Raw genomic sequence first — 116,195 nt, 5'->3', positions numbered from 1 at the left:
AGGTTAGATTGAAGGAATACATCTAAGCAATTCAGAGGTGGGCTGCTATATTAGTTACCGGTAGGTTCAGACAACACATGAGTGTTAACAAAAATTCTTCGGGAACTCAAATGAGAATCCCTTGAAGGAGGGTGAGGTTATTTCGAGAAAATTTAGAGAACCGGCATTTGAAGCTGAAGGGCAAACAATTCTACTGCCATCAACATACAGTGTGCGTAAGGACAAAGAAGATAAGATATGAGAAATAGGGCTCATCCGGAGGCAATTTTTTTTCCCCACGTTCTGTTTGCGAGTTGGTACAGAGTACCTATGCCACACACCTGTACGGTGGATCGTAGAGTATTTTTGTAGATGTAGATCACGTTAACTTGGAGTTTCTGGTTAGTGCACTCTCTTCTGTTATCTATCTTGTACTACCACAGAAGGCAACATGCAAGTAGGGGCCAGTTGACATGGAGTTACAGATTCGGACACTCCAAATAAGTGTTTACAGTACTGTCGCAGAAGGCTATGAAAAACCTCAGGTGCTGCTCATTTGACAAAAAAGAACACTTGTGGTACATACAAAAGCATTTTGTGTAAGAATACTATTGAGTTTGTAATCAGTAAAAAAAATTATGCTTAGTTATGTCTGAATAATGTCGGTTGGCGACACGGTGGTGATGTACCAGACTGCAAATCCAGTCCCAGGATTTTGAAATTTATTTTTTTTATATCACTGCCAGAGTTGAAAGACATGACAGCAATCATTTGTTAATGTGGAGAAAGCCTGAGCCCACATTAAACCCTTGTTTTTTCTTATAACTGGCTGGATAAGGCAGTTCATTAGCCCGAAGAAAAGAGCATGCCAAGTCCTGTTAGACATTGCTTGATGAAACACTTACGTTCACAGCAACCTTCAAGATGAGGACAGCTTCACTTTCTTATGTCAAAAGGATTATCTTTTTTATTTAAAAAAAAGCTATTTTCTGTATGAAAATGATTATTATTATGAATTACGACAAGGTTAATGTCGATAAAATGTTTCTTTTAATATCTCTGGTTAGTCAATTTTTTTTTTGTGTTCCATCTAAAAAATATGTATTGTATTTTTCCTGCTCTCTCTTTTAAAACTAACAATATTTGTGGTACTTTAAATTCAACTGCTCTTCAAACCTTTCTAATAGTTTAATACTGTTAAAAAACAAAAAATTCTTATAGCCTACTGAACACAAATCCAATTTTACACACAATTTATCATAAAGAATGTGATATTTTATTCTCATGCATTGTAAAGACAACAGTATATATGATTATTCTCTTCTTTGCATATCTAATCCATCTGACAAAGGTAATTTCTGAAAAATTTTGTATCTAAAATTTTTGTAGGAAATGGGAAGCAGTCAGCTTGATCCACCCATCTGAACTTCCCAAGTTTCCTGGCCAACTGCAGGTAGCCAGATTGTCTGAAAGGGTAAAAAACCTTTTCTTACAGAAAATTCACTCCTTGTCCAGCAACATTTATAGTATCTGAACTATTGGAACATCTATGTCCTCCTTTTCAAGTAGATTTAAAATGAAAATAAAACCAGTCAAAATTGCAAAAATATTTTTTAATTTATGTAGTTCCACCTGCCTACATGCAAGTTTTGATTTTTTTCCTTCTTCAAATTGACCAAAAGAAGGGATCAGTTGATAGAATACATTCCGAGCCATCAAGGAACTACCAATTTGACATGGAAGGATGTGTGTGGGGTAAAAACACTAGAGACACACCAAGGTTCTTCTAGAATAGGCAGGTGCAAATGGGTGTAGGTTGTAGTAGCTATGCAGGGATGGGGAGCTGCATCAAACCAGTCTTGCATGTAGGTCACTCTGTAGAAAGGCCTCTTCGAAACCATGTGGAGGGACCATGTCCAGATGGCTGTAGTTAAGGCAACCACTCTTTCCATGCACAAGGCCCCTTTCTGTTAGGTACAGAGTGCAATTAAAGTTCAGCTATTCATAGAGGTCCAGTGTGGGCTGTAATTATTGTATTGCAGTGAAACTTGATAGGTGTGCTAATGCGTTAAAGCAAAACTGATTTAAGCTGAAAAAAAAAAAAATTCATTAATTCTAATTATGGCCACCATGTGAAATCTGGTGCTGTGCACTGTTTGCATGACACCCACATTGTCATTTGACAAGTCATAACATGAGTAAACAGTGTGGCTATTGAGAAGAGATGGTGCCATGTTAGTGAAACAGTTTTATGTGAATGGCACCAATTGAGAGCATCACTGACCGAAAGATCTGAGGAGAGATTGGTTGTCATTAAATGGTTTAAAAATGACGATTATGAAATTTGAAAATAAGGGTGAGCTTGGTGTGGCACCTGGGACAGGAAAGCGTCCCATCCTGGTGGAAATCGTACATGAGGTTGCCGCCGCTGTAACTGACCACTTGGGAAGTGTCCTGGGTAGTGCTAGTGCTTGTGCAATATCATAGAATTGTCCATCCCATGGTTGACAGTATAGAAATTTTTGCAGTCTACTTTACACTGCTACCCACACAAGATTCAGATGGTGAACCTGAAACCTCATAATCCACAGCAACATTCTGAATTTGCTCTTTGCTTTCTAGCACAGGTCAAAGTTGATGACGTGTGACTGGGCAATATTCTGTGGAGTGATGAGGCACATTTTACACTGAAGGGAGCAGTGAATATGTAGACTTGCTGAATTTGGGATACAGTTCAGTCACATATTGTGCTTGAAGAGCCACAGCGCTCACTGTGTGTGACTATATGGTGTGGAGTCACAAGCACCTTTATTCTCGGCTCACTCTTCTTTGAAGAGAATACACCCAGAAGGGCTTTACAGTGCACGGTGATGTCTGCACGTTATCGAGATCTTCTTGTACAGTATGTGATTTATGCTTTGGAAGAATGCAGATGTGTGGAAACCACTGCTTTCATGCAAAATGTGGTAACACCTCATGTTGCATGCTCAGTCAAAGATATGCTTAACCCTTTTGCGGGTGCATTTTTTGTAGCAACTCTGCGAAGATCATTTTTTTGCTATCAAGTTAGAAGTGTGATCAACTACTGTATTTTTTGATAATTTAATTTTTGTGATTTAGGACCAAAAACTGTTGTGGTATGTATATCACCATGGCACTGTGTGTGGTATTAAAACTGGTGGTAAACGCATTTCCCACTTCCCTTTTATGTGTTGTCGTGTGTTGCCATTACACATAAAAAAATAAACAACATTGTTTTATGTTTTGTTTTCTTTTACATTATTTAAAAAATACTTGTTACCAATATTAAAGTTTACTTACCACAATGTGAAAACAATCCTTGAAACTTTATCACGCAATAAAGATATGAGTTGATAACAGGTCACAATAATGTATATTGCAGAAGCGAAGCAATGTGTTACAACAACAAACAGAAATTGATTGTTGTAGCAGTTTCATACACTTGGTGTATTGTACTATCACAAGATGTCAGGTGTAGACAGAGGTGGTAAAACTTTATTCCCAAAAGCTTTGGGATTGTAGTAAGTATGCTTCCCAAGGACCGCAAATTACATTAATTTTGTGGTAAGTATACTTGCCAAGCCCCTTCCATGAACTACATTGGTGAACCCTTCCCAATAACCATTGAAACACTGTTTGGTGGGGTATATACTTCCCACAGTCCTGAAGGCTTATTTCACAACAACAGAAACTACAGCTGGTGCAGCAAACAACCACTAGATGCCAGAAGCACACAGAAGTGGTAACACACATTCCCATGAACGCTATAAAGAAATATGTTTAGTGGGAAGAATATCCCCCAAGGGCTACGAAAGGGTTAATGCAACCTTATACAAACATGTTATCTCCATAGATATTCCAGATGCGTGGCCTGCAAATTATATGATCTGAACCCATGTGATTTGGCTCTAGTGATAACTAAAAGAATGTATTTAGCAGGGACTCGTTTGGTCTCTACCTGATCTGAAGGCCAGTATACAGGAACACGTTGCTCAGATTCCTCTGGAACTGTTGCAAGCAACTGTTGATCACATTGTTTTAAGAATGTGGCATCTGATCGGTGTCTCCGGTGCTCAAATTGTGTAAGCAGCGGTTAATAGTAAAATCAACATTTTGGCTTTCTTTCTTTTTTGACCTTTTCTGCTTGTGCCCCATTCCCAATTCATTATAAATCTAAACATTTTTATATTTCTTTCTTGCATATAGAGTGCCAGATTTGTACATGATGGTCAAAATGAGAACTAACAACACATTAGAATAGCTACCAAGTTTTGGATGGATACGACAATTGCAGCACACGCTGGACCTCTGTGAGCAGCTGCACTTTAATTATAACCAGTCAGTACAACTGTCCTGTGTCTCTCTCTCTTTTATTGCAAGCTGAGTCAATATGTGCCCGTATTTCTTCATTGGCATAGACTTAGTTAACCTTGAAAAGTGAGGGATTATTTTTTGGCATTAGTACACGATATTCAGGTGACAGAACATTTTAACCCACATCTGCTGGGACTAATGTAATGTCTCATTCATTCGTTGAAGCTTCTAGTGTAGTTGTATTCTTGAAGGTTAGTGCCCCACTTAAGCAGAGAGTGATAAGTCTACTAGGAAAATATTCAGATCATTATCTTAAAGAACAAAGCACCAACCCACTCTTATCAGTAATTAACATTATTTGTGATTGTAAATTTGCACAACAAAATGACAAGCATTAGGAAACAATTCACTGTGAAAGTGTAGATCCTCACAGACCTCCAACAGTCGACAGCAAAGTTGCTGAAGGTTTCTCTAATAGTGTTGTTGTGGTCTTCAGCCCAAAGACTTGTTTGATGCAGCTCTCCGTGGTACTCTATCCTGTGCAAGCTTCTTTATCTCCTCATCTACTGCAACCTACATCCATTTGAATTTGCTTACTGCATTCATATCTTGATCTCTCTCAATGACTCCCCCGCCCCCAATACTAAATTCATGATCCGTTGATGTCTCAGAATGTCTCCTATCAATCGATCCCTTCTCTTAGTCAAGTTATGCCACAAATTTGTAGTCTCCCCAATTCTATTCAGTACCCCTTCATTAGTTACATGCTACCCATCTAACCTTCAGCATTCTTCTGTAACACCACAATTTAAAAGCTTCTATTCTCTTTTTGTCTAAACTGTTTCACCTCCATACATTGCTACACTCCATAGAAATATTTCAGAAATGTCATCCTGATACTTAAATTTATATTCATTGTAAACGAATTTCTCTTTTTCAGAAACACTTTTTTTGCCATTGCCAGTGTACATTTTATATCCTCTTTACTTCGAGCATTATCAGTTATTTTACTGCCCAAATAGCAAAACTCGTCTACTACATTAAGTGTCTTTTTTCCTAATCCAATTCCCTCAGCATCTTCTGATTTAATTCAACTACATTCCATTATCCTTATTTTTGTTTTGATTACGTTCATCTTATATCCTCATTTCAAGAAGCTGTCCATTCCAAACAACTGTTCTTTCAAGTCCTTTGCTATATCTGATGGAATTAAATTGATGTTGGTAAACCTGAAAGTTTTTAGTTATTCTTCCTGAACTTTAATTCCCTTTCCAAATTTGTCGGTTTCCTTTACTGCTTGCTGTATGTCCAAATTGAAGAACATCGGGGATATGCTACAACCCTCCCTCACTCTCTTCTTCGCTGCCACCATATCCCTTTCATGCCCCCTCAACTCATAACTGCTGTCTGGTTTCTGTACAAGTTGTAGATAGCCTTTCACTCCCTGTATTTTACCCCTGCTAGCTTCAGAATTTCAAAAAGTGTGTTCCAGTCAATATTGTCAAAAACTTTCTCTAAGTCTAGAAATGATATAAGTTTAGGTTTGCCTTTCCTCAACCTATATACTAAAAGAAGTCTTAGTGTCGGTATTGCCTAGTGTTCCTAAATTTCTCTGGAAGCCAAACTCGTCTTCCCCAAGATCAACTTACAACCGTTTTCCATTCTTATGTAAAGAATTCAAGTTAATATTTTGCAACCACAACTTATTAAACTGATAGTTTGGTAATAATTACACCCGACAGCACCTGCTTTCTGTGGACATAGAATTATTACATTCTTTTTGAAGTGCAAGGATATTTCGCCTCTGTCACACATCTTGCACATTAAATGGAATTTTTTTTGTCTTGGCTCACTCTCCCAAGGCTATCAGTAGTTGACGGAATGTTGTCTGCTTGTGAGGCCTTGTTTTAACTTAGGTCTTTCAGTCTCTGTCAAGTTATTCTCGTAATATCGTGTCTCCCATCTGCTCTTCATCTACATCCTCTTTCATTTCTGTGACACTGCCTGCAAGTTCATCTCCCTTGTACAGACCCTCTATATACTACCACAGCTTCCCACTTTCCCTTCTCTACTTAGAACTGGTTATCCATTTGAGCTCTTGATGTTCACACAGGTGCTTTTCTCTTCTCCAATGGCTTCTCTAATTTTCCTGTAGGCAGTATGTATCTTTCCCCTCATGATATATGCTTGTATATTCTTACATTTGTCTTCTAGCCATACTTGCTCAGCCATTTTGCATGTCATGTCAGTCTCATTTTTTAGATGTCTTTATTCCCTTTCACCAGCTTCGTTTTTACATTTTCTCCTTTCATGAATTACAGTAAATTTCTCTGTTCATCAGTTCAAGTCATTATTTTGTATGTTACCCAAGGATTTCTACTACACTCCTGGAAATTGAAATAAGAACACCGTGAATTCATTGTCCCAGGAAGGGGAAACTTTATTGACACATTCCTGGGGTCAGATACATCACATGATCACACTGACAGAACCGCATGCACAATGTCGGCACTAGTACAGTGTATATCCACCTTTCGCAGCAATGCAGGCTGCTATTCTCCCATGGAGACGATCGTAGAGATGCTGGATGTAGTCCTGTGGAACGGCTTGCCATGCCATTTCCACCTGACGCCTCAGTTGGACCAGCGTTCGTGCTGGACGTGCAGACCGCGTGAGACGACGCTTCATCCAGTCCCAAACATGCTCAATGGGGGACAGATCCGGAGATCTTGCTGGCCAGGGTAGTCGACTTACACCTTCTAGAGGACGTTGGGTGGCACGGGATACATGCGGACGTGCATTGTCCTGTTGGAACAGCAAGTTCCCTTGCCGGTCTAGGAATGGTAGAACGATGGGTTCGATGACGGTTTGGATGTACCGTGCACTATTCAGTGTCCCCTCGACGATCACCAGTGGTGTACGGCCAGTGTAGGAGATCGCTCCCCACACCATGATGCCGGGTGTTGGCCCTGTGTGCCTCGGTCGTATGCAGTCCTGATTGTGGCGCTCACCTGCACGGCGCCAAACACGCATACGACCATCATTGGCACCAAGGCAGAAGCGACTCTCATCGCTGAAGACGACACGTCTCCATTCGTCCCTCCATTCACGCCTGTCGCGACACCACTGGAGGCGGGCTGCACGATGTTGGGGCGTGAGCGGAAGACGGCCTAACGGTGTGCGGGACCGTAGCCCAGCTTCATGGAGACGGTTGCGAATGGTCCTCGCCGATACCCCAGGAGCAACAGTGTCCCTAATTTGCTGGGAAGTGGCGGTGCGGTCCCCTACGGCACTGCGTAGGATCCTACGGTCTTGGCGTGCATCCGTGCGTCGCTGCGGTCCGGTCCCAGGTCGACGGGCACGTGCACCTTCCGCCGACCACTGGCGACAACATCGATGTACTGTGGAGACCATGTACTGTGGAGACCTCACGCCCCACGTGTTGAGCAATTCGGCGGTACGTCCACCCGGCCTCCCGCATGCCCACTATACGCCCTCGCTCAAAGTCCGTCAACTGCACATACGGTTCACGTCCACGCTGTCGCGACATGCTACCAGTGTTAAAGACTGCGATGGAGCTCCGTATGCCACGGCAAACTGGCTGACACTGACGGCGGCGGTGCACAAAAGCTGCGCAGCTAGCGCCATTCGACGGCCAACACCGCGGTTCCTGGTGTGTCCGCTGTGCCGTGCGTGTGATCATAGCTTGTACAGCCCTCTCGCAGTGTCCGGAGCAAGTATGGTGGGTCTGACACACCGGTGTCAATGTGTTCTTTTTTCCATTTCCAGGAGTGTAGATGTTGTCTTTTTACTTATTTTATCCACTGCTATTTTCACTATTTCACCTCTAAAAGCTAATCATTTGTCTTCTACTATACTGCTTACCCCTGTGCTAGTCAATCATTGCCTAATGCTGCCTCTGAAACTCTCAACCCATCTCCTTAATTTCGTACCTTTTTGCAGTATCTTCAGCTTTAATCCATAGTTCATAACCAATACATTATGGTCACCGTTAACATCTGCCCGCTGAAGTTCTTACAATTTACAATCTGGTTTTGAAATTTCTGTCTTACCATTCTGTAATCGATTTGAAACCTTCTAGTTTCTCCAAGTCTCTTACGTGTATACAATCTTCTTTCATGATTCATAAACCAAGTGTTATTGATAGGATGGAATGTAACAATATTACAAAAATGATAGCTGTTCTCACTATATAGCAGAGATGCTGCTGAGTCACAGATAGGCACAACAAAAAGACTGTCACAAAATAAGCTTTCGGCCAACAAGGCTCATGTCAAAAATACACACATACACAGCCACGACCATGACCACAGCCTAGCAGCGGTGTATGATGGGAGAGGCAACTGGGGGGGGGGGGGGGGGGGGGGAGAGATAGCAGGGTAGGTGTGGGGGTCGTAAGTGCTGCTGGGGAGCATGCAGGGATGAGGTGGAGAGGGGGTAGGGCAGCTACGCACAATTTGGAGCTTAGACAGAGGTGACGAGGAGAAGGAGGGAGGTTAGTGGAAAAGGAGAGAAGTAAAAAGTGTGTGGATGGAATAGACAGTTGTTTAGTGCTGGAATGGGAAAAGGGAAGTGGCTGATGGATGAGGACAATGACTAATGAATGTTGAGGCCATGAGTGTTACGGGAGAGTTTTCATTTGTGCAATTTAGAAAAGCTAGTGTTAGTATGAAGGATCCATACGGCACAGGCTGTGAAGCAGTCATTTAAATGGAGAATGTCGTGTTGGGCGGCATGCTCAGCAACAGGGAGGTCCAGTTGTTTCTTGGCCACCGTCTGGCGGTGGGCATCCATGTGAATGGAAAGCTTCTTGTGACAGACGGTGTTGGTTGTCAGTGGTTGCAGCTTAGCTTGTAGGTCACATAACTGGTTTCACAGGTAGCCCTGTCTTTGATGAGATGATGATGATTGTGACTGGACTGTATGTAGTACATGATGGCGGTATGATGTATGGGACAGGTCTTGCATCTAGGTTTACTACAGTGATATGAGCCATACGGTAAGGGATTGGGAGCAGAGGTTGTGTAGGGATGGATGAGTATATTTAGTAGTTCGATGGATGGCAGAATACCGTTGTGGGAGGGCCACCGACAAACTGTGGCCAAGAAACAATTGGACCATCCTGTTGCTGAACACGCCTCTCAACACGACATTGACATTCTTTATTCTTCTCTCCTTTACTGCTACCCCCACTCTCCGTGTAAGCTCCTGACTGCACGTAGCTGCCCTACACTCTCTCCACCTCATCCTTGCACACTCCCCAGCAGCATTCACCATCCCCCTCCCACCCATCATGCACTCCTGCTGCTGCTGCTCGTAGTATGGCTTAAAAGCTGCCACAGGCTGTGGTCATGTGTATGTGAGTTGTGCGTGCGCGGTGGGGTGCGATGGGTGTATTTTTGACAAAGGACTTGTTGGCCAAAAGCTTATTTTGTGACAGTCTTTTTGTTATGCGTATCTGCGACTCGGCATCTCTGCTGTATGGAGTAGCAACTATCCTTTTCGTAATATTATTGCAAGTAAAGAAGCGTTTCAGAGTCTTTGCGTGGTTAATTGACCAAGATGTAGAGGGAGAATTTTGCCCGGAGCTGTGGATGATTCCACATATGGATCCAGAAGGGACGGCCACCACATTTGCCTGTGCAATCTGCGAGTTTATCTTGTGTAGACTTCTTTTTAAACAGCGCTACCCTTCCAATGAAGTGCAATGCCCACATCTGCACATATACAGACTGAGTTATGTAGCATGCATTTTTGCATAAAGTGTAATTCCGAAAAATGTAATAGAGGAGGAAGCAAGACACGGAGTGCTCATGGCAAAAGTAATAGAGAGTAAAAAGAAGACACTCAGGAAATGTCACACCGTGTGAAAAATGGAATATGCTTCTCAAAGTTATTTTCTGCAATGAAGGGAAAGTAATTTCACTTGAAACTGAATTACAGATTCTATAACAGTAAAAAATTGTGGGCTCTCAATCTGCAAGGTGAAAAGTAAACTTAACATTAATAGTGTCATGTACTTTTAGGAGGTTTCGAGAAACAAGAACAAAAAGTTACGTCAAGCACAGTGGTTATTACTGTTCTTTATCTTATAAGGATGGAATCAAAGCAAGGATGTTCAGAGACTTATTTTTGCACGATTTCAATGCTTTGGTGAGATAACAGTTTGATATATTCAGGGGCGAGATAGCATTAGCACTTATGATGGAACCGAGTTAGAACCTGGAGAGGTTCAAGAAGGCCCAGAGATGATGAAAACACTGTAGAAATAGATAGGACCTGTTTAAAAATGGCTTGAAGCAACCACTAAGGCACTGAATTGTCACTTCATATTAAGTTAAGAGATATGTCTTTTATTCAGATGGAATTTAGGCATTAAATATTTATCATCAGTTGGACAAATCCACAACTGAGGCTTGGCATCACTCTCAAGGAAGGTAATTATGCATATCTTGGAAAAAGAATAAGCATTTGCAGACAGCAAAACTTTGGTGTCTTTTACATTTGGAATTACTGCAGTAGCAACAATGTATGCACAAAGCATGACAATGTGACCAAGACTACTCATTTTCAAGAAATAGTGAAGTAAAAGCAAATAATTATGGTTTCTGATGACTATCCAAATCAAAATAAAAACAGTGTTTCAAGAAGTGTCTTGGTTAACCTTTCTATCTAATCTGATCTTAAGATAAGAAAAGTAATATTGCAGAAAGGCCATAATATAATGGAGATGGATAGCATCCAACAGTGAAACATTTTCATTTTTCCAGTACCTACACCAGCATACTACGTCCAGCAGCTAGATACAGGAATGAAAACTCACTCATAATTATTTCTATGTGTCAGCTAAACAAATATCAAGAATTTTGAAAGCCTTCCCCATAATTTTATGTAAGTCAGAGTGTATACAACCCGGGAGATCCGGGAATTTTTTCATCCGGGAAAAACCCTGGATATTTTTAGAATCCCGGGAATTTTTCATTGTTTTAGTTTTCAGTTAAATTTTTGTAATTATGACTGGTAAGAACCGATACTAAACTTAAATGCGCCATATACAACAACTATGCGCAGTGCTCATGCGAGCGTCTCCCAACAGCAAAATGTGTCAAAGGCTTTAGGAAGACTATGCAATGCTTCATAACAACAAATTGCCTCTGATGAGCGTGATGTCACAACTGTTTACATTAGATTCATTTTAGTAGTTACGAGTTGGCTCATGCACAGTTGAGTCACATTTTGAGTAGTAGATTCTCCTGCTTCTGGCTACAGGAATGTGGCTGTTGGCAGCAAGCAGCTAGATGCTACCGGGAAAAGGGGGCGCCAAATTCATATTCTTGAGGGGAAAAAACTTGTTTCACAAAGCGTCTAGCATCCAGCGCATGTTTGTCTGTCGATTATTCATAAGATTTTGAAATGCTTCCCTGTTGGTTTTTGAACACATTTTAAGTTGATTTCTGAATGACTCATAAGTTGACTTTTGAATGCATGCATAGTGTACGTGATGTCTCTGACAGAATCCTCGCATCTAGAAATAAACTTTCTGCATACGAAAAGGGGACAGGGCTATACGAGCACAGTCGAATAAAGCTGAAAAGATGGATGCCAATCACTGTCTGATTAAGTGGCTGATTGGGTTTGCAAATGATCAGTGTTGTTATAATTACTAGCGAAATCCATAGATTCAGACTACTAGAATGGAGATAAACAACTGACAGGAATAACAGGTGAGAAAGATTCCGTATTATCTTCTCGGTGTATCCAAGAAAATGAAATTTTGACTGAAAATTTTTGGCGAGATCGCTACACTATAAGGACCAGTAGGACAGTCCCCGACTAGCAGCCACGTAAGTTCTATTCTGGAAGTAACGCAGAATAACTAAACCTGTGATTCTGGCAGGGTTAGTGAAGTTAATCGGCGAACAAATTTTGACAGTGGCAGCAATAGCTACAGAATTGGTGATGACAAGACTGTTTGTTAGAACGAAGAATGAGAAGAAACGGGGACATCACATAAATTATGGAAGAATAAGAAGATTCCAAATTTATATAAAAATTTCGTAATACTACTTTTCGATCTCGTGCTTGAGAAGCTGGTGTGTATGAATGAAACGTGAAACTATTTCCTAATGTAAAGCTTTTTACTTGTAGTAGGCCTAATAGGCATTTGATATTGGTACTTCGTGGATTATATTCTGTCGTGTTGGCAATTTGTACCAAAACAGTCTCGTTTATTTGGTGTGTTACAAAATTGCTGCCATATTAGAAAGGCCTATTTTGTTTTATCTAGCACACAGTGGCAAAATAGACGTAATCAGATCGAGAAACCACACCAGTCTTGGGTATTATTTGTATTAATAGCTTTTTCAGTATTAGATAATGACATTTCAATTTTGCATGTAGCAAAACGTTTGACGAACTTTGATGAGGTAATAGATTCTTTCGCAGAAAGGAAAGCACATCATGTAAAGCTGCAGCAAGATTAGAGAGAAAAAATGCTATATTGATTTTATATATCCTATATTTAATTTTATGTCACACAAAACAGCAAGTTGTTAACTAATAGACAATAAAGAGTTCAGATTTTCTGAAGAGTTCTTGTTCTCTCGATCACAAATAATCCCATCCGCTATTAATTGCGAGGTTTTTTTGAGAGGGGTAGACTGTCAAACAGGCCAACTAGGAGCAGGAGACGCACCACAGGACATTTCAATTTCCACTCTCCTGAATATAGTTTGGACGTGCGGTAGAAAAATGCTTTATGAAGAGGCGTGGCAATGCACTTTGGCATGCTTAAGACCAAATAATATGTCTGTCATTTCCTCGAATACATATATTTTATGTTTCAGACTATTCAGAAAGATGTGCGCTACAAGCTGAACATATTTTGAAAATTCTATTTTTTGTTAGTATTGACCCGGTTCGCAAATGTCGTAGACCTGGGGCTGATGTGCAGAGCAGTCTGAGTTATAGTGGGTAGTCTCCACGTGACCCGTGTTTACATCTAGTGATTTTTGCTGTTTCCCCTTCGTTTAGTCTTTGTTTCCCCTTCGTTTAGTCTCACGTCAAATGAAAACAAAACGGATATCTGTGGTCGGGAGCTATCAAGTGAATTAAAACACATTCACATAAATACGGAAGGCTGAAAGTTTCAGATTTTATTTTATTTACACTTTTTTTATAGTCAAGCATTAATCGCCTTGCGAAACAATGACGTTATTTTTGTCCATTTGCTAACGAAATTTGACTTTTGTTACCCTTTTCCGCAGAGGCAGTCAATGTATTTGAAACGAAATGTTTAATTCCACAGTACTGGCTAGTTTCAACTGTTCGCTGCATTTCAAGTGCACGTTTTCATTTTCTAGCACGTATGGCATTATGCCATAATAAAGAACCAAAGATGATGTTATACAGTACTGGTGCTCCAAGAAAATTTACACCTGGAAAACCACATAATGTATGATCTTCCAATGGTTTACACGTACGTACATACGAGCTTCCTACGTCATGATAGCTACCCAAGCACGGTGGCGCCTGTTAATCTGGCGCGCTCTGGCAACTGTTGAAATGAACCCATTTCTAACAGGCTGGGGGAAAATATTGCGAATAGTGGGTTGAAAAGTGTTACTTTCAAAGTAAATATCCTTTTATGTAAGTTGAACTATGTGCACGAATGTACCATGAATTTATTAAATCACAGAGCGTTTGCCTCTCATTTAAAAAATCAACTCTGTGATGACAAGTCATTTAGAAGAATTGCAAACCCTGAAGAGCAGACATTTATGTCATTATTAAAAATTTTGCTGGCACGTTTGTGTGATATATCTTAAAGTGTAACGTGCGCAAAAAAGATCGGCAGTATATGCGAAAGCTTAGCTTCTCTTGCAGCTTATTAACCTTAGAGACCAATATTACACGTGAAAGCTTTGCTTTTCTTGTAGCAACACTATGTATATAAATTTAAGCTATTAACTTTCCCTGTTTGTGTGTTCGTGCTAGTTAAGAGTGATTTTGCTGTAGGCTGGTTACATCACGTGTCCTATGCTCTGAATATCCACTGTCATCGGCTGGCGCACATGACATGAGCTACGAATAGCTTACAAAAGCGCATCGAAATCTCGATTTCAATGATTCGGAAAGTAACATGCGGTGTTTGGTGGAATTCCAATGTATACTTTCGTAATACAAAAATACACAACGTACATGTTGCTGCACATCAAAGATATTTCCAAAACGTGTCTTTTTCCATGAGTTTAGTTTTCTGAAGTGCCGGGAAATTGTATGGCCGTGTATGAAACCATAACCATTCAAAGGATTGATAAGGGAAAATATACTGTCACCCGGGAGAAAGTGTATTTTTAACCGGGAAATCCGGGAATTTTTTTTCCTTGTCCACGTATACACCCTGTCAAACCAAAAAGAAAAACTGGATTCTACAATGCAGGTAGATGGGAACTGAACTACCAAAACAGAAGCTTTTTATACAACAAATGGCTCTGAGCACTATGGGACTTAACATCTGCGGCCATCAGTCCCCTAGAACTTAGAACTACTTAAACCTAACTAACCTAAGGACATCACACACATCCATGCCCGAGGCAGGATTCGAACCAGCGGTCGTGCGGTTCCAAACTGAAGCGCCTAGAACCGCTTGGCCACACCGGGGGGCTTTATACAACAAGTTACAGAATGTTGGTACTACTCCCAGGATAAAGAAAGGTATCTGAAATGTCGTATATTGAGTCACTCAAAACAGAGTTATCAAAATTTTATAGCATAAATGATTTGAAACTATTAATGAACAAGAACCAGCCCTACTGCTGGTCTTGTTCTGTATGTAAGGTTTTTTTTTTTCTAACAAAATAAAGCAATGTGTTTATTTTAGATATGGAAAATCTTTATTTCTTCTTCCGTAATCTCAGAAGATTTCCAGATGTTGTTTCTATACTGAAAGTACAACAAACAATACAAGTTATTAAAGACTTGACTATAACAAAAAAAACTTCCTATACACAAAAAATGGTATTATATACACAGTAAAAACAATTACCATTCAACCAAGTCAGCACCAATTATGTCGTAAATGTAGAACTCCATACCAAACTTCTCGGATTTCTTCAACTTCCGCTGTTCAAGCTCCTATGCAAAATAGAAATAATGTGAATATACACCCAGAGATCACTTTAATAGCTTTAGTGCTACAGTATTATAGACACGAGTGGCTTTCACAATTTACATAATGTACTTTAGAGTTTTTCCAAGAACATTAGACTTCCCCTTTGTCTCAGCTTTTTGGGTACAGCAAAAAGTGTTTACAACAAGAATCCGATGACTGCAAAGGTCAAAGATCATAGAACTCAGAAAAAAAAGGTAGATGAAATATTATTTGAAATGTAAAATGTAGTGTCTGTGATGATAGAAGACCCCGCTGATCCTTTCCCTTGGACTGTAATACTGACAATATGTATGTTATGTAATAAGGTTGTTAGTGACTGGATTTTTTCCACCCAGTTAAAAAAAAAATACAGTATTTGAAAATCAGACAGGGAAATAGCAAACATTAAGTTGAGCCTTTATAAATACCACTAACTAACACTGTAACAACATAGTAATTTGTTGAATTTTTTTCAGTCTTTGATAGCAAGATTTTATAAAATTTGATTTCTATTTTGATCAATTATGATCATCTCCGTATCAGTCTGTGGTGATAAAAAACAAAAATTTCATCCAATAACAATTTTTTACAGCACCTACTTCAAAACAAACTGTTCTGAAGATGATCACAGTTTATCTAGACAAGTACAGTAATCTGTTCTTGCAATCAAAGATGACAAATTCTAAAACTTCAGATGATGGATCACTACCCTTCGCTGCTGCCATGCTACATTTCTCAGTATTGTTTATCCTCTGATACTATCACTGATTTACATTTAAGTTATATTCATCTATACATGCTTTGTTTTCTGCACAACCCAACACGAGTAAAAACCTCTATGCAAATATTTTTAATACTCTGAAGCAGCTGTCATTGCTCACTTGGGTGCTGTATTAGCTATCTCATGAAAACTTGACTGTTAAACAAATGCATTTACTGTTTATACTTAAAGTGAATGAAATGAGTGTGGATTACAGAACCATTAAGAAATGTTTGTGGTTTGATTGCTGAGGGAGTCAAAACACATTGCTGTGACCAAAAACGTCTGCCTTTACCTGCCTCTCTGATTCTTTTGGAAAATTTATGGTGACATTTTCTACCAAAGCACCAATTTCACTGGTTTACTTAATTTGACCATGGCAAAGAAAATAGTCGAATTACCAGAAACTAGAGGAGAACAAAAGGTAAATCTTTTGATTCAACAATACCACTATAGGAATACCAGTTGGGAAGCATAATGAATTTCTATAAACATTTTACAAAGTTAAAACCAGATGGGGCATTGGATACACTCAAAAAAACTAGAGGAAAACTAAAGGTAAATCTTTTGATTCAACAATACCACTATAGGAATACCAGTTGGGAATCATGATGAATTTTTATGAACATTTTACAAAGTTAAAACCAGTTGGGGCATACATTCAAACTTCTGCAAGTGTTTTCAAGATCATTATCACAAAGGTGAGAAGACTCTAGGAAGATAGACTTTTAATCTAGTTATATGCTATAGGAAGCTGCTGAGTGGGGGAACCATCCATTCGGAAGAGTTTACCTCATCAGATGATTTTCAGGAGAAATTCAAGTGTAACTACTGGTATAAGAAAATATAAGAGAAATTGATGCTGGAATTCAGTTCATGGGGTAGTTTCAAGAAGTACACACAGTGGCACCTAACAAGACCGAAGTATTTAGATAACCCAATATATGAAGTAAATTTAGCAAAGGTATTGGTAAGGTGTTTACCATATTATGTAAGAAAGAAAATTTTATGTAGAGGTTTCATTTGTTGAAAATATAGGCACGATGAATAATGAGCACAATAATCCCAGTTAAAAGGATACATGCCAGGGAGAAGGTAGATTTAACACTAAATACCAGAGAGGTTAATTACTGTCCGGCAAATAAAAGTCAGAATAGTAAATCGAAACAACAAAGATGGGGAGAACAAAGTGCTGATACACAAATGTTTACAAATAGTGGCCTCAAGGAAGGTGCTAGAATAGTGAAGTATTTTTTGACAAACCAAACAACAACAACAGTAACAGAAAACGATGGATGTCATAGTCAAGGGACACAATTCAGGATATGTCAAATTAAGTGCAGGCCCATATGAAAAGAAGTTGGTTGCTTTTAGTCAGGAAACACCAATATACAATTGGTTACTCGCTGAAGAAGACAAAGAAACAATTATAGAGTGACGATCTGGAAGTGAGTGTGAACATAGATTTGGGAAATGAAATTTCCCGTGTATCTGTGTCTTTGTTGGAAGTATTAAAACAATAGAGTGTATCCAATACTGCCAGTTAGTGGAGCATACATAGTAGAAATAACTGGAAGCAAAGCAAGACAAATTAAGCATGAAGTGTGGTTACTGATAACATCAAATAATTTTACGTCTATGCAGAAATGCTTGGTAGTGCCTAATGTAAATTTGCAGTTGTTCCTAGGTATTGATTGGCTGATAAGATTTAAAGTAATACTGGATTTTTCAGCACATATATTAACATGTACTTATCAAGATCAGTATTATAGCACCATGTAGTGGGAAGATTACTGGTAATACAGACATATAACATCCACCTTTTAACAACAAGCACCATGACGGATTTATAGATACACAAAGTACACTGCAAGAACTAATTAGGATGAAAGATTATGAATCTGGAGTACTTGGAAACTATGTTTGTAGTTTTAAGATCAAACATAAACTGCCTTTTTTCTATAAACCCAATTCGGTACCATTAAGTACAAAAGGAGATTAACAAAACGTTTAGGAGGAGGACTAATAGAAAGGAGTTCTAGTGTATCCAATAACCTGTTATTAGTAGTGTGTAAAAGGATGGGGGGAGGGACAGTGCGTCTAAAATTGAATGCATGTACTCTAAATAAGCACATAGATCCTGAGAGAGATCAAACAGTCAGTATAGACAAAATATTGATGAAGTTCGAGCAAGCAAAGTATTTTAGGTTGATGGGTCTCACATTGGGTATTGACAAATCAAAATTGGTGTCAATTCAAAGAAACTGACTTTTTTAAAGGGTAAGTCATACCAATTTAGAGTGTTATCCTTTTGATTAAATATCTCAGTGTTGCTATTCATAAGAGCCTTGGATGCTTAGCTGGGTACAGGTTTATTAAAATAACTAATAAGCTATGTAGATGACATAATCCAAGTGTCCAAGACATGGGGAGAACATTGTGATTTACTGATTAGAACATTAGAAAGGTTTTACATCAAATATATCACTATAAGACTGTCAAAGTCTACTTTTGGGACAGAAGAACTTAAGTTTCTTGGTCACTTGGTAGGCATAAATGGAATAAAAGCAGATCCAAACAGGAAACGAGCCATAAAATGTCTATAAACTAAAAGTACAAAACAATTGAAAGCATTTCTGGAACTAGCAGGACTCTATAGGAAATAGATTTGAGGTCAGACCTTGAATAATCATAAGCTATTAAACTTGTTGAAGGGGGTGGGGGAAAAAAAGTAAATGGATTTGAGGTAACGAAGAGTCTTAAGGCCTTTCATGAGATTAAAGTAGCTGTAGTAGAGGTAACCATTTTAAAACACCCACAGATGAACAAACCTGTTAAGTTAATTACTGACGCCGTAGAGTATGGAATATTGTGCATGTTATTTCAGTGAGGGTGGGATATTAGTATGGGAGAACATAAAAGAGGAAAACAGACAGGAAAAGTGGGAGGTAGCTGAAGTTTCATGGAGGGTACAGTCTTTATACAAGGTGAAATGAAAGGAGAGAAGTACTGAAGCACTCAATAAAGTAGCAGAAAAGGTGGGTGAGTTACTTTAAATTGGGAGTTATGGAAAAGTAATCCCCAATGAAGGAAGCTTGTGCCAGTTTCAGATGGACCCAAAGAAGGGAGGATCCCAACCACTTTCCGGGTAAGCAAACCCCAAAGAAGGGAGTGTATGCCAGGTTCGAGTGGATTCATGAAAGGGAGGATTCCAACCACATTAGAAGAAAGGAGAGGTACTTTACACTGACCTGGCCTGCAAAATAAAAGGATAAGAGTGCTGAATCCATGGAAATACAGCCTACAACAAGGGAGAAATGTTTAAGTGTAATATTCATGAAGAAAAGGAATAAAGATCCTGCTTGAGGTAGCATCTCCTCCAAAGTGGATAATAAATTGAGAAAGTAAAAATTATCTAACTCTCTAGTTTACCATGAGTAATTGACTCTTTGTAATCTTATGTTTGATCTTAAAATTTTGTACAATAATTGCTTCCTCCAGAGGTAAGAAAAATTAATGGTTAAAGAGCTGAAAGTGCTCTGGAAAAAAAAAGGCAATGAAATTACGGCTCATTCAATGCCACTTTGCCATCCAAAGTAGAGGAGCTCTTAAATATAAAAGAAAAGAGTGCATGACAATTCTAATTAGAGGATATGTATATTTGCATTGATTAACTGCAAAGTGTATGATCAAGACACCTTATCTCTTAGTGGAGGGATATGTAGTAATCCATGGCATTCACAGAAGGGCGTGTACCATGCACGTCAAATATAAAGCTCAGGGCAAAGATGTGTGTGATCGCAATTAGTTTGTAAACATTGAGCCACATACTGTGGGAAAGCACTACTCAATTGGTGCGAAATCTACCTGCTGGATAGGATTTGTAATCACTGTGGAGCAAGGAGGAACGAAGGAGCTCTGGTACCTTGGAAGATCTCTGACACCAAGGAAGACGAATATGATGTACATAAGTGATAGTTATGTACAGAATGTTAACGAGGTGTCTTTGAGACAGAAATTATTAGTTGGTTATGGGGGTAGTAACATTCTATGTAACATGTAGCTGCTTATGAGTTTTTGACAATATACAGAGTTAATTGGACTTTATTTGAGTAGAGGAGCAATATTTTGTTTTACAGCCAATTCACTTATACAAATGTGGAAGGAAGAAAGAAGTTCGATGCCAAGGAAGAACAGGGCACAGCTTAGCTGGATGCTGAGATAAATCACAAGAGTTGAGATAAATCACAAGAGTTGCAAGGACGAATCTCTACACCAATCTAATAAGGGAATGTTATGGTTGTGATGTTAAGTGTAACTGCATGGAGTAATAGGTCTAGAACAGACGTTGCCTGAACAGTCAAAACATCGCCACACAAGCTTAATACAGCAGTCATCAGCATTTAATAAACACTCAAAAATGCCATGAGTAATGAGGATATTAGGGAAGGGGCACTACATTTGTAGTGTGTGGATAAGTTGAGAATTTGGCTCTGATGGGAGGGATGCTGCAGTAGTCCATGCAGTTGCAATGACCACTGTGTTCGGATGGTGCAGTGGTCAGGGCATCTGCTTAATAAGTACAAGAGCCAGGTTTGAATCCTGGTTTCGCACAACTTTTCAACTTTCCCCACTGATCTGACCAATGACCACTTGCAGCCAATGTCTGTAATTCCCTTTTTTTTTTGCCTGGAGAGGCTTTGGAATCACAACCATGGAGATGGTAGTGGCAGTGCTAGGACAGTGGACTACACTGAACCTTTGGCAGGGTTGGGAGCTCCTCAATGCTGGCAGCCACAGCCTTTTCTGGCGTTCTGGGCAGAGGTATGGTCTTTGAGGTAACTGTAGCAGCACAAGTGCACTGACAAATGCAGGTACTAATGCTGACACTACCAACCTCCATTTGTGTACAGCACTGGTCTTCTGAACTGGTTGTTTAAGAACAGAAGCAAAGGAGGTAGTGAACATGGGGGGCTGCCAGGCCTTACAGATATTTTTAGCCTTACCATACAGGATGAAATTAATTGTTTTAATTTCCAGTATCCTCCTTTCTTCAAGGAAGACACTGCAGTATCTACTCCAGAGAGGTGATCCCCAGAGTAGTTCACACACTTCAAAGGAGATCAACAACTGACTCCTGGGCAGCTGTACCACATTTGCCACAAGTGGTTTCTACCTTACACCCAGGAGTGGTATACCCAAAGCACTGGCATTTAAAGCACCACATGGCGTTCGGGACATAAGGCTGCATGCCTAGGTGGAGAAAACCTGCCTTGACAGGCTCTGGAAGTTTCATGGTGTTGAAAGTCAGTATGAACAGGCCTGATTTCACTTGATTACCATCCACTCTTTTCATTAGGTTTTGCACGTCAACAATGCCTTATTAGGTCCAATCAACTTTCAGTTCTTTTCTGGGAAAGTACACCTTTGCTGTAGTTCACAGAGTTGTAGAGTTTAGTTTCTACTGCATGCTCCTCAAGGCATTGAGTTTTCTGGAGGTCCTTTACTTGTTGGGAACTAGGTGTTTCTACCAACAGCATCCCATTGCGCAATAGCCTGACAGCTTTTAAAAGGCCAGCAATCCCCTGTAAACCCTTCTGAATCTAGAAAAGGAAAAGCTTCTCAAACTAACTACTATAAACACAGTCTGACCAACAGCATGCATTCCGTTACTATTAACATGAGCACTCTGAAAAATCCCTATCTCAGGAGGACTGGCTACACAAGCCCTCATGTTGAATTGCATGCCCATACCAGAGGTGTACACATTCCACTTTTAACCTGTCCCTGCTTGCCTGGTAGATAGACATGCAAGCTGCCGCATGTTAGCAGTGCAATGGGCTGGCAGCTTCACTCCCCTCCAAGCCACGCCATGCCCAACTCAAGCGCACGCTAAAGAAGTCTTTCTTGCCTGCCCATCTTTCCACTGTGCTACTCTACGACACAGTTTATTGTGTACACTTCCAATGTAGTGTTATGAGTAGAGTTCGGAGGTTGATGGAAAGTATTTTTTTACCCGAGTATCACAAGATGAGACTCAATGAAATATAGATTGATTTTGGGTCACTGTAGGCCAGAAAATGGTTGATTTTATTTGAACTTTTTTTCCTTTTTAGTGTATTTTGGGTTTATGTACTGCATTTATTTTGATATGAATGATTTTCTCTGAAACTTCACTGTCTTTCAACTAGTACTGGCTATTCTCAATTTGAAGCATCATCAGGTAACCTCTAATACATGTTTTCTTTAGTAGGAAGAACCATCTCTGAAAGTTGAGATCACTGCATCTAAGAACCTGAAGATGTCTATTATATTGCAACGGAACTAAAGTTAGGTTTTGGAAGTCTACTTTTTGTAACCTTCGTATATTTCTGCCAAATATGACCCCAGTTACAACACTTAATTTTTCCAGATGTGTGTTGCAGGTTCACTGAATTCATTCTAAATGGCAAAACAGTTCATTCAAAATTTCCCAAATTCATTCTAGCCAACACAAAGTTTGTTTTGCATACTGTGTTAATCTAAAAAGTATATGCCTGAAAGAAGCAACTATTCTTTCATGCTAAGGTTTCTTCGCACTATGTCAGTTACCACCAGAATGTGGTTTTAATATCCACTGAGCCACATTTTTTGCTATCTGAATCAGTGTTTACCCTAAATTTAGAAAGCCTCTCAATGCTTCGGCCTCAAGTCCTTAGTACACAGTTCCACACAGTTGTCAGCCACTAAGTCTTTGACTTCTTTCAAAATACATAGGTTGGAACTTAAATAGTGGCAACACTGCTGTGGAGACACTATGCAATGGACTCTACTATTGTCACTGATAGCACATGTTGTTGATATACCTACCGTACCTCCGAGCCCATCCCATGTGCCCGCAATCGAGGGAAAAACAGCCACTTGTGAGCAAGCTGTCTAATGTAACAGTGTCACTCTGTTTTCGAAACAGGAACAATGGAGTTGGATCAAGATTGAATGGGCCAGAGGTCATACAGCACGACAGCGTCATCGAAGTCTTCAAGAGGTATGCGGGGAATCGGCATTGCCGTACAGAACAGTGGTGCGTTGGGTAAAAGCCTTCAACAAAGGTCGGCAAACTGTGGCAGACATGCATCAGGCAGGTCATCCTAGTGTCTCTGAAAAAGAAGTGCACGCTGTTGCCGCGTTAGTGGACAGTGATCGACGCCATATGATTCGTGAGCTCGCCCACGAAACCGGATTAGCGCATACAAGTGTGCCTGGCATCCTGAAGAAATGCCTGGGCACGTGAAAAATTGCATCACGATGGGTTCCGCAAGACTTGACAGAAATGCAAAAATGGATGCTCAGATGCACTTTGAGCACTACGAGTGCGAAGGAGAGGCTTTTTTACACTGTATCTTAATACTGAATGAGACATGGTCACATCGTGCCAAAACTGGAACGCCAATCCAACGAATGATGTCATTATGGGTTGCCGCGAAAGTTGAAAGTGCATCAAAGCCCCAGTATGGTGAAAGTTATGGTGATCCTTGTGTACGACTGTGATGGTGTTATTTTAACACATTACATTCCTCCATGGCAGACTGTCTGTGCACAGTATTACTGTTCATTTTTGGAGCATCACTTGTGAGCAGCTCTGCAGAAGCGGTGACACTTTCTGCGCAACCCACCCATCATTTTGTATGAAAATGTGCAGGCGCATACAGTGCATGCTGCAGCTGCTCTGTTCCGTCGATGGGACTGGGAAGTTGGTGACTACTTCGAAGGACAGTAACAGGTGCAAACATGTAACTCTTTTGTATCAGTTGTGAATAAATAGTTGCCACTATTTAAGTTCCAACCCTCATATTTATGGACTGAGGAAATCGCTGGTCAAATTTACAACCATGTCATAAAACACTCAAGGTTCCTGAAAGAGTGTTAATTAACTTTTTATACAATTTATATTGAGAGACACCTACTGCTTTATTGGAGCTGCCCCATAAACTCATGAAAACTTTTCCCCTGCTGGACTTGAGCTCCTTTTCATGTCTGGTATATATTCCCCAGTCTTAATTTCTCCTCAGCCTCCTCCAAGTTCGGTTTGTTTATTTTGCTGCTCACACAGTTATGATAAATGAGCTGCAATGAAACTACCTACCCAAACATATATCTGGCTAGTCATAGTGGATTAACAGTGCAACCTTTTGTCAGGTGTAGCAGGCTGAATGGGTTCTGTGAAGCTTGCACTTGTGGGAACCCAAGTTGGCCTACTCTAACCACTGTGCTTCAATACACATGTATTCATGCATCTGTGCTGCGGCAGATTGAACTGTTTTAATGGTTGCAGTGGAGATAGGGGAAGGCAGGATGGAAGGAGAATTTGTACACCTCTGGCTGATACCCACCAGTGGCCCACCTATTCCACTGGGAGTGAAACATTTCATTTCAAGCATTCCATCTCAGTTCCACAATCAGTTAGGGAAATACAACAGATCCACTCACAACAGAGATGTGTGTGCCTGAGTAAGCCTTATACAATTGAGGTGCAGCAGATTCCCCGGAAGTTGTCCACCAACAACTGTTCCACCACAACAGCCATGCACCTCATCGGCATGCAGTACACTTTGAAATTGAGGTTTTTTCCTTTTGTAGAGGTTTTTCCACCCTCGTGATCTGGGTGATCAAACAAAGATCCCCGTTCCCTGTGACACACAATGTTCCAGTGCCACACAATATGGTGGTCACTGAAGCATGTACAGAGCTTATGGTGACAGATGATTGGTAGTGCTTACCAGATCCCCAGCTCAGGAATCCCAGTGTTGCCAAGACCATCCTAGAAAACAAATTCTGAGCCTCAGAGGGCTGATTATTTTGATGAAACCATAACTAACATATACCAAAATGGATTTACTTAACTTGGCATGCTTTAAAAGTATAAAGTGCAATTTGCCTTTTTGTTATGCTGCTATTGTGTAAACCACGCCGCGAGAATGAGCTCTGCGGTTTGCCAATATTTCTGTCAACATGTTTTGGGATCAAAGATCACGCCACACAGCCGAATACCACAGATAAATTTCACATCTTCTTTGGAGTCGTATGATGTAAAATAGGATAGTCAGACATATATGTGTGTGTGCAATATATGCAACATACACGTATGTGGGTGAAGCTGTGTGTTAAAAACTAATATAACACTTATATGTGTCAAGAGAAGCTGTAATCTATAATTTTTCTCTTGCAATTTCTAGAACGACAATGTAAGATTTTCATGGCCTCAGTAAGTAGTAAGTTCAGTCACTGTGTGTGTGTGTGTGTGTGTGTGTGTGTGTGTGGCAGGGGGTGGGGATGCTTCATTACATTGCCCTTCAGTTTTCATAAATTAATGTTAGTTTATGTGAAACAGTGCCATATCAAAACATGAGAATGTGTTTCATGCTGTTACTGCTTCTCGACAGTGCCGTCACAGCCAATCACGGTCAAATGCATTGGCACAACCTTCTATGTAGTAACCTTGGGTTTAGGTAGCAGTAATGTGTAGTGATGAGATTTGTACTGGACATGCCAGCATGGAGATGTGCATCAGTCTTCGAGCTGAGAACGACAACTTGCATTCAGTGTCCTCTTTGTAAGTTAGTACTCCCTACAGTTTACCAACACCAATGGAAGTCTTTGATATAATTTGTAAAGTCTGTTACCGTCCTAATCAAATTAGGGAAAGAAATTATAAAACAAACTGACAAAAAATTGGGTTTGTTGATAGAACACATCCGGAGGCATCAAGAAACTGTCAGTTTGGTAATGGAGGGTAAAAATTTACAAGGAGTTGGTTGGTTGGTTGATTTGAGGGAGGGGACCAAACAGTGAGGTCATCAGTCACATCAGATTATGCAAGGGTGGGGAAGGAAGTTGGCCATGCTCTTTCAAAAGAATCTCATCCCGGTTTTTGCCTGAAGCAGTTTAGAGAAATCGCAGAAAACTTAAATCAGGATGGCCAGATGCTGGTTTGAACCATGTCCTCCTGAATGAAAGTCCATTGTGCTGACCCTGTGTGGAAAGAGACCAAGTATCAAATACAGTAAGGAACTTCCAATAAATGCAAGTTGCAGCATTTATGCACAGATTAAGACGTTAGCTCAGGGAGCAGAATAGGATAGAGCGAAGTCTGCATGAAACCAGTCTTTGGACCAAGACCACCAAAAACAACAACATAACACTGGCATCTGAAATCATCGAAGAGTAACATACTACTCAAACGCGTATAGGTGTATCTGGTTGGAACTAGTGCTACTGGACTGCAGAATATACTCAGGTAGCTGCCTGTTCAGAACTTTTTGTGATATTAGCTGTATGTATAGGAGTTATACTTCTTTTTATAAAGAATAAGGATAACAAGTTTGACATTTTCAAACAATGGAAAATCCAGGATGGTATGTAACATCTCGGCATCTCTGCTATATGGTGAGAAGCAACTTTCCTACTCATAAGACTAATACTTTTATGTTCCTTGTGAATCAAGTGGCTAAGGCAAAGACAAAAGTTGTAGTTTAACATATCAACTGCATCAGAAAGGGAACACCACCTAAGTCAGATTACAACTCAGACAGAAACTGACTGTCCCGATAAAGAAACTATCAACCAATCAGCATGTAAGGAAACCACAGAAAATTTGAATCAGAATGGCTGAACCAAAATATGAATTCCACTTCACACACTGTGATTAAGCCAACATCTCCCCTTTTAAATCAAGTTCCGTTGGGCCTAATGTTATTCGCTGAACTATACACAGAGCTCATGGTGATAAAATCTGTGGAGGCTTTGAGCTAACACTACCAACAGACCCTAGCATTTGCCAGACCAAATATGATTCAGTTCTCACCATTTACCACCACCTACGAGATGTGCAAATTTATGGTCAAAATGAGAACTGACCTCCTCCAACCTTTAAGTTCTTTGCTGCTTTTATTGAAAACTGGAAGAATAAAAGTAATTAAAGAGAAGTGTAAGCCCAGCAGAAATACATACATAAATGCATTGATGTGTCATTGATAAAATAACAGTGTGTATGTTTTGTTTTGATATGATGGTTTGTTAGTAATTTCTAAATTAGGAATAAATAATACTATTTTCTCACAGGCTGTAGAATTTCACTGAATTTGCTCCTCTTTATTGTTGCTAGGACAGCTTTCCTCCCCTTTAAGTAAGTTTTCATGAAATCTCCAGCATTTGGAAAAGAGAACCAAAAACTCGAAGCTGATCTTAATGTTAGCAGACCACATCCAAACAAAAATCTGTAAAAAATTCAAACTATGTAAAAGGCACAATTTCTTCATTTAGTGTTTCCTATTGTATTATTAATTTAGAAATAAAACAACAGAAAGTCCAGCATGGAATAATATCAATATGAATAGGATAGATTGCTACTCACCATATAGAGGTGGCTCGAGTTGCAGACATGCACTTTTCATTGTGCATATCTGTGACTCAAAGCCTCTTCTATATGGTGAGTAGCACTCTATCTTTTTCATATCATCGTTAATTTAGATATAATATTTATAAGGAATATTTTCACCAAAATTTAACCACTATTAAATACACACAAACAATAAAGACAGGTTAGCAAGCCGCAGCAGTAGTAATTATATATATTAGCTTTAATCCTTTGCACTCCAGACACAGGGCATCTCAGCGCACTCTTATTTTAATTGTGGCCAGCCAGGTGGCGAGCACACCACAGAGAATTGCGAGAGTCATTTTGTGAAAACAGCGAGGCCACTGACCAACAATTAGGGTACGCATCAAAAAGTGCACTTTTAGATAAATTTACATAAGCATTACAGTACAAAACTTTTCATTGTATGAAAGTTTTTAAGCTCTTCTCAGTGGACTTTCCATTTTAATTTCACTTTAACTGTTTACAAATGAAGCACCATTATCATCAAAATCATTGTCACTGTCTTTTTCACTTAGACATCTCTCTAAATGCTCTACAATCTCTTCCTCAGAAAGGACTGTGCACGGAGAATTAACCATTTCACACCTACTAACTTGAACATAATAATTACAACTTCTCTCTCAACACAACTGCTACAGCTTGACACCAAGTTAACTCAGGCTTCTCTAGATGACAGTACTGTTCAGTACTGAAGAGCATAGTACAGTCAGATTCAAGAACGAAGCATGTGAGAACTACAAAAAATTAGGTCAAATGACGCTCGAAATCAGAGGGGAAAACAAAATTCGCAATGCTGAGTGCCACTTGCCATTGGAGTGCTAGGAATTAACAGGAGATTCCTGGAAAGTGCTGGAGGAAATCAGAGAAGACACAGGAGGGAAGGATGAAATGTCATATATTGCAAGGATAACTTATTTTTAGTTAATGCAAAATGTTAACAATCCAACATACAAATGAAGCACCGAGTTGGCAATTGGCACATAAACAAAACAGATATCATAGCTAGCTTTTGGACAAATCAATCGTGTAGTTGAGCTGCAGTGCCTGCACAATGTACTTAATGTGGACAATGTGGTGTAGCTTTGCTCCAGTAAGTCTAAACAAGAATTCATCCAACAGCTAGCAACATTCTCAGTGTGGTTCATGTGCCAATTGACATTTCAACACCTCAGCTATATGGTGGGTTGTTACCTTTACTCCTGTTATTTACTGTTTATTATTTTTATGTTCGTTTATACATTTTCTTCCAATCTGCCTTTCCATCCCATTTCACTCACTTTCCTGGCAATTTTCTCTAATTACTGATTAGTCTTATGTGCTCTGAATATTTCCTATTTTACAACAAGAATGAATCTCAGATTCCAAAAGACACTGATTTTTAGGTTACGTGTATCGACCGGTTTCTGGAGCTACTTAGTAAGGCCCATATTTGTTCCTTTCATACAGTCCACAACAGAATTAAAGGGTCACTTTTTGAAACCATTCATTTTCTCCAGATGTGCCAGAGAAGTTTGAAATTTGGTTCGAAGTTGCCAACAACCTTCCTTTGTAATGGTGCAAAAGCACAGTTCTCTGTGACATCACAGGCTTGGTGAAGCTTCAAAAAGCAAGGTGTATATACATGAATAAGAGAAAGGCTTGAGCTGAGACATTCATATGAGGTGTAAAATGGGTAATGATGTTGTATTAGCACCAAATTTCACCATAATTATGTCCAATGTCACTGTCCATATGGCACACCATGGGAAGATCACCACTTCCCGCCCCCTCCTCCCCTTAACCACATCTCATCCCTTCAATTGACACTTCTGCAATGGAAGACAGAACTGTGATGGCCAGTGTTGAAATAATGCAGCCTTCTTATGGTTAGCTGAGGAAAACATCTGAAACACCGTCACTCAGACTCATTGCAGAAAGACCTCAGGGGATGGCGTCAATAAAACCATCCCTTCCCTTGGGGCATTGATTTACACACATTTTGTGACTGAAAACGAGTTTGCAATGCAATATGCTACAGACCATTGTTATTGACAACCTTTGACACTGTTGTTATCCCCCCCCCCCCCCCCCAATGATTCAACCCTTCTCTAAGGACACCATAGAGCTGCAACCCCGTTAATGTGATCTGAACCCTTTGGAGTGTAGTGTTACCATGATTTTTGCTTTGGTATACAGGGTGGAACCACTATGGACCATTCAAATCCAATCAAGGAAATTTGAATGTGATCTGCAGCAGCGAAGAGTGTTTCTGCTGTTTCAACCCTCTTATGGTGTCATCAAGGAGGGGGAGGGGAGGGCATTGACATTCGCATGAATAAAACAGCAAAGGGTCCCTCTAAGACTCCCCCAACTCGGCAACATCCCTCAGTGCCATCCACACATCTTTCTTGAGTGCTTTAAAAATGTACCTTTATGGAGACAACCCTCGACCAATTCCTAAGCACCTGTGGACGGGCAACTCCTTAGACACTGCTCGTATTCAGCACACCTGCAAGCACGCACAAGAGCAACAGTGTAGCACAACTCAGATGAAGGGTGTCACTGGTTTATTTGCTCACAGGTGCCTAGAAATCAATCAAGGCTTGTCTCTGTACAAGTATATTTTTAAAGTGCTCAGCAAAGGTGCATAGGTGGCACCGAGGGTGTTGCCAAACTGGGGGAGGGCGGTGGGGGTCTTATGAGGCACTGTTTACTGTTTTCTTCATGCAACTGTCAAAGTCGCAACCTGCCCCTCCCCCTCTCAATCATGCCATAGAACAGCGTGAAACAGGAGGGCTGAAGAAACAAATGACCTTTGCTGCTTCGGATAACCTTCAAATTTCACTGAATGGTTCTGAATGGCCCTAGTGTTTCCATCCTGTATACCAGAGCAGAAATTGTGGTCATGCTACACTCCAAAGGGATCAGATTAGGTCCAATGAAGTTGCAGCCCCACAGTGTCCTTAGAGAAGGGTTTAATCATTTGTAGGGTGTCTGAGGTTGTCAAGAATGTCATTCTGTTTCATACTGCACTACAAACTGTTGTTTTTGACAGCAAAATGTGTGTAAGATGATGATGATGATGATGATGATGATGATGATGATAGTGTTGTTGTTGTTGTTGTTGTTGTTGGTGGTGGTGGTGGTGGTGGTGACTTGAGGTGAGGGGCACTCGACATCATGGTCATCAGCACCCTGATGAAAAGTCATGGGTGGGGCGAAGGCTGTCCCCACATGCGGAGCAGTTTATAATGCATTAAAGTCTGCCTCCCTGCCCGACAAATTTAGGGATGAGGCCTGACAGTTCACAAAATTTTCCCACCCTTGTAACACTGGAATCAGTACCTGCAAGGATGGTGGGCAAATCTCCATCGAGACTGAAGGGCTGTCCTAATACCAGTATATAGGACACACAGCCACAATATGCTGAACTGAAAGTGGCACACCACAAACTTCAAAGAGTGGTGGATCCTCCCACTGGAGGAGGAAGCCTTGTGTTAAAGGACTATGCTTGATGCACAATCTGGTAAGCAGAACCTCCTTTCAGCAGTGATGCTGACATGAAGTCCGAAATGCCTTTGTGGTCGATTTGAGCAAACATATTTTGTTGTCTGTCACCTTCAACCATTCAGTCTCCCACTGACGCATGATGCGTCTGTCAGAAAATGAGATGATGGCATGCAGTGGGATGAGACACTGATGGACAGTACCATGCCAACATACTTCCTTAGTGGCTTAGTTGGCCATGTTGTAGGCCTGTATCCCAGTGAAAGATCACCTCCTTGCCATGGTGTTGGAGCTGCTGTAAGAAGTCATGGATGAGCTGAATCAGCGGGTCTACTGGATACATTCGGTTAAGTGCTTGCAGTGCACTAAGAGAGTCAGAACAGACAAGAAATCTTGTACGGTGATGTCTGTGAACCCTCTCCAGTGCCATCAGAATGCCATATAATTCCGCATCATAATTTGTAAATTGTTCTGGGAGTCGCACTTTAAAAACCCTATCAGGGAAAACAGTAAAACAACTGAGGACATCCTCTTGCTGGGACCCATCTGTATAAACAATGGTTTTAACTCCAGTATGTACAGAAAATGAACAACAACAAAGTTGTAAAAACAAAATCTGGAGTACAAGTTTTGGGTCTCTGAAGACGCCAAGGTGGCAATGCGTTCCATACCTGGTTGTGTATTTTGATGCCTGATAGATCCAGATCCTTAAGACCGTCTGTAGCATGTATCCCAAATGGGTGGGTTACATGAGGCCGATTCCTGAACAGTCGTTAAAAGGTGGGTTAGACCACTGAACTAAATATCAAGGAGTGAGATGACGCTGAGATTTTCAATGCCTGTCGAGCCAAAAGGATATGTTGCCGAATCCAGAGTGGTGGTTCACCAGCCTATGCACACACATTCTGAATTGGGCTGGTCCAAAAGGATCCACTCAATATCCAAATGTGTTCATGGTGGATAGCATCTAGCATCTTGAGGTAGGAAGGACAGGCTCATCCATTGACCAGGCTGCCAAAATATAAAATTGATCAAACAAATGTCCTTTAATACTACAGGAGCTGGGACTTGTCAGCTCCCCGTGGTTTTTCTGTTAAGGCATTTCAAAATATCCAATGACTGGAAGGTTCATAGGTCTTTCAGGTGTGGAAGCCAAGTTAATTTTGAGTCAAATAATAAACCCAAAAAGTGTACAGTGTCTTGGAAACATAAAATGTTGTCCCTCATTGTGAGCACTGGATGGTTAAAACTTCAACGAGCACGGTTAAAATTGACAAATGTAATCTTCTTGGGTGAGAACTGAAAACCAGTTGTCCTGGACCAGGTTTCTAGCCTCCTAATGGTCAACTGTAGCTGCCTCACCATTGTTATAAGATCAGAGGAAGAGTACAAGATTGCAAAGTCATCCACAAACAGAGAGCTTTTGGCAGGGCTCCTCACTGCGGAGGAAATGCCATTGATAGCAATAGCAAACAATGTGACACTGAGGACACTGCCTTGGGAGGACCCAGTTCTCTAGAACACAGCAGTATGACATGGCATCGCCAACACGATATTGAAAATGCCAGTCCTCGAGAAAGGATTGGATAAGAAGCGGCAGATGTCCACGTAGTCCCCATTCATGAAGTTGGCGAAGGATGTTGTACCTCCAAGTAGTGTCATATGCTTTTTTGTGGTCAAAAAACACAAAAACCAAATGGTTTTGGGATAAGATGGACTCCTGTATTGCCGTCTCCAGTAGAAATAAGTTGTGAAGGGTGGAATTGTAGTGCCTGAAATCACACTGGGAGTGGTTCAGGTGACCTCAGAATTCAAGCAACCAGACAAGGCGGCGGTTGACCATACGTTCAAGAATCTTACCCATACAACTGGTAACGGCTACACTCCAGTAACTGTTAGGGGTGCTATGGTCCTTGCCTGGTTTCCGGAATGGAATTAATATTGCCTCCTTCCAAGTTGTGGGGTGCTGTCCACCAGATCTGACTGAAACCAGGGAGGAGCTGTCCTTTCATTTCAGGGCACAGATGACAAAGCATGGCATAATGGATCTCATCAGGTCCTGGAGCAAAGTCTCTGGCTACAGACAAAGCCGATTCCAGTTCCCACATGGAGAATGTAAGGATGTAGACTTCCTCATTATGAAGAAGAAATTGAGCTCCCTCATCTCTGTAGTCCTACGGAACACCTGAAAAGCAGGAGCTTGTCTGGATGACAAGAAGTCTCCAGTTAAAACCTGAGCCATGTCTTCTGGCATGTCCGCCAAGATCCCATTACTTGACAAGACTGTAATGGGATGTGTACTAACCTTGCCTGCAATCCGTCTTATTGATTCTCAGTCTTGTGCAATGAAAGTGGACCAATTAATCGAAGTCATGAATTTCTTCCAGGAAGCCCTCTTCCATTCTTTTATCACTCGCCTCCCATGTGCTCTCGCAGATCTGAAGGCATGAAGATTTTCTGTAGTTGGGCAGTGTTTGAAGTTCCACACAGCTCTTCGTCTGGCCCTGATTGCCAATTGACAGTTCGTCTTTCCACCAAGGTACAGGCCTTCATCTGAGGTGGTTACTCGACTGGGGGATGGACTCCACGGCAGCCTGTTGGATCTCTCAAGTGATATGGGTAACCATCTCCTGAGCACAAACCTTTTGTTCAAAAATAGAAAGGATCCACACTGGGAAGTGGTCACTAGATGTAAATCTGCAGCTACTTCCCACTGAAGTGAGTCTGCAATAGTTGGGGAACAAAAACAAAGGTCAACAGCTGAAAGAGTCCATGTATCTGTGGAAAAGTTATCACCTGACCCGCGTTCACAAGGCAGATATTCTCAGATTGTACGAGTCTCTCAATCATCTGGCACCTGGAGCAGGTGGTAGCCGAGCCCCATTGCACTGTGCTTTAAAGTCCCCCACAAGAAGGAATGGGCATGGGATTGCCTGGAAGAGTTCTGCCAGAGTATCTGCACCCAAAGCATTGTTAGGGGAAAGGTACAAAGAGCACACTGTGATTTTAAAGGGTTCAAGAACTTTCACGGCAATTGCTTGTATGGTCGTGGTAAGAGGGGCAGGAGAGGAGTCACATCTGTCATCAATGAAAACAACTCTACCTTTAGCCCTGTCTCCAGTAGTATAGTCCTTCCTGTATGGGTGGTAACCCCATAATGCAAGTGTGCCGATGACTTTAAGATATGTTTCTTGTAAGCAGATGCAGAACAGTTTCTCCTGGACCAGAAGCTGTAATTCTTCCAAATGTGAGCGACATCCATTCAAATTCCACTGCAACACAGATGGCCCTGTGGAAACCATTGTTTAGCGATGGTTGTTCTGTTCTTTGTCCCTCGGAGATGGTGATTTACCGGGGAGGTCAGGGGGAACATTAGCCAGTTCCTTGCTCTCTGGTTCCTGCAATTGGAAGTCCATATCCTCAAGAGCATAGTTCCCATCACAGAGGGAGAGAGCTCACTGATCTGAAGATTTAACTACCACTTTCTTGGACTTGGAGCTACTTTTTGAAAGATGTTACCTTTACTGGTGGGAGGAGGTGGTTACTGGGTTGTGGGGATGGCTTAGTTGATTTCTAATGATGGGTAGTGGCATGTGGCTTAGGTTGTAAGCCCATTACTGATGTCTTTTGAGTGACTTCAGTTTCAACTGGAGTGTTTCCCCCATAGGTACACCGACAATTGCATGTGCTCGTACCTGAATCTGTGGTCTGAGTTTGTGTGGAGGCATCACACTTAGCGATTGGAATCTTAAGGGCTGATGCAAAAGAAAGTAGCAAAAACTGGTGGTTGGATAGCTTTGAAAGATTTTTTAGCTTCACCATAGGGTACGTGTCTCTTGACTTTCAACTCCTGGATTTTGTTGTAAACCTCACACTTTCTGCTCCACACTGGGTGATCCCTGGAGCAGTTTACACATTTTGGAGGAAGTGTACAAGAATTGCCTCATTCCTGAGCTGACCCTCCACAGTTGTAACATGTAGCCCTCCCAATGCATCCCATAGTGGTATGGCCAAATCTTTGACATTTGTAGCATCACACTGGGTTACGAACAAACGGGCGAACCTTAAGACGGATATAGCCTACAAGGATATGATCAGGTAATTCCGGAGTACTAAACATTAGAATAAATGTTGCTGATTTTTCTAATTTGCCATTGACACTCCTCATATACTTGTGCACTTTCACGATGCCCATATTTTTCCATTCTTCAAGCAACTCCACGGGGTCCACCTCCATTAGTTCGGAGCAGGTAACCACACCCTTACTGAAGTTAAGGGTGTTATGTGACTCAGACTCGACTGGGTTGTCAAATAAGGCTTTACATCCCAGCAGATATTTGGGGTGAATTAGCAGTTTCAACTAGAAGTGTTCCATTACACAGTCATTTGACACTTTTGAAGAGACCGAGCAATACCTTCCAATGCCTTGTGAATATAGAAAGGGGGTACCTTCTTAGAAGTTCCCCCAGTTTGCTTGATTACAATGAAAGTGTTATGGCACACTAATGTCCTGTTACTATGATTCTGAGACTTCTTTTTGGGAGGACTGACCAACCAAGTTCTCTTTGATGAGCATATGTAGGTACTACCTGACAGTACACCCAGCCTGTCAAGAGTAGTAGTTTGATGAGACCATTCCACAGGGATCCCATGAGACGCTAGGGAAACAACCATTTACCCAGGCAGAGCCCTACATGCCTGAGCAAGCTTCATACAACTGGGGGCGGCAGGTGTCCCAGAGGTTGCCCACTAGAGACTGTTTTACCTCAACAACCATTCACATCATATGCATGTAGCGTATGTTTTTTTTATATCGAGGCGTGTATCTTCCTAGCAGTCCAGGTGGTGAAGTCAAGACTCCCTTTCTCCAAAACACACAACATTCCACTGCTGCCCAGAGCTTATGGTGGCAGAGGGCTGGTGGTCCCCAGCTCAGGAACCCACGGGGTCACCAAGCCCAGAGTCAGCAAACAAATGCTGAGCCCCTAAGGGGAATGAACTGAGAGAAGGGGTCCTTTCATTGACCCTCTTTTATCTCACCTCCTGAGGCCTTTCCACCTCTATTCTTGTCCACCCATAAGAAAAATGGGCAATTTCAATGCTGGGTGTTGCGGTTCTGACCTCCATCATAAAGGCATCACGAGAAGGGGTGAGATGTGGGTGGGGGGGGGGGGGGCTGTGATGGTCTTCCCATGGTGCTTTGGCAAAAATTGTGGTTAAATTTGATGCCAATCTGACATCTTTAACCCACCTCACATGAACTTCTGAGTTCTAGTCTTCTTTTGCATGTGGCAACACCTACCCATTTGAAGATTTGCCGAGCTGGATGGTTACGTTGCGGGGTACCATGCTTTTGCATCATTATGGAGGAAGGTTGTAGACACTTTTGAGCCACATTTCAAATTTGTGCACTGCAGTGGAGGAAAATGACTGGGTTTCAAAAAATGTGACCCTTTAATTTTTTCCACAGTATATATTTAACTGAAATTAACTTTTATGATATAAACTTTGTTTCATGAGATTCTGTAAACAATGCTTCCTTGGACCTTAAACAATAATAATTATTGGAAGGTAGCGTATCTACCACATACACTGGAATTTGTAGTGATATATCACAGAAAATTAATCTGAAAAAATTACATTGCTGACGTACACTATCATTGATTGACTAATATGCGACAAAACATCAAAAAGTATAACTTTCCAATAACAATAATAATAAAATTTAACCACACAATTCTAGCCCGCCCCCCTCCCCCACACACACAGACAGACAGACACACGGAGAGAGAGAACTGAGGTACTGGCACAGCTCCAACAAACATAATAAATACCACAGACAAATGAGTAAGGGACAAGTAAGGCAATATGGTTTCTGCTGGGTAAAACCACTTGCACATTTGAAATAACTGTAAATTGGTGCACAGACAATAATCAAAGAGAAATACTGGGCTAACTGAAGTTGCTAGATGGAATCGGTACCATAGCTACCAGTAGGGCCACACAATCCCTTCAGGCCTCAGTGTGGAAGCCAGACAAAATGTGTTCCACATAACAGGAAAAAAGGCGTCTCCAGGCAAACCGAAGCCAAACTGCATGGGGAGGTAAACCTGAAGAACAAATCCTGGTCCAGTTGGCAGGGAGCTGATCAACACGCTTTTACAAATAGTAACTGCAAATACCAAAATGACACAAAACTACAATGAAAAGAAGCTGGGCAGATTATTGGAAGGAGACCTAGCAAGAAAAAGGACAGATTATAGGATAACAAAATATCGAAAGAAAAAAATAAAAAGTATAAAGCAGATATTTCTATAGGAACATGGGACACTAGTCTCTGTGCACTCTGGATGCCTTAAAAATATTGCTGGATAAACTAAAGAAACTTAAGAGTGGAATTGTAGCCCTCCAAGAAATATGCTGCACTGAGAATGGAAACCATAGATATGAGAAGCAAACTTATTTTATAATGGCTCCACGAAAGTACATGAATTGGACACACAATTCATTGTAAACAGCTAGATTAAACACCTAGTGATCCTGTTTTACAAGTGGAAGTCTAAAACTGTCAGTTTTAAGGATTAAGGGGGATTTTTTGATTACAGTATAATTATTGCTCAGGTTCAGAAAAAAATCTATTCTATAACTTCCTGATAAAATAGTAGCTGGACATTTCATTGCCCATGTGGAGAGAGAACAGATATTCAGACCAACAACCAGCCCACACAGTAAACACTCAACAATGATAACAGAATCAGATTAATTTCAATTGCAGCATCTCATAATATGTTTGTTGGTTTCATACAGTTCCCACATAAAAACATCCACAAAGAGACAGGGAAATCCCCTGATGCAACATAGTGCACCAAATGACAATATGCTGATATATACAACACAGATCAGACCAGCTTGATATGTGAGAAGATTCAGGAGCCCAAAAATTGACTCAGATCACTACCTGGTATGGGCCAGCATTAAAACAAGTATATCTAATACACCAAAAGTATTTGCAACAAACCATGCGCAACTGCCCTAAGGCGCCTGAAATTAAGAAATGACACCAAGAAGTACTAACAGAGGCACTGAAGGGAGAAAAGGAGCACAACAGTATTCAAGAAATGTGGGAAATGATTAAGATGGTAATTGAAGCTGCAGAACATGAAGCACTGGGAATAGAATTTAGACACAGGAGAAACCCATGGTTCGATGCTGAATGAAAGGCAGAAACTAAAGAATAGAATAAGGCATACAAGAAGACATTACAAAGCAACTGTATGAGAAGAATAAAGCAAGATTATGAAGAGAAAAGGAGAACTGAAGTAGATTTCACCAAGAAAAGAAAAGAGAATGACTGATAGTGTTAAATGGTGTGGCTATGGCTTCATAATGAAACTCTAATAGTAGCCTAGCCAAGGGTGAAAGTGGTTTCATCATACGCTAAGAGAAAGGATCTGTTAATGTGGTGTCACCGCCAGACACCACACTTGCTAGGTGGTAGCCTTTAAATCGGCCGCGGTCCATTAGTATACGTCGGACCCGCGTGTCGCCACTATCAGAGATTGCAGACCGAGCGCTGCCACACGGCAGGTCTAGAGAGACTTCCTAGCACTCACCCCAGTTGTACAACCGACTTTGCTAGCGATGGTTCACTGACAAAATACGCTCTCATTTGCCGAGACAATAGTTAGCATAGCCTTCAGCTACGTCATTTGCTACGACCTAGCAAGGCGCCATGGTCAGTTACTATTGATATTGTAAATAATGTACAGACAAGAGCTACGTTCAACATTAATGGATTAAAGTTAAGTATTCCACCAGCTACATCCTTTTTTTTAGTCTAACTTCCTTGTCCTGTTCCAGACCTCACGCCAGCCTGCTTGAGCTAAAACACGTGCCTTTCGACTTCCTCTTAGATTAGTGGGTTGGCCCTCTTGCCAATCCACAACATTTTGGCGACGAGGTTTTCCGCGTTCTTATCGATATTGCCCTGATTTACTTGTGTAATGGCTTTGCCACCATCTCCAGATGTACTGTCCAAATTTTATCGCTTACAGAATCAGCAGACGCAGGCATTACTGGACGCCCTTGGACAGCTCGTCCAGGGTCAACGAGCAATGCAAAACGATGCGGCAGCCGCCGCTCCACCGCTAACGCAGCCACAACACACTGTTGCACCAACTTTTCATCCTTTTGATGCTGCACTGGAAAGCTGGACGGAGTGATCACGCCAATTTGGATTCCATCTCGCCGCCTACAGAATTCAAGGTAATGAGCGGCAGCCTTTACTCCTTTCCTCCGTAGGCGTCCAAACGTACCGTGTGATAGTGAAATTATTTCCCCGACGCGAAATAGCAACTCTGTCCTACGACGAAATTTTGTCTGCATTAGATGCATATTTCAAAGAATCAGTCAATGTTGTTGCACAAAGGTATACCTTCTTTCGTACAAAACGTACGGCCGGTCAAACTAATCGGGAGTGGGTTGCAACCTTGCAAGGGCTTACTAGGGATTGTGCTTTTGAGTGTCAATGTGGACTCCCTTATTCAGATACTATGGTACGTGATGCAATTGCACAGAACGTTTCTGATGTTCGTATAAGGGAACAGATTTTGAAACTAGTCAATCCCTCCCTTCAACAAGTGATGGACATATTGGATCGACAGGACACACTTGACTTTGCTCAGGAATCATTTGAAACTTCACCAGCCGTGTGTCACATTAACCGGCCCACCGGGCACGCTGCACGGAACGGTAAACAGCCCTCGCGCCCGTCCGCGCAGCTGCCACCACGCTCTCAGTCACGTGTGCCGCGCAGGCAAGCAAATGCAGTGCTAAAATCATGCCCGCGGTGTGCTACTAGACATTCGCGTGAGAATTTCCCGTCACGCCAGGCTATTTGCTTTTTCTGTAATAAAAAAGGACATGTTCAGAGTGTTTGCCAGAAAAAGCTCAGAACGGACACTCACACCCATTCCAGGCCCTTTGCTTCGCGCCGTATTTGAACCAAGGATACTCAGGCTCGCGAAACTTCGCCCATGGAAATTCATGTAGTTCATTCCACTCCGCCCAGTGCCACTCTCTCTAACAGTGACTGTGTTCGTCCCACAAATTGTGTGCGTTGACATCGACGGAAATCCCGTCATGTCACAAATGATTCTGTACCAGTGTCAGTTCACGTTGCACAAGACAGTCGCTCTTGTCGTCAGCAGGACAATAAACTTTTTGTAGATTTGGACATTAATGGCCAAGTGATACCATTCCAGCTCGATACCGGAGCTGCAGTTTCATTGATCAATCAAGACACGTACAAACAGCTGGGCACACCTCCGTTGCGTGCCGCAAATGTTAAGCTAACTGCATATTCAGGTCACGGGCTCCCTGTGTTAGGACAGTGCAGCCTTCTTGCAACATACAAAGGACAAACAAAACTTGTGTCATTGTACGTCCTTTGTTCTTCTTCTGCAGTGAACTTGTTTGGTTTCGATTTATTTCAGTTGTTTAACTTGTCTATAGTAAATCAGGTCCTATCAGTGAACCAGACTGTGCCTTCAGACAGTGTTTCTCGTCTATGTGAAGAATTTGCAGACATTTTTGCACCGGGCCTTGGTTGCGCTAAGAACTATAAAGCACATTTGGAACTGAAAGTAAAGGCGCAACCGAAATTTTTCAGAGCGCGCAATGTTCCCCACGCATTGCGTGATGAGTTCGCAAAAACATTACACAATTTGGAATCGCAAGGTGTAATTGAACGTGTGCAGGCTTCTCTCTGGGCATCACCCTTAGTAATTTTGCAAAAACCTTCTGGAAAATTGAGACTTTGTGTGTACTTCAAGGCAACAGTGAATCCACAACTAGTGATTGCAACTTTTCCTTTACCCCGCCCGGAAGATCTTTTTGACAAACTGTGCCCGGGTAAATATTTTTCGAAGTTGGACCTAGCAGATGCGTACTTGCAAATACCGGTGGACGAAGAATCCCAGCGTGTTTTGGTGGTTAACACGCATCTTGGTTTGTATCGATTCAAACGACTGCCATTCAGGTGTGCATCCGCCCCTGCATTGTTTCAGCAATATCTGCAAACTGTTTGTGCGTCGGTCCCTACTGCAGCAAACTATCTGGACGATATTGTGATCTCCGGAAAGACGGAAGAAGAACATTTAGCCAATCTCAGAACATTATTTCAGGTCTTGCGACAAAATGGTCTTCGCTTGCGGAAGGACAAATGTGTGTTTTTTGCTCGTGACTTACCCTGCCTGGAACATGTACTCAATGCCCAAGGCATACATCCCAGTCCCGAGCACCTCCGTGCCATACAAGACTTGCCTTCGCCGCAGAATTTGAAGCAGCTACAGAGTGTGCTGGGAAAAATTAATTATTATCATCGGTATGTGCGCCACGCCTCTTCCATTTCAGCTCCGCTTCATCGCTTACGCCGTAAAGGTGTTCCGTTCGTCTGGATGACGGAATGCGAACGCGCCTTTCGCCAGCTGAAATCGGCGTTGCTTTCCAATACTTGCCTTACGCCATTCGATCCCCAGAAACCCCTTTTGTTGATGGTGGATGCATCGGATTTCGGGATCGGTGCTGTGCTTGCGCACAAAGATGGATCGCACGATCGCCCTATTGCCTTTGCGTCCAAATTGCTCTCATCTGCGCAAAGAAATTATTCACAGATCGAGAAAAAAGCATTGGCTCTCGTATTTGGTGTTACTAAGTTTCATGATTTCTTGTATGGTTGTCACTTTACCATCATCACAGACCACAAACCTTTGACATCGCTTTTTCATCCGAACAAGCCTGTACCTCCACGTACAGCGCAGAAATTCATTCGCTGGTCTATTTTCCTTTCGCAGTACTGCTACGATATCTTGTTTCGGTCCACTGCTAAGCACGGAAACGCCGATGCGTTGTCCCGTTTACTTGTTGCTGAGGATAGAGCATTCGATTCTTCCGAACTTGCTTGCACGTTCATTGATGCGGAAACCGATGACGTGGTCGAATAGTTTCCGATTGATTTTCGTCGTGTAGCTACAGCCACAGCTGCTGACCCTGTCCTTGCTACCATTCTGCATTTTGTTGCTACGCAATGGCCCTTGTCAAAGTCACGGATCGAGGATCCGTTGGTTCGCCGATTTTTTGCTCACAAGGAGAGACTTTCTGTACGACGTGGTGTTTTGCTGTTGCGTTCTGATAATGATGAGTCCAGGGTCATGGTCCAACGTTCGTTACAGTCCTCTGTCTTACGGCTTCTCCACCAAGGACATTGGGGTATAGTGAGAACGAACAACTTGCTCGTCAGCACTGTACTTGGTTCGGCATCGATGCTGCGATTACGAATATGTGCTCTTCTTGCATGGCGTGTGCCGAACAACAATCTGCACCGCCGCGGAAATTCTTTGCATGGCCAACAGCCACTTCCCCTTGGCAACGCTTACACATCGATTTTGCTGGTCCATTCTGGAATGCTCGATGGTTGGTTGTGGTAGATTCATTCAGTAATTTTCCTTTTGTTGCCCGGATGTCTTCCATGACGTCATCTGCCACCATCCAAGCGTTATCTGCTATCTTTTGCATTGAAGGTCTTCCGCAGACTATTGTTTCCGACAATGGCCCACAATTTAGGTCCGCAGGATTTCAGTCATTCTGAAAGGCCAATGGTATTCAACATCTGAGAACCGCGCCGTTTTCGCCGCACTCAAACGGTGCCGCTGAACAATTGGTCCAGACTTTCAAGTCACAGACGTTGAAGTTGAAAAAGTCGCATTCTCAGGAGAACGCGTTGTTGCTCTTTTTGTTCTCGTATCGCTCTCAGTCCCGAGATGGTCGCTCGCCGGCTGAGTTGCTCCACGGTCGTCCTCATCGAACCTTGATGTCTTTGCTACATCCGCCGCATCAGGTTCCTGTGCAGCGGCAGACACCTGCTTTTGCTCCGGGCGACGTTGTCTACTATCGTAACTATCGAGGTTCACGGCATTGGCTCGAAGGGCGCATTCTTCGCTGCCTCGGCCGCGCTACGTATCTGGTTTTGGGGGCCTCTGGTGAGGTGCGTCGGCATCTCAATCAGCTGCGCCTCTGTCGTCGCATGGGTTCTGCCGCTCCCCGTCTGCTTTCAGCGACGGTGCCGTCCGGTCAGCGCCCTGGGGACCCATCTACTGGCTCGCCTCAGCCCCAGGTGTTACTGACGCTGCCTTCCATTTTGCCCCATGGCGACGTGCTGCTGCCGCCGCCTGTTCTCCCGCTGGCGACGCCTGCAGTGGACGCGTCGCTGCAACCGCCAAGCGCCTCCCTGGGTCACGCGCCGCCGATCGCTTCCCGTGACCAGTTGTCCTCCGACATGGACCTCTTGCCCGCTCCGGACCATATGGCGTCTTCGCCCGTCGGGTGCCCCGGCCCGATGGAGGTCGACCCTTCGGCCCCTCCTGTCTCTCTACGGGCGCATACACCGAATGTTGGTGTGCACCCTGGAGTAGGTTTTCAGGCGTTTCCTAGCTCCCCTCGGACCGAATAGCAGGGTGCGGGTGGCACAGCCTCGCCTGTTGTTAGGCTCCCCACCTCGTCGCGTACGTCAACATGGGGTCCTCCCCACGGCGGGCGGAAGCCTTATAACACAACCGTACGCCGATTTGCGGGGGAGGAATGTGGTGTCACCGCCAGACACCACACTTGCTAGGTGGTAGCCTTTAAATCGGCCGCGGTCCGTTAGTATACGTCGGACCCGCGTGTCGCCACTATCAGAGATTGCAGACAGAGTGCCGCCACACGGCAGGTCTAGAGAGACTTACTAGCACTCGCTCCAGTTGTACAACCGACTTTGCTAGCGATGGTTCACTGACAAAATACGCTCTCATTTGCCGAGACAATAGTTAGCATAGCCTTCAGCTACGTCATTTGCTACGACATAGCAAGGCGCCATGTTCAGTTACTATTGATATTGTAAATAATGTACAGACAAGAGCTACGTTCAACATTAATGGATTAAAGTTAAGTATTCCACCAGCTACATCCTTTTTTATTAGTCTAACTTCCTTGTCCTGTTCCAGACCTCACGCCAGCCTGCGTGAGCTAAAACGCGTGCCTTTCGGCTTCCTCTTACATTAGTGGGTTGGCCCTCTTGCCAATCCACAAGAGTTAACAATGGCTCAAGTACTGATGACACAAGGAGTTCCTATGAACTGAACAAGCAGCAGCAAATGGAAAGAATCTGGTCCCTCCAGTAGTTGAAGAAGTAAGAACTTTGTTCAAATGACCAAATAACAAAGAAGCTGGAACAGCTGCAATCCCTGCAGAATTACTAAAACAGGGTAGTCAGAAACTGGAACAGCTCCTCTTAAAAATACTGATGTTGATCTGAGAAGTGAAGGGAGGTATTACGTGCGCTCTCTACAATAACGGAGATCAAATGGAGTGTGCAAACTATTGATGAGTTACATTCCTAAACGTGGAGTATAAAGTACTCACTAAGCCCATTTTACTGCCTCCATCTGATCATCCACACAGAAACATTCCTATACCAACATGGATTTTTCTCAGGAAAGCAAATGGTGGAGCAGTTTCTTTCACCTTGAGAGAAATCTTAGAAAAAAACAACTGAATCTGGAATTGGTACACACCACCTATTTGTTGACTTTAAAGATGCATATGATAGTGTGGATAAGAATAAATTATATACTGCCCTGAGAGAAATGGGAATATCTGATAAACTGTTGAAAATGTTGAGGATGACAATGAGCACTCCAAATAGCAGAGTCAGGGTTCTATGAGAATTAGCAGAGCCACTGGATATTCACTATGATGTAACATCAAGGAAAGGTCATAGTGGGTTCCATTCTTTTTAACGCAGCACTGGAACATATAATACAAGAAGCTAACTTGCTGGCCAGGGAGACAATCATCCACAAAACAGTGGAAATATTAGTCTACACTACTAATATAAACTTAGTCAGAAGATTTCAGATGGTAATGCCAGAAACATTTATTGTGTTAAACAGGCTGCTAAAGACATGGAACTGACAATGAGTTAAAGACTAAATTTACAGCTTGCAGATGAGTAGAAACAGGAAACATGCTGAAGTCAATAGCTTTATCTGGTTGTGAATCTGAGAACGTCAAGGAGTTTAAATACGTGAAATTGGCCATTACCTACTATGATACCTCCTCCAAAATTAAACAGCTAAAGGCAGCCAATAGAGCTTATTTTGCTCTAATATAACTATTTTCTTCAAGGCTCTTATTTTGCACCACTAAATCTCAATAAACTCCTCATAAGAATAATGCTCACATAGGCCTCAGAAACTTGGCTGCTAACAGTATGGGATAGCAACATGCTGGACAAGTTTGAGAGGTACTCTGCAGAATAATTGACTCCAGCTACTAAGGAGATAAGTGGAAAAGACAATATGAGAATGCGCTTTATACCATGTGTAATGAGCCATGTATCAAAAAAGCAGTCAAGTCAAACAATGGAAAATCCAGGATAGAATGACAATATTATGAAAAGGATAGATAGCTACTCATCATATAGTGGAGACACTGAGTCGCAGAAAGGCACAACGAAATGACTGCCGGTCTGGCCTCGGAAGCCACAGACAGTGGTCATGTGTTACGAATTGTGTTTGTGTGAATGTGTGTGTACGTGCTCTTTAATTCAGAAGAACACATTTTGGTTGATAGCTTACTTTTTATTGTGTCTGTCTGTGATTCAACGTCTCTGCTATATGGTGATTAGCAATACATCCTCTTCATGATATTGTCAAACAGTTAAGTCCACATGAATGCAGAAGGCAAGGCAAGTCGTACTGAAGTAGCAGAGAAGATACTAACTGGAAATCCCAGAGGGCAAAGGGGGTACAGCAATGCAAAAACAAGGTGGACAGAGTTGACAACATACAGAGAATGGAATACAGAAATCGGAAAGCACTAGCATGCGACATATCTGATGGAAAATCATCTGAGAGGCGAAGGTCCACAACATATTGTAGAGACGTGGAACAATAGGAATATGCCTCAAACTGGATTTCAAAATGCCATTTTTCTAATTCAAGAATCAGTGGATACAAAATTTAAAGACACCATACCGCCAACTGATATTTTCTGTAACATATGAAAAGCATTTGATTGTGCAGTTTGTGGTTTTCTCATAAAGAAGATCAAAAAGTATGGTATGAGAGTTGTTGCTCATAACTAACTTTTTCCACACTGAACTAAAAGAATGCTATGACACATTAATAACCTCTATCAATCAAAGATTGGAAAAAAACACTTTTTTAACCAGAGGTTCAAAATTCCTTTCACCCAATTACATTTTGGCTTTCCTAATTAATTCCTGACTAGAGTAGTTTCCTCCAGCTCTTTCCTCTTTTTCCAAATGATCCCTGATCCTGAAAGCTAGTATTTTTATCTGCTATAATTTCAAAATGTAACTAGACTTTGTAAAGATAGACAAAGAAAAATAAGAGTCTCATGAAAAACATAAGTTTCAGCATCTACACACATCTGGATGTTTATTTGCTTTCTGTATCATGCTTACCAACCTTATATCATGCTCCGAAAGAGTGAACTTTTCTTGAAGTACACTCTTATCAATGCTTACATCATCCATTTCCGGTAAAACATCATTCAAAAAACGTGTGATTATTGGTTTTTCAGCACACCATTTCAACACGTGTTTCTTCAGATCTTCAGTAAAAATTGCCACAAGTGCAGACTCCTCACCACCAAGTTTGAAAATTCGAATTTTTCCTTTGCTTTGTAAAACACTCTGTAAAGACAAATGTGAAAGCCAATAATGAAGTAAATAGCTTTTTATTTTGAATGATATGCAGTATGTTAATGTGTAAATATATGGGAGGCCAGAATGCAGTAAAAGTAGTATTTTGCCAAATAATGATGCTTCATCTCAAATTATTTATTATCTAACTGATATTCAACAGTCGATCATAATCAAGGAATAAAAAGTGTTATTTACATCCATATGATTTAATGAAATAGCCTGAATCACACGTAAGAACTACAGAGAATAGGATACAGAAATTGGAAAGCACTAGCATGGGACTGGTGATGGGCTAAGCCTGAATAACGGTTGAATAATAAGTTTGTTTAAGCACTGCTGTGAAGTGTTTCCTTGGAAGTAAGGTATAGTTTAGGGTACCATACACCCATTTGCCAAAGTTCTGTATGCAACAGTTACAACACCCATTAAAGTGAACATCCTTTATTTTGATTGGTTTCAAATACTTCACTTAAGTGTATTCATTTAAGTAATCTCAAAATACTGATCACACACTTTTCTTTGGCTTTTCTGTGATTGGTGGAAGTCGGCTGAGTGTGCTATTCTGGATCGTTCACACTCGTTATGAACCTTAGTTATGTAACAGTCCAGTGCACCATAACAATAAGTAACCATTGTGAATATAGTGTTGATCTGTGTGCGAAGTGGTGCACAGTGATTGATAATACCATTTGCAGAAAAGAGCGAAGAGGCTCTACCTGGTCCTTCTAGCATTTCACCACCATCTTTCGTGCCACTTCTGTGACGCATTAATCCATTACATGTTTGTTTCTGTTATACGATATAAGCTGGCTGCTCTGGGAGGAGAAGATGGAGCTTGTCTCAGCAGCCAATGTGTTGCGAGTTGATCACAAGCTTCTGCTCCAGCGTCCTCCACTCAGAGGCCAAGTAAAAGTGTGAAACCAGTATGGCCCTTTTTCATTATCTGTTATTAACATATTTAGTTAATGTTAATTAGCTCTCAATCCTAGGAAGCATTACAAAAGTGGCGGTGACAAATTGTCAGCCGCACCATACATAGTTAATATTTAATTAGATGGTGTAGCATAGTCTGTTGTATTCAAAAATATGGTTTTCTTCATGGTGGCAAAGAGAAATTTGACTGTGGAATGGAAGAAATTATGGAACAGAGTAGCAGGCAAATAAAAAAATAACTCTTTTCTGTTTTGACATTTGCCACAAGTATCTAATTTTCAGTGGCTAATACGACTTGTATTATGAGAACTTACAACAACAAACACAGTTGTAAGCATAAAATATGCCTGTCACCTAAATCCACATCTGAGAAAAGTCAAGTCAGACTGACATATTTATTAACTGGGGAATAGAAGTTGGTGTGCTAATGCAGCTCCAAGATGAAGTCACCACATCCTGCACACTACCATACAGTGTTAAATATATCTGAAAAATTTAAAAACATACATTTACCAAAGTCCAAAAAATGTTACACTTTGCAAAAGAAACTCCAAGCCAGTGGCACATGTACAGAATATGCAAGGTAAGCACCATTGCCTACAATAATATGTGAGGAAATTACAGATGGTGTGTTAGAGTGCTGCCTGTACATAGAAACAATAAATTTTTATTACATATATCAGACTTTCCACAAGTGATGGATGGGACATTTGGAGTTAAGGAAATCGAAATACAATGTTTAATTTAAATCCTTTATTTCTTTAGCCAGAACTCAAACATTTGTTATTTGATAGACAAGATTAATGGGCAATTTCAGTAAGTCACCATTATTTTTGTTTGCAGTTTTGACTAATAGTTCTGGATTAACACCATAAAAATTAAACAGAGTGAAAAAATTTGATGTTGAATTTAACTTAATGTCAATAATGTACTTTGGACACTTCAGAAAACTACAAATTGTCCCATCCACCACAAGTAGCATGTGCCACCCATCCCAGTGTTTATGTACGAAAAAACATTTTGAATTAAAACATAACTTGCAGAATTCAGTAGATCTTGAGCATGACTCAATGAAATGAAAGTCTTTCTCTACTATCAAAAACCAGTGCATGATTTTAGTGACAGATGGGAGAGCTGTCATTGTAAAAAAAGAAATTAATGAAAAAGAACTTGGCAATGCCTACTAGTTTCCACATTTTCTAGCTATGCTGCTGAAAACAAGCTAAATAATGAATTGTTTGTCAACTGTGGGCAATCATTGTAACAATGAACTGTTTGTCAATAACGGTGTGAAATCATTGCTAACTTGATAACATACTGTTTACTACTACCATTCACAAGCGAAATTTCTCTAAGATGATGGTGATAAATGAAAGGGAAAAAGAGTTGCAGAATGTTTCTGTTCTATGCATGTAATTTCAGAGCCTTCGGATTTTATTGAAACTAGTCACTCTCATGACTTTCACATTTTTAAAGTCCACTCATAGGCTCATGCCTGGTATAATATATGGTGTACCAGTACTAGAACATTGTCAAATGACTTATGATAAATGGGGGTAACAAAGATATTTTGTGGGTAATTTAACTTAGATACAAGGTACATAATGAAGCAATTTATGGCATGCTGTGACCTTGACACACTGCATTTGGGGAGGTCCCAAATAGTGATTTTTGACAATTCGAAATTTTCAAAATCCAAAAAGTCAATGTGTGCTTGCAATTAACACAACCAAATTTGTTTTATGATTTCAGCCTTATCACCTCTCTACAAACACCAAATATTGTTTCAGTACTATCATTTACGCACGAGACAAAAAATATTGGAAACATGCAAGAATGAGATAACTTGTGTAGTTGTTTCTTTATGTATTACTTCCGAATCATGAAACATTGCAACACGCTACTGCTTTCTTCTATAAGGGAGAGGTGTTACCTTTCAAATGAGACCAATCTTTTGGCTGTATCTGATTTAGTACAAGTGCTAGGAGGTCACACATGGTGGCACATTTTTTGAAAGAAACGGCCAAAATTGTAACCTTGAGAGGGGCTAGCTCAGCCCCACAGGGGTTTCACATTTCAATACCTAAGATATGAACTTACTTTAGTGCAGGTATTAATTAGGCCAATTTCATTAAAATCTGTAACCATGATGCAATCTCCATCTGATTATTTCCAATGGAATGACCCAGTTGAGTACTGGACAAATACTTGCTCCAGTCTTTTACCCTTGAGGCATATTTTTTATAGCACCAATTTTCTCAGAAGAGTAGCAAATACCTTAAGTTTAATTGTTGTAATCTTTAAGTTATATGTAGACCTCAAGAGATGTCACTTTTACACTTTTGCAGGCCATCTTAACTTTCTTGAATGATTACTCAATCATCAGCATGAAATAAGTTTTTCACATCTTGCTTCTTTCCTACTTTGCTTCCCAATAGAGCAGTGTCCTCTTTCCAGGTTATTAACTGCACAAGCATTCTTTCTTAAGACAGGCAGCAGTGCACTTCAGGGGGGTAGGACATCGAACGGGCCCATTTAGGGCAGTAGAGGCACAACAGGACATTTTAATTTCCACTGTCTATACCTTTAAAAATAAATTCATAAAACTTTGTCAGCATGACCAGGAAGGATTCACACTCATAGCAGTGGAAGTTCAAAAACATAACAAAATATTTTTTTTTTTTTACATGTGAAATTTCGTCATTTTTTCATTTATTATTGACTGCATTTGTTGCTAAAGGTACACTTCTATTCATAAGTAAGAGAGATTCGTTGATGAATTTTGCACAGCATACAAACCATAATTACAGGTGTATGAAACTCTCGAATTTTTCATACCTATTAAAAACTGCGGTAAAAATTGAGATAATTAACTATGAAATTTGAATTTTTCCTAAAACTGAAGTTTAAAGTGTAACAGCTCATTCATTTTTTTAATAATTTAAATAAAGTATAAAGTTTCATACACCTGTACGTACGGTTTGTATGCTGTGCAAAATTCACCGAAGAATCTCTTCACATAGTGAGTACAGAAAGAGTGAGTCCTTAAGTGTGTGTGTGTGTGTGTGTGTGTGTGTGTGTGTGTGTGTGTGTGTGTGTGTGTGTGTGTGTGTTGTAATTAATCTAACATTGTCCTCACGATCCCTATGGGAGCAATACGTACATGGTATATTTCTACATTAATCATCTAAAGCTGGTTTTTGTAAAACTAAGTAGACTTTCACAGAATAATGTGTGTGTGTGTGTGTGTGTGTGTTTTCAAGCACCTATAAGTTCAGTTTCTTTGGCTTCTCCAACTCTGTCCCATGTGTTAAACAAACTTTGAGCATTTATGCTGCCCTTCTCTGTATGTTCATTGTCCCATCTAAGTCATTTCTGGTACAGCACCCACAAACTTCAACTATCTTCTAGGATGGGCCACATGAGTTCTTTGTAAGTAATCACCTTTGTACACCGATTGCATTTCCCTAGTATTCTATCAATGAACTGAAATCTGTCACCTGCATTACATATGACTGAACTACGTGAATGTCTCATTTTATATCCTTACAAAGTGTTACACCCATGTATTTGTGCGAGTTGATCTATTTCAGTTGAGACTAAATGATATTGTAGTCATACAATATTACATTTTTCATTTTGTGGAGTGAACAATTTTACATTTCGGAACAGTTAAAGCAAGCTGCCAATACTTGCACCACTGTGAAATCTTGTAAGAATATTTATGCATCTTCTTTCAGACAGGACTTTGTTATAGATAACTGCATCATCTGTACAAAACCTGAGGTTATAATTCACATCATCTGCTAGGTCATTAATATACAATATGAACAGCAAAGATCTGAACACACTACCCTGGGGCACACCTGAAGCCACTTCTCAATCTGTCAAAATCTCTCAGTCCAAATTAACATGATGCTTCCTCCCTACCAAGAAATCCTCATTCCAATCACAAATTTCGCTTTCTACTCCACACATATTCCATAAGTGCAAAAACTGATGTGATTTGTGGCCATTCGGGATGATATTCTGAACCATTTTGAAGAAACGAAGATTTAACGTTTAATTTCCCATGGACAATGTAGTCACTTTCATTGAATCTCAGCCTTAGGTAAAAGGAGGACAAGGAAGGAAATCAGCCATGCAACATTCACATTAATTGATTTAGGGAAATAAAGGACTACCTTAATGTGGATAGGCTGATAAGAGATTCCAACCCTACTTTTCCCCATTGTACGTACACCCAGTGTGCTAACCATAAACTTGTCTAGTTCAAATCTCTTCTTTGTGAGTTGATTAGAATAATGCATCATCATCATCATCATCTTCAAAGTTGTCATTGTCATAAGAAGAAAGTTGGATGCATCCAGTCTGCAACAAAGTGCTCATTTGTTCCTCTACAAGTAACTTAATTCCAGAATGTAAAGGGAACATTATCATAATTACTGAGGCTTGATTAATTTTTGAAAACAGCAGAGAAAAAAATTAAATTTAAGAGACATGGGAATGCAAAAGAACCAGTAGAGGAGTTGGTAAGCAGTTTTGCAAGCTGCTCTTGCAGTTTTCTTTTTATGTCATTAACTAGGAACAAAAATAACCAAGACTAATTGGACAGTGGGTAGATTCTTTTCATGAAGGCATCATGACTGAATAAAATCATTTGTTTCCAAATAACATATATAAAATTTAAATTCTCAGTTATGGCTCACTTGCATCCAGAAAACAGAGGATTTGTTAAGACTTAAAGGATGAATGTTCAGACAGCTGAAACTGCCAAACTATGACTCAGGTAAACACAGCTGGTTAAACTGATTACGAAAATATGATCCAGTCAGTTTTTTTTTTTTTTTTTTTTTTTTTTTTTTTTTTTTTTTTTTTTTTGTGGTTTTAGGGCGCACAACGTCAACGGTCATTAGCGCCCAGACTACTTTAGGAATGCACCACGAGTCACAAGTTTAAAACAGCAACAAAACGGAGAACACGATGAAAGACATACTGACAGGCATAGGATTAAAAAAGAAAACAGCATAATCAAATGTCCTTTGAGAGGGTTGTCAAATTGATAAAATGAAGAACGCGAGCAGCTGCTCGTGGGTCATCCGCTAAAATGGCTTCTACAGTACATGGCAGGCCAATATCGAGACGTAGGGTGTTAAAATTCGGACACGACGTTAAAATGTGGCGGACCGTCAGCAATTGCCCACATGGGCAGAACGGCGTCGGCGCAGCAGTCAGCAGATGGCGATGGCTGAACCGGCAGTGGCCAATTCGCAACCGGGCCAAAACTACCTCCTCCCGCCGAGAAGGGCGTGAGGAGGACGTCCAAGCCACGGGTAGAGCTTTCAAGGCCCGAAGCTTGTTGTCTGAAAGTGCAGCCCAATCGGCATGCCACAGCGAGACAATGCGCCGACAAATTACCCTGCTACAATCTGACGAAGGGACACCACAAGAAGCTGTCCGAGGCTGGAGGACCGCAGCCTTGGCCGCGGCATCTGCAGCTTCGTTTCCAGGGATACCGACATGGCCAGGAATCCACATAAAGCTAACCGGAGAACCGACGTCCACCAGCTGCTGAAGAGAGCGTTGGATCCGGTGCACGAAAGGGTGAACCGGGTACGGATCACCGAGGCTCTGGATAGCGCTCAGGGAATCGGAGCAGATGACATATGCAGAATGTCGGTGGCGGCAGATGTAAAGGACAGCCTGGTAGAGGGCAAAGAGCTCAGCTGTGAAGAACGAACAATGGCCATGGAGCCGATATTGGAAACTTTGTGCCCCGACAATAAAAGAACACCCGACCCCGTCATTGGTCTTAGAGCCATCTGTATAAATGAAGGTCGTATTAATGAACTTCGAACGAAGTTCGACAAAACGGGAGTGGTAGACTGAATCGGGGGTAACCTCCTTCGGGAGTGAGCAGAGGTCAAGGTGGACGCGAACCTGAGCCTGGAGCCAAGGTGGCGTGTGGCTCTCGCCCACTCGAAAGGTGGCAGGGAGTGAAAAATTAAGGTGTTGAAGGAGGTGACGAAAGCGAACTCCAGGGGGTATCAGGGCGGAGACATACAACCCGTATTGACTGTCGAGAGAGTCATCAAAAAAGGAACGATAAGATGGGTGGTCAGGCATTGCCAGTAGCCGACAGGCATACCGACAAAGCAGTATATCGCGCCGGTAGGTGAGTGGCAACTCACCAGCGTCAGCATGAAGACTCTCGACGGGACTAGTATAAAACGCTCCGATCGCAAGTCGTAAACCCCGATGTATGGAGTTGAGGCGGCGTAAGATGGATGGCCGTGCAGAGGAGTATACGAAGCTCCCATAATCCAGCTTGGAGCGGACGATCGACCGATATAGGCGAAGGAGGACGGTTCGATCCGCTCCCCACGACATACCACTGAGAACACGAAGGACACTGAGAGAACGAGTACAACGGGCAGCCAAATAAGACACATGTGGAGACCAACTAAGTTTCCTGTCAAATGTAAGACCTAAAAATTTTGTTGTCTCCACGAATGGGAGAGCAACGGGACCAAGTCGTAAAGACGGTGGGAGAAATTCTTTGTAGCGCCAGAAGTTAATACAGACCGTCTTCTCGGCAGAAAAACGGAAGCCATTGGCGACACTCCACGAGTAAAGACGGTCAAGAGAACGCTGAAGACAGTGCTCCAGGAAACACGTACGCTGCGCGCTGCAATAGATGGTAAAATCGTCCACGAAAAGGGAGCCTGATACATCAGCTGGGAGGCAATCCATTATTGGATTGATCGCTATGGCGAAGAGAGCGACGCTCAAAACTGAGCCCTGTGGTACCCCATTCTCCTGGCGAAAGGTGTCTGACAGGATAGAACCCACACGTACCCTGAACTGTCGATCCATTAAAAAGGAACGAATAAAAAGAGGGAGGCGACCACGAAGACCCCATGTATGCATGGTGCGGAGAATGCCCGCCCTCCAACAGGTGTCGTAAGCCTTCTCCAAATCAAAGAACACAGCCGCAGTCGGGCGCTTCCGCAAGAAGTTATTCATAATGACGGTCGACAAGGTAACCAGATGGTCAACAGCAGACCGGCGCCTACGAAATCCACATTGTACATTGGTAAGTAGGCGTCGAGACTCGAGCAGCCAAACCAATCGAGAGTTAACCATTCGCTCCATCACTTTACAGACACAGCTGGTAAGCGAGATGGGTCGATAACTGGAGGGCAAGTGCTTGTCCTTCCCCGGCTTAGGAATCGGGACAACAATAGACTCGCGCCAGCATGCGGGAACATGTCCCTCAATCCAGATGCGATTGTAAGTACGAAGAAGAAAACCTTTACCCGCAGGAGAAAGGTTCTTCAGCATCTGAATATGAATAGAATCAGGCCCTGGAGCGGAGGACCGTGATCGGCCAAGTGCGGTTTCGAGTTCCCGCATGGTGAATGGGGCATTATAACTTTCACGATTCGAGGAGCGGAAGTTAGGTGGCCTAGCCTCCTCTGCCTGTTTGCGGGGGAGGAAGGCAGGGTGGTAATGAGCGGAGCTCGAAACCTCTGCGAAAAAGCGGCCGAAGGCATTGGAGACAGCCTCAGGGGCCACAAGGACGTCATTCGCGACCGTCAAGCCAGAAACTGGTGAGTGGACCTTAGTGCCAGATAGCCGGCGCAGGCTACCCCAGACAACAGAAGAAGGAGTAAAACTGTTGAAGGTGCTTGTGAAAGCAGCCCAGCTGGCTTTCTTGCTTTCTTTAATAATACGACGACACTGTGCACGTAATCGTTTATAATTGACACAATTCGCCACTGTAGGGTGGCGTTTAATGGCGCGTAAAGCACGTCGACGAGCACGTAGAGCGTCTCTACATGCTGCGGTCCACCAGGGGACCGGTACGCGACGTGGAGAAGAAGTAGGGTGAGGGATGGAATATTCAGCAGCAGAGAGAATGACTTCCGTGAGGTGTGCGACCTAACTATCGCAGCTTGGGAATGTTTGATCCTGAAAGGTCGCCCTTGAAGAGAAGAGCCCCCAGTCTGCTTTGGAGATGTTCCAACTAGATGAGCACGGAGAGGGGGTATGCTGCAGGAGATGGATAACACACAGGAAGTGGTCGCTCGAATATGTATCAGAAAGAGCATACCACTCGAACCGGCGTGCAAGTTGGGGAGTACATATAGAGAGATCTAAATGGGAATAGGTGTGAGATGTATCCGAAAGAAAAGTAGGGGCGCCAGTATTGAGGCAGACGAGATTGAGCTGGTTGAAAAGGTCTGCTAACAGGGAGCCCCTCGGGCAGGATGCTGGAGAGCCCCAAAGGGGAAGGTGGGCATTGAAGTCTCCAGTTAACAAAAATGGTGCAGGTAGCTGAGCAATAAGTTGCATCATGTCTGCCCTGGTAACGGCAGACGACGATGTAGTGTAAACGGTACAAATGGAAAATGTAAAAGTGGGGAGAGTAATGCGGATGGCAACTGCCTGCAGGCCGGTGTGCAACGTGATGGGATCGTAGTAAATATCATCCCGGACCAGCAACATAACCCCTCCATGAGCTGGGATACCTACCACAGGGGGTAGGTCAAAACGCACAGAGGTGTAGTGTGCCAAGGCAATTTGATCGCATGGGCGTAGCTTCGTTTCCTGGAGGGCTACGACGAGCGGACGGTGCAAGCGAAGCAGCAACTTCAAGTCCTCTCGGTTGGAGCGAATGCTGCGAATATTCCAGTGAATAAGTGCCATCGTAAGAAAAAAGGAAGATGAAAGAAGGGGTCACCTCGAAGGCCGCTGAGGGCCTGGCTTCGAGCGAGCACTGCCGCCGCTATCAGTAGGCGGACAGTCATCGTCCATTGGGTCTATAGGTTCATCGGCCATCTTGGGAAGATGGCCGGGAGGGGGAGCTTCCTCCGCCGGTGAACGGCCAGATGTTCGGCTACCAGCGGTGCGGCCAGGCGAAAGGGATGACGGCCTGGGGCGGCAACCGCTGGGTGGCGCAGGAGAAGAAATGCGCCGTGGCGGAGAAGGAGAACTGTGCTTCCTATTAGCCTTCTTGGATGGTCGTTTGGTGGAAGTACCGGACGAAGGCTGGGAGGTCGAGGTACGTAGGAAGTCTGCACGGGACGGTTCCTTCTTGAAGGCCCGTGCATCTGACTTCTGGGTCTTCGTCTTAGCAGAAGCTGATGAAGGGGCTGGTGTCTGTGGGGTGATGGGACGAAGAGGAGACGTCGACCGCGCGATCTTAGCACTGGCCGAACGGACGACCGTGGTGCTGAAGGTCAGATCGCAGGTCTGGGTTGCCACCTCCCTGGTAGTCCGAGGAGAGGCGAGGACAGTACTGTATATCCCCGCTGGGAGCAGCGTGGGCTTCCTACTAGCCAATAGCTTGCGAGCAGCCGAGGTGGACACTTTCTCTTTGACCCGAATTTCCTGGATACAGCGTTCTTCCTTATAGACAGGACAGTCGCGGGAGGATGCAGCATGGTCACCCTGACAGTTCACACAACGAGGAGACGGAGGTGGACAGTCACCCTCATGGGCATCCCTGCCACAAGTGACACATTTAGCCGCATTGGAACAAGATTGGCGAGTGTGATTGAAACGCTGACACTGGTAGCAGCGCGTAGGTGTTGGGACATAGGGGCGAACAGAAATAACCTCGTAGCCCGCTTTGATGCGCGATGGCAGCTGAACACTATCGAAGGTCAAAAAAAGTGTCCGGGTCGGTACAAGGTCATTGTTGACCTTTTTCGTGACCCTATGGACAGCCGTCACGCCCTGCTCAGCGAGGAAAGATTGAATCTCCTCGTCAGTCAAACCGTCGAGGGATCTAGTGTAGACCACACCACGAGACGAATTCAAAGTTCGGTGAGCCTCCACCCGGACAGGGAATGTGTACAGGAGTGTGGCCCGAAGCAGTTTTTGTGCCTGAAAGGTGCTCTCAGTTTCGAGTAATAAGGTACCGTTACGCAACCTGGTACAGGATTTGACAGATCCGGCTATGGCATCGACGCCCTTCTGGATAACGAAAGGGTTGACAGAGGAGAAATCCTTTCCGTCCTCAGATCGAGAAACGACGAGGAACTGTGGGGCAGGCGGTAGTACTTTTGTCACTGGTAGCTGGTCACGTTTCCGTTTTTGGGCAGAAGTCGAGAGAGATGGAGTGAAATCCATTGCGGAGAAATCCCCCATGATTGCCAGCGTCTCCGATGGCGCGCTCCTTCCTTGTGGGGACCCTCTCAGAGGGCACTCCCGCCTTAGGTGAATGTTTACACCTCAGGTCACACCTCCCGAGAAACAGACGGAGGGACCAATCGACATGGTCAGAAGGTATCAGCTCAGGCAATCACCCCTCCCCGGGCCTGGCCTTTACCAGGGGGTACGCGCGTGCCTTACATGTCTACCCAGGGCGGGGAATTACGCGTTACCCCGTCACCGGCTACGCGTGCGAACGCGTGGGTCGGCCTTCAGGCGCGCACAGCGAGGAAGGAAGAAGAGGAAAAAGAGAGAGAGAGAGAGAGAGAGAGAGAGAGAGAGAGAGAGAGAGAGAGAGAGAGAGAGAGAGGACAGTGTCTCAAACGCCGAGGCGGAGACCAGAGAAGGCAAGGAGAAGAAGGCAATGAGAAGGCAATGAGAAGGCAATGAGAAGGCAATGAGAAGGCAATGAGAAGGCAAGGAGAAGAAGGCAAGGAGAAGAAGGCAAGGAGAAGAAGGCAAGGAGAAGGCAAGGAGAAGAAGGCAATGAGAAGGCAAGGAGAAGAAGGCAATGAGAAGGCAAGGAGAAGAAGGCAATGAGAAGGCAAGGAGAAGAAGGCAATGAGAAGGCAAGGAGATTATGCAGGGGAAGAGTAAGGAAGACAGTGAGGTGGAGAAGAGCAAAGAAAGGAACCAACCAAAGAAAGGAAGAAACGAGAAGTGAAAAAGCAAAATGACCGCAAATAGAGGTCGTGGAACCGTCCGTCTCCGGACGCAGGCGCTAACTACCCCCTTGAGGGGGAGGGACTCCTTTTAGTCGCCTCTTACGACAGGCAGGAATACCTCGGGCCTATTCTTACCCCGGACCCGCAGGGGGAGATCCAGTCAGTGTCACACACACTTAAACATCCAACCCACTAAACTGGATCAGAGTCTGAACAGCACACTACTGCTCTATTATAAGCATACAAAACTAACAAAATATGGCCCAATGTAATAGATAATTCACAAGTATGATGTTCCGATGGGTCCTTGTATATGTATGCCAAAGGGCTAGGACATTTTCTTATTGACACTGAAACCACTTTGTTCCACTGTTGTATATGTATGCCAAAGGGCTGGGGCATTTTCTTTTTGACACAAACCACTTCATTCCATTGTTGTGACAGGAGGAATATCTGCCACTGTAGACTTTTTGACAACTTGGAAAAATGACAAACCAAATTACGGTGGCTGACTCAGTTATAGTACATGTCACTTTGGAAGGTACCTTTATGCAGAGAGGAAAGCAATTATAATGGGGAAACATGGAGGGGCTAAATGTGTACATGTAGCAGTGGACACTTTCTATGATACTAGACATTAAAAATTGTTGCTGCACACAAGAACGAATAAAGCTGTATTATTACTACAGAGTGATCATGTGACTGGAGGAGATGGGTTATCACTGTCCAGCAGAGATCATGGCATGGTGCCCAGAGAAAGCCTAAATCTCTTTGGCTGCTGGCAGTAGTTGCAGGAGGTGTGCTTCAGACCTGGGCCATCTTCTGACATGACGTGCATTGTGACAACTTTGATTCTTCATTACAAAACTATTTTTATATTGACTTTAAAATTTTAGAAATTTTCAGTGAAAATACGTGCAACCAAACTGAGCCAGAGTAGTCTATAAAATGATAACCGACTTGAAAATATGCAGTTTGCCACCACAGCTTCCAACCCTAGTGGATGTCTGGTGTATATTGTGGTTGGTTGATTGGTTGGTTTAAATCAGGGGTGAGAAGGGGGAGGGGGGATGGGGGGGGAGGGACCAAACTGCGAGGTCATCAGTCCCTTGTTCTCGACAAATTAATTACACAAGGGAAAGAAGCAAAAAAAGGAGACGTGCAGCACAATGACAGGAGAATGGAAGAACCAGAAGAACAACAGAAGGACAGCCAACACTACTAAGGACAAAACAGGCAAAGAAAACCACAGAGAGAAACAAGAAACAGGTAGAAGGGTTAAAAACAAGAGAGCAGATGACCGTGGCTGGCCAACCACGAGAATAAAAAGGAAAAGCCAGCCACTCTACGACATGTTAAAACATCCAACCTAAAAGCATTAGAGTGGAGAACACAAAGGGACAAAGGACATGAGCGAAAACTTATATAGAATGATAAAACCCACCAAAACATACAAAATGTAAAACTAAATTAGCCGATGAGGCGTTGTCAGCTAAAATTAATGGCAATGAGTCCGGTAACTGAAGAGTCTGTCGCAGGCAGCCAAAGGAGGACAACTTACCAAGATATGGGCCAATGTCAGCCGGGTGCCGCACCAACAATGAGGTGGGTCATCACGGCACAGGAGGTAACCTTGTGTCACCCAAGTGTGGCCAATGCGGAGCCGACAGAGAACCACAGAGTCTCTGCAAGAGGCCCACGTGGAGGTCTTCCACACATTTGTAGTCTCCTTAATGGCACACAGTTTGCTGTGCATACTGAGGTTATGCCACTCTGTCTCCCAATGCCGCAAAACCTTGTGGCATAGTACTGAATGCAGGTCAGTTGCAGACAAGCTGATCTCCATAAGCAGTTTCTGCGTAGCCTGTTTGGCCAGCCTCTCAGCAAGTTCGTTGCCTGGGATTCCGATGTGACTTCGGGTCCAGACTAACACCACTGAACAATTGGACCGTTCCAGGGCATAGATGGACTTCTGGATGGTCGCTACCAAAGAATGACGAGGGTAGCACTGGTCGATAGCTTGTAAGTTGATCAAGGAGTCAGTACACAGAAGAAATGACACCCCACGGCATGAACGGATGTGCTCAAGAACACGAGATATGGCCACCAGCTTGGCACTGAAAACACTACAGCCATTGGGCAAGGAATGCTGTTTGACATGTCCTCCATGGACATACGTGAAGCCGACGTGATCATCAGCCATTAAGCCATGGGGGTGAACCACTTCATGGCCTCGGTACATGTCAAGAATCTAAAGGAAATGGCAGCGGAGAGCCGCAGGGTTAACTGAGTCCTTAGGGCCATGTGAAAAGTCCAGGGGAAGCCGCGGCCTAGGTGTACACCACGGTGGTGTATGTGAATGAACCTCAAGTATAGGTGGTAAAGGAAAGGACTCCAGTTCAGAAAGAAGGGATCTGACACGAACTGCAATTGGAAGCCCTGACCTGGGCCACCGATGCAGGAGATGAACCGCCTTGAGTGGGAAAAGGAGATGGTAATTCGGATGCGCAGGACAACTACGAACATGTGAAATGGAACTGGCCAGCAGTTGTGCATGCCTAACCTGCAATGGAGGGACTGCCTCCACCAGGACGCTGGTCACCGGACTCGTCCTAAAAGCTGCTGTCATTAGACGAACACCACAGTGGTGCACTGGCTCGACTAAACGCAATGCTAAGGGTACTGCCGAACCATAAACCAGACTCCTGTAGTCAAGACAGGATTGAACAAGGGATCTGTAGAGCTACAGCAGCATAGAGCGATTTGCACCCCAGTTGCTCAGGCAGGCTCGACTAAACGCAATGCTAAGGGTACTGCCGAACCATAAACCAGACTCCTGTAGTCAAGGCAGGATTGAACAATGGATCTGTAGAGCTACAGCAGCATAGAGCGATTTGCACCCCAGTTGCTCAGGCAGTGGAGGGCGTTGAGGTGCTGCCAGCAGTTCCGCATAAGCTAACGAAGGTGAGGAAGCGAAGTCAATCGGGCGTTGAAAACCAGTCCTAAGAATCAATATGTCTCCTCTAGAGTGAATGGATCATCATTAAGGTAAAGTTCTGGTTCTGGATGAACAGTACAATGCTGACAGAAGTGCACAACACACGACTTTGCGACCGAAAACTGGAAACCATGGGCTAGAGCCCATAACTGCGCCTTTTGCATGGCTCCCCGTAGACGCCGCTCAGCAACACCAGTACTGGTGGAGCAGTATGAAATGCAGAAGTCGTATGAGTAGAGAGAAGGTGAGACGGACGGCGCTACAGCTGCTGCTAGACCATTAATGGCCACTAAAAATAGAGATACACTCAATACAGAGCCCTGTGGGATCCCATTCTCCTGGATATGGGGAGAACTATGGGAGGCACCAACTTGGACACGGAAAGTAAGAAGCAACAGGAAATTTTGGATAAAACTCGGAAGCGGGCCTCTGAGACCCCACTCGTATAATGTGGCAAGGATATGGTGTCGCCAGGTGGTGTCGTACGCTTTTCGTAAATCAAAAAGATGGCAACCAGGTGTTGGCATCTGGAAAAGGCTGTTCAGATGGCAGACTCGAGGGACACAAGATTATCAGTGGTAGAGCGACCCTGGTGGAAGTCGCCCCGACATGGAGCCAGTAGGCCAATCAAAAAGATGGCAACCAGGTGTTGGCATCTGGAAAAGGCTGTTCAGATGGCAGACTCGAGGGACACAAGATTATCAGTGGTAGAGCGACCCTGGTGGAAGTCGCCCCGACATGGAGCCAGTAGGCCACGTGACTCCAGGACCCAACCCAACCGCTGACACATCATACATTCCAGCAGCTTACAAAGAACATGATGAGGCTGATAGCTATCCACATCAAGCGGGGTTTTACCGGGTTTGAGCACCAGAATGATGGTGATGGTGCTCTCCCGCCATTGCTATGGAAAGACACCATCGCACCAGATCTGGTTGAAGATGACGAGGAGATGTTGCTTGTAGTCGGACGAGAGATGATTAATCATCTGACTGGCCCAGGAGCCGTGTCAGGGCAATGTCCAAGGGTACTGAGGAGCTCCCACTCTGTAATGGGGCATTATAGGATTCACTGTGGCATATAGTGAACGAAATCACTTTCCCTTCTAGGTGCCATTTGAGAGTGCAAAAGGCTGTGCGGTAATTCTCTGACGCAGATGCTCGAGCATAGTGCTCAACAAAGTGCTCGGCAATCATGACTGCCATTTATGTTAACACCGGGAATGCCTGTTGGGGTCTGGTACCCGAAAACACGTGTGATCCTTGCCTAGAATTGGGAAGGTGATGTATGGCACCCACTGGTAAAGATGTGTCTCTCCCAACACTCCTGCTTCCGTTATTTGATAAGTTGGTGAACGCGGGCACAGAGCCGTTTAAAGGTTATGAGGTGCTCCAGGGAAGGGTGCCGCTTATGCTGCAGTAGAGCTCACCAACGCTCCTTAATTGCTTCAGCGACTTCCGGCGATCACCAAGGGACTGTCTTTTGCCGGGAGCATCCTAAAGAGGGAGGGATGACGTCTTCTGCCACAGAAAGGATTGTTTTAGTCACATGCTCAACCATCACATTGATGTTCCTGTGTGGGGGAGATTCAACAATGACAGCAGAGGTGAAAGTTTCCCAGTCCGCATTATCTAAAGCCCATCTGGGCAGGCGTCCATGGGCCTGATGCTGGGGCAGTGACAGAAAGATGTCACTACCACACAGGTTGTCATGTGCTCTCCAGCGGATAGATGGAGAAGTATTTGGCTGCAAATTGATAAATCAATGGCCGAGTAGCTACCATGAGCCACACTGAAATGTGTGGCAGCGCCAGTGTTTAGGAGGCAGAGGTTGAACTGAGAGAGTAAAGTTTCAACATGTCTGCATAGGCCAGTAAGCACGGTGCCACCCCACAAGAGGTTATGGGTGTTGAAATCTCCCAAAAGTAGGAAAGGTTTATGGAGTTGACCAATCAGTGCAGCTAATACATTCAGGGATACTGCAAGATCTGGAGGAAGATCTACACTGCAGATAGTTATTTCCTGTGTCATCTTTATTCTGACAAACAAAGCTTCAAGAGGGGTTTGAAGGGGTATGGTTTCACTACAGACTGAGTTTAGGACATAAACGCATACTCAACCTGACACTCAATTATAGTCACCACGGTTCCTGTAATATTCCTTATAGCTGTGGAGGGCAGGGGTCCGCATTGCCGGGAACAAAGTTTCCTGGAGGGCAACGCAGAGAGCAGGTTTAAAGCTTCACAGTTGCCGTAGCTCAGCCAGGCAATGGAAAAAACTCGCAATTCCACTGGAGAATGATGTGATAGTGAGGCGGGGAAGGTATGGAACATTCAATGAGGCAGTTTACGCCTCAGGGTCATCTGCTGCCAACGACTTATTGCTTGAGCAGTCTATATCCATTGTGTCTGAGGGCCCAGCGAGATCTAGGTCCTCAGAAGACGCCAGAATCTCCACCTCATTCGCAGATGCAGAGCTTGTAGGTAGCGGTGGTGTGGGTGCCACCGCAATTCCCTTGGTCTTGGGGATCTTCTTTTTGGATTTCTCTCGCTGCTCTTTGGGTTTCCTTGGCTGGAAGGACTTCACTGATTCATTCTCCGTGACTGAGGATGAGAGTGAAGCCCTACGACCAGCCACTTTTGGGCTCTTCAGCCGCTGGTGGGTGTCATCTTTCCCACTAGTAAAAACCTGGGAAGGGAGTGACCCAAGGGACCCCTGCCTAGCGAGAGGAGCCAAAGGCCAAAGGCCAAAGAAGACACTTACACTTCTCCAGTGCAGAAGTGGGGACTGATATGCCCAATGGTGCGGGCGTGTTGCTCCCCGAAGTAGTGGTGCAGCAGCAACAGGGAGGGAAGTGCCCTAACCGTCAAGGGGGCAGGTGTAGTCTTCCGGCTCTGGGGGGTGACTGGGGATGGAGCTGATGGGGCTAGAACTGCTGTAGCAGCAGCGTAAGATTTATGTCATATGTACAGGATGTAGGCATTCAAATTTCCATTTAGCCTTAGTTTAGGTCAGTCAGTCCACAGTCTTGTGCTCCATGATTTTCCTTTCTTTCTGGAGAATTCTGAAGTCAGGCAAGCAAGCGAATGGTGCTCTCCACAGTTGACACAGATGGGAGGCGGGGCACATGGAGTATTGGGACGTGATGGGCGTCCGCAATCTCAACATGTGACGCTGGACCTACAGTGAGAAGACATATGGCCGAACTTCCAGCATTTAAAGCACCGCATAGGGGCGGGATATAGGGCTTTACATCACAGTGGTAGACCATCACCTTGACCTTCTCGGGTATGTATCACCCTCAAACGACAAGATGAAGGCACCGGTGGCAACCTGATTATCCCTCGGACCCTGGTGGACATGCCAAACGAAATTTACACCTCACCGCTCTAAATTGGTGTGCAGCTCATTGTCAGACTGCAAAAGAAGGTCGCTGTGAACTATGATACACTGGCCCATATTTAAGCTCTTATGAGGTGTGATGGTTACAGAAACATCCTCATCTTGTCATAAACAAGTGACACCCGTGACTGGGCAGAGGATGCTGATTTGATCAAGACTGACCCAAATCTGATTTTGGACAAGCCCTTCACCTCCCCAAACTTGTCCTCTAAATGCTCAACAAAAAACAGAGACTTCATTGTCAAGAAAGATTACCCCATCAGCTCTCGAACCTACAAGGTACCGGGGCGAATAAGAGTCGTTGCCATCCTTCGCCTGATGTTCCTCCCATGGTGTGGCTAGGGAGGGGAACGATTTGGGGTCATACTTCTGTGCATCGAATTGAGCCCGTGAACACTTAGAGACTGCTGGTGTTCTACACCAGCAAGAGATTATGTACTACACTTAATTGCGTGTCCTCTGCTCTGATGCCACCCATTCCGACCAGGGGCCCTCCCCATGGCCGCCACCCAGCCGCAGCAAAGGCCACCTGGCAGGATGGCCATTGCCATGAGTCCCAATGTTCCAGGGTGACAAAGCAAGTAGAGAAAGTATGTATTATTTCTCTGTAAGAATATATATGACAATTGCTTCAATCTTCAAAGATATACTTCTTGGGTCTGCAGACAGATCATGCTATCATCTGAACACACACTATTTTTGCAGTCCATCTGGCCATCATCTACAAGTGAGAACACTGCTCAGGGTAAATAACCTTCCTGGGAATTGACAACATTCGCATTTATTACTGTGAAGATGATGACCATTGTCCAGCATTTGGTTTGGCTCTCAGTGTAACACTTGTTTGTGCAGTATCAACATACCTGTTGTTGAATTTTAGAAAATGACTATCTCTGGCTTCCTTTTCTCTCCAGATCTGGGATCCACAGCATCACCTTATCAAGCAAAGCTACAAGAATCACATTCTTGTTCTCTCACAGTATGGGCAAAATCAAACTTCCCATTACTGAAGCAAAACATACTTCTGTATTGTTCCTACTCTTTTACATCCATAAAATCTGATGCCAACTGCATCTTATTTTTTCTGAGAGTTCCAACATACAACAAATTCTTTGCTTTCAAGTAATTTATGATATCAATATCAGAAAACCAATTTTCAACAGTGACACTGTGATCACTTCACTTGGTTTATTGCCAACACAGGAGGGAGCTCCTGACCATTGTCCAATATAAATTTTGATGGTGCGTCTGAAAGCCAGTGGTCAAAATACTAAATATTTCAACAAATTGTCTACAAAGTACAAATTACTCATCCATCAAACAAGGAAAGTAATAAAACTGATAAATAAAAGAAAACACAAACCTCCATAAATAGGACATCCTTAGGTACAATGAGCTCATGGATCATGCGAAAACCTAAAGATAGGAAGTTACTAGCCAGGGGGAATCCCGTGCTGCCTAAAATGGGAGTAGGGAACAAAACATATCAGCGGTACCTATCAGCTGATTATGGCTGACTGACGGTTAACAGACGTGGGTAAGAACCAGTTTCAAAATGCTAATTTATTAATGCAGATAGTGTATGAAATATTATTTTATACACTGATTTAATTAGGCCTACGTTTATGAGTATCCCACCCCAACCTGTAGAGTCTTGGTCTTTTAGCTTTAGTATATTTCTTGTGTTCATTGTCAGAACAGGATTTTGATATTCCTGCAGCTCACAACGAAGCTGTCACCTCTCAACCTAACCTAGAACTTGGGCTATGCAACAGATCAGCCTGTAACCACAACCAGTATTCCAAAACATAATATTCTCTTCTAATTAGCACACATATGATGTCACACACTATAACATTATTACATCCTGGATCAACGACAGTATTTTGTGTTCGTATGTTCAACTAACCTGTCAACACATTTTTGATTTTTATGAGGCTTGAACTCTTGCTACAGGTCAAAAGGATTATTTTCATCTGGTGATCTGCTAGGGTCAATAGAAGCATCTGATTTCACCCATCTGGTTTGTCCCGTGCCGTAAAGATGATGAGGAGGTGTGTGACACCACTATGACGTGGTTTTTTGAGTTGGTTATGTTTGTAGGGTGGTGGTGGTGTACTTTATGGTGGATCTGGACATGCCGAGTTTAATATGGTATTGGGTTCATTTGAGTTTGGTAGTCATTGCGCTAACATGGTTTTGAGTTTAGGTAGTTAGTGAAGTAATGTGGGTTGTGGAAATGTTTTCAGCGAGTTGCTACGGTTTCTTTTTTCCCCTTCTTTTGCTTATGTGTTTGACGTTTTTGTCAGCTCTGATTCGTTCGGTGTTTGTTATGCAGAAAGAATTCTACAGTAAATGTGGTGTTTTGTCTGCTGTACATTTATGATAGGTCAGTTGTGTTTTAATTCATGTAATGAATATGTAGTATTTGGGTTTTTGAGTGTTGGGGTTTTGGTTCCACTTTTCAGATATGTAGGTGTTGGTTTTTGGTATCAATTGTTGCAGTTGATCTATACAGGTCAAGGGAAATGCCAGATTCCACTTTTCAGGCTTGTAGATGTTGGGGTTTTTGGTATCTATAGTTGCGGCTGAGCTATACAGATCAAGAGAAACGACCGATTCCTATGGTTTTCTTGATGTGGCGGAATGTTGTTAACATAACTTGTTATATTATTTATTTTCGGGGTGGTTCATTGTTTCTTTATTGTTGTATATTTAGCTTGTCCCCGCCCTAAACCCCCTATCTTTCGCGGTTATCCCGTTAGTTTCATTTTATTTTTGGAGCGAGACGTTATTGTCATTTTTATTTTTTCTCGCGTTTGTATGTAGTGACGTCATGTTGCGATATTGTATTCGTTGGAACTAGCAGTTTCCGCCGTACTGATGTGGCGTAGGTCAAAATATACGGGTGGAATCGGATGCTTCTGTAGTGCCGCTACACTGACGTCTTTTATGAAAACTGCATTGAAGCAAACATTTGCGCAGGGTATACAATGTTATCTTTTTCAAGCTTCATTAAGGAAGTTTCATTGTTATAATGTAGTGTACATTTTCCTAATTTTGTTATTGCGGATCTGAGAAGCAGAAACCATACTGGCAAGTATTCATTATTCTATTCACAATACATATCTGTGACAGATCAAATTATCTAATATTTCTTGTTTTTATCCTAATATGAAAATTAACGCCTAGTTCCCGGTATAACACAACGTTCTAAATCCCATAGTGCAACTTTGAAAGAAATATAACGCATTACTATCAGAACCATATGCACTCCTATTACTACCCATCCAATAACAGGAAAATAACATTCCTTGCAGCACCCGAAGGTTTGTAAATTTAGAATATCACAAATCTTTACAGTGATCAGCAGTGTTGCGCTAAAGAAACCACAAACGACAGTTAATAAAACAGAAACACTATCAGAAATACTTTTAGCTCGAGATTATATGGGCACCAAGCAAATATTTCGCGAAATTTTGCTCAGAAATTTAAATTCCAGCGCAACGTAATTACAGGAAATAATAGTGTCCACAATTATCAAAGGGATTCCTGTTAATACTTGTAAATATGGTAACAAATTTTACTTCTACAGAACACTTACCACATCTTTATCTACAGTCGTTTTGCATTTCACAATAGCGTAAACCTGATGGATGACAATAACAGGTGGTAGATGGCCTTCAAACGCTTCGTTGGGAAACTTACTTCGCAAGTACACCAAGGCACTTTCTGTATCTGACGGCGCATCTTTTCCAAAATTAGTATTTGTTTTTGGGTCACTATCTGTCAACCGTATGTCAACCGATAAGTGAGGTTTCTTCCTTTGAATGTAAAAGTCTGGCAACGTTGCACGTCTCTTCATATTATGGAGAATACCGTAACGGTAGGAAGAACCGTAGCGCCCCCCAGATCTCTAGCATACGAAATTTACGAATTCAACCATTTTATGTTTATGCTATCTCTCAAGTTCCGAAGATTTTCATACGCCGGCTGGTTACTGCCTTTCGAGAGTGCTACTCAGCTACAGCGATGAACTAGACAACTGCATGGCTCTTGTTGATATGTACATCTTTGGCTTCACATTGCATATTGAAATGTAAACACTAGTGAAAATGCACGTGTTGAGCCGAAATACAGTACTTTGCAGTGGAGCGAAAAGCGACAGTGTGGTTCCAGTATTTTGTTAGTTAGCGGGCTGTGGCGAATAGTACAAAATATTTCTGCTTCATATGTCTCTCATTTCCATCCCTTTTTGTCTTTGTGACAGTCATTTAAGTGTGGAATTTTGAAAAACAAAAAATGTTTGTACTTGCCGAAATGAAGCATGTCATACGAATTCCACCACATGATTTTAAGAAGAGGCTTAATGATGCTATTTCAGAAGAGCTGAACAAGAAGTTGGCGAACAAAGTATGTGTTTGTTTTGGTTGGGCTGTAAGTATCACTTACTCGTAACTGTTGTAACATTTTTGTGTTTTCTACAGGTTGTTTTAAATGTCGGTTTGTGCATTGCACTGTTTGACATAACTCGTTTAGAAGATTCTTACATATTCCCTGGTGATGGCGCAGCACACACCAAAGTAAACTTCCGTTATGTTGTATTCAGGCCATTCATGGAAGAAATACTCATAGGTAAAATTAAAAGCTGTAGCCCAGAAGGCGTTCAAGGTAGGTGTCACATCGTTATCGTTTATGGTATTATTAATGTGTCTTAATATCGACACATTTACAAGCAACTATTGAATTATTGCACTCATTATGAGTGAATCAACACATGTAAATTTGGTCTTATTTTTAAGAATAGGTGACTTCAGAATTGCAGAACGTGAGTGAAATTTTATTTTGTCTGTAACTGGTTTTGTACTTGCCGTTTCTCATATTTTTCTCCCCGCAATACTCCTAGCTATACTTGTAATGAAGACCCCAGTGACTGACACATATTCAGAGGCTGACACTTAAAATTCACGAAGGTCGAGTTCTACTACATGCAATTTAGTCCATTTACAGATGTACTGACATAAAAATTCGTAAATGTTTAAGCACAAAACAACACTGTAACCAAAATTAACCATTCTAATTACACAAAAAACATAGAAGGTAGTTTTCTCTCCATCAAATCTGTAGGCATACTACTCAATTTTCAGGGTATTAGACATGTGAATAAAGCTAAATTTACGCCATCATAAATGCTTAAAATTGTTTTTAGTAAGATAGTACTAGGCTTTGCATGTCACTGCCAAGTTTATTACAATAATAATTTGTCAGAGTCAACTTTACACAGTTTGAAAGATGATCAGTCAACTTATTTCTGCACTTATATTTAACTTTGTGCATCATTGAAAATGCTGCCTTATGTAGACAAGTTAGTCCAAATACCATGAAACATGCAATGCGCCTTTTACTATGTTAGGGTAGGTTGTTACGCTCACTAATTTCTGGATGTTATCTTCATTATTTTCTGACTTTAAGGGAATATCATTTTGAAATCAAATTATTTCATGTTCAGTCTCACTTCAAGAGAAAAGTTCACACATTTCACATGAATGTCTTTCATATCCACTTTTTGGAAAAGTTGAGCTGTGAAAATCAGTTTTAAAACTCTGTCTTCAGTACTGTCAGGTTGGTTGCAGTAATCTCGTCATGCGGGATGAAAAAGTGTTGCTTGGTGTGAGTGATAAAGACAGTGAAATGAAATGAAAATGGAGACAAGAGAGGCAGATAGGGTATTGTCAGACTTGTTGTTGTTGTTGTTGTGGTCTTCAGTCCAGAGACTGGTTTGATGCAGCTCTCTGTGCTACTCTATCCTGTGCAAGCTTCATCATCTCCCAGTACCTACTGCAACCTACATCCTTCTGAATCTGTTTAGTGTATTCATCTCTTGGTCTCCCTCTACAATTTTTACCCTCCGCGCTGCCCTCCAATACTAAATTGGTGATCCCTTCTTCTAGTCAAGTTGTGCCACAAATTTCTCTTGTCCCCAATTATTGTCAATACCTCCTCATTAGTCATGTGATCTACCCATCTAATCTTCAGCATTCTTCCGTAGCGACACATTTTGAAAGCTTCTATTCTCTTTTTGTCTAAACTATTTATCGTCCATGTTTCACTTCCATACATGGCTACACTCCATACAAATACTTTCAGAAACGACTTCCTGACACTTACATATATACTCGATGTTAACAAATTTCTCTTCTTCAGAAATGCTTTCCTTGCCATTAAAAAAAAAAAAAAAAAGCTCCGTCTTTAGGCCACAAGTGGCCCTTCCGGGACCGTCCGGCCGCCGTGTCATCTTCCGAGGAGGATGCGGATAAGGAGGGGCGTGTGGTCAGCACACCGCACTCCCGACCGTTAGGACGGTATTCTTTGACCGAAGCCGCTACTAATCGGTCGAGTAGCTCCTCAATTGGCATCACGAGGCTGAGTGCACCCCGAAAAATGGCAACAGCACATGGCGGCAGGATGGTGACCCATCCAAGCGCCGGCCACGCCCGACAGCGCTTAACTTCGGTGATCTCACGGGAACCGGTGTAGCCACTGCGGCAAGGCCGTTGCCTTTCCTTGCCATTGCCAGTCTACATTTTATATCCTCTCTACTTCGACCATCATCAGTTATTTTGCTCCCCAAATAGCAAAACTCATTTGCTACTGTAAGCGTCTCATTTCCTAATCTAATTCCCTCAGCGTCACCCGATTTAATTTGACTACATTCCATTATCCTCATTTTGCTTTTGTTGATGTTCACCTTGAAATGAAATGATCGTATGGCATTGTTGGCCGGGAGGCCCCATGCGGGGAAGTTCGGCCGCCATATTGCAAGTCCTTTTAAGTTGATGCCACTTCGGCGACTTGCGAGTCAATGATGATGAAATGATGATGAACACACAACACCCAGTCATCACGAGGCAGAGAAAATCCCTGACCCCGCCGGGAATCGAATCCGGGACCCCGTGCGCAGGAAGCGAGAACGCTACCGCAAGACCACGAGCTGCGGACGATGTTCACCTTATATCCTCCAATCAAGACACTATCCATTCCGTTCAACTGCTCTTCCAAGTCCTTTGCTGTCTCTGACAGAATTACAATGTCATCGGCGAACCTCAAGTTTTTACTTCTTCTCCATGAATTTTAATACCGACTCCGAATTTCTCTTTTGTTTCCTTTACTGCTTGCTCAATATACAGATTGATTTCATTGGGGAGAGGCTACAACCCTGTCTCACTCCCTTCCCAACCATTGCTTCCCTTTCATGCCCCTCGATTCTTATAACTGCCATCTGGTTTCTGTACAAATTGTAAATAGCCTTTCGCTCCCTGTATTTTACCCCTGCCACCTTCAGAATTTGAAAGAGAGTATTCTAGTCAACATTGTCAAAATGTTAGAAAGGTAGGTTTGTCTTTTCTTAATCTATTTTCTAAGATAAGTCGTAGGGTCAGTATTTCCTCACTTGTACCAACATTTCTACAGAATCCAAACTGATCTTCCTCGAGTTCGGCTTTTACCAGTTTATAGTTTATTCCATTCGTCTGTAAAGAGTTCGTGTTAGTAATTTGCAGCCGTGTCTTATTAAACTGATAGTTCGGTAATTTTCACATCTGTCAACACGTGATTTCTTTGGGATTGGAATTATTATATTCTTCTTGAAGTCTGAGGGTATTTCGCCTGTCTCATATATCTTGCTCACCAGATGGTAGGGTTTTGTCAGGACTGACTTTCCCAAGGCTGTCAGTAGTTCTAATGGAATGTTTTGTCTACTCCCGGGGCCTTGTTTCGACTTAGGTCTTTCAGTGCTCTGTCAGACTCTTCACTCAGTATCATATCTCCCATTTCATCTTCATCTACATCCTCTTCCATTTCCATAATATTGTGCTCAAGAATATCGCCCTTGTATAGACTCTCTATATACTCCTTCCACCTTTCTGCTTTCCCTTCTTTGCTTAGAACTGGGTTTCCATCTGAGCTCTTGATACTCATGCAAGTGGTTCTCTTTTCTCCAAAGGTCTCTTTAATTTTCTTGTAGGCAGTATCTATCTTATCCCTAGTGATATACACCTCTACATCCTTACATTTGTCCTCTAGCCATCCCTACTTAGCCATTTTGCACTTCCTGTCGATCTCATTTTTGAGACATTTGTATTCCTTTTTGACTGCTTCATTTACTGCATTTTTGTATTTTCTCCTTTCATCAATTAAGTTCATTATCTCTTCTGTTACCCAAGGATTCCTATTAGCCCTCGTCTTTTTACCTCCTTGGTCCTCTGCTGCCTTCACTATTTCATCTTTCAAAGCTGCCCATTCTTTTTCTACTGTATTTCTTTCCCCTATTCTTGTCAATCGTTCCCGAATACTCTCCTTGAAACACTCTACAACTTCTGGTTCTGTCAGTTTATCCAGGCCCCATCTCCTTAAATTCCCACCTTTTTGCAGTTTCTTCAGTTTTAATCTATAGTTCATAACCAATAGATTGTGGTGAGAGTCCACGTCTGCCCCTGGATGTGTCTTACAATTTAAAATCTGGTTCCTAAATCTCGTCTTACCATTATATAATCTATCTGAAACCTGTCAGTGTCTTACCACTTAGAAATATTTTGCAAAACACTCATCGTCAGCAAACTGATATTTTACATTTAAACAGATTTCATTTAAATGGGTTTCAGACAAAGATTTTGAAAAATCACCTTATAAAACCATGTCTAAAATCATTGTAAAACTGATCAATGGACAAAAAATAAACTATTACTATAACTTTGATGTTTGACTGGTCTATGGCAATCGACTGGTTGAGAATCCCATGTTCTACAGCTATAAACAGGCTCTGCAAGCTGCTGTACAGTGCATGGCAGAGGGAACATTGTACAGTTGCTCAATCATTACCTTTCCAGACAAATATTTTCAGAAAATACTTCCTACCACTTATGTTTGATGTAAACAAATTCAGAAATTTTTTCATGGCTGTAGCTAGCCTACATTTTATATCCTCTTTTATTTGGCCATAATCAGTTATTTTGCTGCCCAAATACCACGCAGAACTCAGCTACTACTTTTACTGTATCATTTCCTAATCTAATTCTGTTAGCATTGTCTGATTTTATTTCACTACATTCCATTACCCTTGTTTCACTTTTGATGGTGTTCAATGTATAACCTCGTTTCAAGACACTATATATTCTGTTCAACTGTTCTTCCAAGTCTCTGTCAGAATTACAATGTCATTGGCAAACTTCTTTTTCCCCCTCTACCTCCATCAACTTTAATTCCATCTCCAAATTTTTCTTTGGCTTCCTTTACTCTTTACTTAGTCTACAGATTGAATAACATGGGTATAAGCTACAACTCTGTTGCACCCCCTTCTCTTCTGTGGCTTCCCTTTCATGTTCTTTGACTCTTCTCCCTTCAGTATGGTTTCTGTACAAGCTGTAGAAAACATTTCACTTCGTGGATTTTATTCTTGCTACCTTCAGAATTTCTGAGTGTATTCAACTCAGTAATGTCATAAGCTTTCTCAAAATCTGTGAATGCTATAAATGTAGATTTGCCTTACTTCAACCAAGGTAAATCATATGGTCAATATTGCCTCACACGATCCTTCATTTCTCCTAAACCCAAACTTCCCTGGGGTCAGCTTCTATTGGCTTTTGCATTCTTCTGTAAATAACTCATACCAATGTTTTGCAACCAGGACTTGTTAAACTTATAATTTGGTAATATTCACACCTGTCTGCATTTGCATTTCTTTCGATTTTGAACTATTACACTCTTCTATCGGAGGGTATTTCCCCTGTCTCATATATCTTGCATGCCAGATGGAACAGCATTGTCATAGCTGGCTCTTCCAAGGATCTCAGTAGTTCTGAGGAATTGTTTCCTCTAAGGGCTGTAATTTAACTTCGATCTTTCAGTGCTCTGTCAAATTCTTCTTGCAGTATCTTGTGTCTTGTATAATCGTCGTTTACTTCCCGTATAATCTTCATTTACTTCCTATTCCTTTTCTATGATACTACCTAAAGTGTGTAGCACTTCTGTAGATTCCTTTCACTTGTCAAATTTCCCTTCCTTACTTAGTATTGGTTTGCCATCCAAACTCTTGATACTCATACAGCTATACAGCTACTTCTCTCTTCTGCAAAGCTCTTTTCAGTTTTCCTATAAGCGGCCTCTGCATTTCCCCAAGTCATGTATGCTTAGCCATTTTGCATTTGTGTAGATCTTATTTTTTCAATGCCTCTATTATCATTTGTGGCATTTTTACGTTCTCTCCTTTCATCAGTTACATTCAATATTTACTGTGTTATCCAAGGAGTTCTATGAGGCCTTTTCTTTTTGCCTATTTGATCCTCTGCTTCCTTCCTTTTGTTTCTGACAGTCTTTAAGAGTTCAAATAAAACAAATATCTGTGTCAGTCACTTTTTTTATTTTGTCCCACAATGTCATTTTTAAGTGTTTACTCCCTTATCTTCAGGTGGAATAATGATACTTTGTAACATTTTTGCTAGCTACATGCAGTCTGTTGTTTGCTGTGGTTTCATTTTGCTACAAAAATGTGCAACAAGCACTTGTTAGTGTAACATGGCTCTACAATTACAAGTTTTAAGTGATGATAGAGTTACAATCTGTTTCAGTGCCCAGAACAGTGTGGTTCATCATAAATAAAAACTTTTTAACTTAATTTGTCGTGCAGAATGTGAACCAATAACATAAACAAACCATAGATTGTAAAGATATAGTGCCTTGCCTCATAGATTAATCATTACTAACTTACACTGTGGACCATAGATACATGTAACAATTATGTGATTACTTCATTATTTACAAGAAGTCATTTATAAGAATTGCTATTCCAAATCCATGACAGTAAAGACGCAAATAAAATAAAAACATAAAAAATGGAAAACTTAGTCTTTGCATCAGCACAATCAAAGTCTTACTGTCTCTGTACAATGCACTGGGAATTATCTTTTATTAAGGTCACTCAGGAATTAGAAAGTGAAAAGAGTTATAATGCATTTTCTAGTATAGTTGCAAAACTCTTTAAGAAGCTCATAGCCACTGTCTCAGCTTTTTTCATTTAGTGTGCTCATTGCCACTGTCTCAGCTTTTTCATTTATGTGTTCTGTCCATATTTTCTATTGTGAATGAAAATTTCCAGTTCTTTATAAAGACTGAGTTTGTGGCCTTTGTTTAATTTGTGAAGTATTATTAGATTGTCCTCTACAGTATCAAAGGAATGTTATGTGTTCTGTGAATGTGTGTAGCTATGGCACATTTATGGAGTGTATTGTATCAAAATGCATTAATTTGTTCTTTGAATTTGGTTTGAATGCTTCATCCAATCTGACTGGGGCATTGATTGCATTTCAGCTAGCATAGTCTTACTATGTAATTTATTGCTGGTGGGGAAAGCAACTGTTACCTTGTATAGTTTCAATACATTAACAATTTTTATGAAATGGTAACGAAGTGGGGAAGGTATACTGTCCTGGAGTCCATCTGTTTGTTGTTCTTATTTATTTTTCTGTTTATCTTTCTCAGTAGCTACAAAGAATGCAGCAAATGCTGCCAAGGTCAGCAGTAACACAAAAATTGTGGTAGCACACAAGGCCAATAGTTTATTAAAAAGAGAACTCAGTGAAACAAAGTACAGTACTATTAAATCCACCAGTGACAGTAAAACACTTAAAACCATAAACAGTAATCTAAAAGAACATAAAACAGTAACAACAAAAGCAGACAAGGGCAACACATGAACAAACTTATATTGAGTAAACATTAGAATTCTTTAACAAAAACAATATTGAACAGATAAAGAAAGACCAAAAAGACAAATTTCAAGCTGAACTTAAGACTCTTAAAGAAGACTGACTTCTTACTTACTGTGAAGGAGAAATACAGATACATCCATGAACACAAAAACACCACAACTGAGGTCACAGTTAAATATGTACAAGGAAGACTGTCCTGTGAGACCTGAGACCTGAAGTTATATGTAGAAACAAGCCATATAAGTTGAATCACAAACTAAAGGAGACTGTGATGAACAACTACACATTTGGAGTAAACTGCTCCATCGAAAACAGTTATACTGTAGCAAATGAGCTATTAGACAGACAACCAAATGGTCTATCAATGGGCTCCAACATATCGGGGACCATAGCTAACATATTCATTAACCACCTTGAGCAAAAATTATTCAGTGGCAACAGCCCATGTTTACAAGACATCAATTTTTACAAAAGATATGTGGATGACACATTACTAGTAACAGAGAGGGTAAACAAACAAGGTGTTGAGGCAATAATTCAAGCATTCAGCAGTATGCCTAAGAACATTCAGTACATTTGTAAATATGAAATTCAGAACTCGATAAACTTTTTCATCTTTGCCATTACCAGTAAAAACAGTGAACATGTGATTAGGATTTACAGAAAACCCAGAACTGCAGATGCAAATATCCGTGATTCTTCATGCAACCCACTCATACACAAATTAGCAGCGAACAGTTCCATGTTGCACAGAGCATGCAAAATGCTATTAAGCAATGAAATTGAGTCGTCAAACAGCTAGCAGCTGAAAATGGTTTTCGACCTGCACTCATAGAAAAAATGCCTAAGAAAGTTAGGAAAGGAATGGACAGAAAAGAACAGCAAGCAGACAGACACCAGAATTGTATGCCATCCCTACTTTGATACCATTTCATAAGAAACTGCTAATATATTGAGACCATTCAATGCTTTCTCCACCAACAAAAAGTTAGATAATAGACTGCAAGACAATACAAAAACCAGTAAAGATAATTCTCCAACTCAGATGTATACAAGATAAAATGCAGTGACAAAGCTTCCGGACTAGATTCAGAGAACACATTAATGCATTTAGATGCAACACACCCAATAAATTTGCCATAGCTTCACATATTTAGCACTCAGGACATTAATTTGGTAACATAGAGGACAATCTAGTAATACTTAACAAATTAAAACCCCCAAGGGGCTCATGGTTCTTTTTGTGAGTTCGTGCATTTCACTCAAGGGGCTTCGAGATATTGCAGCCCATTCTTCCTACCTGGGCTGCATTTCCTTCACTGTGACCCTCGCTCCTTAACTGCTGCCCCATCCTTCCCCTCTCTGAGTGTTCTGATTTATGTCTACGTGGCTATCCACCTGGTTCCCTGTATTCCTTGCAATTTTGTTCCTCTTGCCTTTTGTTTTTCATCCTTCCGTTTTGGCATTTTTGGTCGTCCTTTGGGATTTGACCTTCGCTTCTAAATTTTCTCTATGCAGTGTGAGATATGACGTGGATACCTTTACCCCTTTCCTTCCTCTCATCCTTCCCCAGCATAGCCCCCTTCCACCTTGCTAGGTCACCAGCTTGTGTAGCCTGTCTGTGTGGTAGGGCTGTTATGTACCCATCTGGCTGAGACCCCTGACAACACAGGGATCACACTACTGATACCCGAGCTGTTGCCTCTCCACGTATGCCAAGGAGAGTGTGCTTGTCATCCTGGAGCATTGGAACTCCCAGCAATGGCCGCCATGTCAGGCGACCCTTGCTGTGGCTGGGTGGTGGCCATGGGGAGAGCCCCGGATCTGAATGGGTGGTATCAGGATGGATGCTTGGTGCATAAAGTGTATCAAGCTGCAAAAATCTGGCCATTTTCAAACGGCCACCTCTTTGAATGGTAAAGGATCATTGAAAGCTGCTTTGTATGACATGGCAGCATTCCCTTCCTTGGCAGCACCCTGGGAAAGGGGCCAGGCTCACTGTCTTGGGATGAAACACTTTCCCCACTACCTGGTCTGTACTAGGATGGATGGGGGCACATTCACCACCACAAAGCTGTTGTTTTTTGTAGACAATATCGAGGACAACTTTAGTGAAGTGGTCTGCAAGTAAGATGCGATCAGGCTCCCTGTTGATCAGAGCTGCTTCTGCTACCCAGTCTGCAGCTCTTTGTGTTTGTGATTGCGTTGGCAACATCCCGGTGTCTGTTACTCCTCACAGTCTCTGAATATTGTCCAGAGTGTTATTTTGCATAGGGACCTCATCCTGCAAACTTATGAGGAACTCTGCGCTAACCTGCAGTGACACGGTGTTCATTCTGTTCAACATGTACAGAAGGGTAGTAAATACGACCTCACTGATACCGGCACCTTTATTCTGGCTTTTGAGAGAGATACTCACCCAGGGAAGATAAAGGTTAAATGTTACTCATGTGATGTGAAGCCGTACGTTCTGCCACCCATGAGGTGCTTGTGTTTTGGGCATATGTCTTCCTACGGTGGACTCTCTTTGTGTAGGCTGTGGACACCGACTCCAGGAAGGAAGACTGTGTTCCGCCACCTGTGTGTGTCAATTGTCATGACCGCAACTCTCCACACTCACCAGATTGCCCAGCTTACAAGGGAGAAAAGAACCACCAAGAGTACAAGGCTCTTGATTGCCTATTTTATGCTGAGGCTCATCAAAATTATGACAGACTCCACCCACTGTTGATTTCTTCTACTTTTGCCTCTGTTACATCCTTTCCCCCCTCCTACCTCTTCCTTTTTCTGAAGATGGACACCTTGTCGCAGTCTTCTTGTAGCTGTGCAAGGAGCGGTCACTGGAGATGAGGCCACCTTTGCTGGAAGTGAAACAGAGCGAAGTCCCACTCCATGACTCGTGGGGCACTGAGGGCTCAGCCAGGGTGAAGTGGAGCTGCTGGCTGAAGAAGTGGGAGAGGGTTAGGTGGCAAGGTGTGCGGGACTGGGGGTGCTGACTGGCAATCTGGGGCATAGCTAGTTCTGGTGGCACTGCCAAACATGGCCCCCCTGCGGAGACCTCATACATTCAGTGACTGCGAATGCTGTGGACTGTAGCATTAGCCCAGGATGGACAGCGACCCAACAATCATGTCCATACCGGGGTGCTCAGCTGGAACCAGTGATGGACCCGAGACAAGAGGCGGCTGGTGGAGATAGCAGTGTAGTGTGGGTTCATGGTGCCCCCCATTTAGTAACTCAGCAGACCTTGTCTGTGGAAGCAGAATTCACCATGGTCAACATCTTCTCTTTGAAAGTCCACACCATCCTTTCTGCCCCTCCATAGGATTTGGGTGGAATGGGGCGGTTAGCTGCCATGTGATCACTTGGATCCCGCAGAAACAGATAAACTGGGGGCCATTATCCAAAATGATGGCCAATGGAAGATCATCGATAACAAGGATATGAGGCAAAGTCCAAATAATATTTGCCACTGTAGCAGAGGGGAGTGGGTGGATATAAGGAAATTTGCTGGATGAGCTGAACACAGTGAGCCACATCCAATGCAAAAAGGGACCGACAAAGTGAGTGTGAAGAATCTCCAGGGGTTCTGTCTGGAGCCAGGGTGAAAAAACCTTGGGGGAAACTGGCTGATGGTGGGCACACGTGGTACTGGACTGAACTATCAAACTGATATCAATCCTGATGTCTGACTGGTAGGCGTGCTGACAGGCCAGCTGCTTCATACACAGAACACAACAGTGAGTGGCATGCAGGAGATTGAGGACCTTGGGGTGCAGAGCTTGTGGGATAATGACCTAAGGCCAGTCTTAGGGCAATCTCCAATGCCAAACATGCCAAATACACTGGACAATCGAATGGACTGTGGGGTACACTCATGTCTATGCTCTGACCACTGACACATCAATGGGGAACACCTGAAGGGCCAATGATGAGCCAGTCTAGTTAAAAAATGATGAGTTCCTGAGAGCATCAAACGGGATCCAAGCCAGCTGACAGACAGGACCGTGTTGATGTTTACGTGGCGATCGGATGGTTTGTAGCAGATGTCATATGTATATGTTGCCTGAAACAATGCTCAACGCTGAAGCCTTTGTGCTGTTTTATTCAGGGGTCTGGTCCAAAGATCAGACGATGCATGTAACAGCTTGCGGTCTGTGATCAATAGAAAATTCATTCTGTACAGATGGATATGGAATGTCTTCACTGCACACACAATAGCTAACAACATTTCTCTGTCTGCGAGTAGTTGCACTGAGCCTGGGTGAGAGTTTTGGGTGTTCAGATTGGGATCTCAGTGGGAGAGCACTGCGCCAACTCCATGCTGTGAGACGTCAGTGGTGAGGAAAGGGGCTTTTCTGGCAAATGCAGGATGAGACAAGTTGATTATTGCAGAGCCTACTTTAGTGTGAGAAATGCTGCCTCACAACGCAGGTGACCACACAAAGCGAACCCTCCTTCTTTGCAGGGTGTTAAGGGGGGGGGGGGGGGGGGGCGCTTGAGCTTGGCGGCCTGGGGGATGAAACGACTGTAATAGCTAATCTTCACCAGAAAGGACTGTAGTTCTTTCACAGAGTGGGGGCGTGGCATGTTGTCAATGGCCTGTAAGTGGTCTCTAGTCAGACGGATGCCTTGTTTGCAGAGGAGGAAACCAAGGTGCTCCACTGAGGGCTGGAAAACTGTACATGTATTGATGTTACATTTCAGGCACTCAGCCAATAAGTGTGGAAACAAGGAGTGCATATTCTGGAGGTGTCTGGCCATAGGTGTCCCTGTCACAATGATGTCATCTAAATAATTGCCACATGAGGGATTCCCTGAATCAGTTGTTCCAAGAAGCATTGAAAAACAGCTGGGGCACTAGCGATTCCAAATGGAAGCTGGTTATACTGTTACAAGCCAATGGGCATATTAAGCACCAGCAGGTCACAGAAAACTGGATATGATGGCAGTCATCAGATCAATCTTCATGTAACAGTCTCTATTCTGTAGCCTGGAGAACAGGTCCTCTGGTTGTGGAGTTGATAAAGAATCTACAATCAACTGGTCGTTCACAGCCTGAGACAGCCATCCATTTCTTTTTTTTCCAATAATGAGAGGAGAAGCCCACTGACTGGGAGAAGCTTGGGGGATGATATCGAGTGTGACCAACCTGTCCAGTTCCACCTTCACCGTCTCCTGGAGGACGTGAGGCAATGGGTGCTTTCATACAAAGTGCGGGGCCGGGTGCTCTCATGCAAAGTGCAGGCCTGAACCTCGCTTCAAGTGAAGGTGTACCTCAGCAGATGCCACCCGAGCCAGACCTGGAGAAAATAATTCTGAAAAGGGGTCATAAAATTTTCGATTCCTTGAAACAGAATATGAGGGATACCAAATGCGCACCTTCAGAAATGGAAAACCCAAATTGCTTGAAGGCATCTAACCCAAAAATGTTTTCCACTGTGCCAGAAGAAACCACCAAAAATGAAAGCACATTGGACACATTTTTATCGGAGACTTTTGTCAAAAACACACCTTGCACTGGAATTTCATGACTGCTTTAGACCATGTGTACAATGGAGGAAATCCCAGCATCATACAGGTAGAAATGTTGATCAGAGGAGAAGACGCGCCAGTATCCACTTGGAAAAGTACAGTCCAACCCATCATGTGCAGTGTGAGTAGGTACTTGATGGGTTTTTCTGATGTCAGGTTAAGCACAGTGTCAGTGGTATGAATGGCGTCAGCCAGAAAAGAAGACAGTGTGTGCATGGCTTCAACATCACTAAGCCACTGTGCAGGCACGGTGCAGCACATGGAAGTAGTGTGACGATGAATGCCACAGACAAAACAGATAGCCAACCAGCATGGGCAGGGCAGGCTCAAAGAAATACTGAGGGCATAATGGAAGACGACACTGACCCATGTGCTTGTCAGACAGGAAGGAGATGAAGCCTCTGAAAAAAAAAAAAAAAAAAAAAAAGAAAACCATGACTGGGAACTCTGATGTGTTGTTATCCAACGTGGAATGGCTGTGGGGAACACATTGATTACTCGTAATACCAGACCATACTTTCCTGATGCGTGCTCATGACATGTGTACTGCTGACCCACCAATCATGGCCACTGTGGCAAAACAAGGCTCCCCTCTATAGTCTGGGTACTGTGTGAGTTCAAAAGCCATAGCAGTTTTAAGAATTTTATCCAAGTAAGGGTCTGCATGGTGCATAGCTTGTGCATGCACTTCCCTATCTGGTACAAATTGAAGGAGGGGATCCCTAATCATAGAATCAGCATACGAACGATAACAAACAACATCTTCAGACCAGGTGAAAGCACGACAGCAACGAGTAAGGTCGTGAAGCTCAGTGACCGAATCCTTATTCAATTCCAGCAGCAGCAACTTCCACTGCTGATAGAATTGCAACCTAGCACATGCCACTAGAGACTAGAGACTGGCTTCTGCAGTGGTCTGACAACAGAGTGCAAATATCGAGAAATGACAAAGCATTGGGATGCTCTGTAAGAGACAACTTGTGGAGCAAAGCCATCACATCTCTAGATGACCATGACACGAAAAAGAGGTTTGCTTCAAATCGGTGTCGGTTACCTAGTATATTGCGAAAGGATGGTTGAGGTGCTGTAAATATGTGTCCCATTGGTCAGAAGAAGGAAATAGAGAAACAGCTGGGGGGTGTGTCACCATTGACAGACAATGCTGACAGCTGTTGTTGTAGTAAGCGTCTCCCATGGCGAGATACTTGATAAGAAATAATAAGACACAGGTAAACAAGAGCAAGAATTTATAAGGACCACAGTAAGGAGATTTAATAACATAGGAAAACTCTTCTCAGTAAAAAACAATAATACAGTTTTTCAGACACTAACAAGTGTATGCCTGGAACACACAGTGAATGAATGTAGTAGGATGTGAAGACTATGCCACTGATAAACCCTAACAACGGAGATTGAGCATTTGATGTAGTTGGCTGTCAGGTACATCTTGGGATATCGCTGGAGATTCGTAGGTCCTGCTGGAGTGTCTTCCGATCGGGCTCTGACTGATGGACTGTGAAGAGCCAATGCATGAATCAGCCCAGAACTCTCGTGGAATGAACTGCCAATGTGTTAGCTTGCGCTGCCCTACGTAGCCGGGGCATGGAGGAATTCGTGCTGATCCAGTTCAGGCAATGCTTTGTACATATGCAAACTCATGATGCTTCAGGGCTTGAGGTGTTGGCGATACCTTTAGGCGAATTGTGGATCACAGCAAAAACCCGACTGCTGATGCTCTTACTCCATTAACTGCCAGTCCAACTGACACTGGTCCTGTTAGGCCAGCCACCACCGCAGCAGTTCTGGGTCCAAGATGGCTGAGTAATCAAAGCACAGAAGGCCCAAAAAGACTCATTGCCTGTTGCTCCTGTTGTGGTTTACGTTTACTAAATCTCTTTGTTCTGTATTAGCTGGATAAACTAATGGTGAACAAGAAGTACAGAATCACACAGTCCAAGAGTACTCTTGACCCGAGGTAGTAGTTGTTATCAGAAGGCAGTCGGTGTAATATGCAGGTCATACAGAGCATCAACAAGAACTACTGTTGCCAGTAGAGTGCTTGTTACATCAGGCAGCTTGGCCATGAGATCCTACCAGGTGACATGGCGATTGTCTTAATGGCATAGCTTCCTTCCACCATTTGTCCTCTGGCAGCCACTCACAGTGCCATCGGAGTTGCAGATGGCAACATTGGATCAAGTTTGGACAGTTGTGATAACTCCAACTTGCTGCCAGAGTCCATTGCATCATCTACCTCTTTGCAGTTTCTTCAGTTTTAATGTGCAGTTTATAACCAGTAAATTTTAGTCAGCTCACATCTGTCTCTGAAGATGTCTTTTGGTATAAAATCTGTTTTACCTTTGTGTACTCAAACTGAAACCTTTTTGTGTCTCTAGGTCTCTTCCATGTATACAGCCTTTCATGATTCTTACACTTAATGTTTGTAATGATTAAATTATCCACTGTGCAAAATTCTACACATTGGCTTCCCTGTCATTCGTTTGCCCCCAATCCATGCCATCCTACAATTTTTCCTTCTCTTCCATCATACTTTCTTATTTATTATTGGACCTACTCCTGCATTACTACCTATTTTTCCTGCCAAGGCACTTCACTAATTCTTGCTTTATGTTATTTAAACTTATCCATTTCCCTTCTTAAATTTTCTAGCCCACCTGCCTGATTACGGGATCTAATATTCCAAATGCTTTCGAGTGTAGTCTCTGCCCAGAGATCCGAAGGGGGGGGGGGGGCTATTTTACCTCTAGAATATTTTACCCATAAGGATGCCATCATGATTAAGCCACACAGCAGAGGTGCATGCCCTCAGAAAAAATTACGGCTGTTATTCCCTTGTCGCATGTGTGTGGGGGGATACTTATTTTAACTAAAAATAGAATTATTGTAGCACATATTTAAAATAAAAACTGTGTGCAGTGTTGCACTTCCTCCATGAAATGTTGATAATGACCGTATGGGAATTGGTTAGAAATGAAGTGTGAGAAAAAGGAGGGGTCATTGGAAGGAATTATGATCATATGGTGCTCATTTCAAGCTTTAATGGTGTTCTGTTACAGAAAAAATGGCAATTTTCAAGTTAGCTACCAATTGAATTTAGTGCCATTTCATATTTCTTGCTGCAGGATAACACTAGCTAAGCATTTTGGCAGATTCTTTTAGTAGTACCCACTTTCAGCTCTGTTTTTTTTTTTCTTTTTTTTTTTTTTACAGGTTGGTAGACATCAGTTGAGCGCCAGTCATTTATATTATAATGAGGAAGAGAGCTGCGAAGACACACACACACACACACAAAAACTATAGACAGCCTGTGGAAGCATGTTTTATTGCTACAGATTTAGATGGACTGTACTAGTCCACAGTGAATTTTTTGCAGAAATCAAAGTAGATGATCTTTAAAGATTTCTATGCTCTGAACATGAATATTACGATTAAAATTGTCTCCTAGCTCAGACGTACTTTAAGTTGGGATTTCACATACATTGCTACTGTATTCCATCGGACATCCAACTTACCCATAGTCCACCATCCTGTGTACCACTGTTCCATGACAGAAATGTCACTGTGATACTGCTCACCATGCTCATCACTGAATGCACCACAGTTCTCTGTGAAGACATCAAGGTGGAAGTAAAGGAAGTGCATCTTCAGGGTTATGTTGCAGCTAATGACCTTATAGAGATGAATGAGTTTGTCCAAAAGGTCCCTGTAGTTTTCAGCAGTCCTGTGTCCTAAGAACAGTGTTGTCACATTATGAAAACAATGCAACACATGCAGCTGATCAGGTGTTAGAGTGGACTTGAAGTGTGTGCTCCCAACAGCTGGCGTATCAGTGGACCAATGAATATCCCCCATGTGATCTTCTCTTCAGTCATGCAAACATATTACACAATTATTGAAATGCTGCTTCTTTCCTGTACAAAAACTTAAAAAAATGCTATAATGAGTCCCAACTTATGTGTGCAATGGTGGGGGAACAATTTTGTTTTTGTTCTTCTCTGTTGGCCATGATTTTCCCTCATCCTCATGACAGGCGGCTCTCTCACAACGTGAGGTCTGAGTGACATGCATTTTCTTTCCAACCTTTCCTCTGTAAGGAATGAACCAACACATTCAAAACCTAGATTGGTTTTTGCTACTTTTATATGTATCTATCAGCATGTGCTTGGAATTTCAGGTCCCAGAGGCAGGTGCTGTACAATATTCTCCTTTTTGTCATTTTACTGTTGTTTCCAGTGATTTCCTTAATGACAAAAATAATGTAGTTTTGTGTTCTAATCATTTATTTGTTTCAGTTACACTTGGGTTTTTTGATGATATAATTATTCCACCAGCATCGTTACAGCATCCGTCAAGGTTTGACGAAACAGAACAAGCCTGGGTTTGGAAGTATGACACTGATGGTGACACACACGATTTGTTTATGGATCCAGGTAATATTGATATCACAGCATGAAGCATTTGTTTTTTTTTTTTGTAGAAGACAGTGCACTTTTTATGTTTATGTTTATTAATTGCTTTTATTGGCAAGTGACATGAAGCCTTATCCACATAATTTTTTGTGTGTATGAATATTGGAACATTGTTTTGTAATGGCCATAGGTAAAGAGTCCTTGCTTAGCTTGTCTAATTTCAGGTCAAAGGATTACTGGAAATTTGTCTGTTATTTTCAAACATAACAGGCTCACTTCCCTCAACAGAAAAAGCCCATGCTCCCTAGTACCCATTCCCTCCTCATTGTGATTTTAACTTGGAATGGTTTGTTTATTGTTTATTCCATGGGTCACATGCATAACATTTCATTGTGGCATATTTCATTGGGGTGTTGCCTTCCTAGAAGTAATTGCCTGTGTCATTGTAGCTACTTCTGCAAGACTACCATTTTCAGTTTCCTAATTTTTCAGCCAGTGTATCCAAAACAGTATGTTAGTAGTTAGTCTAATTCTTGTTCAGCGCAGTATCCCAATCCAGATTCCATTCTTATTTTCAAACAAACTACTGGCAATTGTCAGTTCAATTACTTCTATAATATACACTGTTAGTGTCATTATTTTATGTGTATTTAGCATAATAATCCATGCTTTTACACACATGGAACTGTGCTCCTTCAGTCCTAATGAAAAGACTATTGTTTTGCTTACTATATTCCATTAGAAACTCTTTAGATGTTGCTAAGTCCAACTATTTTACAGTGTACTATCTGTTAGAGGCGTAAGTCAGTTAGAAACACTTTAGATATGCTTAAGTGTCAGGGTCATCTGTAGAAACCATCATCAAAAATGGGCCAAGTTTTAAAAAATTATGGAAAGTTGCAGGTCCAATATAATACTTGATAGAGCGTGTTTGCTAAAACTAAATACCTGTGAAGTTCAGGAATTAATCTATATGTGTATCAGAAGGTACTTGAATTGGAAGTCATATGTTTTTTGCCGTAGATAAGAAATGTAAGACTGAAATTTGTACTTGTAACCTTCTGTTTGCAGCCTGACATTTTCCCCAGAAGTAACTGTAAATTTACAACTTAACCTCCGTGTAAAGTCACAGTAGTTGCAAAATACTGTAATTACACAGGAAGTAAGTGAGGAAATTTTAATTGGTAGCCGAGACAAAATTCTGTAAAATAGTTCTAAAAGCTTGTCATTCTTAATGGAAATTCATTAGCGGTTGGTGAGAAGCGAACATAAACTGCCTAGCAGTTTAAGGGAGTTAAGGTTGGAGTAACAACTATCACCAAGCTATAAAGAACCCCTTCAAGAAGTAGAACACTACAGCCAGCTAATTTGTCACACCTGAAAAAGAGGCAGAAATATTTGCTTTGTGTAGGAAGATACGGAGCAACTGCGGAAAGATGAATAGTTGATCAAGCACTTGTCGAAATGTATATTTAATACAGTAACTGAAAATTACAGAAATGCACCTCTGTGTTAAGAAGTGTCTGATATAAAAACGTCGATATAAAGCAAAGTGCAGAAGGCAGAGAGCTGTATTAACAGATCCACACTTTGCAGTGCATAAAACCTTCAGTTCAGTGGTTACTACAGCTGTCCCACCAGAGAAGTTACATGAAATATTTTAGTAATTTGTAACAATTGGTGGTAGCACAAAATGTAGGGCCCAGGCACAGCATAATTAAAGCCAAAATAGCACACTGTCTTTTAAAATGTTTATTCATAATGAAAAGGTAACAATTTTCATTTCAATGTCATACCATTTATTTGGTATCCAGCAGGATTTCTGTTAACGCTAGGTACAACAAAACCCAAAATTTATTATTTACAATTTACCCTTAAAACTACTAATGTAAATAATCAACTGGATTCTGTACTGAATCAGTGCCCCTTCAAAATTAGCACACGGCAACATGTAATATTTAGTCCAACTTGTGACTGAACGAGGATTTAGGTGTTATAGGGCTATAAATGTACCTGCTGTGTGTGAACCACCCGTCAGTTAAGGTTGCTACATCTTGATCATCCCGCCAGTATTTGTAAAATTGTTTAAAAATGTTTAACATTGTAGGACCTTCCTGTTAACAATGTGTTAAGGTGACTCTAGAAAACATGCCTTTGTGTATGAATGGCATCCTTTTCTATTCAGTAGGTATTTCAACTTCATTTTTGATTTGTGTTGTGGCTACAAAATCAGCTGTATCAAGTGTTGGCTTTCTGCTCTTTTATTCAGCACTAAACTCTAGTAGATATGACAGTTTGGTGGAGACACCAGCTGCTTTGGAACTTCAGCTAAATTTTTGAAGCAGTTGGGGTACAAAAAAATCAATCATTAAAGAAGGCAGGAATCTGAACCCAAACTGTACATTTCCGTTTTGTTCGATCTGTGTAGATACAGAGACAAGTGGATATGAAAATAATGGTGAGCCAGTTTCCACAGCAGGTGTCAATCTGGTTTTGAAAATGATAGTTCAGAGAATTTGTTGTCACTTCAGACAGATGTTAGGATGATACTGTGTATTTTGCCAACATTTCCTTTTATTTGAAGTACAACTAGATTACTACCAAAAGCTGTTGATAAACTTTCTTTGTTGAACAAACTGTTTCCATCCATGGACCGTTATCTGTTTCATAAAAGCATTTACAGGATACTAGTCAATATAAATTCAGTAGGGTGATGAAATCCATGAATTCATCACTGTTGTCAGATAATAATATAAATAACATGAATGAGTGCACTGTCAACATCTACATCTACATGGATACTCTGCAAATCATATTTAAGTGACTGGCAGAGGGTTAATCAAACCACCTTCAAATAATTCTCTATTATTCCAATTTCGTACAGCGCGCAGAGAAAATGAACACCTATATCTTTCCGTGTGAGCTCTGATTTCCCATATTTTTTTATGATGATTGTTTCTCCCTATGTAGGTCAGTGTCAAAAAAATATTTTCGCATTCGGAGGAGAAAATTGGTGATTGAAATTTTGTGAAAAGATTCTGCCGCGATGAAAAACGCCTTTGTTTTAATTATGTACACCCCACACCTTGTATCAAGTCAGTGACGCTCTCTCCCCTTCTTTGAACGTGCTGCCCTTCTTTGAACTTTCTCAATGTACTCCATGTATATTATCTGGTAAGGATCCAACACCGTACGATAGTATTCTAAAAGAGGACGGACAAGTGTAGTGTAGGCAGTCTGTTTAGTAGATCTGTTACATTTTCTAAATGTCCTTTCAGTAAACATAGTCTTGGGTTAGCCTTCCCCCACAACATTTTCTGTGTGTTCCTTCCAGTTTAAATTGTTCATAATTGTAATTCCTAGGTATTTAGTTGAATGTATGGCCTTTAGATTTGACTGATTTAACGTGTAACCAAAGTTTAATGGATTCGTTTTAGAACTTATGTGGATGACCTCACACTTTTCGTTATTTAGATTCAATTGCCAATTGTTGTGCCATATGGATATCTTTTCTAAATTGTTTTGCAATTTGTTTTGATCTTCTGATGACTTTACTAGTAGATAAATGACAGCATCATCTGCAAACAATGTAACACAGCTGCTCAGATTGTCTCCTAAATCTTTTATCTAGATAAGGAACAGCAAAGGGCCTCTAACACTACCTGGGGAATGCCAGAAATCACATCTGTTTTACTTGATGACTTTCTGTCAATTACTACAAACTGTGACATCCCTGACAGGAAATCACAAATCCAGTCACATAACTGAGACGAGCAATTTCACCACAAGCCACTTGTGTGGTACAGTGTCAAAAGCCTTCCGGAAATGGAGAAGTATGGAATCAATTTGAAATCCCTTGTCAACACTTCATGTGAGTAAAGAGCTAGTTGTGTTTCACAATAACGATGTTTTCTAAGTCTGTATTGACTGAGTGTCAATAGACCATTCGGTAACTGATAATGTTCGAACACAAGTTCCACAATCCTGCTTCATATTGACGTTAATGATATGGACCTGTGAATTATTACTACTACCTTTCTTAAATATTGGGGTGATATGTGCAACTTTTCAGTCTTTGGGTATGGATCTTTCGTCGAGCGAATGGTTGTATATGATTGTTAAGTATGGAGCTAATGCATCAGCATACTCTGAAAGGAACCCAACTGGCATACAGTCTCTCTCAGAAGACTTGCTTTTGTTAAGTGATTTAAGTTGCTTCAGTACTCCGAGGATATCTACTTCTACGTTACTCGTGTTGGGAACTGTTCTTGATTCGAATTCTTGAATATTTACTTCATCTTCTTTGGTGAAGGAATTTCGGAAGGCTGTGTTAAGTAACTCTGCTTTGGCAGTACTATCATCTATAGTATTTCCATTGCTGTAGTGCAGAGAAGGCATTGATTGTGTCTTGCCGCTAGCATACTTCACATGTGACGAGAATCTGTTTGGACTTTCTGCCACGTTTTGAGACAAAGTTTCGTTGTGGAAACTATTATAAGCATCTTGCAATGGATAGGCGATTGGAAGAAATTTCACTATTGAATGTCTCATATATATATATATATATATATAATCTCTGCTTGTGTCTGTATATGTGTGGATGGAAATGTGAATGTGTGTGTGTGTGTGTGTGTGTGTGTGTGTGTGTGCGAGTGTGTGTGTGTGTGTGTGTGTGCGAGTGTATACCTCCCCTTTTTTCCCCCTAAGGTAAGTCTTTCCGCTCCCGGGATTGGAATGACTCCTTACCCTCTCCCTTAAAACCCACATCCATTCGTCTTTCCCTCTCCTTCCCCTCTTTCCTGATGAGGCAACAGTTTGTTGCGAAAGCTTGAATTTTGTGTGTGTGTTTGTGTTTGTTTGTGTGTCTATCGACCTGCCAGCGCTTTCGTTCGGTAAGTCACATCATCTTTGTTTTTAGATACATATTTTTCCCACGTGGAATGTTTCCCTCTATATATATATATATATATATATATATATATATATATGTTCGTTGCGAAAGCTTGAATTTTGTGTGTATGTTTGTGTTCGTTTGTGTGTCTGTCGACCTGCCAGCACTTTCATTTGGTAAGTCACATCATCTTTGTTTTCATGGAAGACTGCCAGAATGTGGCATTCCTTGTTACACAAATAGTAAGAGAAGAGAGACAGGAGCATCTGATGGCTCTGAAAGTCAAATCTAGATGACAAGAGCGGACAGAGATTGTTCAAGAATAGGTGTATGAATTTCAGCACCCATCTGTACCACAAAGCAGACTCAACATGTAGAATGTGATTAGCTGGCTAGCTTTAACTGCAAACGTGAAACAGTAGCCAAGTCACCCAGCGGCTTGTGCACCGAAAGCTCTATTACAAATTCGATTGTCATGGAGAACTGATATTTAGAGAATAGCAAACAATGTGTAGGGTTCCAGAATGAATTTTCACACTCTAGTGAAGTATAAGCTGTTTGAAAACTTCCTAGGAGATTAAAACTTTGTCATACTAGGACTCAAACCTGGAATCTTGTATTTCGCAGACAGTTCCCTAGAACCTAGGCTGTGAGTAAATCATTTCTCTGGAATATCCTTTCTTCTAGGAGTGCAAGTCTTGCAAGGTATGCAAAACTTCTGTGAAGTTTGGGAAACGGGGGAGAGGTATTAGTAGAGGTGACACTGAGAGAGGCTTGTGAGTTATATCGTGATACACTAGTCGGTAAGACCATTGTGCATGAACGGCAAGGTTTAAGTCTGGTGCACAGTTTTAATATGCTAGGATGTTTGAGCACATAGGGTTTGAGTCAAGCCTGGAGGTGTGCTCAGATATCGTAACGGTTAGTAATATCTCCTTGCTTCCAGTTCTTTTAATTGCAAGTAGTTTATATATTATGTTATCTTACCATCACCCCCACCCCCTAGACTCCCTTTCTGCTTTGTACCAGTTTCTAAAGTAGAGTCAACGAAAGATGATCTGTGACAGCTAGCAGCACTGTTGCCAGCTTTTAGCTGTGAAATGCAAATATTTTCTGGCAAAAACAGTAGTTGTCTATAGAGCTGTGACAGCACTAAGGCATTGCGTGATGGGATGAAGTATGTGTGTGAAGCAGCCACACCGAACCCACTGCTACTGTCAGGGATCTTCTCTTGCTGACTCTCCTATAACTGGTTCTCATTTCTCTTGCTCTTTATCTTTACTTCTTACACTGTTCTTCTTTCATATCTTTTCTTACCAGTGAACTGTGTTTGACCTCCTACTCTCTCTGATGCCCCAACTTGCATGTTGGTCTCCCCGTGTCCTCACTACAAATGTCTCTCTCTCAACCTGGGTTTTGTATGACCTGCCACCCCTTTACAATCTTCTCCAACCTACCCCTCTTTTTCTCTATGTGGAAGGAACTAAAAGCTCTGAAAATATAGATGCACATTTTTTTTTACCCTACAATTAAATGTATCTATCACTGCTTCTTGGTAATACACACTCGGGACTAATCACTGACCGGTCATTGTGTCTTCTTAGAATTTTAGGCTGTATCTGTTTTGAACACCAAACCAGTTGATACAGTGAAGACTTAAATGGCCAGTGTTTGCTTATGTTTAAACTTCCTCTCTGAGATGCCGTGATTTATGCATAAAATTGTGCCAGTTGAAGATGTCTGTTGCAAGTGGGCATGAAATGCTAGTAAATAGTTTTGTACTGAGTCCCATCTTGGTGGTCCAGTGTTCCATTCCCAGACTAAGAATCCAAAGGTCACGGATTCAATTCCCGACCGGTCCTAGGACTTTTATGTGTCACTTATCACTTGTTTCATGTCTGGCAACATTGTTAATTTGAAATATGCCACGATGCACTTAGGTCCAGAGTCTATGTCAAAGTGTAGGTCCCTCTGTAAGTGAGTTGTGAAATCATGTTGATGGCCGGTGGGAGGCAGTGACATACCAAGTATGCCAAATAAAGTGCTGTGGTGTTCAAACCAATTTTGGATTAATTACAACATTTACATTGACCATGGTCTGTCAGACAGAAAATTTTAACAGAAATGAAACAGACTGCTATTGGTTGCAGAATCTTCTGTTACCATGCAGAACTGTCCCATCCAGCTGATGGGGCACTCCAGCTTGATGCACCTGAGAGAGTCTAATAACAAGTTCAGAATAGTTTAATTTACAGCTTGAAGGCAAAGAATATCACAAATCGAATGCATTTATAAAGCAGAAAATTGAGATGAGAAGATTATTTAATAATATTATCACAAAAATAAAACCAAATTCAACATGAGTTTAATTTTGAAATGCAAAATTTTTGGGGCTCCTTCTCTATTTTTACACTACACAATGGAAAAGTCTGGTCAATATGAATAAAATAAAATATATCTGTTTCTCAAAGTGCAGATGATGTGATTGTATACTGCAATCATAAAAAAAACTTCTATTAAACAAGCTGTAGCACTTTAATAGAAGTGACAAAACCTTATGGTTATGCACAAGCTGTAGCAGCTTGTTTAATAGAAATGACAAAACCTTATGGTTATGCACCTGTTTTATAAAGTTGACTTAGGACATGGCCTGTTTTAGGCAAACATTTAAATAATATTTTATGTTCTGAAGAAGACGTTATTACAAGCGTTGAAACCTAGGTAAACGATAAAGTTAACCTGCAACTGTAGGCTGTATATTCTTATATAAACAATATCAGTTGCTGTCGCTTCATAAAAATGTTAAAAATTATGAGTGTCAGTGTACTAATCTTAGCCTTTCCCTTGAATATAGTCCAAACTGTCAGGTTTCTGGCTACGTGCAATGCTCAGCACCTTTCAGTTGATAATTATTATTGACATCACTGATACCAGGGGCATAATTATGTGATAGTTGGAACTGAAATCAAAACTGTACCTTTAAGGTAATGTGTCACTGTAAAATCAAGCTTGTTTTGTTTCTAATTGTTTTCTCTCTTTCTGTATGATGAGAATTTGTTTAAGAAACCGCTATGTGAGTGCAATGAGGAGTGTAAGTTTACAGGGTTATGACAGAAATAACTCCATAAATTATTGCTTCGTCTTGCTTGGAATTGCAAAACTCAGTTACAATCTGTAAATTTTCTGAAGGCTGGGAAACAATTACTTTCATTAAATATTGTGTTCTATATGCAATTAAATGATTAAATTTTAACATTTAAACAATAGGTAGAAATGTGGAGCAACCTTAAATATCCAGGCTTAATATTTAATGACTGTGAAAAAGTAATACATTACAACAGTTGGACACGTAAAAGATTTTAGAAGTCTTTTTGATATATTTGCCTAAACTTAAACTGAAATGTCATTTGGACTACCAGTGATCATCCTAGAAATCTCCAAAAATTATGGACTCAGTATCAAATTCTAAAGGTGGCAGGGGTAAAATACAGGGAGCGAAAGGCTATTTACAATTTGTACAGAAACCAGATGGCAGTTATAAGAATCGAGGGACATGAAAGGGAAGCAGTGGTTGGGAAGGGAGTGAGACAGGGTTTTAGCCTCTCCCCAATGTTATTCAATCTGTATATTGAGCAAGCAGTAAAGGAAACAAAAGAAAAATTTGGAGTAGGTATTAAAATCCATGGAGAAGAAATAAAAACTTTGAGGTTCGCTGATGACATTGTAATTCTGTCAGAGACAGCAAAGGACTTGGAAGAGCAGTTGAACAGAATGGACAGTGTCTTGAAAGGAGGATATAAGATGAACATCAACAGAAGCAAAATGAGGATAATGGAATGTAGTTGAATTAAGTCGGGTGATGCTGAGGGAATTAGATTAGGAAATGAGACACTTGAAGTAGTAAATGAGTTTTGCTATTTGGGGAGCAAAATAACTGATGATGGTCGAAGTAGAGAAGATATAAAATGTAGACTGGCAATGGCAAGGAAAGTGTTTCTGAAGAAGAGAGATTTGTTAACATCGAGTATAGATTTAAGTGTCAGGAAGTCGTTTCTGAAAGTATTTGTATGGAGTGTAGCCATGTATGGAAGTGAAACATGGACGATATATAGTTTGGACAGGAAGAGAATAGAAGCTCATAACTAATGAGGAGGTATTGAATAGAATTGGGGAGAAGAGGAGTTTGTGGCGCAACTTAATGGGAAGGAGCCGGTTGGTAGGACATGTTCTGAGGCATCAAGGGATCACAAATTTAGCATTGGAGGGCAGCGTGGAGGGTAAAAATCGTAGAGGGAGACTAAGAGATGAATACTGCATCAAACCAGTCTCAGGACTGAAGACCACAACAACAACAATATTCATCACATTTTATTAATTTTACATGTTAGTCCCTTCCTATCCTCACTTGCATACTTGTGGATGAGGTGTTTGCTTTACCCTAGCTCTATTGAAGGTAATTGTGTGGGTTCCATGTTTGTTTGAAATTGTTCAGAGTGTTCCATTAGAACTATACTAGACACACAATGGCCCACTTCATAAAGGAGAGTAACAGAATGCTTTCCTCCAGTAATAAGAAACAGGGAACAAATCTGAATATGACTAAGGTCATATAAAGTGTGGGATACCATTTGGGACTGTTCTGAGTCTATTGATTTTGTTGATATACACTGCCTGACCAAAGAAATGAAGCACACAGAAAAGGGGGGGGGGGAACAGGTTTAGTGAGTAAATGATGTTATTTTGTTACAAAATCAAGTCAGATTTACAAAGAATTTGGTAGTATGAGCCCACTTATCACTATGATGTTCAGGCCTGTATGCATGTACTAATTCAATTGAGAAGGATGTCAAAGCTGTTGTAACATCCCCTGAGGCAGGCTGGGCCACAACTGTTGTAACCATTCCTTTATATCCTGGATACTGGCACTGGGACAGAGTTGAAACCCAAGCTGGTTTCACACCTGTTCTGTCAGAAATAGATCTGGGCAACCTGTTGGCAAAGGAAGTGGCTCAACATCATGCGGACAGTTGGTAGAGGCATGTGCCATGTGTGGACGAACATTGTGATGTTAAGAAATGTCGCCACAGTCCTGTCACATGAGAAGTAACAGATGAGGACGTAGGATGTCTGTGGCATACCTGTGCCATTAGAGTTCCTTCAATCCCTACTTGCCATTACTTGAAGTCATATCCGATGGCTTCTGACACCATAATGCCATGACTAACATTGCTGAGCCCATCCAAAACATTGGAAGGATGGGACGTCTCCCCAGGTTTCTGCCACACTCATCGTAATGGTCATCCAGGGTAGTGCAGAACTGCAATACAGTGCCACTCATCATCAGTCTTTGTTTCCTGGTCATGACGCCGCTCCAAACACAGGTGTATTTGTTGTGGTGTTAACAGCAGTGCGCGCATGGGACAGTAATTCCCTAGTCCAGTTTTTACTAGTGTCATACAAACACTACAGGATGGCACAGAATGTCGCAGGGAGTCCATTACTTGTTATTGGGTTGCAGATGTAGATGTGAAGGGCTTACAGTGTGCTTGACAATGAGTATGTGTGCCCTCAAGTTCTTCTATCTTGTCCAGCACTGAGCCACTGTCACATTTGAATACTCCACATTTCAAGATATTGCATGATTTGACTAGTTGGCCAAATGGAGACCCACAGTGAGGATCCTTTCACACTCTGTCTATTGATAATAATGCTGACTCCCAGGCATCTTCACGTCCTTTACAGTGATTGCTCATTATCTGATGTGAATAATCTCCCTAATAGAGTAGTCCGTAACTTCAACAGGTGCCAAAATTTTATTGTCTCACATTGGTCAAACCATCAGTGTACTCGACCATTTCAAATTCTAAAGACCAAGGGCAGATGAAAACTTTTGTGGAAGTATCATGCAGAAACATAGCTACTGTCTTCATTATATGAATAGTTTCCCCAGTCTGTGGTACTGATATGTGAAGATTCGCTTACTTTGCTTGCTCTTACTCTTATCATCTCATGTTGTATCATACTTTGAGACATCCCTGTGTATTCCCAAGAACATTCTTAGCCCGTAAAAGGTCAGTCAGACAGGTCTGCAGTGTCTGTTCTTGAAATTCACATAGATCATTGGTAGGGGTCTTGAAATCCTAACTTGGCCGCCTCTGTACTTATATGCCATAATGGGATTTGTTGTTGACAGTACTGACTCACTTTCAGAAAACTGCAACATTCACAAAGTGAACACTAGATAGAAGAACAGTTTGCATCTAGATAACATTTTCTGAAGCATTGTACAAGGAGGTGTGCACCATTCAGCGGGTTTCATTGTTAATAGGCTCCCAATAACCTGAAAAAATTGAAGGATAAACTACAAGTGTAAGTTGAAAGGTTTCATTGTTTCACACTCCTTCTGTACTACATAGGAGTTCCTAAAGTAGTTGAGAAACTTTCTCTGTAGTGTGTATTCTATCTCAATTCTTTTTTTTTTTTTGTGTGTGTTCTTAATTCCTTAGGTCTGTTATTTATAAACTAGTTAACAACTCCTGCATTTCTTGGGTATTTATCTTTCCAGTTTTCTATTAGAAATGTGTGTTTTTAATGTAATATCCTGAACAGTTTCTGTATGCTGGGCATACATCTCTATGACAACGTCTCTTCATAGCTCTATTGATGGCAATTGTTTCCGCCTACAACTGTTTGCTTTTCGCAGTTGAAAGCTGTGAAAAGTGCCGCCAGGCATCAGGGAGTTCCTTAAATTGACTCGACTGTAGGAGTGTTGTAGTACTAAAGAATAAATGTATTAAAATTTCATGCATGATGCATCATTTTTTCATGCATCTCAATGTTTATGATGTCCTATCTCCTGAACTGTGTGTGGTACCATGATATAATTTTTGTAGTTGCATTTAGCTGCATATGTGGACATTGTCTGCAAAATTTATTGCAAATAGAGTTAGTACACAGAAGAAATAAATTTAAATGGTCTTACACGATATGGCAGTTTTTCACCCATCTCATCATTTATGACTTCATATCTCCTGAACTGTGATATGTAGGTGGTTCTTGCCCTGTGACAGAGATTCTTGCCAGGCAGTAAGGCATATGTGTACCAAGTTTGGTTGTTATCAGTCCAGCAGTTTAAGAGGAGATTTGGAAAACACACACACACACACACACACACACAAATAACAAAAAGCTTCTTCTTCTGTGTTTTTGAGTGTTGTTTAACAAAATGTTGTTTTTAATAGGAGAGACAATAAGATTTCGTGTTACTGCTGAGAGCTTTGTGGAAACATCACCTGTTGGTCCTGAGAATCCAGATGTAAAAGATGCTGTCGATACTACAGAAGAGCCAAAAGTTCCATACAAACTGACGGTAAGTTAACTTGTATTTAATGCCAAAACTTTAATCTCTTACATGATAGTTCCTATAGTACCTGAGAACACAGGCTAGTACAATATCTTTTTGTTAACTATACTGTGCATTTATTGTAGTCTCCATTATTGTTCTCATTCATGAATACACTACTATGCCACTGAACTAATCTATAGAAATAATGCAAATAGTAGCACAGTGAATTGTATTTGGAAATAGAAATGTGGATATGATACATCCTGGATACTAAATAGAACTAAACAAAAATATAAGAATTTATTCTGGTGACTAATTTTTAAGATATTGATGTTATTAACATATGAAGAGGGACAACAGTTTTGTTCTAGAGATACCTCGTTTCCAAGCCAACACAAGTTATGTGACAGGGCTTTTTTTTGTCACAAGTTAATATTCTGTTTTTCCTATTACATTTTCATATTCTTTAATGGTCTCGTAACAGTGCAGTTGCTTTAGGACAAAGGTGTGCAATGGATGGCCTTCTGGCTGCGTCTGACTCTCGATTAGTTTCAGTCTGGACTGCAGAAGAAATTCCATGTGAAAATAAAATGATTGTACTCTCAAACATACATCTTGTGAGGCATAATTTATTGGCGTGGAATCTCAGGAAGGGGGTGCCATTCATAATGGTGTGTTACTCCATAAACTTTAACGTCACAGATGCTATAGTTTTGACTTGACTAGAAGTGCTGCTGTCGTGTCACATGAGGAGGTGGTCCACGAGCTTAAGTAAGTATGTGAACCAGGCCCATGGTTCCCCAAATGTTGCCCATGCCTTCTTTCTTTTCAGGTATGAAACACAATGAAGTGACCTGTTTTTGATTTATATTCTACAACATATCTAATACAAGTATTTGTTATCATAGTTGTGCAGTTAGGATAGAATGAAACTAACACAGTAAATATTTGTGTGTATTTTGTTGTAAAGGATGCCATTTGTTAAGGTACATTACCTGTAAGTGTGAGCTGGAAATGTAATATGTGTGGATTCAAAACCATGCCCTATTCTGATTTGGTTTTAAAAGATTGATTCCTTCAGCAAAGCCTCACCTGGTTCAGTCCTCATCCTCTTCATTGTCCATATGAGCTCAAGTTCAGCATAGAATTTTCCTAGTACTGAAAGATTTATCCATTTCATACACTCATTAGACTGACTACTTGGTCCTGAATTGCTCTGTATGATGTACAAGGACTGCCTTTTACATTTTAGAAAAATAATGAAAGAGAACATTTTTTACACAAACTGTTTTATTGTTTCTCTGAATCTGACTTCTAAAAGTTACATAGTTTTTTATGCCTTCAAACAAATTTGAGAAACATTTTTTCTCCATTTGGACATTGGTACCTTAAAAACTTGGTTTTGGAAGCATTCAACCCTCTGCCATGTACTTCACAATAGTTTGCAGAGTATGGATGTAGGTGTAGAACAGCTTCTTGAGGTGAGAAAATCACTGTCCACACATTTTTTTTCATTAGAGAACAAAAATAGTTAATTATGTATTAAGCACAGTAAATATGAACAGTGAGACACTAATTTTAAGTTTTTCTCCATCAAATAAAAAATTGTTTGAGTGCTATGTGAGAGCTTGCATTATAACATTGAAGAATGATGCGACATTTTCTGTTCACTGTCCTAGTTTCATCAGTGACTTGTGACAAACAAGTTGTTGTTTACCATTCATTTCTAACAGTTTTTAATCCTCTAAAGCAGTCCAGTATAACTGAAGAAACATGATCATTTTCTTAGAAGCGCTTTGTGGGTGAAACTCTTTTGTTAATTTCTGTACTTTGCTGCTTACTTTCCATCCTGTAGGAATATATCTAAATTTTATCTCTTGCTTCAGTGTTACTTTTCCTCGGTGGACTTTTTACAGAATTTCCTTACACTGGCAGACATAAGCCTCTTTTTGAGTTTCAGTCAAATAGAGTGGAATCTGTTGCAAACAGATACTTTTTACAGCTAAATGTTCAAGCAAAATCAAATGTGCTGCTGTCTTCAGTACACCTATATATGGCTCTGTCTTGCAGTAAAGTACCTTGCCAATCCTCTTCAGTCACGTCCGGCATACAGCATCAATGTTTTTTGGAATGACAACTGATTTTGGTCAGCCTTTGCAAAATTCACTGCTGACAGAACCATGACCACAAAGAAATTCTGTAAACCAATAATGTAAACAATGTTTTCTAAAGGAGAGGGATTACCAAAAGTTGAGCAAAGTGATTCGAGGCATTGTTATTAAGTTAGGCCATTACAAATATCATAAAAAATAATTGAACGAAAAACTTAACATGAAATTGTTTCTTAAAACTCTTTGAGAAAAAAAACTTACATAGCCACTTTATGAGCTGCAATTATTTTAAGAATAACAAATGACAATTTTAAAACCACAGTAATGTCACATCTCAGTAGCACCTTCTAGTGAACATTTGTAAGCACTTAAATGGTCACCCTCGTACCATGAATTATTATGGTATTGTGTAGATTGGGAAGACACTAGCTCTAGTTAGTGCTTGCTCTCCCTTGCTCCATTATCCTTCCCCCCTCCCTTATCCCTCCCTCCCTTTCCCTCACGCCCCCCTCTCATACAAACATACCCACATTTTTATTATTTTCAAATAATAAAAAAAAGGCTTCTTAAGATTTAACAGGCGAAAAAAATAGTTATTCGTAAGCTTCACAACTGTGTTAAGAAAATGCTCCTAAAAAGAGGGGAAGTGGGAGATGGTATGTCATCAAGTGATCTAAATGCCGAGGTATTGTAATTTTAAATTTTGTGGTAGTGTAAGCATTTGATGTCGTGAAAGATAAATATTGTTATAGACCGCATATTTTTGTTAGTTCATAAGTGTTCGTTCCCTGATGAACCAGGGACTGTGCTGAGGTGGGTTCATTTGCATGCCTCGACAATACAGATAGCATTGCTGTAGGTGCATCTGCAATGGAGTAGTATCTATGGAGAGGCCAGCAGCCTTTGGAGTAGTTACAGGGACAAGAGCCGTGACGACACTATCCAACATGGCCTTACTGTGCTGATACTGTGAATAGCTGAAAGCAATGAGAAACTACAGCATTTATTCTTTTCCCCTGGGGACATGCAGATCTACTGTGTGACTTAATGATGATTGGGTAAAATATTTGAGGTAAAATAGTCCCCCCATTTGGATCTCTGGGCAGGGACCACTCAGCAGGATGTCATCATCAGAAAAAAGAAAACTGGCATTCAGTAGGTCAGATCGTGGAATGCTAGAGAATTTAAAAAGGGAAATAGATTGGTTGAAGTTATAGTGGAAATTAGGCCCAACCTTAGTGCCCAGAGACAGTAGCCTGTGTGTGTGTGTGTGTGTGTGTGTGTGTGTGTGTGTGTTGGTATCTTCTCATTATTGTGCTGAGTAGCGATCTATCCTTTCCGTATTGTTATACATGTGGATGAAAAATAAGTTTTCTAATTTTTCCATTGCTGCATATTTTAAATAGTATTCAGATTACTGACAAGACAGCTTAAACTCTATTTGCGATACATTTTTAACTGTATCTTAGCCGAGAAGGCTGTCTTTTTTTGTGTTGCTGGACGCACACAGTTCTATAAAAATACTCTTGGAGGGGAGGGGAAGGGGGGAGGGGAGCAGAAAGAGGAACTACTAGTATGTCATTTAATAAGGCATAGTACTAGGAGTGTGAGAGGAGAAAGACATATTGAGTTCTGCAATAAATTTCAGCTACAGATTCCAAATCACAAGAGGAATGGTGTATTAGTACTTGGAACCGACATATAGACTTGGAAAGATTCCAACTGGATTACGTCATAGTCAGACACATAAGCTGTACCCAGGGGGAGATGTAGATTCACATAAAAATTCAGTAATAACAAGGAACAGACTGAGTACTTTATGACTAATATAGTGAATACCGCATTAGGATGTTCAGCAGAATAATAATGGACTTCTCTAAAAAGGACACTCACAGAAATTGGATGGACAAATATAGATACAAAGAAAGTAGCTATGAAGCTTTCAGTGGATCAACAAAAGGAGAAAGTACAAAAATATTAAAGAAAGACAGGAATACAGCATCGTAAGTCTCTTAGAAATGAAATAAATCGGAAATATAAGGAAGCTGAAGTGAAACAGTTGCAGGGAAAAGATGAGGAAATCAAAAACAAATAGTAGTCAAAATGACAGATTCAGCATGTAGAAAAATCAGAATTACCTTCAGTGAAATTAAAAGCAAAGGTGTCAACATTAAGAGTGTGAAGGATATTCCACTGTTAAATTTAGAGGAAAGAGATGTGTGGAGAAATTACTAGAAAGCCTCTAGGAGGAGGAGGGGGAGGAGGAATTGTCTGATGAAGTGATCAAAGAAGAATTGAGAGTTGAAATTTAAGATATAAGGGATCCAGTGTTAGAGTTTAACAGAGCTTTGAAGACATGGGATCAAATAAGGTGGAAAACATTCATAACAATCCTTCAGAATTTCTAAAACCATGGGGAGAAGATGCAACCAAATTTCTCTTCAGTTTGGTTTGTAGAATCTGAGAGACTGGAGATATACCATCAGACTTTCAGAAAAAATAGGTAGCAAGGGAAGATAATTTCGAGAACTATCACATAATCAGCTGAACTGTTCATACATTCGAGTTGCTGACTGGAATAATGTATGGAAGAAAAGACAGTTGGGGATCTGTTACATGACAATCAATTTGGCTTTAGGAAGAGGTAGTTACCATCTTGCTCTTGATATTGGATCCAAGGTTTCAGAAAAATCAAGACAAATTGCTAGTTGATTGAAGTCCTCAGGAAAATAGATGTAAGCTACAGGGAAAGATGAATAATGCACAATAGGTACAAAATACCTGAAAACAATAAGAACTGAAGACTGAGGATGAAGTGCTTGGATTGAAACGGGTGTGAAACGGATGCAGTCTGTGATCACTACTTTTCAATCTGTACATCAAAGACACAATGACAGAAATAATAAAAAGGTTCAGGAGTGGGATTAAAGTTCAAGGTGAATGGATATGAATGACAAAATTCACTGGTGACATTTCTATCTTCAAAGATAGTGAAGACAAATTACGGGACATGCTGAATGGAATGAACAGTCTAATGACTACAGATTATGTATTGAGGGTACACTGGAGAAAGATAAAAGTAATGAGGAACAGCAGAAATGAGATTACTGAAAGACTTAAAATCAAAATTGGTAACCAAGCAGCAGATGAAGTGAAGCAATTCTGCTACCTTAAAAGCAAAATAACACATAATGAACAAGGCAGTGACAACATGAAAAGCAGTCTAGTTGAGGCAAAGAGGGCATTCTTGCCCAAAAGAGTTCAGTATAAAATTTTGAGCTTAACTTGAAAAAGAAATGTCTGGGAATGTACATTTGGAACACTACATTGAATAGATGTGAATGACTGATTGTGAGAAAATTGGGGGTAAAAATAGAAAGAAGCATTGGAGAAATGGTGCTAAAGAAAGGTGTTGAAAGTTATGTGGACTGATAAATAAGAAATGCGAAGGTTCTCCACAGAATTGTTGAGCAAAGGAACATATGGAGAACACTGACGAGAAGGATGAACGGGGTGATAGGATGTTTGTTAAGACATCAGGGAACCACACAAGGACAGGCTATCATTGTAGGCCGCATCAAACACTTCGGAAAACTGATGACCACAAAAAAAGTATCAGATTCTTGAGTCAATATGATCAGTTTGCATTGCTGATTACAAGCCAGCAACCCCTCAGTGTTGCCATTTAGCAGTTGGTCCATCTCTGTTTCTCTTGTAATACATGCCTTTCTTAGAGGTGTGCAGACATTAAGGGTAGTTAGAACAGAAAAAATTCACATTTTCGGATTTTTATGTCATTATAAAATTTGCAATTTTCTGAATAAAATGATATGTATGTCATGTATAAACTCTCATGGGAAGTATTTTGTTTTATTTATTTATTTTTTTAATATAATCTTCACTGGTGAAAATGTTAAAATTTTTATTTGCGTTACTTCAAGATCTAATAAAATTGGTCATTTTTTATATAGTAGGCTGTGGATTGCTGTGTTATAAAGCTTAAATTACATGTTTGTATTGGTAGCAGTGTCAAAAACAGTATTGTATCGTTTCATATTATAAACACGCATTGTATGTTGTAGTGTTAATGTTTTTCTGAGGAAAAGTGATGAATAGATTGGTAAATCTCTCAAAAAGTGAAGTATGACACCAGAATGAAGCATTTTTTAAGAAATGTGGGTTTCATGGTAATTGATTTTCGAATGAAGGGAAACATTGTGTTCAAAATGTGGTGTGTGAAGTTACAGACAGTGAAACACAGGCAAACTTGTCAGTATCTAGAGAAACACCCATCGGCGCTTTGAAGATTAAAATAAAACATTGTGATACACAGTTTTCTCAAAATGAAAGTGATGTAAATGTTAGGTTAGGTTATTTTCTGATAGACTTACAAGTGTGTTAGGTGAATGTGCTGGGCCCAGGCTCCTTGCTGCTAACAAAGTGATTGCTTTTGGTCACATCTTTTGCAAAAATGACTGTGCGAGTCAACGGTAGCTCGTACGGAAAGAAAGAGCAGCTGATGCTACTGAGGACTCGGCTGCGAGCATTTCTGATGACTTCTTGGGCTCTTATTTGTAATGGCATTCAGACAGTCAAGGGTGCTGTCGATTGTTGCATATGAATGCAAAATACCCGCATTGTGCATTTCCACAAAGTGATTTTTACTCCAAAATGGCGATCATCCTACAAGTTGTATCATATGTGCAGCGCAGAACATAGCAGTTTCCGTTAATTGTGCCAGTTGCAAATATACTCATTCATTTTGGAATTCTGATAAGTGTAAATATAATTATTTTGAAGTACATGTTAGGTAGTTTTATGGCTTGAAAGCTATTGGCAAAGGACACAATGCAGCAGAAACAATGTGTGCCATGATGAATATGCCATGCCCACCGTGTAAAATCGATAAGTATGCAGGATTTATTGGAGCTGCTGTGGAATCTGTTGCATGTGAGTCAATGAAGGGTGCTGTAAAAAAAGCTGTTGAAGTAAATGATGGTATGACTGACATACCAGTAGCATTTGATGGCACTTGGCAGAAGCACGGCTACAGTTGTAAGAGTACTGTTGCTATGGTGGCCAGTGTGGGTACTGGAAAGGTAACAGATTTCCAGATTTTAACCAAACATTGTCATAAGTGTAAATCATGGAATGAAGAAGGGCGTATCTGTGACAGAAATTATGAAGGAACAAGTGGTGGTAAGGAGACCTCTGCAGCTATTGAAATTTTTATTTAGTCACTCTGTGAACGAAAGGGGAGTGTGTCACCCCCTAAGTTCGTAGGTGATGGAGACTCAAAAGCATATAACAGTGTAGTAGCCACTCAGCCTTATGGTGAGAAGATTATCACAAAACTGGAATGTGTTGGTCATGTCCGAAAGAGGATGGGCACCAGGTTGAGGAAGTTGAAATGAAGTTTGAGAGACAAGAAACTTTCTGATGGTAAAACCATAAGAGGCAGGCTGACAGACAAAATTATTGATGAACTACAACAATATTATGGGGTGGCCATTAGAAATAATACTGAGGATTTGTTGAAAATGAAGCAGGTAGTATGTGCTACATTCTTCCACAGACTGTCAACTGCAGAAAAACCAGTACACCACCTTTGCTCTCCTGGACCTGATTGATGGTGCAATTATCGCAATGCCCAGTACTCAAACACTTCATACAGCCATAAACATTCAATCCCAACAGCAGTCATGGATATCATAAAACCTGAATGAGATTTTCACTCTGCAGCGGAGTGTACGCTGATATGAAACTTCCTGGCAGATTAAAACTGTGTGCCGGACCGAGACTCGAACTCGGGACCTTTGCCTTTCGCAGGCAAGTGTTCTACCATCAGAGCTCCCCAAGCTTGGGGAGATTTTCACTCTGCAGCAGTGTGTGCGCTGATATGAAACTTCCTGGCAGATTAAAACTGTGTGCCAGACCGAGACTCGAACTCGGGACCTTTGCCTTTCGCAGGAAAGTGCTCTACCATCTGAGCTCCCCAAGCTCCATCTGCAAGTGTACCCTCTGCACAAAACAGGTTGATAAGGCAGCCTAATACTGCCGCAACTGAACAGGCCTCTCGCACAGGGCAGCCTGTATGTCGGAGCCTGGAAAATAATTTCTTGCTGCTGAAATGTATGTTACCTTTCAGAGCAGGTCGATACAGCAGACTGTTTCTATTACCACACAATATGACTGTTGTGCAGGTCAGCCTAAGCCACACACACATGTAATATATCAAACAATGGAAAATCCAGGATGGAATGTAACAATATTAGAGAAGGAAAGTTGCTACTCACCATATAGCAGTGATGCTGAGTCGCAGATAGGCACAACAAAAAGATTCTCACAATTATAGCTTTCGGCCATTAAGGCCTTTGTCAACAATGGACATACACACACATACAAACGCAATTCACACACACACGACTGCAATCTCAGGCAACTGAAACTCAGCATCTCCGCTCTGCAGTGAGTAGCAACTTTCCTTCTCTAATATGTAATATATATTATATGTGAATTACCCTCAGATTGCAAGCATATCAGGTCCCATGGTGCAAATTAGGCCACTTGAGAGTGGTGCCCTGTCACCTGCTCTGACCCAGCCCTTGCTGCCCTTGCTCAGTGGTTCGCCCCAGTTCCTGTCCTTCCCACCTTTTTAATTCTTCTTACTTTTTACATCTATTGCTGGTTTACTGTCTTGTCATTGTTGTTCTCTTTCTTGAGATTTTAACAACTTACCTGCATTGTTAGTTTTCTGGTAGCAATAGAGGGTGAGAAAACGCAAGTCTGATATAGAGGGCGGGTCTCCCATCACGTAAGGTGTCCCAGGGGCCTCGAGATGCTTGCTGGGTGCAGCAATGCACATTATCACTTCTACTTGCTAATATCTCTTGGTTTTATTAATTCTTGGTTACAGTAGAGTTCATCAGGATTTGTTTCTGTCCCCTTCCTCTCTGAGGACTCTTGCCGGCTTGATGCACAGAGGGTGGAGAGACTGAAGACCTTTTAGTTTGGTCACTTTAACTCTGTCACCTCAATCCAGTCTGTTATCTTTGCTGTACCTATTATGGGCATCCAGAAAGTATTTTTTCTATCAGAAATGGGTTACCTAAGACCAAGCTAAATCAAGGCATGTTATGTTACCTATTAGTCCAGTATTCCTTCATGCACAGTGACCGAATGTTTCCATTTCTTTGTCAGTGTCTCTTGTTTGTTCCTTCTCTCTTCCTCTTCAAAACACCATGTTTGTAATCTTTCTTGAGTGCATCTCAGTCCTGTAAATTTAGTGACCGTAATTCCTCAAGTTCTTTTCCTGTTTGCCTGTACCAGTTGGACCAAATAAGCTTGTATTTCAAGAATTTGTTAATCTCATAGATTAGTTCATATTGGTCCATTCTTTCTGTGTGTTCCATGACTTTGATTATTTCCATCTGCATTGTAACTGTGACTTTAGGGATTTGTCTAGATATCTGCATTGAGTTTTAGATGTTGTATTCCCTCTTTTTCTTGGTCTTAAGACTTTTGTCATAATTTTGTTATGTTACTTCTAACTGCTCTTTTAATGTTTTGTGTTAGAGACTAAGATTATTTGAAGTGTAGAGTGCTTCTTGTTTGATCACTGCTCTGTGACAGAGTTACAATTCCAGGGAAGGCATTTTTATTCTAAATATTTGTAACTGAAATGTGGTTTCTGTTTCGTAAAGTCTTGAGTTTAGTGGCCTTCTCTTCATTACAGTTTTCAATAATCCATTGAATTGTAAGCACTCTGTTATTGTTAATTTTGAGTTCTCCCACTGCTATTTTTTATACCAGTCATGAATTTTATCCTTTAGTTCTTTATTTTTTTAAATTTCAAACACACATCACATTGTATAATTTTCCTATACTTAGATGCTTTGTAACAGTTTTGTTAATAAATTTACTGAAAAAGGAACAGATTGTTCACTAAAGGTAGTAAGGGTGGAGCAGTGAGCACTGTGTTCAAAAAAATTAATTGAACACATCTTTTATCCCTGTTGTCTGATCCGTAATCATGATATGTGTTTTCCCAAATTTTTAATTGCTCCTGAATCATCAAATAGGCTATTCATTTACTCCAATTAAAATTATTTGTTGTTTGATGTTTTTTATATGGTGATATAATGTTCACACATTGGCTGTATGTGTATGAGTGACATCATATGTTGTGGGTCGCATAAAATGTGCTGTTACTGAGGTGTTTCCTGGAGAAATGATGGCAGCACCCATCAAAAAGTGAAATGGGAATGAAAGAAACTATGTGAATAGCTTATATTAAGTAGCCAGTCAGAGAACAGACTGCAGTTGGTGTGTTCTGTAGTGATTAATTTAATCTATTTTCTAAACTTGGAAGCAATTTAAAAAAAATAAAAATAAAAACAACAGTTTGTCAAGATTCCTTGCTTCGTGGTGCTCAAAAGATTTTTCCTTTCAGAAAAACACTTAATTGTCGGTGAATAAAGCCACAGCAAGTACCATCATGTAGAAGAATAATTCTACTATCTGTACCTGTTGAGAGTGTCACAACTTTTCCCATGTTGTCAGTCAAATCTTTTGTCACTCAGTGACCACTATTAACCTTTGTTTCATTGACCCAAACAGTGTCGTCAAAATTAATTTCCTTCACTTCTTGCGGAAACCTGCATTGCCATGCATCTATGTCTACTCTCAACATCAACATTTTATAGCCTGATGGTTAATATACAGTAAATGTGCCACGAAAAGATTCTACATTTGTTATACACCTCTGAACATCTCTCTTCCTATCTGTCGTATAAAAAACAAGGTTAGTGCTTCACTGATTTTCTTTTAATTTTTATCCTTCCCAGTACGCACATACCTAGTCCAGCTATGTCGATAACTACTTACGAGACTTGCTAGACAGGTCTCTCATTTTTCATTTACCTCTCCAAGTTCTCCTGTACATTGCGTATAAATTGATGCACTTTTTCTTTAAGTGCAATTAATTTTGTGGCTTTCTTTATGTTGCCTTTGAATCCAAAGCCAGGATCCACCCATTTTATTTTGTATTGCAACAAGGAATGATGATTACACCAAAAACAAAATGGATATAAACCAGAAAGTTATAAAACATAATGCAGTAGCAGAACAGTCCTATTTTATACATCCTACTGCTCAACAACACAACCAAATTGATTCTGTTTTGTGACACAATGGCAAAGGTGGACAGTTGCCACATGACATCGAGAGCTCCGATTGGGTGATTTGTGTGGGCAATTTTGTCTTGGCTGTGCTTAAAGTGGAAACTGAGTGAGAGCTCACTTGAAAACAATGCAATTTTATGAGCTGATATGTGTGTCTTTGTACCCGCATCAGTTGCCTGTGGTGAAGGTTTTTTTCCATCTTGGTAGTTTTTATTATGGTTTTGTTACATATTGTGATCAGCTCATATTTACTTAGTTTTTGTGGATTCTGTTGATATTGCCTTTATTCTCCAGGGTAGCATCAATGAACCAGGTCTTGGTCTTTTGTCTTGGTGGGCAAATTCGTAATGTACAGACACTTTGGAAGAAGATTGATGTATTTAACAGCCAGGAACTTGTACAACAGGATGTCAACACAGGTAGTTAATGCAGTAATTGTATTTTTGGATTCATTTGTGTTCATGGTCTGTTGTAAGCAATAAATTTATTATTCAAGTATTCTTTAAATATCTTTATTATTCTTTAATAACAACATCACATAAAAATTAAAAACAAAGAAAATTACAATTACTTAATTGGCGCCTTGTCACATTTGCTATCATGCATTACCAGTAAGAAATTTACAATATTTACATGTTGTACTATGTGTGATAAAACAAATAAACTTACATTATATTTTGAAGGCATGTACTCTTTTATTGTTATTAGTTGCTGGCATTTCTACACAAAAATTAATACTGGTATTTGTCTCAGCCTGATTATATTTACCATTGTCCTGTAAACCTAAAATTAAGGAACCATGTGTAATCTCTTTCCAAGTTTCATTTGGTTAAAGGGCATGTTCTTGGTAACAGCATTGTACTGGTGGTATGTCAAGCTGTAATACTGGCTAACTAAAATTCATCAACCATTTCACACTGTAAGGAGATAAACAGGGAGGAGGGAGAAGAACAGTGTGATATCACTTTTTTTAATTTGTGTATATATTTACAATAACCAGAAGTTTAAATCTCAAACAGCACACAGCTTTTTTATGAAAATAGTTCTCATAAAATTCATGAAGTATACAACATTTCTTAGAATGGTATGATTTTGTGTGACATTATTGCAGTTACAGGTGCACATCACAGACTTGAAGTAAAAAGTTATAAGATTATTATTTACACTTTTCAGATGAGCACTTTTTACATATTTTTGTTTCCTCTTGTGGCCAAGAGACAGGTATCATACTGTCATTGAATTGGCCCTATATCATTTATTTCTGATTATTAGGGTAATGGAGAATTAAGGTGCATTATTAGGAAAGGGAAACTTTAAACTGAAAAAGCAATATGCATTATAGAAACCAATGGAGTTTTAACATCATAAAATACTTTGTTCCTATTGCCTATATCAGTGAATAGGTTATCTGGAATAAGGATAAATTTAATTAGACTTTTATGTTGAGCTCCCATGCTGATCAGTTCTGATACCTGTACCTTATGCATCACTACAGGAGATATTTATGGATGTCAGTAGTATATTACTTTGTTGCAGAGTCTCCAGATTCATAAAAAATATTTCATTTAGAAACATTTATACATTAAGTATTAATAACTTATTCCATTGGTGTCAAAAAATGTAGCAAGACATCCACAACTATTATAATTTCAAAAGGCAAATAGAAAAAAAGGTTTGCATTGTGCAGCTCAATACGTATGTACAGGACGAGGCATGAGTGAATCGATTTTATTTAGAACAGGAAATCTTAATGTTACTGTTGCTTGCAACCGCAAATAGTTAATTATTAGCTTATAAAGGGTCTGGTTCATGATCCATAAAAATGAGGATTTGTTAACTGTGGTAATTATTTGTGGAACTTTCACTTCTGGTTCTATTTGTCAGCAAATCTCTTGATACAGTATTTTGTATTCACAGAATATTTTAATATTGCTAACGTGAACTTATGAGCACTATGGAGGAAAGTTGAGCAACTGTAAAGGACAACACAAATCATGTTGCAACATCAGTCAAAATAAGAGCATTTTTATTACACCAATTTACAATTAACTTGGCAATTTTGTGGAATGCATTATTTAAATTACTGGCTCTTGTGATTCAAAGCTATTGCTTTAGAAATTTTGCTATGTTTTGGTGCAATTACAGTTCAAGACTAAGGTGAAATTCCATGTTTTCCTCTCTTTGTGTACAGGTTTCAATATTGAACCAGTGACATATTTTGTTTACTTTGGAAACTGTAGGAAAAATTAACCATTACCAGTTTCCTGTGAATTGTTGGCATGTTACTAGGTATTGCCATAATACTACCAAACTATTTAGTTGTAAAATTAATGTAACTAATCTTGTTAAAAATAGTTTGTAGATTCCTATAGCCATCTGGAAATTATTGCACTTTTTCTCAAATGTGTAGCAGCGAGCTTTCTTAATGAATACTTTATATTGCTCCTACACTGAATGTAATCACTAAATTTTGTAGCATTCTGCAACATTTGGTTTTTATTTATCAGCATCATTATAATTCTATTGGGGAGTGTCAGTCTGTAGTTCTACTTAGAGGGATTGCAGTGCATTTAACAGCTTACAAATATGAATCAACATGTCAGTCACTAAAACAAATTTCAGTCTTTGTGAGATGAGGAGTTAATATTAAAAGCCCCCTTATGTAAGCTTTTATTATAAAGGACTGAATTTTTGCAAGCTGGGTTGGAATGATGGAAATGTTTAAACACACTATTTACTTCAAAATACTGCTCCTGAACAGCACATTTACTCAGTATGCCTTTGAATCATACTCTGAAATGAAACCACTGCACAGGCACATTTGTTAAATATCTTCTGTGAATTTCTTGTTGGGTTCAAGTAATTTCAATCACTAATTCTTCTGCCTGATGTCAGGAACAGTTTTAAAAATAAATTACCTTCATTATTCTATTACTAAACAATGAGGTAAGTGTTCTCTGAGATATTCAAACAATTCCTTGGATGCTCCTGGACAGTTGGTTAATTCAAGTTCTTGTAAGTGCCGTAGCTGTATGAGACTGGACAGACCACTGGACGTAAGCAGTGGACAACCTGTAAGCAGGAAATATTTACATCATTAGATGTTTACAACATTATGTTCCTTGTGCACATATGAATTAATATGAACAAGCATCCCAGAAAAGCCTTTGTACTATAGAAATACTCAAACCTCAAACAGTAGAGATTACATATGCTCATATTTTTTGTACTTTTCTTTTTTTCCGCTTTAACAAAGGAGCTGCAATGGACATTTATAGGACATAGCAGTTTTTGGGTCCCTTCAGACCAAGTGGCAACAGAGATGTCTGGATGATGTAGGAGAAATTTGTAGTTAACTACATGCTGTAGATGAATACTGTACTGATATCCATAACCCATAAACAAGGAATGAAGTAGACTGTATGAAAACACATACAATTTCCACAGTTCTTAGAAAGAAAAAAACTGCAAAAATATACCATAACGATAGCTGTGATTTCTTGGGCCTGCAAGGGTGTTTAACAATATGACTGAATTAAAATAATATTGTATACTTGAGCTGTTGTTAGCAAATGAAGAACATGAGATGGAAACTGAGTAAAGCTCATACATCTTCTGTTGTTGGCGAACAGTTCACCAGCTCAAAGTAAGTTCATACACAATGTTCCTCTGCAAATTGGATTCCTTAGATAGGTGTGATACTGTGTGACTGTTTCCTCTCTGGTAATGATGTGCCAGAGTAGAGGAGGGTGACATTGGCAGTGTAGGAGAATAACTGTGTACTGACATCAGTTGTAATATTTGATTATATTCTAAATGTATTCTGCTGTTAACGCCTGTGCTACAAGTAAATAGCTTTAATATTTTTTGATTATGCTGAACCTTACAGGTAAAGGATCAAGGGCTTCCGAAATCAACATTTTACTGTTAACACAACCCCCAAAGCATTTGGATGACAACAAAAAGTTTGATAATAACAATATTATGAAAAGTATAGATTGCTACTCTCCATATGGATGAGATGTTGAGTAGCAGACAGGCACAACAAAAAGACCATTAAACATGCGAGTTTTCAGCCAAAAGGCAATCTCCTAAAGTAGACACACATCCACACAAGCACAACTCACTCGCACATGACCACTGTCTCTGGACACTGAGCTGAGTCTGTCCTCAGTCACCATAAACAGCGGTCATGTTTGTGAGATACTCTTGCATGATGGTGTGTGTGTGTGGGGGGGGGGGGGGGGACTACTTTTGAAGAAGGCCTATTAGCTGAAAGTTGACATGTTGAGTAGTCTTCTTTGTGCCTGTGTATGCGGCTCAACATCTTCTCCATATGGTGAGTAGCAACAGTCTGTCCTTTTCATAAGGTTGTCATTATTCCACCCTGGATTTTTCATTGTTTAAAATTTAATAATATGAACATAATAACATTTTAATTAATAAGTACCCTTATGTTTATATTATTTTGAAACAAAAGAATTCTATTTATGAATTTTAACAACCAACATAAGTGTTTGCAGCCAAGGCTTACCTTTAACAAAGATGAATTAAACAAAAACAGATTTGAACATAACATGATGCTAATTAACTACCATTCTGACAAATATAAAATAATGTACAGTTCTGCATGTACTTTATTTAAATTTAATAATTCATGAGGCAATAAACAAAATTAGTAATGACTTTGTTTCATTTGATATGTTTTTTCAGCACAGATGCATTTCACTTGCGTCGAATCATGTCTTCAAAAACTAAGGTTTTGCACCTGACTAATGAATTTAGATTGTTTTGTCAAGCTGTTTGTTTCTTAATATTTTTCTTGTATTGCCTAGTATGTCACTTAATTGATCTTAAATGTTAAGCACTCTTCACACACGTTTTGATAATTTGCTCTATATCATATTTTAAGAATTTGATGCTCCACTCATTCTGTCCTGTGTTGTCTGTATTCACATAATGCCCAGAGAGTACAAATTAATTGAATCTAATTTCATTCTTTTCCAGACATGACATAGCATTGTTTTTTAATAACTAATCCTGTGGAATGTAATGACAGACTTGTGATTTCCAATTGAACTTATAATTCTTAGTAAAATGACCCTGGATGATAACATCAGTAGGATTTTTCCAAATGGAATAAAATCTGACTATTTTAAAAATACAACTGGATTAAGACAGAGAATGCTGTGTCCTCTTTTCTCTTTAATGTTGCCTTAGAGAGAGTTGTGAGGAAACTCAAACTAGTACCTGTTGGGATCCTCCAAAGAAATAAAGTTAAGGTTTTGGCATATGGAAATGATGTAGTGTTCATTGGAAAGTGTGGAACAGAGATTAAACAGTTATTTGTGGACCTTATTTAAGAAGCATCCAGACTCAGCCTAAAAGTGAATGATCAGGAAACAACAGTCAAATTTCTGGGTGTGATGCTAACTGAGCAAAATCGGAGGCCAGCAGAAGTTTATAGGAAAATCTTTGGTTCTTTCTACAGTGAATCACAAAGCTGGTATGTAGGTGATAGTCAACTAAAAAATCGATGTGCTATTACCACAAGCAACAATAATGAGATTAATACATTCCAGAAGATTTCACTGGGCAGACCATTTGATGAGAAAGAGAGAGGATCAGAGAGTTTAAAAAATATTAATGGAGCAGTCATTAAGTAGAAAACCAGGGGGAGACATGGAAAAATGAAATTAAAACAATATGCAACAGGATGGATGTAAATAATTGGCAGGAAGCAGCACAAGATATAAGCATTTGTAGGCCATATGTGAGATTGGTACGGGAGCTTCGAGTTCTG

The 116,195-nt window shown here is 41.1% G+C and overlaps 2 protein-coding genes across 5 annotated transcripts; one reads left to right on the top strand and one right to left on the bottom strand.

Annotated features, from left to right (window-relative positions):
* Window positions 1-1,384: 1,384 nt before the first annotated feature.
* LOC126253679 (serine/threonine-protein kinase 19-like) lies at window positions 1,385-69,160 on the bottom strand. 3 transcript variants are annotated; one of them, XM_049955203.1, is made up of 5 exons: window positions 68,741-69,159; window positions 46,680-46,906; window positions 27,343-27,499; window positions 15,383-15,471; window positions 1,385-1,445 (listed from the first exon to the last, which is right to left on the bottom strand). In XM_049955203.1, coding segments are annotated over exons 1-5 (735 nt in total). In that variant the 5' UTR covers window positions 69,002-69,159; the 3' UTR covers window positions 1,385-1,444. The 3 variants fall into 3 exon arrangements, with proteins under 3 accessions (XP_049811160.1, XP_049811159.1, XP_049811161.1); XM_049955202.1 differs by lacking the exon at window positions 1,385-1,445 and adding an exon at window positions 15,208-15,279 and having other exon boundaries at window positions 68,741-69,160; XM_049955204.1 differs by lacking the exon at window positions 1,385-1,445 and adding an exon at window positions 15,208-15,279 and having other exon boundaries at window positions 68,845-68,975.
* An 18-nt stretch (window positions 69,161-69,178) lies between these two features.
* On the top strand, window positions 69,179-113,864 carry LOC126253680 (DNA-directed RNA polymerase III subunit RPC8). Of its 2 annotated transcripts, XR_007546012.1 has the most exons (6): window positions 69,179-69,549; window positions 69,624-69,807; window positions 86,747-86,884; window positions 98,996-99,123; window positions 110,687-110,811; window positions 113,649-113,864. XR_007546012.1 is itself a non-coding variant. In XM_049955206.1 (5 exons), the coding sequence occupies exons 1-5, from the start codon at window positions 69,439-69,441 to the stop codon at window positions 110,738-110,740; spliced, it is 615 nt and encodes a 204-aa protein (XP_049811163.1). In that variant the 5' UTR covers window positions 69,179-69,438; the 3' UTR covers window positions 110,741-110,899. The 2 variants fall into 2 exon arrangements, 1 of the variants encoding a protein (XP_049811163.1); XM_049955206.1 differs by lacking the exon at window positions 113,649-113,864 and having other exon boundaries at window positions 110,687-110,899.
* Window positions 113,865-116,195: the final 2,331 nt, after the last annotated feature.

Source organism: Schistocerca nitens, chromosome 4 (genome assembly GCF_023898315.1).
Source record: "Schistocerca nitens isolate TAMUIC-IGC-003100 chromosome 4, iqSchNite1.1, whole genome shotgun sequence".
In the NCBI taxonomy this organism is placed as follows: domain Eukaryota; kingdom Metazoa; phylum Arthropoda; class Insecta; order Orthoptera; family Acrididae; genus Schistocerca; species Schistocerca nitens.
This window is presented reverse-complemented; position numbering and strand designations above follow the sequence as displayed.

Coding starts and splice junctions, on each gene's coding strand:
- LOC126253679 (XM_049955202.1), bottom strand. CDS start 69,001: ATGAAGAGACGTGCAACGTTGCCAGACTTTTACATTCAAAGGAAGAAA. Junction 46,907..68,740: donor CGACTGTAGATAAAGATGTG/GTAAGTGTTCTG, acceptor TTGTCTTTACAG/AGTGTTTTACAAAGCAAAGG. Junction 27,500..46,679: donor CTTTCGGAGCATGATATAAG/GTTGGTAAGCAT, acceptor AATTTTTTACAG/ATTTTTGTTTGGATGTGGTC.
- LOC126253680 (XM_049955206.1), top strand. CDS start 69,439: ATGTTTGTACTTGCCGAAATGAAGCATGTCATACGAATTCCACCACAT. Junction 69,550..69,623: donor ACAAGAAGTTGGCGAACAAA/GTATGTGTTTGT, acceptor TGTTTTCTACAG/GTTGTTTTAAATGTCGGTTT. Junction 69,808..86,746: donor TAGCCCAGAAGGCGTTCAAG/GTAGGTGTCACA, acceptor TATTTGTTTCAG/TTACACTTGGGTTTTTTGAT.